We start from the raw sequence: 123,216 nt of genomic DNA, 5'->3' as shown, positions 1-123,216 counted from the left end.
CCTCCCCATGGTGAGGAGGCACCTGGAGACCTGGGGCACTGCCAGGCCTTTCAGAGAGCTGGCACTACGAATGGATGGGGCAGCCCGGGGTGATCCTTCCCTTGCGCAAATCCCTCGTGCGGCAAGGGCAAAGCCAAAGCCATCTCCTCACTCACCCAGCCTCCTCCATCTTCTTTCCTTTTCCTGCTTGCCCCTGACATTCTTCAGCCTGGGGTTTGCAGAAATGGCTTATGAGGTCCTCCCTCCGTCCTGGCTCTTCTCCCCTCAGCATGACCTCTGAGCCATGCCCACGTGGCCAGCGTGCCAGCTGGGCTGCAGCCTCTGAACACTTTTTCCTTTACTTGCCACCTTGCTCACAATAACTTCCCTTCACCCCCTCCAGAAAAGGTAATTCCCCTCTGCACCCCCTTCCCATCTTGCTGTTATACCTAGGCTTTGCAGACATCACTGCGTGCATCTACTTTGCACTGCCATCTGCTGCCTGTGCTTCTTTACCTTGACTAATATTAATGGGAATATGCTGGTGTATGGACATTGTCTCCACAGGAGGCTGGAGCAAGGCTTAGCATGCCATGGGACACATATATAAATACCAAAACATTAAATTTTCAGACACTTATTCCCCAGTGGCATTTTGCGATTAGTTTTCCATCCCACCTTATTAATGATAACGAATGTTTATATAGCTCTGACAACATACTGTGTCTCTCAAGATAAACATGTTAAGAGAATGAAATGCAATTCTTTTTGGATAAGCACACAGCAAGATTAACAGTGCACAACGACGCTACACAGCTGGAATAAATATCACAACCCTGACTCTCCTCTGGTGAAAAACAGCATGAAGTCGCCTGAGATACATTGCTACGTTCACAGTGATCAAGGGTCTGCCTAGTCTTCAGTAGAAAATTCAGGCTGGTTTTACATGCAAGATGTATCACACCAGGCTGTTATTCTGTACAAAATAATATGCAGCACGTTAAATGTCCCCACTTTTCACTATTGGACGAAGCAAAGAGCCATGGCATCCCCCCAAAGTCCAAACATTCATTTGGGAACGAAGGGTCCCAATGTCTCCTGGAAGCTACAGATTTCACGTCTGCACTAACATTTCAACATTTAGAATAAGGAGAGCTATGAAAAGATTCAGCCAAATGACAAAACACTGAATGTATTCAAGAAAAGCATCAAAGAAAACCACCAATGCCATGCTTCTCCCTCTGCAGCTTGGATTACCTGGTTTGGTGACACTTCAGCTCAATGGGAGGATGCTCTTGTCCCTCTCATTTCCTGGTAAGGACCAGTTTTATAGTCCTCCTCTGTAGGAGGAGCCTGGGGCCAGTTGCTTCACACATTGGCACCTGTAGCATTTTGGAGACAGGAATTTCCTTGAACTTTGTCAGTTATTGTCCTAAATCTTCTTTTATTTCCTGAAACCAGGGGGGTTTCCCTTCTGTTCGGCAGAGAAAAACCACCCCTCCTCATCTATTCCCCCCACCCTCTCAGTCCCCAGAGGCTGATGTCATCACACTTGAAATTCAGTTGCAAAAAAACAAAAAGCAAATTGCCTTTCAGAAGCATATATAAACCCTGACAGCAAAGCACCTTTCAGACAGACACCTCTCCCATCCCTCGAATAGAGCAGTGCAGAGCTGGGGATTAAGCAGTGGTAACAGCCACCAGCATGGTCTACTTAACCTTACAGGTAACTACTATTTCATGTACAAAACCTATCCATCTCTAATCTTTCCTTTTTCACTTTAAGGAGGTAATGTCGTTTTCCGGGCGGTTCCTCAACTGGTCAAAATTGTCGTGACATTAAATGGGAACCTGCCCCAATACTAACAAAATCAGATGGTTTTCACAGACACTTTACTGATAGTTACTTACCTGCTCCTTCCATGCCTGTTCCTTTTATGTGTCCCAAACGTGTTTTGTACAGTGCCATGGCAGGGGGGTTGTTGTTGTTGGGATGTGCTGTGTGTTTTTTTTTCTCCTCGTGTCCACTCTGAGCTGGTCCTGCTCGCAGCCGTAAGAGGATTTCATGGTAGGTCTGAAAGGGCTGTGCTGCCCCTTCTACTGTACTGCTTTATTTCCCTGGCTATTCTTGGCACCCCTGCTGGACTCAGCTTTGGAAAATATTTTTTTCTCCTTTAAATATGTAGTTAGTTTTATCCGCTCGTTTGATCTGTGAGTGTCTTACAATGCCACGTTAGAGGCACAACCAGTAAAACGGCTCTGAAAAGGTTCAAGCAGCTTAGGTGACAAATGCTCTTTCTCTGTCTTTACTCTAGAAATCCCAGAAGTTCTTGGCAAGCTCCCGGCAAGTTCACAAAACTGCTGCTCACGGTTTGTATCTCTCTGCGGAACCGCATTCCCTATCCTTTTTTAAAGAGCATCCCAAAATAATCATGTCATTACTTTTTTTATTTTTTTCAAAAAAAAGTGCTGGGCTAAGTGCACTGAGATAAACCGCCCAAATTCTTGGAAGACAAAGCATGCTTGGGGGGTCTTGTGATGATTATTGCCCTCGGTTGCTAAAGAACAAGGTGAAAAGTAACAAGTGGTAAAAATGTTGATTGCCAGTCCTGCGCTAAAACAGAAACTTTAACTGATTTAGAACCAGACTTTCCAAATTCTTACTTTTTGACCATAAACGTAAGATATTTAAATTGTAGCTGTCATCGGATCACTCGGATCCTTAACTCCTCCGTTTGTCATTAGTTCTTTATTACATCTGATCTTGCTATTAGCATTGCTTGAAGTGATTCACGGATCATTCTCCGTGTCCCACAGCCAGTGTGCTCTTCTCCAGCACTGCATGTCTACAGCTTCTCTGCTTCAGACAAATTAAGCAAGAACTTTGCTGTGTAGCCACTTGGTCTATTATGAGTTTGTCTATTAAGTTATTTTAAAATGTGTTATTAATACAATAAATGCAATGCACGTTACTTAATGAAGACTTGAAAACAAGAGAAATAATAATAATCCACACAGATCTCTTTGCTCTTGGACAAAGTCTTTTTTTTTTAAATTAAGTTCTGCAGCACAGCTGCCATACCAGGACAAAAACACTGGAGTCATGAAATGCTTTTAACTGAAGGGTTAAAAAATACCACTGCCTACCGGAGTGACAAAGAGCATTTGATGATGGTAAGGAAGCAATTAAAATTATATGGGTGCAGTGTGATTCGAGCAGATTTTCCTCCAGCCTCTCCAATCCAGTTTGACTTCACTGTTTCCTTCTCCTGGAGGGCGTTGGTGCTTTCGTTTGTGGTATAACGAAGACGCTCTCAGAGTACACAGAGAGGACACAGATTTTTGTCAGCAGAAGGTTTCCAAATTGCTGAGTGTTACAGATTCCTATAGCAATATATTTCATAGAGCCACTGCGAGGGGTGAATTTTATTTCAGTGAGTCACAGCAATGATGACATTCTCAGCTGTGTTTACAAGTAGTTCTTAGACTCCTAGGCTCTAGGTGACTCCAAATACATTTGCAAGCAAACTGTGAGTCAGTAGGCATGACATTTAAGGATGAATACACACTAGCGAAATTAGGGAATGGTCATTTTTTTAATTGGGATATTTTCTGTTTAAAAAATAGTGTCATATGTACCTGCTGATTTTGATGAGCTTCCCTGTAAGATGTTGAAGAAAAGTATTTTTATTTTCTTGCTTCACTTGTCTTGACTTTTTCATGTGATTAGTTTCATTTGAACATTAATGCCATCTTTTATCTGTGTGCATGTGTGTGTGTACCCCCCACATACATATATACGTGTCTATATATATGGATTCGCAATCATGCAAATGTTAGCTATATTGAATTTTATAGTTTTTCTACTCTCATGTGCACTCTCAAAATTATATTATAAATTATAATGGGTCATAATAATTATCATTCTATGAAATATAAATTCATCAAGACAAAGCAATTTGTTACTGAAATTAAAAAGTACAATGGTCCCAAATTGGATATTTTCCACAGAATTTTAGCACCTCCAAAGATTTGGAAATGGTGACTTCCAAATCCAAAAGTGCCAGTAGTTTGTGCTGTCTGCCCAGCTCTACCTTACAGGTCATAAATACAGGCACCGAGTTTGCCTTGGGAAGCTCGATGTGTTGCTTCTTGTCTACCAGCAAAGGTGTTTTCAGAGACAGGAAAAACTTTCCTTCAAACACCAAGCTCAGGAGATCTTCTTGTTAATCCCCTTCTGGAGCATAGGCTGAATCCTCTGATATGCTGGGCTAAACTATGAGAGAATACACAAAGGTCTGTTTTTTTTAAGCATCCTTTTGAGTGCATAGGGCTTAAGAGCTTTGCTGGCTGAGGCAGGACACCTCGGTGCCTTGTAGGACCAAACTTCTGGATAAATCGAGGCCTTGGGTCTAGTCCTGCTTGCCAAAAAATAATGGAAGCTATAGGAAGTTTTGTTTTTATGCGATCCACTCCCAACAGGGCACCACTGGTAATGTAGGAGGGCACCTGCTCTGCCTTTTCTCCAGATAAAGGGACATAATTTGTATTGACCCCCCAAAAGATGGTTGCTTGAAACCCAGGGTGGGGGGATGTGGCTGAGCCCTGAAACTGCTTCACTTGAATCTTCTTGAAGCCACCCCAGGAGGTGTGCAGAGCAGTCCTTACAGCACGTGAAGGCAGTAGGAGCCAGGACATGCTATGGACCCTTGGAAACCCATGGAGAGGGACAGGATTCACACCAGCCTGCTTGCCTTGGGCTCCCTGTGCTGGCGATGAGGAAGAAATGGCACCTGCCCTCAGAGAAGATGCCAATCCCCTCGCCAGGAGCATCTCTCCACTGTCTATAGAGAGAGCCTGGAGCAATGGTGCTCCTCTCCTAGACTCCGCCAAGTGCCGGAAGCCACAGGAGGTGACTCTGGGCCCAAATGGCATTCTCGGGGAGAGGCTCACAGCCTGGGACAGCACAGGGAAGATGTGCATCACCTCCCAGATCTGTAGGGCTGCATGCAGCCTTGTGACCCAAGGGACATGCTGGGCAGGTCCTGCACTCTCCAGCTGCCTTTGCCCTTCAATAAATTCAGTAAGACCAGAGGGCGAAGACCTGTGAGCTGTCAGCACATGGCCCACATGTGTCTTTACCCCCTCCCCTCTCTCTTGGTGCTGCAGTGGTGGCCAGGAGCGCTCCGGAGGAGACCGTGACCAGCAGCTTTGCCTCCTTCATCCATGCAGTTCGACCCGAGCACTTGTCTAAGACCGTCCGTCACAGAAGCAAGAGGATGATCCTCGACAGCATTGGGGTTGGCCTTGTGGGCAGCACGACACACGTGTTTGATATCGCTCTGCAGTACTGCCGGGTAGGAACAGCCCCATATTACCATGTAGATACATGGTCCCCACCCTGACATCACCACCATAACCAAGGCCTTATTTCATGGCTGATGTAGGACTTTTGCCTCGCAGTAGAGGGGTGTTCTGGCATCACACAATCACTGCTTCACTCAAGGTCCTCGTCTGAATTTCTCTTCCTTTCACAGGAGCTGTACTCTTCGGTTGCCGTGAGCTCTGTCTACGGCAAGCCAGGCATAAAGCTCTCCCCCACGCTGGCTGCGTTCACCAACGGAGTTGCGGTAAGGCAGGCTCTTCCCAGAGAAGCTCTGCTTTGTGGTGCCTTCAAAGACACTAGTTAGTATTACAGGAAGCAGACTGGTGACTGGGAGGGGTAATGGGGGACAAGAAGTCATGGGCTCCTCTGCAGTCTTGCACACTGCTTTTAGAGGGACCAAACAGCCACCGTGGGGACCACTCGGTGACTGGGTGGATGTTGTTACAGACATAGCCTCAGCAATATCAGCAAGGACCCCTAGCTCCCTCAGCTCCCAGCCCCCGACAGCAGCGTGTCCTTATCTCCATTTCTCTGGCAGACTCACTCCATGGACTTCGATGATACCTGGCACCCTGCTACTCACCCCTCAGGGGCTGTTCTGCCAGCTCTTCTGGCAGCTTCCCAGATGCTACCTCCAAGCACCAAACCCAATGGCATGGATTTCCTGCTGGCATTTAATGTGGGCCTGGAAGTGCAAGGAAGGCTCATGCATTTCTCCAGTGAGGCTCACAACATTCCCAAAAGGTAAACCTCCTTTTCTTTAATGAGTAGGAAGAGGGTCGGTGAGCCTGTTAACAGGCCTAGTCAGGGTTTCAAAATGTTAGTTTAAGTCCAGCTGAACTCAGGATCAGGGTGAAGCCCTACTGAGAGCCAAATACCCGTTCTGCCAGAGCTGATGAGGCACCACTTATTTCATATTCATTTGGTGACCTCCAGTGATCTTGCCTTAAAAATACACATCGAGAGGTAGTATTTGACTACCACTGAGTCTGCAGTGTTGTTATCTCAAGTAACCACGGCAAGAGCACAGGACAGGCAGTGGCTCACAGCCATGCAGACAGCTTAATTGTGGGCACAGTCCCTGGCACAATTTCTGCCTGTGCCAACTGCCATTCACCAGGCAGTGGCCTGACGTGGTCCAAGGGATAGCATTGACCAGGAACTGTTACCCTTGGGCATGTTGGATGAGGCCACCTTATTTGTCTGGGGGGAGACAGTTTGGCTGTATGGACGCAAGCCATGCCACCTACTCTTAGGGAAAAATAAAAATTGCTTTCTGGAGATGCTGAGCTCACTTTGTTGTCTCCATCAACTAGATGCTTAGTTTTTAGATGGCTAAATTTTGAGTTAGGTGAATCCCACCTGCACCAGAGTCATGAGGGATTTCCGCTGGCCAACTTGGCAGTTCGTTTCCAGTCCCATAGGCAGGTCTGGTAGGTGAGGTGCTTGGGTGCTCCCTGTGCCAAGCAGGCAGGGATGCTCATATCTGCAATTTCCCCTTTAGGTTCCACCCTCCCTCGGTGGTCGGTACCATGGGCAGTGCTGCGGCCACTGCGAAACTGCTCTCTCTCAGCACGGCCCAATGCGCACACGCTTTGGGCATTGCTGCATCGCTTGCAGGGGCACCCATGGCAAATGCCGCCACCCAAGCCAAGCCATTGCACATTGGAAATGCTACCCGCCTGGGCTTCGAAGCAGCACTGCTGGCCGCCCGAGGGATGGAGGCTAACCCCTTAATTCTGGATGATATCCCTGGTTGCTCTGGATTCAGTGCTTTCTACAGTGTCTATCAACCAAAACCACTGTCCACACCAAGTGACCATCATGAGTTCCTCTTGGAGAAGCAGGATATCGCTTTCAAGCGATTCCCAGCCCACCTGGGGATGCACTGGGTGGTGGATGCTGCCTTGTCTGTCCGGAACCTCTTCATCAACTATGCGGGGTCCTTCTCTCCCTCTTTGATCCGCACAATTGTGCTGAAGATCCCAGTGTCAAAGTACATCAATCGGCCTTTCCCCAGCTCCGAACACCAGGCCAGACACTCCTTCCAATTCAATGCCTGTACTGCCCTGTTGGATGGTGAAGTGGGCCTCAGCTCCTTCACGGAGAGCAGCATCCACCGGCAGGAGCTGAGGGAGCTGCTGGACAAAGTGGTGGTGGAGCACCCTGAAGATAATGTGGCCAACTTTGACAAGATGTACGGAGAGGTGGCACTACTCCTGCACAGCGGGGATGTCCTGACAGGCAAATGTGACACTTTCTATGGGCACTGGAGGAAGCCTCTGAGCAAAGAATCGCTCCTGAAGAAGTTTCGATCCAACGCCTCTCATGTGCTTCCAGAAGAAAAAATAGAAACCATCATCAGTATGGTGGACAACCTGGAGAATCTGTCAGATGGTTCCCAGCTGGCCTGCAGCCTGTGAGGGAACAGCAAGTGGTTGTTTTTTATAAGGGACTTGTCCCGGTGAAAATCTGATTCCTTTCTTCATTGGTGCTTTACTATTCATTTCCAACGACAGGAAAGTTCCCACCCCTTGAAGTCAAAGTAGACGCTTTAATACCAAAGGAGCCCGCAAGGCAGGAGGTGTGTCTGTGTCAGTAATTAGTACACAGATTAAATTTCAACTCACGGTTGATGCTGTCTGAGTAGCTGAAAGGCCACTACAGATACAAAAAAAAATCCCATGGAAATGTATGAGAATCCTGGGGTATCATCTGGAAGCCAGTTCCCCAGAAGGAACCGTGTCTAGATATTTTTTAAAGCTGCATTCAAAGTTTTTTCTGTGCAGAATGCCTAACCGCTGAGTCTGGGAAGAAGAGGAAGTTGAACTGCAAAATGTGTGCTTTTCTTAGTGCTCTTCTGGGCACTTTTCGCATCATGGTTAGTTAGTCATGCTGGCCAGATGAAAAATCTATCAGTTACTGTAAACAGCTCTGCCTGCAAAACTCTCAGGCAGAGGGATTTTTTTTTTCTTTTCCAGTAAAAGCCTCCCATTTCTCCAGCACTTGGGAAGTGTTTGTCACTCCTCTGTGTACAAGGGATGGTTCAAGGACCCTTAAAACCTGTATGTCTTTTCTGAATGAAAGGCAATTGGTAGGTGAGGAACCCTACATCAGTCCTACACCTACATCCTACGCCTCCTGTGAGGTGATCCCTGCCAATCCCAGGGCTGTGCCACATCATCCCTCCCGGCTTTGCGCAGGTCACCCAGGCACCTATTCAGAGCTGGCTCACCAGTCATGGTCTCTATAGTCCGTGCAGAGATGGGCACCTCTGGATGGTGATTTGGGCACATACATGCTGTGACTCACATTGGGAAATTCCCATTTCTCTCTGCTGAGAGGAGGGAAATCTTAAGGACTGAGACTCAGTCCTTAACTCATCTTTCCAGCTGGGATGAAATCAGTGCTTGTGCCCCTGAGTAGCCACTCACTGAAAGGCTTTCTTACCCTGCATCCTTTCGGAACAGTGAGACGGAGAACTATGCAATATTCCTCTGTACATTAAACAAATACTGTGATTGCTGATCCAAAGGACTTGTTTCCAGTATGATCATGATATAGGTGCAGAATCTGTTGCAGAAGTGAGGGTTGCCTTCTGCAAGGGGGACCGAGATGGGACTAGACAGGCAAGAAGGAATGTGGGCTGGTTCCTTTTTAGCTTGCTGGTAGTGGTCTATGCAGAGAACTTCCCAGCCAGAGCAAAACTGTTTGCCCACCTGTTAATCCACTCTCTTATACTGTCTAGCATATTCACACTGACTCTTTCTGAATAAAGAACTGAAGTAAATTCATTTTCTGCATAAAGATTTAATGCTACATTATATAGACCATCAGGTTTTCAGTTTTCATCTGAACATATGCAATACAGAGGCTTTTCCAATAGATGGGGAACCCTGCAGCGGCTAGGACAGGGCCAGCCAGAAGGCTGGCCTGTGGCCAGTGATTTCTCCAGAGTCATATATTTACATTGAGCCCTGCAGGCTGTTTTTCCTGGTGAGAACAATAGCCCTTAGCTAGCAAAGCCTGGCTGTGGTTAAACACGATCTCTCAACAAAGAGAAGTTACCCAGTGTTTCTCCATTAAGCAACAGATTTCAAATAGTTTCTAAGTTTCCATGACAAGCTTCTAGTTTCACTTTGTTTGAGTCAGGTATGAGATCACCAAAAATGTCATTCCATGTTTCACAGCCCAATGAACTGGAAACCCACAGGTCCAGTGCCTTCCAAGTCAGCCATTAGCTCAACATTTGGCAAGGGAATCAATACGTGTGACAGAACCAAGATGGGCTTCAGAGGAGGGAACAATGCGTCTCAGTGGGTTATCAGTCATTTCAGTGTCATAACGTTTGTTCCAATGTTCTCATTTCCATGCCTTCTGCACCATGCTGCAGTGACGCCATGTAGCAGTGAAGCTGAGCAGGAGAGGAGGGAACTAGGACCTTTTACCTACTGGTGCTGGAGCAGAAAAAAGAGCTTTTTAGTTGGGTTTCAGGCTACATTTTGTCCCTGAGATCCAGAAACCCTTCTAAACCTCATTCATGTCTTGGCTGTCCCATCAGATGCAATCCTGACCCCTTTCAGCAGACAATGTGTAAAATTAGGAAGGGAAGGCACAGGAAGGCTGGTAGGGTCCAACTTTCCTTTTGTTGGGCCCCTTATCAGTTGAAGCAGAAAGTGGCATTTCCAGAGCATCTAGGAGCTAAAGGCATACCTGAGATTTTTTTCGTTCATGGTATTTCCTCTAAAAGCCTTGGACCCTGAAAACGCCTCCAGTATCTCAGCCCAGGAAAGTGTCTCACTTGTTATTTCCAGTTTCAAACAGCAAATGTTTCATATTCTTAAGTAATTAGGAGGTCCAAACCACTGGCAAGGGAAGTGAGGCCTCAAAAGAGCCAAGGAAAAAATGGTCTGTGAAAATTATAGTGTGTGACACTGAGGGTATTCAGCGATCAATATGGTGCCACCAAAGTCCCGAACTTCTCCTCTCGGGCTGAATAAGAAAAGAGCCAGTGTCCTCCTTTCTACTGCTGTTCCAAGATAAATGAGACTTAAAATTAAGAAAAGGAAACCTTTCTCCACAAACATATTTACGGTAGCAAGCTCAGTGAATGAAAGGACACTTGCAGTGCAGAGCCAGGCAGGATCCGTGTTAGTAATCAACCAGCAACTACAATCCCACGCCAGAAATTAATAGGGCTCCGCTGGCACGAGCACTTGGCCAGGGAGAAGCCCTGACCAGCAGAGAGCGGGGGAGAGCTGAGGCAGGGCTGGCGGGAGCAGGATGCCGCCGTCAGCCTTCTCCCGTGGGCACCGGCCCTCTCCCGTGGGCAGGACCCACCCGTGGGGCCCCGCGGGAGGGCCGGACAGCGCCGCGGGCCCTCAGCACCCTGGAGAGCAGCCGCCGGTCGCGGCGGCGGGCTCTAGGACCGCGGGGGCTCCGCTCCCCGGGGGTCCCTCTCTGGGGTCCCTCCCTGGGGTCCCCCCCGGGGTCCCCTCCCGGGGCTCCGTTCACAAGGTGAAGGTCATGAGGTGCCTGTGGCTTTCCCCCATGGCAGCTCTTCTCTTTAGTTCCCACAAATGGTTCAACGCGAGCTGAAAGCAGCTTCCATCCCTACGGCCAACGCTGGCGCAAGCTTTCGGTAATCTGAAGCACTGAATTTTTTAGGGCTTTTGCATTTTTTTTTCGCACCATGGAGAATTTTGGGTTTCCCACGAAATGTCAGCAGAAAAAAATTAGTACAATTCAGGGATTTTTTTCAATTTTAGAGAGGGTTTTGACTGTAGAGGTCAGAAGAGTCCTCTCTGCCTTCCAGCGCTATGTCCGTGTTGGTAACATTGCTACCGCAGTGTGGCCAGCTGGGGAACTGCTCTCCCTGAAAAACCCCAAGTCCTTCTTTATTGTTTTATGCTTTTTAAATAATTGAAGAATTGCTTTTTAAATAACTTAAGAAAGAAGAAAGCTTAGGACAGTCCCACAAGTAACGGAGTGCCATCAGTCAGAGTCAGAGCGGACTCTGCTGCGGCAGACCCCTGCCCCAGCTCTGCTGACGCAGCCTCCCCCTCGCAGGGATGAGCCCTGCCTCCCTCCATGCCATGCAGGCAGCTCCACGCCAGAGCTCCTGGAGCAACTCTGGATGCCTCTTCTGGACAGAGGAAGGCGAGAATGTTGGCCTTCCTCTCCCTGGTCCAGAGGCTCTCCCAGGCTCTGGACATGTTGCCATGAGGGGTCAAGTTTTGCAAGGAGGCTGCTGTTCCAAAAATGAATGGCTGAAACAAACAGCCCACAGGAATGTGTCATGCACGGGGATGGAAAGGAGGAGCAAATCCCTCCCAGGTGCAGTGCAAGGTTGCATCCTTCCCTTGGCAGCCGGGATGTGCAGGCCAGACACGTGCAGCTGATGCAAGGGCCAGAGCAAAGCTCTGCTGCTGCCTCACTGGGAAAAGCGGGCAACCAAGCTGGGTTGCAAGGGGGAGCCAATGTTTTCTGTCTGATGCCAGCATCTTCTTAGCACCTTATTTCCCTCTCATCCCTGCATAAATCTAGGTGAACGCACTGACTTTAGACACTCTCCCCTCCACGCAGCCATCATATCTCTGAACTTTCCCATCCTGGGTGACAGGAATCCTATAACTACTTATGCAGAGCTGAGTATGAGGCACAGAGCTTCAGCCTCAGGAGCGCTTTGTGTGTCAGACGCTGAGGCCAAGTTCCCAGTTCTCAGGCAGGAAGTGGGTTTCAATAGTCACAGCTGGATTTAAACCACTGGCTTGGTGTGAGAACCACCAGTGCCAGCCAGCCTGAGTCAAGCCAAGCAGGCAGATGGAGGAGAAGGGAAACAGAAATCTTCAGCTGGGTAAAAGTGACTATTAAGAGGAGAGAAACGACAGGTTCTTTGTGTTCATGGAGCATAGTGTAGAAATGAGGGGCTTCAACTGCAGCAACAGGGGTGTCAGACATGAGGAAAATGTCCCAACAAGAGTAGTGCAGCAGCAGCAGGACAGATCTTCCAAGAAGGTCATAAAGTCTCCATTGATGGTGATTTATAAAATAGGATTCACACCCAGGGGCGAGAGCTGAGCAGGCTGCCTTGGGAAAGCTCTCAAGGTTCATGCAGTGCTACTTTTATGGCTGGGATTTGAGACTTGTCCTAGGTTTGCAAAATAAAAGCTTGAACCTGAAACTGTCTATCAAAAGCCTGGCCTCTGCATCCTTTCTCCTGCTGGGATGCAGACAGAGTATGGGTTGTGGTTAGGGTTCCCCTCCGTTGGCTGCAGTCACGTCTGTGCTGTACCTGGAAACCTCAATCAGGTTCTCATCAGGGTCTCGGAAGTAGACAGATGTTATTGGACCCATGGCACCAGTTCTGGCCACGGGACCTTCTTCAATGATCACCCCACAGGCCTGGCAAGACACATAAGGGCAGGGTTTTAATGCTTAAGGTAGTCTTATCAGGGTGTTGTGCACTCTTCCCCCCCAGCCTTGAAAACATGAGCTGTTAGATGAGACAATTCTGACATTCCCCAAGACACAGACCCTGAAAGTGTCACTTGGGAGGTTCTGGCTTCATGCTTCCCAGGACCACGCTGGTCTGTGCACACTCTACACCTTCCTCACCTTCAGATGATCCAGCAGCTGGTCCAGGGGCACCTGTGTGATAAGGCAGATATCTGCAGAGCCGGGGACTGGGCACCGAGCCTTGGGTTCAAACTCCTTCCCAGCTTCATGTAGGTTAAACTTCTGGTTGCCAAAATGTAAAGCTTTGCGATTTCCCTGTCCCCAAAGAAAAGAATCAAAGTGCAACGAGACTTACTGGGCTGGAAGCCTTCAGCATCCAGTCACCTGTGTAGTCCTAAAAGTCCTGGGGACCTGGCTGTAGTCCTGCTGACTCTGGGCTCCTGCTGTGGCAACCCAAGACAAGAACTGGCCACTGCAAGGCTCCCATGACATCCCTGGAAATGTGGAGTGACCCAAGAAAGCCCTACAGCCACATGCAGCTACTTCCAAACCATAATGATGTATGTTTTCAGTTTGGAGCACTCTCCATCCTGCCTGTGGGGCAGCCACACAAATAATGCACAGGCTGACACCGCAGTGGGCACAAAGATGAGGCAATGGGAAGAGGGTGAGGAGGGACGTTTTGGCATCTCTTTTCTTTGCAGACTCTCAAGGAGATTTCTGCAGGCTCATATGGCAGCCGAGTCCTGAGACCCCGTGGATATGCAGGACACTGACCTGCCATCTGTGCCCGCCTGAAGAACAAACTGAGGCTGACTGTAGCCTTGGGATATGAGTGGAACTGCTTTTAAGAGACCTGATGGGGCAGGAGAGAAGGACACAAGCTTGGAAGTTAAAAAGGTGCAGTGTGTACATCCAAAACAGGCCAAGTGGCCTGAAGCTTGGGCAGGAGATGAGTTGGGGCTGTTCTAAAAATGTTAACCATCTTTTCCTCTCTTTGCCAATGGAAATATCAAAACAAGAGCCTGTCAGACATCTTTAGAGGATGTGTGGATTTGAGGGTTCTCTTCCTTCAGTCCTAGAAATAGTTTTTCAAAGAACCTTTCTTTTTTTTTTTGTCACTGCAGCATGGTTTGGACTTCCCTCTGACTCAGCTTGACTCTGTTGAAACTCAGAGCTTGATGGCCTGCAGCTTGTGCTGGTCCTACCAGCCCCACTCCAAGCAGATGCCCCAGAGATCCTATCAGAGGTCCACAAGGACCAGCCACTGGCCCAGAACTGCAGTTTCAGCTTCCCTAGACCCGAGATGAGCCTGTTCCCCACATTACCTTGAAAGTTACCACCTCCATGCCCAGGACTTTGGAATAGAAGGCCACAGTGTCCTCAATGTTCTTCACAGTCAACACAAGGTGGTCCAGGCGCTGCATGAAACATGGGGGTGGATTCATACCCTCCTCCTTCCAGGACATCTCGGGACTGGGAACTAGCATGCCAAACCACAGAAGATGAAGGTTAGGAGCATCCAGCTGCTCAGATAAGAGGTCCAGGCAGCTGTGAACTGAACTGTGAATGGAGATCAAACAGGTTTTCTTCTGGCCTGTAGGTGGCACAAGTACAGAAGCAATAAATCCTCCTCCCTGGAAGGGCCTCAGACCCCTGCTTTGCTCTGGTGGGACCTGAGTATGTCAGAGCCCCTGGCTGGGGCCAGATGTGGAGGACCAGCTGGGTGAACTCGCTGAGGGCTGATGTCACCAAGATGCTGAGCTCCCAATGCACAAAAACCTGTGTGCACCAAGGATGGGCCATGTGTGTGATCCATCCCTCCAGCTCCTTCTGGTGTCCTCCCAACCTTCTTCATGTCCAGGTGCGGACACTCATCGAGGTGGAGCAAAAACAGAGAGTGAAGACAAGCTGGGCCCTGGCAGTGCCGTAGGAAATGTCTCTGGGGGAAGAATATTCCTGGGAGAAGAGGGCACCAGGGCTGAGGCAGCTGCTTAGTGTCCCCATGGAAATGTGTCCTTATCTTGCAGGAAGGGGACAGAATCCCTTCTGGTGCCTATATAATGTAGCTATAAAACATGGACCATAAGATAGGGACTGTGGCCCTGAGGAGTGCCAAGAGGATGGGAACTTGCCACCAACGTGGCTGCGCTGTGGGACTCAGCCCAAGGGGCAAATGGGTGAGGGCTCTGGGACTGTGACATGGCGGCTTGGCAGGGGAAAATCCGTTTTAGGAAAATCAAGAGTGCCGTAAATATTTCAGTGACCTACTTGTCACGTCTCTGCTTCACTTTGGCCCCACCTGCACCAGAGCAGGATCCCTGATGCTCCTGCTCTGATGACTCCAGTGACCCTCTGATGCTCCCTGAACCCCTGATCATCAACACACATTTAAAGCAGGCTCAGGCTGCTTGACTCAATGGCAGCAGGTATTCCTGCTGTTCTCCAGAGCCTGGGAGCACCTTTGCACCAAGCTGTGAAAAGGAAATGGAGTTGGCCCTGGTGGCCTGAATGATGTTTTTGGGAGGCTGTGAAGTTTTAATTTCATTTTGGGTTTGGTTGATTTTACCTTCAGAAAACCTGGCTGTGGAAACTAGGAGGGTTGTGACAAGCCCCTTGATGACAAATGAAGTCAAGTTTCCTTCAAATCAGTAACAGCTCTCTACTTACATTTACTTCTTGCTCTTAAAAAGCCCCAAATCCTGATGCAAATGACAATTCACTCTTCTGAGACCCTCAACAGGTTCTCCACTGACATCCTTGTGCAAGGGAAGCCCAACACTCCTGCTGCCTCTCGGAAAAAAAATGGGTGGAAAATAAACCCCCTCAACACTAATGCAGCACAAAGTGGCACAAATCAGGAAAACAGCCCACAACACCAACCGCTTTTTGCCTTGTCATTTGCCTTCGAACTGCTGGACGTCATCAGGAGGCAGAGGGCGAGGCTGATGCCAGAGGTTCAAGGACATGCAGCATGAGGGTATGGGGGACTCAATAGCCTGGGTTTACACTGGTTTTTGGTGTTTTCTCTTATGTTGGGTTCATATCCTCTGGCATTGCCCTTCTGCAGCAGAGTGCATGGGAAATGGCTGGCAAGGAGACATCGCAAAGCCCTGCTGGAGCAGGAGCTTTGAGCAAGGAGCAAGGTCAGCATAAAACCAGGCACATTTTCACTGGGGCATCTGCTCACCGCAGAGGAGCTTGCTTGGAGCAGGACCCCATCGTCCCCAAGCCCAAGCTGGAACCGCAGCATGGCCTGGGCTGTGCCCAGTGATTGCACTGGTTAACAGAGGCAGTGGAAAGTCACTGCTCCTCCTTGCTGCAGATGGCGTTTGGTGTTTAACGACCTCACCTCCGAGCAACCTGGGCTCAGTCCCTCTGCAAAGTCCTTTCCACCCAGGAATTCTTCCTGGGTGCTCCCAAGTTGCAGGGCCCTCATGTCACAGCCTGCAGCTCCCACCTCCTGCCTAGCAAACCTTGCCTACACAACCCTCCCCTCCCACGTGAACCCCTCAGCAAACAACTACAAGGAAATTGGACTGCAAAGATAGGCTGAGTACCTGTGAGAGAGGCTGAACAGCTGGGCAAGCCGGCGCCGGACGGTTCCCTTATGACCGTCCTCTTCCTCCCGGAGCCGAGCTGTGCGAGCAGCAACTTCACAGGAGGGGAGGAACAATGAGATTAGAAACAGGAGCTCTGAGCACTGCTCCCCGCAGAGGTGTACCTTGACCCAAAGGACATGAAAGTCCAACTACATAGAGTTGCTTCACAAATCCCGGAAAAAGAGTCTGGATATTTTAACCACATATCTTTCCCTTCCCAAGAGAAAGATGCGTTAATGTGCTATATTAAAGCACACAGTTGAGCTTGGTGCTCAGACTGGAGTGACTTACTGTTAAGAAGAAGCAAGGATATCCCTGGAGAAGAGGAGCTGTGGCAAGCAGCTGCAGCAGGTTCCCCACCTCGTCGGCAGCGGGCAATGTGCCCGTTCACCTCTTTGCCTCTGAGATTATTTTCTACCTTGCAATGTGGTGAGGTCTTATTGCCCTGCGAGACACTGGCTGTCCTGGGAGCACTGCAAGCTCCCACCAGTAACAGATATATGAGCTGTAGGTGCCATGCTAACAGCCAACATGTAGCAAGGAGCAATAGAAAAGGAGCCTCAGGGGGCTGTGCACAGCTTTGGGCACCTTTTTGGACACCCCTTCCTGCAAACAGACATGTCCAAAGGGGTTCTCTGTGGCCCAAGACAGAGTCAGAGATTTTCTTTATCTTCCTCTACAAAACCCAAATCTGGCAAAAATAAAATGGAGTTTTGAAAGGTCTGAAGCTCTCTGGGCAGTTGGCTCCAAAGGAGTGAGTAGTTCAGGCTGCGGAAAAGCTGCTGGGCAAGTGGTTCAAGGCACAGGACATTCTGTGTTAAAAGCATTCTGCCTAGGCCTTCTCCACCCAAGCTGCCCACACTTCACTGTGTACACCAACACAGCAGATAAAACCAGAATTTCTGATATGTGGAAATAGCTGAAAAGAGTTTTTTTGTCTCAGGTCAAGGGAAAGGACATCTGTGGGTTGCTGTGGGAGGGAGCAGTCAAAGTGCCTGTATCCTTTTTGTACATCCTTTTTGGATTTTTCTCCTCTCATTGTCCAAGTTGGCCCACAGAATTTCCCCCAAAGCTACTTCATGGGCTGTCATCTACTGTCAACTAGCAATGGTGGGGCTGAGTAGGTTAGACAAGCTAATCCCGGGACAGGCAACATCACCCTCATGCCTTCCTTGTCTTGAAGGTCGCTGTGGGTTTACTTACACTGGAGAAGGCAGAGCTGAGGTGGAAATCCCACAGCCAGAGCTCATCTAAAGGCTGTTCCTCCCCAGCACGGTGGTGTCCCTTAAGAGTCCTCCAGTGGGGGACTGCCACCGGTCTCAACACAAAACAACAGAAAAGAAGAGGATGCCAATGTCTGAATGGGGAAAGAGGCTCATAAATCTGCCCTGAGGGTAATTACGGAAAACAGACCACATTTATTTTCGAAACATGGGTGGCAGCCCACTCCTGTGGGCTCTGCAGCAGCCTTGTGCCAGCTGGCCTGGAGTGGGGCAAGCAGGACAGAGAGCCGCTTGGCTTGCGCTGCAGAGGAGGCTGTCGACACCTCTTCCCTCTGTCAGCCCCTGATTTTCTCAAGACATGCAGGAGCTGACTGTCTTGGTGATTTCTGCTGTCCTGTCCACTCCAGATCAAGAGGTTCAATAGCTACACAGTGGGGCTGGCAAACAGAGGGACAAGCAGCAGGTGGACCTCCCAAACATCATTTTCTTGGGAAAAATCCTAATATCTTTTTTTTACTAAAACTCCCCAAGTTGTTCCCCCAGGTGCTAGTAACAGAACCATTGACATTGACACCTGACAGGGCTTTGAGGGCACTAATTGGACTTAATAGCCCTGACCAACCTCACCTGGGGACTTCCACCCACATCCATGGGACCTCGAGCATATTTAAGCTCTTCTCAGGGCCTTTGCTCCATGCCTGAGTTTTGGTGTAGGGGTGCTGGTCTCTGGCCTAGCCCCAGATGTGCCTCTACCTGGCCAATGACCCTGTTGGTCTGGACTTCAGCTTAGAGACTGCTATCCTGGTCCTTGACCCCATGTCATCACTGTGGACCTGATTGTTATTTTGTACTGAACCAAAGAGTTCAGGTTCTTCAGTTTTTTAGAGAGAAGGCTATAATGGAAAGCATGTTAGCCCCATGATTATAATCACAAGATACAGAGGCCGTATTTTCAACAACAGTATATTAGCGAGTTGTGACATTACCATAGGATGCTTTGTAAGAAAATGGGGTAGGAACAAGCAACTCCCTGAGAGATCAGTGTGGATCTCTAGAACTGTAGCATTTGCTCCGCTCCAGTTTACATGCAAGTAAGTCCTTTCTTAGCTAAAAGCAATAAAACCTTTCATATTAATAACTCTGAACTTCCATCTGTCTCTACTGAAGGGCTGGTAGAGCAATGGTGCATGTTCTGATACCTGGATATAGCAACACTACACACATCTGGGTGTCTCAGTGTGTTGTAACCCTCTTGTTTTAGCACAGGTTCACTGTGAAATCTGGGAGTGGATAAAAAGGAGAGAGTTCCTGGAGAGAAGATGCCTTTCACTGTTCAGCTGCACTGGGAAGGGGTCTGCTGAAGAGGTACAGCACCAGCACTCACTTTGGCAGAAATCTGAGGTTTGGGAAGTTTTTTTTTTACTAGCTGCATAATGATTTCTTGGAGCAGGGAAGCTGTGGTTTGGTCTGAGAATTCCACTTCCCCAAGGGAGGTCTAGCCTAAGACCAACACGTCAGAAGCACTTTGGCATTAAGTTCAGGATGGGATCCCCGTATATCAAACTTCAGCTTGGGAAGAGTTTTGAGTTTGCTCCTTAAAGGTATTGCTGCAGACAAGGGTTCCTGAGCTGCTCCCAAAAGACATCCAGAGAGGGTTGCCTCTACATGTTGGACAGACTGATGGAGTTGAAGTAGCTTAGCAAGTCCTCCATGGTGAAGTCCATGGCAATCCCTGACCCTGCGTAACAGCGTTGGATCAGGTCCTCAAACTCTTGGTACTGATGTATGAACTCCTGCTCCATAGCGTGCCACACCACCTAGGGAAAAACAGACCGTCAGCTCCCTTCTTCAGCCCGTGACAGCTATACATGCTTTGCAGTCCTGAACCCTCCAAAACATCATAGCATTGCACCCAGCTCACACTCCAATTACCGGCAAAAGATTTTCCTCTGGGGAGAGATACTTGTGGATTTTCCTGTAGAGGGTCTCAAGGGCTCTTTTTACTTCCTTGCCAGGGTATTTTTCAATGACCTTCCTCAGCTCTTGCTTGCTGTAGGCCAGCTGAAAGCTGACCTCTTCTTCTTTCACCCCTTGAGCCACACGGGCTTTCACCCCTTCAAAGAAGTGCTGGAAAGGCAAGGAGACACTCACTGATGAGCTAACCCAAGGCAGACTCCTGCGTCAGGGCTGAAACCGGACCGCTTTCCTCAGTGCCCTTCCCATGTCTAATTAAGTGAAAATGAAGTCTTGGGGATTGTTTATCTTCCGGGAAAGCAGGGCATAGGGAATTTGATCAGTTCTCTTCCCTCCCTGCTTAGCAAGCAGCATCTCTAAGGGTTGCAGTACCATGGAGCAATGGGACTGCTGGAAAAATCACTCATGTTCCTTGGTGCTTCATACAGCTTTGCTCACTACAGAGGGTTTGGAGTGGGGGATCCCAGAATCTGCAAAAGTGTAATGCAAAACTCAAGTTTTCTCGGTTCTTCCAGGATACAGTATGAAAGCAGGGAGGGCTGTTTTGTAGGGAGGAGTTTCAAAAGGAGCACATGTCCCACCCCAAGCATGGCTGTTGCTTGAGAGCCCAGGGCTATGCCAACCCCAAGGGATACAGACCTCAGCTAGCTTTCAGAAAAGTGCTGGGAGCAGTGTAGCTCCACAAAAAGCTCAATGCTGACAAATATTTTTTTTCTGCGTGAGCTTTTCAGACACAGAATTGGTCAGGCTGGAAGGGACCTCGGGAGGTCTCTAGTTCAACCTCCTGCTCAAAGCAGGTTCAACACTGAATTCAAATGAGGGTGCCTGGAGCATTTCTCAAGGTAGGTCTTGAAAACCTTCAAGGATAGAGACTGTCCAGCCTCTCTGGACAGACTGTTTCAATGCTTTATTATCCTTATAGTCATTTTTTCCTTCTATCTAGCTGGAACCTTCCTTTTTACATTTTCTGACTGTTGTCGCTCATCATCCTGCTGTGCACCTCAGTAATCTTCTAGGGAAGGTGGCTGCTAGGTACCCCTGAAATTGTTTCTTCTCCAGGCTGACCAAGTCCGGCTCTTTCAGCCTCTCCTCACCATGTTGGTGGCCCTCCACTGGCCTTGCTCCAGTTTAGCAACATCTCTTGTCACAGGTGGATGTGACATACATCTCTATCTATCTCTTCCACAGCTGGACATGGTATTCCACATCTGGTCTAATGAAGGCTGAAAAAAGGGAATAATCACTTCCTTCAACCTACTGTCTACCCTCCTGTTCAGACAGCCCAATAATCTGTTTGCTGTCTTGGGTATTTCCACTGCAATTTTGCTGTGGAGAAATACCCTAAATCCTAAGGATTTTCAGGGGAAAAGAGGTTCGTAAATGTATAAGCGGTTTTCAAAAAAAGAAATGGGCTCCTACATTACTTAGGCCCCTTTTCAACTTCTCTTGATGTTGGTGAATTGTGCTCAAACCTGAAGAGCTCTGTGGTCTGCTAGAGAAGGCCATGTCAGGACTCTGGAAATCCCTGAGCAGAATGCAATCCAACTACCCTCCTATGTTACTCGCTTTGCTTTGTTGTGAGCAATGAGATTATACTTCCCCTCACAGAGGAAGGATTTAAGCCATTAACATAGCAGGGCTGCAGGTAGCCTGAGACACCGAGCTGATCTTCCAGTCAAACCTACAAGATGTTTGACAGCAAAGACTGGAAACAAGTTGAAAGTAACAGGCCCTATAAATAATTCAAGCTGATCTCAGTCTGTGAGACATTTTAGGCCAGTGAGAAGACAGAAGGAGCAGAGCAAGGAGGGGTCTTGGGAGCAGCTATCATCTCTGGGAGGAAGGGGCATGCCTGTTTGAGTTAGCAAAGCCAGATGCTCTTAGCTCAGTTAACAAAGCAGCCGCTTGGGAAGCATGGAGCTGCGTTACACTTATTAGTCTAGGCAGCCATGCAAAAAGAAACTAGCATCTGCCATACGCAGGCACGCAACCCAGAGCGGGGGCTCTGAACGGGTCCTCACGCTCTGCACGGAGGCTGAGTTGCAGAGCTGGTACCAGCATCTGATGCTACTGAGCCCTGTTCTTGCTGGGGCTGTGCTGCATGGTGAAACTCAGCAGCAAGTGGTCAGAGAAGGTGTGAGAACACTGGGGATGTGACAAGACACTAATATAATCCCAGACTGGATTTGGGGAGGGGTGATTTGAACACCAGTTAATTCATAATATTGGGAAGTGCAGTTGCCCTTTGAGACCCAGGCAAGGGTCAGCTTATCCTGTACTCACACTGAGCTTCTCCAGTGGCTGGCCCAGGTACTTGATGACATATTTCTCCATGTGCTCACTATACCTTTGCTTGGCTTCCCTCTTCTTGCCCTCCAAGCAGTGGATCTTCTTTTGGCACAGGAAGCAATGAATGTGGTGGAAATTTTCCATCATGACCATATCTGTGTTCACCTTCAGGTTTGCTGAGGACAGACTACTGACTTAAAAGAAAGGAACAAATCAGGTATGGAGAGAAGACCCTGCAGGCTGGGTCAGGAGGGACGTGAGATGCAGATGCTGTCAGGCTTTGGTCACCAGTGGAGAGTTTAACCAAGAGCTGCGGTGAGCATCATCACAGGTTGTTCAGCTCTTCAACCACCTTGCCTTGCAGAGCTTTGGGGTCATGACATTTAATAACTGTTTACCCAAAAGGGTGCAGAGACATCCAAGTCCAGCCCTGTCCAAATCTGTTTCTGACCTGGGTGCCAGAGCAGCACATCAGCATGGCACGCACTCAGCCTGCCGAGCAGAGGTATGGCTCACCGCGCTGCCAGACGCTTGCCAGCTGGTCTGGAGAGGGCGAGAGCTTGAGTAGCTCATTGTGCATGCAGAACAGAGGGGGGCCTTCTCACTCATGGCAGTAAACGTGTCATTAGGCTGTCTCATTTGAACCGTCTGACTTCTTACAGTACCGGAGAGAGTAACTATCTGTAATGCAAACACTGATCCCTGCTCATTAGCTTGATTCCCTATCTCACCTGCTTCGCTGTAAATATTGTTGGAGCCTGGAAGGGGCTGCGTTCATGGATTTATGAGCTGCTATTCAGTGGCTCATCTGCAGGTAGGAGCTGCCTCTCTACACCACCTTGTGATCTGTGGTTCAGAGGCTTGGAGCTGTTACTTCTGCAGCCCCTCAGGCCCTCTCCAAGCTGGGAAGGAGGGTCCCTCCACTGACAAACAGCTGTGAGCACCAGCTGGGACAACACAGGGACCTGCCAACACAGAAAGATACCTGCCTTGCTCTCCCAACCCCTCTCTCCCTACCAATATGCCTTGGTGTTTTGGGGGGAGTTGCTCTTTGGCTGCCACTGCTCCCAAGACCTCTGCACTTGTAAGAAGAATCTGATCTGTAGTGAGGAGCTACTGCCTCCATAGTGGGAAAGGAGAGGTTGACATTAGATTCAAAGCTAAGCACATGTGTCTCAGCCCTGTCACAACTGGGACCATCCCGGTGTGGCAGATACCATGCACTTGGCATGCCACACTCCCTGAGTTTGTCTGATGCTCCCAGGCTCTTGCTCAGCGAAGGCAGTTTCAGCCCCAGGCAATGCCCCGGAGGCAGGTAGCTTGCACATACCCTGCCCTGGTGGCTCATATGATTGCTAGTAACTCCTGAAGCTGCAGGTATACATTTGCCTGGCTGATGCATCCAGCCGCCAGCCTTTGTACTCACTGCTGCTGAAGACGCTGCTGGCCAGCCTGAGATGTGCTTTGTCCAGCTCCCCTCTCCGCCGAGCTGTCCTGAACACCTCCTCCGAGAAGTTCACAAACTCCTCAAAGCGACTCACGGAGGGCAGGATCCCGCCTTTCATCTTGCTGGGCATCTTTGCCTCTTCAATCTCCTTGCACAAGGTCCCCTGGCAACAACACACAAGACGTGGCACTCTCAAATCTGACGTGGCCCCAGCCTCATTTTACAGCACACTAAGGCATAGGCCAGAAAACAAGCAAAGCAATCAGATGTGTGTATCACTTTCTCCATTTACAACATCTTCTATGGGAAGATACGTGAGCTTCCTTGTTTGAGGCTGGACATGAAGCTGCTCTCCTGGAGTTAGCGTACCTGGTCTCCCAGGCTATACGGTTCTTTGCTCAGACACAGTGCTGCAATGTCCCCACGCAGACACTCGCAGCTCCTAGGGCAGAGGTGCTCGCCACTGCCATTTCTTGCACTTCTCAGGCTGGTTTATGAGCAGACTTGCTGCTCCAGGTCTTGCCACATACACAGTTGATGTCAACATGTGGCTTCCCTTGACCTCAGTGGACTCAGGGCCAGGTTCCTTGGCCAATTCTGACAGGTTCTCCCCCCCCTCCCCCCCTCCCATCTCCCCTCCCTGCTGCTTGGTCCTGGAGCATGTCTTGCTGTGCCAGCAGAAGAACAGGAGAGCTTGGCTCCAGCCATCTGACATGTTGCTGTCACTCTCACAGCCTCCCAGTACTCTATATGGGGGAAACCCCTTTGGTTTGACCATCCTGGTAAGAGGAGGTACAGATGGCACTTAGGTTTATTTGTGTCCCACCTCCCTCACACAGACACAATCGTTGACGCAATGAGGATCTAGTCCTCCCAAAACCAAAGAACCAGATCCCTGCCTGATATAAACCAGTACTGCCTTCAATTAAGATCATGTTAGAAGTTTAGAAGATTCTGTAGGAGGTCAAACATTACTCAGGTCTACTTGGGCTTACTCCTACTGACACTCACAATGCATTTGTTGAAGCTGCTCTTGGCCAGGAGCAGCATGTTGCCCAGGACAGTGTTGAGGAAGGATGAGGGGAGAGCTGAGGAAGAGCCCCACATCTCAAAGATGGAATCATTCAAGGTAACCAGGACCTGCAGGCAGCCAAATTGGTGGACCTTATTGCAGACATCTAGAAATCCTTTCAGCTCTGGTTCCAGGCAACTGAAGATCTCGCTCAGCAGCCGAGTCGTAGGTTCTTCTAGTCTTAAAAAAAAAAAAAAGTAAGCAATTAAATGGGGAGGGGCACTGGCCCTATGGCCAGCTGCAGAGGCAAGGGCAAAGCTAAAAAAGAATCAAAGCCTTCTGTATCGCAGTGGAGCCTGTTTATGCTTGGATCATCCTTCAACTCTTCACCATCTCTGCTTGTGGGAGGACGTTGAAATGTCCTTTTTTGCCAGCCAAATGAAAAATTTCAGTGTTTTTATGCTGACAGTTTTTGTTAAGATTTCTGTTCCATAGTGTATTTTCACTTTATGACATTGCTAATAAGGAAATAAAACCAATCAAAGCATAGAGCTTTCCATGAAACATAAACATCACTTTCTGATCCACCCTGAAGCAGAGCTGCTGTGCTGAGGAGACGCAGAACCAGTAGGTTCTGCTCAGCCTCTCTGCATGCTCAGCTACCATGCCACCTGGCTTTTTGCTTTCCAGGGTGCAAACGTGAGACCACTTAGTTGATATCAGGATGGTCAAGAGTGAAAAAAACCAAAAAATCCCTCCATCAGTTCCTCAGGCAGTTCCGGTAGGACACTCCAGACCATGCCCCTGTCAGAGCAGCCAGCTGCATCTCATCACCCACGTACTGGCTCCGAGGCTTGGTGCAAGGAGGGTCCTCTGGAGATGCCATGCTCTCTCCTCCCTTAGTGGCAGATGCCTGAAAGAAAGAATGGGATGGAAATTATGATTTGTTTGCCCTCCCTCAGAAAGGAAAACTTGAGATCTGGGTTTCATTTCTGCTGCCTCATATTGGAGTCCTGTGTTCAACGCTTAGAGATCCTGTGATTTTGCTGGAGCTATCAATTAAGTTCAATTCAATTCTCCTCTGTCATCAGGAGGTCTTAAGCTTCCCCACTACCGACACCACTGACAGTTGCTAGAGGACAAGAGCCCAGGAGAGCTCAGGTGTCTGGTAGAGGTAAGCAGCTACCCCACTGTGCCTGCTGAGGCTTGTATCAAGCTGGAGGGAGGACTGGCTAATGGGACTGGAGAGGACATAGTCCTCACACTTACCTCCAGCACCTGCAGGTCTGCAGCGTCCTGGCTCAGCTGGAAGAATTTCTCAATGAACTGCTGCTCCGCGGTGCAAAGGGGTTGCAGGTCCCTCAGCACCTGCTCCAACATCTGCTTAGAAACGATTGGACATGTTAGAAAACCCTTCTAGCACACACTGAGGACACCGGAGTAGATGTCCATGTCCACCTGAAGTGACATCTAAGCCAGATCAGCAGTAGAGAACATCTCTGCTTCTGCTCCAGGTACACAGCACTAGAGAAAGGACCGTGAGATGGGTTGCAGCACTGGCACAGCCCCTATGGGACACGTGAACCCTTTAGAAAACCTCAGCTCCTTACCTTGATGACATTGCCTTTGGCCGGTGTGTCCTCCTGGCCTTCTCTGCTCCCGGGGAGGCTCCATCGAGACTGCTGCCTGCTCCCCATCGCCATCGGCTTCTCTAAGCTTTCCTGAAGACCTGCACGGTATGTTGGTAGATGGTTAGACATCTCCATCCCTCTTGGCCTCTCCAGCTCCTTTGATCATTTTAACAGATTTAAATGTTTCTTTCTATGTCTGATCTTATGCGTGAATTGGCCTTTTCATGCTGGATTCAGATACACGGGGGATGCAGGTTTTGCTCTCATTTTTTTAGCTGCCTTCTCATCTGCTTCTCTTTTTCATTACTCTTTTTATTTCACTGCCTGTGATGCTTACCCCTTTGCTATTTAGTGCTTAATACTAACTCTTGAGGACTGAGAAGTGAAAAATCCTAGGTGATAAGAGCATAAATTGGCAGAAATTCCTGCAAGAGTTTTAGGAAAAACGTTTGTTGCTTAGTTTTGATGGTAAATTGCCATAAAACAATATCCGGACAGGGGGGAGGGTTGGCTTTTTTTCAAAAACTAGCCTTTAAAAATTATAAACATTCACCTGGAAATTAATATACTTTTCAAACGTTACCAGTTTTTACCACACTGTTTTCACTGGGTGCCTGGCTTAAGTGGAAAAGTTGAAAAATTTCTTTGAAATGTGCATTAAAAAATTACTATTATACTCACTGAAAGAAATCAGTGGGGAAACATCCCTATTATTTTCTAATTAATTCTAAAAATTGGTACCATTCCCCTAACCCCAGAGGTCTGGGTGAGTCAGGCCAGCTCTTCATTTCTCATAACATCTGAAATATCCTTATTCAAGCCACTATCTGCAGGACTTTTACCTTCGGAAAGGATTTGTCAGATGCCCTACACGCTGAGCAGGGATGAAAGATGACAGACAGCCCTGCTCGCGACCTCAGCCTTGCTAAAACCATGGATAAAATTAATAAGCTGCTTCATAATCTTTTTCCCACCCTAATGCAATGGGTGATGATAATTTCACTTGCAGGGAAGTGGCCAAACCAGGAAAAAATTATCTCCCCACAGCAAAGAGGAAAGAATTTTATGAGCCTGTAAATTTTAGTGTGGAAAAGGGAATGGGAAAATGAGGAGAAAAGACTTAATTATTGGCTTACAATTAATTATAAACAGCTTGGGGTTTGCCTTCTAAACTCTCCCATAATACTGAAACAAGGCAATAAATCATCACGTGGTATATTTAGAAGCGATCGACATAAATAATCCTTTACGAGGGCAGGGAATCAACCCTAAAAATTCACTGCTATGGTAATCAGTAGAAAGAAAGAGGCACGGAGAGCTACAGCGAGCCTGGGATATTTTAAAGCAAGGATGAGGGATGTTATCAGGCAAGTGTCCTTGCAGCCTGGGCTTTCATCCATGCAGCGGCTCACCCCAAGGAGCAGGTGAAACGTCAGGAAAGACCTTGGATGAGGTTCCCGCAGAACTTCATCAAAGCCAAACCTTCCCAGCAAAACAGCCTGAGATCAACCAATTTTGCAGAAAATATTTCAGCAGCGTCTCCGAAAGTCCCCGGGAGCTGGGAGAGGCCGTGCTCGTTTTCAGGGTCCGTTGCTGGCAAGCTCCTTCAGCAGAAGGACCTGTGCACGCGTTTCCAGGGTGCTGCTGACCCTGCTGAGCCGAGAAGAGGTCAGCTTCCCCTCCGGAGGGAGGTGATGCCCTCCCTCCCGCTTTGTCCCCAGGGTCTCCAGGGGCAGGCGGGTGAGTCTCCGTCGGTAGCACCGCAAGCCCCAGGGAAGGTGCCTTTTTGCAGCTGGCAGAAGTTCCGTGGATACAATTTTCTAAAAATCCCCACTGTTACTAATTGCACTCTACAATGATGCGGTGGCTGTAGTTTCAATGTGCTGCTCGCATTAATGATGCATCTCCAACCAAGCCTGGGGCTTCCTACCTGTCCCAGACCTCTTCTCATCCCAGGGAGCAAAGCTCAGTGCCAGCACACCCCAGCACAGGCAAAGCTCATCTCATCTCGTCCTGGCTGCGGGAGCAACACCAGCAACAGGCAAATACTTTTGGGTGACTTATAACAATGCAGTAACAGGCTTGTAGCCATCAAGGTGTCCTGCTATTGCTGCAATGGGTTTCACAGACACTGGATTTTCTCCTGGGATTTTAATTATTCCCATTTTATGGGACTCACGTAGGCATTAAAGATAGACAAAGTACTGAAAGGAAATCACTGGTTTAACATTTACCAAAAGGGGATCAGGCAGACTGGCTGCAATACATGCCCTACACTATCTATTTTTAATTAACAAGTTTGTTTTAATAAAGGGCCTCTTTAATAGCCATCTCTGCCCCTGCAATGTCCCCCATTTTAATGGCTGTCTGAGCAGACCCAGCTGTGCTCTGGGAGGAGACAAACTTGGGTGTTTTTATTTTCTGTTGCCCAGTAGAATTAAAGTCCCTTGCTCAGAGCCCATCAATCACTTTGCAAATAGGAACCAGGGTCTCTTTATCCCATACACAATCTTTTTTATTTCCTTCTGTTTAAATAAAAGCAATCACCCTTCTTCAGGAAATGGCGCTTGATCACATCATCTTATAAACCACAGATCAAAGTTTGCTTCCCCACTGCTAATTCCCCAGGCTTGCTTGCTGCCAGTACGTTCATTACCTCTTATCAGGAATTCCTGTTTTTAAGCTAGAAAGAGCACGTTCCCCCAGGAAAAGCTGTGTCCAGGCACGGAGGAGAGGGGAGTGTGAGCGGAACGTTATCTTTTTTAACTATTTGTTTTACCCGATGTGGCAGGTGAGGCAAACTATATGCCCCTCTCTTCAGGGCTGAGTGCAGGAGCCGTGTGCTGAGCCGGTCCCTATATGAGTGAGGCATAAAACAGCTGGAAGCAAATCGGTCCTGACTAGAATATCTCATTACGACGACTGCTTTATTGGTGCGCACACCCCTTCTTCCAAGTAGGGTGGGCAGTGCTGGACATCCATAAGGACAAGAGCCAGCGCCGGCGGCGTGGCAGCGTGGGGATGGCAAAAGCAAATGAGCCCTGGAGAACCACACGAGCTGGCCGTGTCCTGTCCCAATATGTTATTGCCAGCACTGACAGCCACCCTGGGGAGAGCTTTCCCCAGGCACTGCATCTCTGCTGAGCTGGAAAGGAAGCACAGGAACGGTGCTCTGTTCTGCTCGGGGACCCCCACCTGGGCCAATACATCCTCACGAGGTGTCATCACCAGCCCATCACTGTCTGCTTGAACACAGGTGTCCTCCCTGGTGTCCCGATCGCAGCACTGGGGACTGCCAAAGTGTTCGAAGGGTGGGTACCCCAGATCCAACAAGTGATGCATCGAGTGCTCCAGCACTGCTGGGTCCCTGGCACCTCCGAGGAAGCAGGAGGACATTCAGGGTGACAACGTGTGTTGTAACAGCCCCATGGGAGAAGTGTCTTCCTTTACAGTTCTTATAAAATGCTATCCTTTTTCAGAAAGGCCGTATCTCAGTATTATCCTGGGATTATTATTACCACCTCATTTTATTTTCCTGTTATCTGCTTGCTATAGACTTTCCTGACTCCTCCAGCATCAATGACAACTTGTAGCAACAAGTACAGCAGGTTAACAGCATTACGCACAAATAATTTCCTATCACCACTTTTCAGCATGTCCCTTTGATTTACTTGCCTGTTACCTTGTTTTTAAATTACAAGGAGAGTAATAATGTCCTGTTGACTTTCCCTACACAACTTATTTTTTGATCCTTTTTATCATGTCACTACTTTTCTGCTGGAACTAACAGAGAGATTTTGATCCCCGTTTTTCCCTCTCTTGGCTCCATAGTTTGGCAAATCATTCTGGCATGGAAAAATAGGTTTCTGGTGACTATAAAAATATTTCCTGGAGGTGTTCGCTTTCTCCATTTCTAGCAAAATTTCAAGAAGGACCTTTTAATTAAGGATTAGTATCTGAGCTTCTACTGTCTCTTTCTTCCTTCAAAGGGGATGGATAAACTTTTGAAAATGACAAGTAGTGGGGACAAATAGCCCAAGTGTTTTTCCTTTTCCCCTCCTCTTCTTTCCAGTGGCAAAAGACTATTAAGGTGAAATTTTCCTTCTTTCTTTTCAGGACTTGTGTGCTCCGTTGCAGGTACATGTACACTGCCAGCACTGCCCATCCTGGTTTGGTCCCGTGGTCTTGAGGTCCCCTCTTTTCCTGGTATGGCCCAGGGGAACTGGCACTGGGCAGGGAGGAGCTGGAAGGGTCGGTGGGTATGTTGAGATACGGCTGTCATGCACACCCAAAAATGGGAGCTGAGAAGTGCTCCTGTGTCCCTCTCTTCCGACACAGCTGCCAGCATCTGGGCGTTGCAGTCTGCTGCTGGCCCCCTCTGGACTGGGACTGACTGGGGCAGTACTGGGAGTGCAGCAGACCCAGCACTTAGGTCCACTCGTGCTTCTTGGTGCTGTGCCCCTTCGCCTCTGCGAGGTGGGAGTTGCTGCAGCTGCCGCGATGCAGAACAAAGCCATGTCGAGTGCTCCCACCCGGAGGGATGCAGGGCCAGTAAACAGCCACAAAACCTGGGATGCAGAGGAAGCTTCTTCTGTTACCCCAGCATGGGAAAAGCTGCCAGCAGAAGCACTGTCCTATTCCCACTCTTGTGCAAGTCGCTGCTAGCACAGGCTCTCTCTGTCCCTGCTTGAGACTCACCAGGTTCTTCATAGATCCACAGAGCAGGGAGGAGATTACAGCAAAGCACCCAGATATTAGCTCTTCCCTTTATGGCCAATTCTGAAACTGAGGGAAAAGGTCCTGGAGGGCTGCAGAAGTGGAAATCATGTGCAACGGTCTGATCCTGCAGCCTGTGAGCTTCAGGGTCGCTCCCTCCAGTTGCCCATGGCCCAGGCTCCCTAACTGTCCCTTGTACCCCACAAGAATGGCATGGACTTCACCGCAGAAGACAAAGGATGAGCAAATATCAGGGCAGTTGTGTCAGCTGGACAGGGGCTATTGGTATGATCGCTGCTGTGGGGCCAGCACAGCAACTGCAGGGAGGCAGAGCCCTTCGCCAGGATCCTTCAGCCACCAGCCCCATTTCCTTCCCTAGGCTTTGTCCTCTGGCTCCGGGACCTGGACACAAGTGATGAAGTAGGTGCAGAGCTGGAAGAAGCCAAGCTAACATTCTGATAGACTAAACACACCATGCAAAGTGTTTTTTGACATTCAAGCAGGGCCAAGCTGGCATGGAACTTTCCATTACAGTGCTTTGTTTTGCTAAAGGAAAATGTGACTTCTGCGCAATCAAAAACTTCCAGAGGAGACAGATCAGTTTCTCTTTTTATCTTCAGAAACACCTGACTGGAATATTTTGAGTCAGATGCAGCGATTTCTGTTCAAATGATCACCTTGGGACAACACAGCCCCACAGTCAGCTCACTGTGAAATCATTCTGCTCTCACAAACATTGCTATGAATACACTCGTGTCTGCAGGGACAGGCTTGGTGACATCTCTTTACAGGGAAAAGAGTGTCTGAGGAGTCTGTGACCAGCTCTGCTTGCATGAAATATGGACCAGGCATTAGCCAGGCAGTCCCATGTCCCCCTCTCTTACAGCTCCTCAGGACATGATCTCAGCCACCCATGCATCATTTGTGAGTCCTGCGAAGGGAAGGTGCACAAAAGCTACAGCTCTGAGAAGCAGCTGAACAAAACTGGATAATACACGGAGCCAAGGCTCACACAAACACTGCCTGGTGTAAAGCAGAGACAGCTTTGTCACGTGCTGCCAGCTGCAGACCCAGTCCTTGGAGGAGAAAGTAAATTCATGGCACAAAATCTGGGGAAGACACCTGTGACAGAGGGTGATTGCTGCATTCCCTACTTGCAAATAAATCACTGCTCAGCGGCACAAAAGTCATATCTGCAAATCACTCACTTGCTTTTCTTCTTCCTAACAAGAAGGTTTTGGCTTGTTCAAAAAAGACTTTGATTTCCCGGTCATAGAGTCTTCCTAGGTTCTGGGCATAGACCTGGAAAGACAAGACAGACACAGAAATTCCTGGTGTATCTCATCTCTCTATGAACAGTGCCCATTTCATAGCTTTTTCTTCAGCTGCCCACTTAAAACAACAGTCAGTAGATGGCAACTGAAACAAACCTGTTTGTTTTGGTGTGTAAGACCTTTGGAAAGGCAAAAACCAGCATGAAAAATAGAAACCAAGCCTCAATGATATAAAAAGAACCATCTCAGTTACTTAACAATGTCCCTCTTAACAGAAGAGGCCAAGGACTTTAAGGTGCCCCTTCCCTAGAACCCTTTAAATAAAGCAGTGTTGAAGAAAATACAAGATTAACCACATTAATTTAATGCTTATCACTCTCATTCAGTAGAGAAATGGCCAGATGAAAGCAAAAAGACCAAATTTTAGCATTTCAGACCTTTTCCTTTAACACAATGTCTGCCACCGAGTCCTGGACTGCGTTCTGCCAAGCACAGAGGTCCAACATAATGTGGCCAAGTTGGCCAGACACAGTCCTAGACGGGCCAAATGCTGGAAGCTCATGGGTGGTATGGATTTGGTGAAACCAAGCTCTCATCATGAATTAACCACTTTGACTAATCTGTTTGCAGTATTTGTTCAGGATTTCAGCCGCACCTTGGGGAGATCACAGAACAGAACTGGGTTGGCGTTCCTCAGCCAGGCCATGAGCGGGGCGTAGGGCACCAGTTCCTCATGGTGGAGTCCATGGTTTGGTGCAGATAGCTTGTCAATGGGCTGACCAGGAGCCGGGACCTCAGCATTACCCTAAAGCAACAGAGACAGCAGAAAGGGTCAAATAAAACATAGCCTTGAAAAGGTCTGGAAAATAATTGCTTCATAATTGCCCTTGAATTTCCAGTTCCGAATATGTTTGAGAAGCAAATTTAAAGGGTGAAGCAGAGCATGCATGATCCCTTTGAACTCTAGTTCTAATCCCATGTCGTGGGAACAATTCTGAGCCCAGAAGAATGAGCCGGCCCATCAGTAATATGTGGGATACTCCAGCTAAGCACGGTGGTCAGGAGAAGACACAGGAGAAAAGCTCAGTGTTCAGGAGCATGCTGGAGACTGTCCCTCCAAGCACCGGGTGATGGGTCTGCCTCTGGGGGGGATGCAATGGAGAGGAAGGGTGCTGCGCAGTTGATGCAGCCTATCTGCCAGGGCCCGGCAGTGCTGGGACATCGCACCCACAGAACTCAGAGTCATGTAGGCAGGATGGGAGCTCGGCAGGTTCAGAGCAGGTCCAGGTAGAGCAGCTTGCTCAGGGATGTGTCCAGTCAAGGTCTGAAAATCTCCAAGGATGGAGATCCCACAGTTCTCTCACAATTCCCTGCCAGTCACATCCCTTCCCAGAGTCAATGCCTGAAAGTAAATGCTAAAGATTTAAGGATATAATGCTAAGGATTTGGGAGTAGCTTCTTTTCTCTTTATGAAATGAAATCTGGAAGAGTAACATTTTTCTTTCAGATTTCTTCCCACAGAGATATTTCCACCATATCTTTTAAATTGCAAGACAAGCACTTGAAAATGTTACTCAAAAGATCAAAGGACTGGCTTTTATCCTGGGATTTTATGTTACAAACAGATGAACAACCACCACCATTCCTGAAGTAAAACAAGAAAATCTAAAGCAAAAATCTTCAGGCCTAAGCACTTTTTAACACGACCAGAGGATTCATGACTATCATGGGAGGGAACCTGACAGCCTGATAGACGCAGAATTGTGCTGGATTTCTTCTGCGTGGCTGCAAAACTAACCAGAGGGCTGGGGGGCAACAGCAGGGTGAAGGCGTGTGAAAAGACCTCTTTGAGGAGACACTTTTGGAGAATCCTCTTACGATGGCATCCCCTATACCGCAGGTACTATTTTACCAGAATATTCAAATCTCCCAGGATTTTGAGCTGCCACATGAAGAGCAAAGCCCACCTGCAGCTCGAAGATGTTCATAATATGCCTGATGAAAGAGTTTTCAAAGTTCTGCTTGAGTGTTTCAAACATGATGAGCTGCTCAGCCACAGACTGCAGTTTCCGGTAACCTTGAGGAAAAAAAGAGAGGGTATCGTGGTATAGAGAGGCACGAGCTGTCGTGGCTGCAGACCAACATCACTCAGCACGCTGGCAAATAAAACAGGTCTTCAACGAGTAAGTTCTGGGATAAATACTACCATCCAGAAGCCAACAAAGGGAAAAAGATTTGCTGTGGTACCAAGCAAATACAGAGAGGGAGGGAGTTTAAATTTAAAAAAATAATAATTGCAAAGCATCCATCAGTCCGACCATGGTCAAGGACAAACGCCCAGTCTTTTCACACAGAAAGCATGGGGTTTCATGCCAGGATCAAGTCCCTTTACACCGGCAGGTCTCCAACAACACCCATAGTAGATACTGCTACGATGAATTATCATTTTTCCATGCTCAAGTACAGACAACTGGGTTGCCCCAAGAGACCACAATTTCTAAATATGTTTTTCCACCAGTTCATTTCTGAACTATAAGAGGTGTTGTACAGAGATGGCAGGCAACAATGCCTTATGTCCGGGTATTTCGAGGAATTGTATATATGCTTGCCATAAGTTTACCTCAACTTTAATGTAAACTGGACCAGCCGGTGCCTGAGTCCAGAGGGAGGTGCCTGCAGACCTGCCTGTGGTGCGTGGATGCCCCAGCTTGGCCGTTTGCAGCATGAATGGGATTTCTCTAGGAATGGAGCCAATCCTCCCCCAGCTACTTTTCTCCACGGATGTTCAGAGGTAATGTTATATTGGCTTTCCCAGCCCTGCTTGACTGTGCTTCTCGGTGAAGCTGCTGAAGACTTCACAGAATCACAGAATCAGAGAATCGTATAGGTTGGAAAAGACCTTTCAAGATCATCGAGTCTGACCATAAACCTAACACTACCAAGACCACCACTATACCATGTCCCTAAGCACCTCATCCAAACATCTTTTAAATACTTCCAGGGATGGCGACTTCAAAAGCTTCAGCAATATCTTCAGAAGAAAGCCAACCCTGCAAGCCTGTTTCCCCAGCTCGCAGCTCCAGGTGTGCTGCAAGGTGCTCTGCACCATACACCTCACGTACCCCCAGGTCAGTGCTGCTGATTAGCTTCCCAAATACATGCCTGCCTTCTGTTTCTTTTCTACTTTGTCCCAGGCAGCCTGCAGGGTTGCCCAGCGAGCGTAGTGAGCTAATTCCTGGGAACGCCCGCTCCGGCTTCAGCGGTTCAGGGGCACCTGCAGAGGCTGGGCAGCACAGGATGGTGCTGGGTGTGCAGCACAGGTTGTGGATGAGCTGGTGGCTCTGCCATTTGCAGACGTAAATCTCTGCTCTCTACTTACCGGGATGTATCTGGATGTTCATGCAGCCAGACAAAGCCTCTACGGCAGCAATGCAGGCTTTCACTCTGCTGGGGCTGGAGAGATCTGCCCGGCTCAGGGCATCACAGTGTTCCCTGCTGAGGTTGAGGTGGGTCTAAAAACAAAGCCAGAAGAGAACAGGTACAAGCACGGCCAGCTTCTCATCCCTTCTCATCCCACCCAGAAGGCTGCTGGCTTGAAATAGCCAAGTGCTACCTTCACCTGACAGGCTGCATGTGTCCGTCAAGAAGACCACATTGCTCTGTCCCCACCAAAAACAAAGGTCTGCACAGTAACAACTGCCGCGGTCACCAACAAAGCCCTGGCAAACCTCAACATGAGTTTCCAAAGGGCTGGCACCTCTGGGATCACTACTGGCAGCAAAGTGGTGGGGAGGAGAAAGAAAAAGCTAAGGAAACTGCAGCTTGAGTTACTCAGAAATGAAAAGGTCAATGACATAGAGGTCACTGTAAGCAGTGGAAGTGAGGATTAGCTGTGCTATTACAGCACAGTTCTTGCATTTATGGTATGTTATGTTTGTAAATAATTTGCTTTCCTGTATTCCCAGAGCTCATCAGGAGTCTTTCCACTGGCTGTGCAGTCCCCTGCGCCAGTGTCTCGGTGGCTATGAGGTACTGCAGAGAAAAGCTCCTTCCTCCACGATGGATGCTGAGACATGCTGATGTGCACAAAGTCCACAGCTGATGGCAGACATTGATTTAACAGTTAAGTTACCTTCAAGGGGGGGGGGGGGGGGGGGGGGAAGAAAAAAGAAAGCAGGAGAGAAAAGGAATGGGGAAACTCCCATCAGTGGGAAGTGGGAAGAGAAGCAACAGGGTCCCTGGAGAAACAGAATCACAGAATCATATAGGTTGGAAAAGACCTTTAAGATCATCGAGTCCAACCGTAAACCTAACACTGCCAAGCCCACCACTACACCATGGCCCTGAGCACCTCATCCAAACGGCTTTTAAATACCTCCAGGGATGGGGACTCCACCACTGCCCTGGGCAGCCTGTTCCAGTGCTGGACAACCCTTTCGGTGAAGACATTGTTCCTAATATCCAACCTAAACCTCCCCTGGCACAACTTGAGGCCATTTCCTCTCGTCCTATCGCTTGTTACCTGGGAGAAGAGACCGACCCCACCTCTCTCCAGCCTCCTTTCAGGCAGTTGTAGAGAGCAATGAGGTCTCCCCTCAGCCTCCTTTTCTCCAGGCTGAACAACCCCAGTTCCTCAGCCGCTCCCCATCAGCCTTGTGCTCCAGACCCTTCCCCAGCTCCGTTGCCCTTCTCTGGACACGCTCCAGTCCCTCCATGTCTCTCTGGGAGTGAGGGGCCCAACACTGAACACAGCATTCGAGGTGCGGCCTCACCAGTGCCCAGCACAGGGGACGATCACTGCCCCAGTCCTGCTGGCCACGCTATTCCTGACACAAGCCAGGATGTCACTGGCCTTCTTGGCCACCTGGGCACTCTGCTGGCTCACATTCAGGCGGCTGTCGACCAACACCCCCAGGTCCTTTTCCACCGGGCACTTTCCAGCCGCTCTTCCCCCAGCCTGCAGCGTTGCGTGGGGTTGCTGTGACCCAAGTGCAGGACCCGGCCCTGAGCCTTGTTGAACCCCACACAGTTGGCCCCAGCCCATCGATCCAGGCTGTCCAGGTCCCTCTGCAGAGCCTTCCTCCCCTCAGCAGATCAACACTCCCGCACAACTTGGTGTCATCTGCAAACTCACTGAGGGTGCACTCGATCCCCTGGTCCAGACCATTGATGAAGATATTAAACAGGACTGGCCCCAGCACCGAGCCCTGGGGACACCGCTGGTGACCGGCCGGCAGCTGGACTAAACTCCATTCAGCACCACAACAGCCCCTCCAGGGCTCCTCTCCAGGGCAACAGGCAGTCCCCAGAATGCTTTTCCTGCAGTAGATGTATAGTTTGCCTCAGGACCCACTCTAAGTCCCCAGCGGTTTCTCTGCATGTGAGGTTACCAGTGCTGAAGGGATCATGCTTTGACCAGGGGCGGGTGTTGCATGCCCTGACTCTAATAGCTCGTTAAGTACTGTGCTTGCGTATTCCTGGGTAATGATTATTGGCTATTGAAATTACTATTATCTAGTAATGAGAGCTGTTTTTCCCTGGTACAAAGATATAAACTGAAAGCTACCAAGTGAAGGGAGGAAGAAAGCAACTGCCCTCAGTGCCAATTGCTTCTCACAAGGAACCCCACAAACCAGACATAGGTATGCCTGGAATTTGGAGGCACAAGGCTGAGCGGATCTCAGTGCTTTGGGTGCAAGGGTAAAAGCACTGCCCCAGCAGCCTCTGAGCGTGTAAGAAGAAGGTCCCAAAGCTGATAGAGAAAGGCAGACCACAGCATCCCAAGTGAAAGGCTGCAGAGCTGCGTTTGGAAGGTCCTTGGCATTACATCATTTGAGGCTCGTCTTGCCCATGAAAAGGACTTTCAGGGACCCCTCTTACAAACCCTGGACCACAGTGACGGTACAGCACACCATGTCTGCTGCTGGTCTACCTGTAGTCCATCCCAGCTGTGTGGCTGTCCTTATATTATCAAGACCACAAAGTCCCTCATTTCTAGGCCAGAGAAGCTCTGTAGCCTTTGCAGACAGGTAATAGTTTTCAGAGTGTTTGAGGCTCACTGGAAGTTTTTTCTAATAGATTCAAGAGGCTGAAGATTTCTGTCTTTGCAAATCCACATACTGTGAGGAAGACAATCTCATCCATCAGCCTTGTCTTGTTGGAAATGATGCGATGTAGCAAGGAGTTTTCCCGGTGGATGTGGTCCATCTGCTGCTTCACGCTTCCCAGTAACTCGTCGTAGATCTGCAAAGTCTCCTCCACTCTGGCCACCTCTGCCAGGGCCTCATCAATGGAGCTCATCAGCTGTGTCACCCGCTTCTCAGAAGAGATAATGGCTCTAAGGTTGGCCTGTGAAATGGAGAAACAGAGAGCTTCAGCACTGTAGCAGGGACTGATCACCACCATCTCAGAGTCAAATATCCTGAGCTTCACCCTCCCAAGTCAAAGCAGAGACCCTGTCATTATAACGTGCAAGATGCTGTTATAATTGCAGCTGTCCTGCATCACTACCTGCACAAGGTCAATGCCTTACCTTTGCACTTGGCTAAACTCTATATCAGCAACCATCTCCAAGTCCCAAGTGCCAGGGCAGAACAAAACCCTTCCCTGAGCAAGGTGTATGCTCAGAGGACTTTCATCTGCCACCGCAAAGAGGTTACTGTGGAGTCGCTGGGTAAATCCGACCATGAGCAGAACACAGTCTTTGTAGGTTTGGAGAGGGTACCAAGCCCTGCTGGCTTCGGCACCCCACTTTTCCCTCTGTGCACTAAGAAAGTCCCAAGTGGACAGTGCATGGAGTCTCCAACCCTCAATCCACACAACTGCTGAAGTCCCCTGAGGACCTGGGTGTCCATCCCACAACATTTGTAAGGAAACATGCCAACTTTGAGGCACTGGTCATTTCTGTCTGCCTCTAATGCATTTATGCAGACCATGGCCATGCCAAGTGCCTGTCACAGCATGTTTAGCACAGCTCCGGGCATTGCCACTGCTGCCAGGGTGTTACCCAGCTGAGCTGCTCTGGCAGTGGAATTAATAAATAGTTAAATCATGCATGAGACATGCACATATATATGTCTCTCACATGGAAACTGAAGGCATAGTTTGCCTAGGGACATCTCAGGCATTTGTTTTGACGGGTGGTAGAGATATAACGGCATGTTAATTGCTGCTGACAAGCTCTGCTAGAGATTAACTGCTTCCAAATGTTAATTGTATCGTTTTCAGGGCCTATGTGCCACGCGTGATATTAAAGAAAACAATCAATAGACACGGGCCTGGGAGGCATGAGGCTTCCAGACTGCTATTTTTCTCTCCATTAATAAAGCTTTTAAAGAAGTTTGTCTTTTCTGATATTTCAGTTATCTGATATCTTTTTCATTAAATGAAGAAGAACAACAGAAGTATCTGCACCCCCCCAGTACGCCCTGCGCTCGGCTCGCCTGTGGGAAATGATAGGAGGAAGAGAAGCAAAGTCTTGTCAACCCAAGTCAGGTTACTGTGGCTTGGACCTACCCTGTGCTCTGAATTAGGAATGTGTCTGAAAGCCCAGTAGATGCTGGGCATCTACAAATCAGAGCTTGTGGCCTCCCAGGTGCCCTGGCCGTGCTTTCCTTCCCTCCGAAGCAGATAAGCACTTTCTTGCTGTCGGAGCAGTGTTTCACGATCCCCAGTAGATGCTGGGCATCTACAACCCCTGTGATAAGGACTTTCTCTTCTTCAAGAGAAGAACTTCTTCTTCTTCTTCTGCATTGCTATTGGGATAAAGATGAGCTGGCAGTTCCAGCTCTAGAGGTAGTACATGCAGGACAAGATGCTGGAGATGCTCCTGAAATGCGTGAGAGCCACTCCGCAGCACACACCTGGACTGGGCAGCTTCGGTCACACTGGCAAAGCATGGGTTACACTCTCCTGTGACAAATGTAGTGCCATTTTGGGAAAGTGCGGGAGAAAGGACTGTGGGGAATGGCTTCAGATGCAGGCAGATTCACAAAGGATCTGGAAAGGTCAGAGGAATTCTGTAGAAAAGAAAAGCCTGATATCATAGCAAACACAGCAAAGCATCTCTATCAAAGGGTAGAGATGCAACTATCATACTGCAAAGTGATGCAGCTTTCCCACAGGGAGCCCAGTGACGGCAAGGAAGGCAGAGGTTTCACTTGCCAGCAGGCTCAGCAGTTGGATTTGAAGCAGGGCTTGCTAATGCACGCAGATACTCATCTCCAAAAGCACCAACAATGCTAAGCGAATGCTCCTTTTGCCCGGAGCCCAACCAGCCTACGCAGGCCGGTGCAAAGGACCTGCGAGGGAGCAAACAGCCCCGCTCCTGGACTGCCGCTTTGCAGCCGCACGCCAGGGACCCTGGCCCGCGGCCACGGGCTCTGCCCGGACCTTCACATTTTATTAAATGTTCCTAAATTACAGTCATAAACCTCCCGCAAGCCTGTCACCGCCGCGCCTTCAGATTGTCTTATTAGGGCTTAACAGACCCACGGGGGTGTGCCTAGAGCAAAGCATCACCGGTGACATTGGCAGGGCAACTGCTGGCAGAAAGGGCTCTCCGGAGAATTGCCGCTCAGGTAAGGGTAATAACTCTCCTGCTGGAGGTGGCACAAAGCTGCCGGGAGCTGCCTGTGCTGGGATCCTGCAAGTACCTAGGAATACCAATGTGAAAATCAGAGCTCGTGGCCTCCCAGGTGCCCTGGCCGTGCTTTCCTTCCCTCCGAAGAAGATAAGCGCTTCCTTGCTGTCGGTGCAGTGTTTCACGATCCCCAGAAGAGATGGGTTAGCAGAAGGTGATTAGTATTGTAAGAGGAGGACAAGGTGTTATCACTGGGATGTGGCGAAAACAACATTTAAATATATGCATGTGCTAGTCTAACTCCCTGGTATTAATAACACTTAATATCATAGATTAAACCTTAGAAATAGAAACATCTCATTAATTAATTTGTATTAGCAATAAGTGACAGTTATTCATTAGAGGGCATTAAAATAATGCATTCGACAGCGCCTTTCATCTCAAAGAACTTAATAGAGATTTATTAGTTACTCTCATAGGGTATTTTACAGCTGGGAAACAGAGTTGCCTGTATGACTTGCCAAGAGCAAGCAGGAGCAAACCTCAAGAGTTTGGTCTTCCAGATTAACTACTAAGTTTCCAGTGTAATAAGTCGTATATAAATACAAATTGGGAAGACAGCAAATACTGGAGCTAAAGGAGGTTGGATTTAAAGTTTGTGGTTTCTTGTATGTTTTAGGATATTTCCTTTGGCTTATTTTTTCCTTTTTGTTCTTCAGTTACCTACCCATAAAATCCTAGCACCAGATGTATTAGCATAAGATAAAAGCTCGAAGCAGCTATCTCATTATTTAGCTCCAGCACTCAAAGAAACAAGTTATCCTCTGCAGAAATGCAATAAAATACAGCAACTCTAATAAAGTAAATAAAGCTCACGAGTCTGAAAATGTGTGCCTTCTTCATTGGCCCTTTCTACCACAGTTTATCTTTTACTTTTTATCTCCTTCCAGCTCAGTTTCATTTTTTCCTCTTTTCTTTCTCCCTAGCTGCTGCTTTTCCTTCTGTAGGGATCATTCTTGGCCCTTTCCTTTCTTCCAGGCATCCCTGCCTGTCAGACAACCCTTTCTGCTCTTCATCACCCCCCACTTTTTACATGCACATTCATCCCCTCCCTCTCTACTCAGCAGCCTTTATCCTTCCTACCCAGCTTTTCTCTGTTCTCCCCTTCCCGAGGTAAGTAATGTGCTTGTGCTCAAGTTAAAAAAAAAAACATCAAAAAAACCAAAACTGAAATAACAGGAATTTTTGGTGTGTCTGTGATAGCCTTCATGGCAACGTGGCAGGACCCGTCCCCACTGCTTCTGCATGTGCTGCTTGCGGATGGCCACGCCGGACCAGGCACGCCATGAGCTGCAGACCCGGCTGTGGATTTGGCAGGAGCCTGGGGAGCTCTCCGTGCCCCGAGGTGTCTGGCAGGCTAACCCTCCCCGTGGGACACCCGGCCCCATCCAGACAGGGAGGGGAAGATGCACAGCGTGGGCATCGACACCACATTTTCCCCTTGGGACAGTTCCTATAAATCGTTTCCACATGTGGTTAAGGCTGTGGGATTGCTCAAGATCACTGCTGACTACTGACCTGGCTGGAGGCACAGCTTGTAGACCCAGCAGTAAGGGCCAGAGGCAACGCCCTAAGATAAATTTCTTCTGCACTGGTGACCACAGAAATGATGGTCCTAATTCACACTGTGTGGGACACAGAGACTTTCTGCGCAATGTGAAGGAGATCCTGGAGCTCCCCAGTCTCATCCACCTCCCTTAGCCAGCCCCTGAGCATCCCACTTCATTTTGCCCCGCAGTTAGACCCCTACCCATCCCTGCACTGTCCCCAGAAATTATAATCCCCCACAGCTACACGTCCACCTGCAGCTGGGCTCCGTATCCTTCCCTGCAGCTGGGTCTGTGCCACTATTTTGTTTTACTCCTTTGCAAAACTGACAGTGGGCTTCATCTGCCCCAAGTTGGTCGGTCACCGTGTTCATCGGAGAGACACCGCTCAAGCCAGTGTCTAAGGGCGGTTAAGCTCCGCAGAGACGGACATTTGGTGCCTGGCTGCCAGGCTGCAGCTACTTTAGCCCCTGCAAGGGGCAGGCAGCCCCACTACAGTGCACGGCAGGACAAACACTGGCCCTCAAGAGGCGAGCAGCAGTGTCCTCCTGACTTGCACCTGAGATGCCTTCTGAGCTGAGGAAGCACAGCACCGAGATGACTTTCTCTCAGATCAAGTGCTCACAGCAAGCGAAAGAGCTGCCGATACCCAGAGACTCAGCGAGTGCCCCGGCATGCCAGGCACCTTCTTTTCGGTCGAGTCACAGCCCTTGGCCCCTTTACCTCATCCAGCACATGGAGATCGTTGCTTAGCTGCTCTGCAAAGGCCACAGAGTTGTTCACAAGGGGCTCGTACTCCTCCATCAGCTTCAACACATCGGCAGCTTCCTTCGGTGTCATCTCCTGGTATGCACTGAGCTCCTCCTGACTCTCAGTCTCTGCAGTCTCCTTTCTGTCTTCTTGGGGCCTTTGTCTCCCTGCGTGGACAGGAGGAGATGTGGAGATGGCCAAAGCCTTCTAGCTATGTCATTTTATTAGCCCTGCTAATATTAGCCCCAGGGGTCCCATTGAGTCTGAGTGACGTGAGTCCAGTGGTCTCAGTCTGCTGGTCAGTTAGAATAAGATCACGGCATGAAGCAAAGAAAGATGTGGATGGGATAAAGGGTCAGCTTTGTAAGAGGGACAAAACAGACATCTGAAATTTAATTTGAGCTCTGATTGTGTTTTTACTGGCTCACCTCTCTAGGATTGTGTGTTGGGGCATGTTGAAATGTTTGTTATACAAAGCTGAGACAAATTTCAAAGATGAATAGGCTTCTTCTGATCAAATATACTGATAGTCATGAGTTGTAGAGTAAAATATATTTTTATATCCATGTATATCTGTACTTCTTGATATACTGCTGGGGAACGTTACCAGGCAGGCAGCTAGCCTCCCCCTGGCCTGACATTACCAATGCTTTACTGCTGGCCTTCCCCAACCCAGAGTACAGGTAGCATCTCTGGAGACAAGATAAACTGTCCGTCTATTTTTCTTCCCAGCCTAGCACTGTGTCTCCGTGGCAAGGGTCAGTGGATAAATGAGATGGCTGTGCCTCCAGATACACAAAACGTGGATCCTCCTGCTTCCCTCTCACTGGTACCCACCTCAGCCTCTCCTGTCATCCACATTCACTGTTTGAAATTTATTCACCTCCCGTTCCTAAAGCGATGATGGTGATGATGCAAAAAACCCAAACCCCTCTGAGTGTGACGAGGAAGCTAGTTACCTTCCACTGTGCAGGAGGGGACATTCACAAATGTGATAGAGCTGGCGAGGAATCGGTGGTTCAGCTTCCACAAGCATCTGATAAAGGTTTTCTTCTCGTCAAAGCTGCTAGTGGTCCACTTGTAAACCTTATCGAACTGCAGATCGAAATCCAGGCTTGCCTAGATGTCAAGAGTTAATTACCACATCAATTAGACGCCACTTGCCACACCACATACACTCAGCACAGGTTTGCAGCACATTTTAATGGCAGGTGCTGAATGTTGTGAAAACACCTTGTGCACCGGGAGGAAAAACACCTCCTGGTTGAAGGAGGGAGGGAGACACATCTCTACGCTGCAGTTTCAAGCTTTGGGGTTTTCAGTGGCCCCAGGAAGCCACGTTGTGAATGGAGACTAGCACAGGGCTTAGATGTTAGAGGAGAGAGCTCAGCCTCTTCAAACAGAGGGATGATACTGACAGCTCCCTGAGACCACCTAGCAAAAAGCCCGGCTGGCATGTGCTGGGAAGGTGACCCCAGGGAGACCAGTGCTACCGGCCACATCATGCTGATGACTGAACTGGTTTTGGTGGAGCTGCACAGGTATAGTCAGACTCAGATCTGATGAAGGGCTAACATGGGCTATTGCGCCCAACATCCCCACATCACCTGATGCGATGGACACCGACTGTACCATGCCCAGGGTAACTGTTGTCAGAAGTTTGATTTGAAGTCTTTCAATCAATGAGTTCCCAGACAAGCTCTGTATTTCCAACCTGACGGCAGGCGATTCCTCTAGTTAACAGCAAATCCTTCTTTGTGTTTCTTTCCTGCAGATACAGACATCTTTCCCTAAACTTCTGCTGCTACCCCAGAGTGACTGGGTAGGATTTGAGAGGTATGTTCGTGGCACTTGGCAAATAATCACAGGCATGATAAAAGCCCTGAAAATAAAAGGATGTGCAGCAATTCTGACCCTAGAAGTGGACACCAGGACACCCATAGTGGGTCAGAGCAAGCAATCAACCAGTCCCAGCGTCCTGATCCAGCATGCTGATTTCTTTTCAGGTTATATAAATCCCTCACCTTTTACTGCAGGTTTTGGGAGATGAACGCTGATGAATTTTGACCATGGCCAGTGGCAGATGCTTGGGAGAAAAAGCATTCAAAGGGCAAGTCCAGAGTTATATTGTCTCCAGGATTCCCTGCCAACCTTCAGCAGCCCATGATCTAGCAGCTTGCTGAGCCAGAGGTTGTATCCACAGCACCGTGTTTAACAGCCCTTGAAGGACCTACTGTCCCTGATTTCCTCTGATGGTTTTTTGAACTTATTCATAGCGTTGGCATCTACAGCATCCTGTAGCAATAAGTTCTGCAGTGTAATGATGTGCCGAATGAGAAAGCTCAAATCAACTGGAGTTAAGCATTTGGGGTAAGCCCAGCACCCACCCTGCCTCCCACTGCAGATATTCCCCTTTGCAATCCTCACCCAACCCAGAAATCTCAAACCTCTCTTCACTCAAGAATTGGGAACACCCAGAGAAAACCCAGAAACAGGCTTCCACAAGCTCAGTCCTGAAATTCCCCCAGCAGCACTGTGGTATCCTGTGTGCTTCACCTGGTATCTCCCAGTGGCCCCGTTTCTTGGCAGGGGAAGGTCACCTGAGATAACGGGAACGTGGACTGGGAAAAAAGCACCCTTGGCATTTCCCCATGTTGTTTTCATCTGTATAAGTGTCAATATCTCTACATCTATCTATGCCCAAAGGATGTAGTCTCATGGAGGGGGAACTCCAGCCACAGGAGACTTAGTATTTGCTGCTAAGCGGTATATAGGTGGAGAGAATAAGCAAGGTTGCTGAACTAGGAACATCCCACAGAATGAAACTCCTTCCTGCACCATCTCATTAGCTCTGCAGCACAGCCTGATCTCATCTTCTGGAGAACTTAGAAGCTGCACTTATAATTATTGATGCTAATCATCATAACAGACACAGAGTTGATGAGGATTGATGCAGTCCAATGACGCTTTAAGGGTTGCTTTCTAAACACCTTGAAGCAATACATCATGCCCCCGCATTGCTTTGCAGGCTCGGTAGCAGCCCCTGCAACGGCGCAGAGCAGTGATGTCTGGGGGAGGAATTTACAGCGCGTGTGGTTTATAGCACGCCTTATGAGGAGCTATTAAAGCAGGGAGGCATCCGTTAATTGCTTCATAAATATTAATACTGTTTTGGTCAAGGGAGCTGTAGCTTTAAGCGCCGCTGGACTTGCAGTGTCAGGACGTGGCTGGCGCCAGGGAAGAGAGGGCTTCCCAGGGCACCAGAGCAGACCTGATGACCAAGCCCTTGCTGTGTGTACTGAATATCAACCCACGAGCTGGAGTTTGGCTGTAGTCGATACTATCTGCTAAACAACAGAGAGCTCGTGTTTTGATTTCTGTGGACCTGCCATGCCATGCAACAGTGCTGACTTGAGCACTGGGCTGCACTGGGGAGCTTGCCTCCGTGGTGGGACCCTGAGAGATGTCAACAGGTCCTGGCTGCAGCCTACTGCGTCAGCCCCTCCTCTGCCCGGGGACCTTGTGCTGCAGCTTCAGCTGGTGAGTAGATCCCATTTTAGGAATGATATGGACAATTCTGGCTGCCTGCATTCAAGAAAGATCAGTTCAGCCTGGAAGAAGCAAGGAAGAGGCATGATAAAGGGAAGAGAGAGGTCAACACAGAAGAGGAGACTAAGGGGTCAGTCTGCTTAGCCTGCCAGAAGGAAGGTTAATAGGGGAGGTGACTGCAATCTAAAAATACATCTGCAAAGAAGAAGAGCTGTCTAACCTAAAGGACAGCCATGGCACAAGCACAAATGGGGATGATGTCGGTAGGAATACAGGCTTGGCGTCATAAGGAGGCTTTAGCCATCGGGACAACCAAGTAAGCTATTTGCCTCCCAGTAGGAGGGGGTTCAAAATACACCAACACTTTGAGATAGAGTGTGATCAGTTTTTCTCATTGGGATGGCAAGTGAGGTGAAAAGGACTGAAAATCCTGGAGGTATCTTGTAATCCTAATTGCTCCGGAGGAAAAGCAGTTTAGAAGACTTGGCAGAGCCAGGCTCATCTGCTAGAGGAAAGCTCAGGCAGGATGAAAGCGTGTATTTCCTTGTGCGTGGGAAAATGTAAGACAATGAGATATCAGTTCAGTTCTACCCATAGGATCAAGATGCCCTGCAAACCTGCAATAGTGATTTTCCTTTCAGACATGCTGTGCAGATGTACTTTATTTGTCCTGGATGTAGAACTGGAAAGCTGTTCTTTTTCTCATTTATTTCTATGCTTGTGAAAACCCAGGCACCTTGCCAGTGCCCCTGGAACATTCACATTAATAAAAAAACTAATTATAACAACTTTAACAACACTCTGCCAGCCCCAGCAGCAGAAAGGTAGCATCTTGTCCATGCTTTCTTTCCCAAAAAACTTAATGTCACCCTAAAAGCACAGACTCACGCTGACTCCAGCTCTCTATAATCCTTCTTACAGTAAATGCCTCCATTTAATCTTTAAATACCCTATGCAAATGTCTGTCAAGAAGCTTTGTCAACATGGATCGACAGATGGGCCTGACAATGTGTTCTGCAAATGCTGGAGACCTGACAAGAGCAGTGCTTTGCAGCCCATCTCTCCAGCCTCTGAGGGTTGCTGCAAAGAGCTTCAGAAGGTCCTCTGCCTGAGGGATAAGGAGAGTTTTCCCACTGATTTTGTTGGAAGCTGTGTCCATGCAGCGGTCACCCACTCACTGCTCACCCTCGTCGGGTATTTGGCCAGCCTGACATTTCCTAACTTAGAGAGGGATGACTCGGGAGGGAGGAAATCACTCCAGCCTCAGCGTCCTGGCCACAGGCATCTCCCTGGAAGAGATGAGGGAAACAAGAAGTCTCCAAAAGCACTGATGCAGGATGGAGGAACCATCCAGGGAGAGACCTCAGTTCACCATACTCTAGGAAACAGCTCTGAGGGAAGGCAGAGGGCTTTTAAATTTTTTTGGTGGTGGTTGTTTCCTCAAAATTAGCGTCATTCAGGCTGATTCAGTCCTATATTAGAAATCTCACACACACACACACACACACCCCGCTGCTCTTCCCACCATCTAAACGTATGAGCTCCAGAGGACCCGAATCCCCCTATGGATCCTGGCCTGTGTCTCTCCAGCATTATATTCATATCTCTCCCCCATGATCAGTTCTGCCCTTTGCCACAGAAGGAAAATCAGTCCTACCTGATCGAGAGTCTTGCCATCTACCAGCTTCAGCTCTGCTAAAGGCCACTTGTAGGCTATCTTGTACTGCTCTCCTCGGTCTACCTTGACCTTCACCAGAAACGGCTGCATTGGCCTAAAGGTGTCCACTGAGGATGAGGGACCGGAAAAAAAAAAGCAACCCACAATATTATTGTTAGCCCAGTACAGAATCACAGAATCACAGGATCGTATAGGTTGGAAAAGACCTTTAAGATCATCGAGTCCAACTGTAAACCTAACACTGCCAAGCCCACCACTACACCATGTTCCTGAGCACCTCATCCAAACGTCTTCTAAATACTTCCAGTACACAACAGTTCAGTGTGAGTGGACAGGTACAGATGGACACACAGACACTGATTTTGCATGGTGGCTGTATGGAGAGAAGCTACAGGGTTTCTGCTGACTTTTCTCTTCATTGAGTATTTACATATGGGAAGTGCTCTCTGGGGTATAATCCAGAGTACTTTGAAGTCTATGGAGGGATTCTCAATAATTTCCATGAGTTTTAAACCAGGCCATTGTGCCCTACACAAGGCACAAGTAATATTTCAGCAAGATGCAAATGTGACAAGAACAAGGCGCCCTAGTGCAATAAGGTTTATGATAGTTGCATACCATATCGCTGGCCCTACAATAGGGTCCAAATGCACTGCATTGTTTGACTGATACCCACGCTAACATATCCCATCAAAAATCAATTCCAGTGCCAATTAGCTTACAGTCACCTCTTGGTTCATCTGGGAGGCAGTCGCTGTGCATCGTTCTGGCTATTATAATTCAGATCTCCCATGTGAGCTAGATATCTCCAGAAACCTGACATGGACAGTTCCAGGGGTAACTCATGTATTTTAGTTGCTACTAATAGGGTGGCTACATCATCCCTTGGAGATATTCCTCCTGCCCTCCGTTGACTACAGAGGGAGTTGAAGCACATCATTTAGGTCAAACACTATGGCTAAGGCTGTCAGAAGTTAATCCTGTAGTAGGTGATTACGCTGGCTAGAAGCTCATTGGCAGGGAAGTCTCTCCCCTGTAAGTTTGTCAAAAAAATCTATGCTAACAACTTCTCCGGAGTGATGGAGCAACTAGAAAAGCATAGACGAAAGGAGATGGAAAATTTCCCAAAGCACTTGCACCTTTGGATCCTAATCAAACAGCTACGTACTCCTGAAATGTCTGGGTACTGTTAAAACTTTCACCAAAATTATGGAGAGACAGAATGAGGCTGTAATGCTGTGTTGTGTTAGAATGGTTTGTTGCTGACCTCTAATGACAGATTTGATGCAAATGGTAAAAAAAATAATCTTACATTGGCGGAGGGAGCAATCCTGCAGACCCCAGCTCCCTCTAGCCAGCTAAAGATCATCCGACATTCAAGAGGGAACTTGTGCTTTTGTTGCCAGTTCCTGACACACTATACTGACATGGCACAGCTCCTGTATTTGGATTAAGATTTCCTTCATTTAATCTTAAAATACAGCATTCCAAGTAGTGGTCATGTCTCTTCTCCCAAATTAGGAAAAGAGCCATCAGAGACCAAACTCTCTGACTAGAGCTGCAAGAAAGCTCCCTGGGTTTGCAACTTAACCTGTCTCCCCCAGCTTCTCACCCACAACGCAGAGAATGGACACCTTCTTCTTCTTCCCTGTCTTCCAGACACGAATGGTTTCCAGCAGCCTCTTTTTCTGCGGGTTGAACACATCCCTTTCCAGCGAGCTCCAAAGAGAAGCCATGGTGATACCTGAACACAACGGCAAGTGGTAGCTGCGTGTGCCTCCCGCTGATGCTCACAGTCACCGCAGGCTGTGCAGCACCTCCTGTGAAACACAGACAGGCTGGAGAGATGATCCACATGCAAGCTCCTGGCACACGGGTAAAATACATTACCCCCACACTGATTTCACCTCTGTTGTCTTGCAGACAGCATGAGTGTTAAGTAATTGCTGTAGACTTGAGGCCAGAAGGGCCTTTTATAATCAGCTAGTCTGAATTCCTGCCCAGTGCAAGCAGGACATGCCAATGCATCCAGCCCAATAAGGCCACAATAAAACTTTCCTAATTTCTTCAAAAAACCCATCCTTTTCGGTTCCAACTCAGCATAGTGTCTGCAGCGACAGGACCATGTCCATGGGCAAGCAAAACAAGTTAGTAGCTACAAGCAATCAATTGCCTGATTATTTTTGTTGGCCCACGTTGTTTCAGCACTTACAGCTCAAGAAATCACCCTCCTGCGTCACGCAACGCAACGCTCAGGTTGAGCTGGTGTGCCCTGCAGCCGGCACCGGATGGACATACGTGACCGTGCAAGTCAGTGCTGCAAAAGAAGAACAACTCTACTTTGGGAGCTCAGCTCTGGGGCATCCTGCCCCTCGGAGATCCCCGGGGCTTTAGCTTAGCAGCAATGCACAGCAACCCTCCGAGGGCACATCGACTTGCCAGTCCAAGCTGCCTTGCCAACCTTGTGCCACGCTGAGCAGCCCAAGCATGCAGAGACACAACTCACTAAACCCGGGGTGATGCTGGAGCCTTGCAGGAGTGAAAGCAGAGCCCTGGCTGTGGAGGGGCCTCAGAGTGGCTCACAGGGTTGCAGAGGCAGTGTGGGCATGGAGGGGAAGGCAGGCGGCTTGCTAAGACACGTGCCCGGCCAGAGGTGTTGTGCTGTCTCTCCCATGCCAAGACTGTGTGGGGCTGGAAATGCACAGCCTCTGCAACCTCCCTGGCCACATCCTGCCGCCACAGCCTGCACCCACCTTGCTGTGCCCTTGTGCTCCCCAAATCTCTCCTCCGTTGCCCTGGGCTGTGCTCCGCTCAGCAGCTCTCGCCGCTGCAGACCTCCAGCTGTTCTTCCTTCCTCCTCGGCTGACAGCTCTGGGATTCCCCGCTCCCTCCCCGGTCCCCTAAAAGACTCGGTTTTGGAGAAATAGCAGGGGGAGAGAGGCCTCAGGTCACCACTGCTTCCCCCTCCCCTTCCATCCCCAGTTCCTCTCCCATGGGTCCCCCCCTGGTCTCCTGCAGCCATGCAGACCAGGGCACATGCTTCCCCAAAACGGCTGGCTTGCCTTCCCGAGCCCCCTGCCTCGGTCCCTGGGGCTTGGACCCACGAGCAGCAGGGGGAAAGTACCCTATGCAGAGCATGAAAGCGCTCGCAGGTTTCACACACTTGCTGACTCATTAGGAAATCAATATTAAGAGCCAGCAGCTCCTGAACTCCCAAGGAGACCCCCGCTCTCCCGCTCTTTCGAGCTTCCCTGGCTCCAAGCTAATCAGCTAATTAACCTGGAAGGAGAAAGGGGTAACGCAGAGGGAACGGGAAGCCCAGGTGCGGTCTCATTTACTGGGGTTGAGTCCCTCCTGCAGACTGCCACGTTTGTATTCCCTGGCTATGGGCTGTGAGCAAGCACTTCATGGAAACGTGCGTGCACCCACGTCTGTTCTCCGGCCAGCTGAACAAGTGAAAATTTTTGGGTCTCATAGTCTAAGAGGAAAGAAACCCCAGCTTCTTCTCCCCCTCGTTTTGCTTATGTAGCTGAATGTGCTGAGTGTCCACAGCCCAAGAATGGCTATGATGTGCATGACTAAAAGTCACGTAAGGAAATCTCAGCGTCCAGCTTTAAACCATCGCAGCATCTCGTGACATTTTGCAAGAGTAACATGACCACCACTTTACAGACAAGGAAAGTGCAGTAAGAAAGCAACCTAATCAAGAGGATCTCTCCTGGCAATGCTCTCCTGCCTCCTTAAAAGCAATGCTCAAAGCAGCACGGGGTCTCAGACACCGGTGCCGCAGCAGAGTCCTGCCTCCGAGTCCAGCCCGCAGAGAGCAAGGGAGACGGCCGACTGCAAGCTCTTGAAAGCTCAGGCAAGCTCAGCTTAGTGCTAGGCTGGAACGAGATGACTTGATTCAGTTTGAGGTGTTGAAATACACTGATTCAGGTCAACCCAATGCAAGAAGGAAAGGATTTGTTTAAATCATCTTAGCGGAAGCAGTGTTTTTAGCAAGACGGCATTGCTTGTTCACAAACTGCTTTTTGTTAATCCACGGTATTCTTAATGGAAAGTCCCCACACAACTTCCTAGTCAGACCTAAGACTCACGGAGATATATTTCCACTGTAAGTCAAACCCAGCACTGTCGTGGAGGAGATGGCAGTCCATGTCCTGTATGTCATGTATAAACACTCAGAAACGACCGGCAGTTATATTACAGCCTTTGATCTGGGTGGTGAGGGAATAAGCAAAGTGGCTACAACTAAAAGGTTGTATTTAATGCCAATATTTTAGTAAGAATTAGGGATAAATAAAAATATATGCTGTAGGAAAATAATAATATTTAGAACACACACTGTGAATGTTTTCTAAGAGAAATGCATTGTTATTGAAATTTACTGGTTGCTCTGCAATGACCCCAAACAAATGAAACCTTCAACAGCTCCCTCCCCATACTGATGGGGCTTTCAGCTCGGGCACGTAGTTAACGAGCTTGAAGTCACATCCGCAATTATTTAAACCTTTTCTACCATGGCTGTGACCAAAACCAAACAACCCCAGAGCAATTTGCTGCTAAAATGATTCTGTCACCATAGCATCTCTTTGAATGGAGTTCCTCACCGGGTTATCTTGGTTTCTCCATCCCCGTCAGCTTTTCAGTCTCTCTAATGGCATTCACCTCCAGAGGCAGGCAGGATGGCAGCCCGGAGACCCGACTGTCTGTACCCGCCACTGCTTTCAAACTCACTAATTCGCTTATAATAGCACTTGAGCAACAGCTACAGGAAAATGATTGAAAGCCAATGCAATAGAGAGCTCACTGCTCCCTGATAAGTTAATGCAGAAAGCACAATACTTTCCGCGAATGTAATTGAAAAGCTGTCTGTAGCAGAGCCAGTTAACCCCCCCATTTTCTAGAGACAACCTGTAAGACTTAAAGATCTCAGTGAAACATTCCTGAAATTTTCACAGAGGTGCACATCGCCCATCCAGACAGCTGAGAGCAAGGAAGAGAGCGTTAGTGAAAGGAAGAGCATTCAAAGACTTTACCAGCCACATCTTGCTGAGGATAAATTGCAGGATTTCAGTTGCAAGAAGCCTTAGAACAGGAAACAGTTTGCTGGTAAAATGAAAGCTTTAAGAGAAAAACAGGAAGCCTGAAGAACCTGAGTGAAGCCCGTGAGCTGCCGGCTTGAGGTCAGGGCAGGAAATCCCTCGTGCAAATGCTGCAGAGACCAGGTGCAGCTGAGAGCAAGCAGAGCATCGGAGCCGCTGGAGATGAAGTGGGTTTTGACTAAAAGCAAAGCAAGGTAAAATTGCCCTCCATTTCCTCTTTGTTTCATCAAAGAGAGTCAAAGTGCTGAACGGAGAACAACTGTGGTTCAGCTTCTAATCAGATGCTGTCTCCCTAATCCTCCTCCTTTAACAAAGGGTCTCAGAAACCTACAAGAGATTTAGGAGTCAGACAGGATGCTAATGGCACAGTACGTGCCCTCGTTAAGCAAGATGCATAATCATGATGCATAATTTAGCTTTAAGCATAAAGGAAGCCTCGTGCTGTTTCCCTGTAACACCTTGGGACACACTTTAGTATTATCCAAAAGCCAGGTCCTGTTGAAGCCAAAGGACCATAGGCTTTTGGGGACAGGCATTGGTGCGAGTGCTATCCCGCAAATAACTGAGGTCCGTGCTGGAGCCAAAAGCAATAATTCAGAGAGCAACCAGGGTCAGGAGCTAGGAGTGAGGATTTGGAAAGTGGTGTGGAGAAGCGGTCTCAAGGTCTAGCTGTGGGGCAGCAGGGCAGTAGCTGTGAACGATCCCTCAAGGATCACTCTCATGGCCCAGGTGGAACGGTTGGTTCTTCCATCCATCCTTTGTGGTCCTCAGCTGGGGAGGAAGCCCGATATACTCTTTTTGGTGGAAATATTTTAGGGGAAATGAGAGCTCTACATTTGCCTAATCTCTGGAAGTTTCATGGCCATAAGCCCAGGAGGGAATGCTCTGGTCCCGGCTCACGTGGGCTTCAGCTTTGGCTTCAGCAACTGCGCCAGTGCAGAAATCTCGGTCTTTAACGTATCTGGGGCTGAAACCATTGACACTTTTGAAGGGTAACAAAGGTAATCGGGCTTTCAGCTGGCACCAGGAACTGCCTGGGAACCATGTGCCTGGAGCTGAATTGCGCAGGGTGACCTTAGCCAGGAAGAAGGCAGACAGACCCATCTCCGGTGCAGCCTGCGTATTCCTTTCATATTTAGCTTCAGAATCAGGTTTTGCAGCTCTGAATGTGCCCTGTTCCCACTGAGCAATCCTGACCATTCACTGAGAAGCTCTATCCCAAACCTCTGCACCAGCTTACGTGTTTTGATGTCATTGACATATATCCATGCCATACTTCTCTGCCTCTGCATGAATCTAAACTGGCAGAACAGGGGCTTAAAAAGCAACAGTCACTGGGAAGTAGCAATGATTTAATTGAACTCTTCATTTACCAGGTGTTGACGGGTACAGGGGACACTGCGAATCACAGCCCACAGTGAAATATGGTCATTTCTTCTTCTCCAGCATGTGACAGTGGGGCCACGAACATTGGTTAGGTCAGTGAGGTTGTGTAGACTCCAAGTTAATGCCCTCATGTCATATCTGGGTGCCAAACATGGCCGAGTAAAGCTGTATCTACATGCCTGCTGTGTTTGGCGCCTTGGAAAAACAACGTATTTAATTTGCGAGCTTCAAGGACATTATATGCACTCTGGAGGGTAAATTAGATGGGGCAAGCATTATGGAAGAGACAAAAAAAGGATCGCACCGCACAGCAGGACTGCGTTAACACAGTATCATTTACTGCGAGACAGTAAAGATGCTATGCCAGGGCTTCCGTTCATAACTTTATATTATTTCCATAAACTTGGTCTTCTTAATCTTGTCTCACTTGTGGAGCGGATTTTCTTCTCTTCCAGCTGGCTGCGCATGCCTTCATTATAATTCATGGGCGTTACAGGAGCGCAAGGGAGGAAAATGCCTCCCTCGCATGAACAGGGTTGAGAATAACTCGTCCAGATGCCAGCCTGGCACACGAGTCGTGATTCCACTGGGAGCAGGGAGGTTTTTTTAAGACCATCCTGCCTGGCTAAAAGAAAAATTTGGGAATAAAACAAGAAAGAAGGTGTTACTATAGGATTTCTGGCTTTACTCAGGCAGTCCCAGGTGCTCGCAGAAAGCTGCTCTGTAGCACTGCAGTCTCAGGCACCAGCACCCAGACAGATCATTGGGTTATTTCCCTTGAGTCTCATGGCTGGTGTAGACACTGAGGAATCAAAGCTTTTCTTTTCAGCAGAGGGCACGTCTAGCCTTCTGAAGGCTGGGGAAGAAAAAAAAAACCAAACAAACCTTGAAAAAGCCAGCCGTTGCTGGCATGCGTTTCCCTGCCTGCATCTGCAAACAGGATGAAGCAGCTGTAAGAGCGATGCAAACGACCAATTAATCTCAATTGCTGCAAACTCATAATCCTAATGAATTACTTTTAAAAATACAGGGGTGTTTTTAACAGTTTTCATGCAAAGAGAAATTAGGAAATTTCATGTACGAATGAGCTAATAAATAAAAGGGAAATACGAGTGTGGAAATACAGTGTGTCTTGCATTAATTTTTCCACCCAATTCCAAATGCAGTAATAACTTGATTGTTTTAACATTCAGGCTGAAGGAATCAAAACCATACGCAGTTTGGAGTGTCTGATTGCCGTTCCCTGATGGAGATTAGCAATCTGCAGTAGTTTGCTTTTCTCTTTCTTCCCAAAACAGGGAACAGAAAGCTGTTTTTGCCGCAGGGCACAGCAGAGAATTTAAGTTATTTAATTTTCTGCTGCGGGGACTTGTAGTCATCATTTGATGTCGAATCTTATTTTTGGTGCTTAAACAGCCTGCATTCCCAGAATACCCAACCACTTCAATGTTTAATGGACAGCTCCTGCCGTTGCCCCTAAAAAAGAGGTGGCAACCAGGACTTCTCAGGAAGGACTTGCTCTGGACCATTAGATGGCCAGATACACATGGACACTGCTGCTCCAAAAATGAACAGAGGTCCCAACCTTTCTCCTTGCTCCTACTCTGGATTTTCTTCAGCCTCCTTGCTGCACGTGAAGAAAAAAATCCCTTTGCCTCGCACCAGCACCAGCGTGGGATATACCCATTCGGCACACGGCTGCTACCGCGTACCAGGAGAGGCGGCTGGAGCCCGGTTACGCCACAGAAGAATGGGGAATGGCTTAGTATGGGCAAACTGGGAATGTTCCCAGTAAGTCAGGACTGAGATAACAGTGATAGATTAGAGCAAGGCAAATGCAAGAAAGAAGGAGTTGCCTTGTCCTTGTCCTTATTGTGGCTCCCCATGTTTAACGTCTGGAGGCAGTTGTGACTCGAAGGGCAAGCAGCGATGCTGGTGCACGCTGGACACTGTTTTCTGCCCTCTCCTTTTCCCAGAAAACCCTTCCAGCGGGGGAACTCCTCCTCTGTGCTCAGCACGGTTGTGCTGCTCCTGCCTTGGCCCCACCGCAGGGTCTGCCTGATCCTGCTGATCCTGCTGGGGGTCGAAGGCTGGATCCTTCCCTCCATAAACACGACCTTCCGCGCAGCAAAGAATGGGTAGTCCAGGTCGCAGTTTCTCATTCCTCTGATGCCAGGCTGCGTGCAAGCCAAGAAGGGAGAGAAGGGAAAAAATGCCATGCCTCAGAGCATCCTAAAGGCTGCTGCAAATTATGTGAGCCGTAGAAATCCCACAGTGAGCTCTGTGCGCACCGAAGGGGAAATCTTTAACCTCCCTCTCCTCCTTAGGTCTCCCCTTGCCCTTGCCCCCAGCTTTCCTGCCTCAACTTCTGGCTGATCCTTTTTCTGCCTTCTTAAACAGAGACTTTGGGCAGGAGGGGAGCGAGTGTCAGTGGGGGCTACACTGACCCCACCTGGGGTCACCCCATGTTTCTCGTCAGGTGAAAACCTCAGCTGCCCTCCCCTTTCACGCTGCCCAGCAGCTTTGCAATGCTGACGTGCTGCAAAGCAGATGGAGCCCGGTGGTTACATAATGATTTGTCAAAAGCTTTGCAAAAGTCAAGCGTCTAGACTTTTCGGTGTGGATTTTCCTTTTCAGTTCCTTCTCTGACCTCTTCAAGGAGATTAGGACGGACTGGATTGGTATGGTTTACTTCTGGTTAAAGTCTTCTGTCTTTCTCTTGTCAAGCATTTCTCTTTGTCCTGTCCATCAGCTGGTGCATGGAAAGTCCCTGGTCCCTGGGACCAAAATTATCCCCAGTTGCAGCAGAGTATCTGTCTCACACCTTCGTATCAAGTCAGACAGCAGTGGGCTGAGCAACCCTCTGAAAGCACCTTTGATGCTAAGAAAAGTGGCCCCACGCTGCCAGGTGCTCGGATGTGGCTTTCGTCAAGAGCAGCAACCGCTTCCTGAAAACGAACAAGGTGGGCACGAGGCCAACGTCATCTCCCTCCTACCTGTGTCTCACATCTTCTGATCTGCTTTTGTTGCCACTTCTTAAACTTAATGAGAGATGAGGAAATACGGTGCAGTGATCTGGTCCAAAAATGAGTATCTCCTCCTTCACAGTTCTCTTAATATTATAGGCACCAGTCACGGAGACATCGTCATTTGTCCACAGCTACTGCTACAGCTTTGCAAATCAGTTGTGTCCAGTCCTCCACAGAGTGGTCCTATTTTTAGGCTGGTACTAATGGTGTAAAACTGGAATAAGCCATGCAGCACATGCCCGGTGGTCAGTCACTAACAGGGTGGGTTACCTGCGCCAAGTAGCAGCTCCGCTGAAGCTCACCTTTCTGCTGAGGTCTGGCTGGGGATATGGCCTGTTGCCTTGTGATGTTGCCAGCACAGGCAGACTCTTGCCTTGACCTCCTGAGGAGACTTTCCGGAGTCCTTACATAGCTTCCCAGCTAGTCTCATGTCCCCATCAGCTCTTCTGCTTCAGTTTTCCAAAGTTCTTCAGCAACAGGACTTCTCTCTCTCGTGCACTTTGCCCTCACTCTTGCACCAGTGTTGCTCAGCAGTTTGGGAACCCAGTAGGAATATCAAGAATTTCACCCACTCCAGGGTCAAATCCCAGCTGGTTTGGCCCATCTTCCTCCTTTCCAGGGAAAGCAGCTGGAAGCACGGTGTGCTACCACATGATCTTTGAATGTTATGATGAAGGATGAGAGCTGGCTTATGATGTAGAGGAAAGATGAGAGCTGAACAAACAATTTACTTGATGACTTCCCTTTTTTTCCTTTCCTCTCCGCAGGACCAAACCATAAGCATTTCAAGAGATTCACATCCTTAATTTCTTCGATAAGTCTTTTGCAGTTGCAGATGATCAGCAGCGTAACACTGCTCTTGTCTCCGATCAGTGCTCGAGAGCATTGCAAATGTGCCCCAGGCCGTCTGGCTGAGGCTCTGCAAGGTACCAGATGTCAACGGTAAAGCACCGAACAAAGATATTCTCAAAGCCTCTGTCAAAACACATACATGGGGTGGGAGGAATTAAAATTGCAGAGGCAACTGCAGAGCTGGACTTTCTTAGCTTTGAGGTGCTCTGCTTTGCAAACTCAGTAGCTGTCCTGCTTCTCTACAGATTTGGAAGTGAGAGGGAGAAGATGGGAGGAACAAATGAGCTACAGGGTCCCCTGCAAGATCACGATGCTTCAGCATCCCTGGCTCCCGTCGCTTAGCCAGGAGGGACCTGCTTTGCTACACAGGAGGGTGAACTTTGAATCTTAACATGCCCTGGACCTCCCAAGTGAATTTGGACAAGGTTTTTCATTGCTTCCTTGTGCCATGAAGCTGCAAGCTGCTGGGGATGGTGCATGCATGTGTGTGTGTGTGTGTGTGCGTGCCGGTTTTAGGTATATGGACAAGACCTAGCACATGGTAATCTCCACGGCCTGAGATGAGCTGTTCGTCACCTGCCTGCTGGCCTTCACTCCTGGCCTGCCGGGCTGCAGTGACTTCGGTGACTACAGACAGAAGGTACAGACAGGCGTGCGTGTGTCTATCCATCTTCTTAGTAAGGCAATGCTATTTAAACATAAAATAGTATGATTAATAAAACATAATGCCTTGTTTTTCCCCACTGTTTTCACCTCCTGTGCTCTCTTCTCACATTTTTGCTGGGCTGATGGTTTTCTTACATGCCCTAGATAACTCATTGAGTTTCATCTTCACTGCTCTTTCCACCCGCCTGCTCTTCTTTCATTTTTTATGAAGACTCTTTCTTGCTCTGCTAACATGCTCTTAGTCTCACTGGTAAATCAAGGTGGCTGTTTGTCTTTAGCTCTCTATTTCCTTTCCTGAACATGAAGATAAATCTAGGCACTGCGCTGGAGCTAGAGCAACAAGAAAGCTGATTTCTTCCCTCTTCCCTCCCCATTCACAGTTGTGCACAGCTGGCAATAAGCTGTGTTTGGGATCTAAGAATGCTCCCTCTCCATTTTCTGGGGTGAAACTGGTAAAACAAATAGAAAGATTGAGAAATGACCTCTCCCAGGCTCTTCTGGCTGAAACCACACTGCAGAAAGCTCTGAGATATAATGTTACTCCAAAAGCCCAAACTGGGGTCAGTGCAAAGGCTCCCATTAACTTCATGTCATGTTCTCAGATTTACAAACTCTGTAACTTTTCCACATCTTTCTTCTGGTCTCTCCAGACACTGGATTAGGACCAGGATTGTAAAGAGGCCCACAGGCGCGGTGGCTTCCTTGCAGACTGCGACACGCTGTGGAGTAATAGCCTGCTAGAAATAGGAAATCAGGTCATGAACCAGCTTCCCTCTCAGTCCAGCATCTGAAGAGACGAGGAATGAGGCATGGCCGTATCTCCCCTTATTCTCTCTCTGCTCCCTGAGATGATGGAGTTGGCTGCAGGTAGCAGTGTCCAAGTGGGATATGGCTGTCCAGACCCAGAAAAGCAGGTCTGTGCACAGCCAGCTGCTCTGCCCAGGGCTGGCCCTGCAAACATGCCAAGTGCCTGGTGCAGCTTTGCCCTGTCATCTTTCCCACAGAGGAATTACATGTGGGGTTTAAAGAAAAAAACAACCAAACCAGCATTTATAGCTGGGGTCAGAGCAGTTTCATTCGTCTGGAAAGGATATAGCAGCATAATCAAGATTTATGAAAGAAAGAAAATATTTTAGGAGAGGCCATTTGTTCTGTTCTATATCCCATAAGATTTCCAGAAGTTATTTGTCGGTCGATGTGGCAGCAACACTCAACACTGCAGCTTGGGAACAAAAGGCCAGTCTGCGAACAAAGAGGCAAAGCATTAAAAGATACAAAGCAACATCTTTTTAGGCCGCATATAATTTCCCCGGGCAACTCGCTGCCTCAGGATTTGAGTCAGAAAAATTGCTCCACAGTTTACAAAAAAACGATCTGAGTGTACCTGACGTAACCCAGGAGGGCTGGAATCGGTGGCCGTGATCCAGGCATGGGCAGCCTCTTCTCTGGAAGATCACATCAATGTACATACTGGTCTAGCGCAGGAAAATAGAGTACCATGGCGGTAGTACAGCACCCAGCAGCTGCTGCCGACGATAGAGAAAATAAATCAGGCCAATCGAGGCACTGGTTTGTTATGGGGAGGAGTGGGGAGGTATTTTGCCCCGTGTTCCTTAATGGCAAATCCTGTAGGATGATTTTAGATTCCTCCAGGTTTCTTGCTTTGCAGCCAGAAAGGAAACAAGCACAGGGATGCAGGGAAGCTGCAGAATTTGGGAACTTCTATCCTGGAGGCGATGTGGCTGATCCCCTGCTCTGCCCGGAGGATTAGCCCTGGCCCCATCCCGGATGCTCGGATGTAGTCCCAGCGTGCTCTGATCTGGTCTCTCGCTCTGTTTCCCATCTCATGGAGAGCAGAGGCACAGGAGGGCTGAGGGACTTGTCTGGGAGCAGTGTGGGGAACTTATTTTTGCTCTGTTTCATAGACCAGCCCGTTTGGCATCTCCACCGCTATCCCTCACCTCTCTGGACAAGGTTGTGATGCTGAAGGGACCTTCACCTTTCTGTGTGTGAAGACCTTGGTGAGTTCTTGAGTGGACTCTCAAGTCCCTAGTGGGTGGAAGGGCTGCACATCTTCATCCTCCCTCGGCGTGTGTGTTTTTAGGGGATGCTTGCGGAGAGCCGGCCACTGCAGAGATCCCACTAGAGGGTGCTGCCCAACTCTGCTGGGAAACACCAAAAGGCTCTGCATGCTCCTGGGCCTCCAGACATCCCTGTTAACTCCTGGTGCCTTATTTCTTCCCTGCAAGCCCTCGCTATCTTCCCTTTCCTCCTGATTTATCTCCAGCACAGTGAGTGCTGTATCACTGCTATAGATTGCCACTGGCAGCAGGACAAATAAGCCTGCCTTTAGTTTATGGACCCACTTTTTCTTTTTTTTTTCCCTCGAGTAAACACAAACAATAAACCGAGTGAGTCCAGGCAGGGAATGGAGACTGCAGGGCAGCCATGTGCTCAACTCATTTTGCATCCAGCAAAATGAGAGCCTGTCGCACAGCTGACATCGAGAGGTTTCTTCCCCACCTCAGTGACCTCTAGCAGTACCAAATACCAACAGGGACGCATTTACCCATCTCTGGACCATCTTAGAAGACAGACTCATAGGTCCTAAATGTGTCCCATGACCTGCAAGACCTACATGGATGTCCTCAGGGGAACTGGGGGGAGTCTGCCTTGTCTCTGTCTTCCTCCCAACCCACAGCACTTTTCTTAGCTTCCCTGAGGCAGCACCAGCCACCCTTCATGGCAGATGATGCTCTGAATGGGTGCCTGGGTGCACGGCTGCCCAGAGTCCAGGGTTGCACACAGAGTGGGATGCCGACATCCTACTTGTGCAATGTCTCTTTGGAAGATAAACTGCGGATCGGCACTAAATTCCCATCTGCAAAACCTGTAGCAACAGGGAGTGAAACATATATACTAGTCCTTTGACAGGAATGCCCTTTCAAAACGCTGTTACAAACAAGCTGGATTTAAAGCTGAACTTTCTATTCCTCCAGGCAGCTTCTGCCTCGGGGACGCTTTCGTCAGTGGTCTGCGAGCACGCGTCATCGTACCCACACAGCGGCAGCTGTCTTCCGCAGGAAAAAAAGCCAGTTCTTAACCCGTCATTAATGTAACACTAATGGAGCCAAATACAGTCCTGAGAGCCAGTGCAAGCAACGTGGAGGTGTAACTGCTCCTCGACAGCTCCTTGCCACCACCTCTTCTGGAAGCTGGTGCCCCTTGCAGCTAAGACACAGCCTGCCTGGGTGCTCGGAGCCTGTACCGACCCAGAATATTTTATTCAGCCCTGAAACAGATTGGGAGAGCAGTGAGGACACACATATCAGGCTACTGCCAGAACAGCGGCAGATACGTTGCACCACAGGAGTTTAAACTGGAGCCAGAATGGCTCCGGGATGTCAGTCCCACCATCCCAGCCCAGGGGACCCTCTTTCCCTCAAAAGGCAGAGACCTCAGCTCTGAAGGAGTCTCAAAATATCCAGCCCAGTAGCCTGTCTCCAACAAGCTACTTGCTCAAAAAAAGGCAAAAGGACAGGGCAAGTATGTAGTGATTTCCCTGTCCATCCAAAGAAAATCCCTGGTGGGCTCCAGTTTAAGGATTTCCTAAGCAGGCAACAGCCTCTTCTTCTGTCGTAGCTGCGATGGATCCTTCTCCCATGAACTCCTCATGTCACTCTCTGAAACCAAATGCATTTTCAGCTTCCACGTGACCCTCTAGCAAGGATCCCGCAGTTTGAAGACACTCTCAATATTTAACTTGTTTTGTTCAGCTTGAAGCTGCCACCTGCCAGGTTTCCTCTAGAAACGGAGCTTTTATCCTTGCGCTTGTTCTGAAGTGCCAGACCTGGTGGGGACCACATACCCCGGCTTCCCCAGGGCTTTCGGAGGCAGGAGGTTGCTGTCCTCTTCCCGGTCGTTATCGCTGGAATAAACATCAAGTCCAGCTGTTGGCCACTGGCAGGTTTTAATCAGATGCTTGCAGAGTATTTGAGCCAGATCCTGCGCTCAGCTGCCCCGGGACCCAGGAGCTACACCATGCTGAGGGCTGCCTGCTTGTCCTGGTTTCGGCTGGGATAGAGTTAATTTTCTTCCTAGTAGCTGCTATAGTGCTGTGTTTTGGATTTTAGTATGAGAATAATATTGATAACACGCTGTTTTGGCTGTCGCTAAGCGGTGTTTACACTGGTCAAGGACTTTTTCAGCTCCCCACGCTCTGCCGGGTGCACAAGAAGCTGGGAGGGGGCACAGCCAGGACAGTGGATCCAAACTGCCCAAAGGGCTATTCCATACCATATGGCGTCACGGTCAGTGTATAAACTGGGGGAGTTGGCCGGGGGGTAGCGGTCGCTGCTCGGGGACGGGCTGGGCGTTGGTCAGCGGGTGGTGAGCGGTTGTATAACTTTTTTTTCCTCCCTTGGGTTTTGTTCCTCTCTCTCTCTTGTTGTTTTCCTTCTCATTACAATTAATTATTATTATTATTTTGTTCCAATTATTAAACTGTTCTTATCTCAACCCTCGAGTTTTCTTACTTTTGCTCTTCCGATTCTCTCCCCCATCCCACCGGGGGGGAGTGAGCGAGCGGCTGCGTGGGGCTTAGCTGCCGGCTGGGGCTAAACCACGACACTGCTCCAGCCTGACGCCATGTTAATGACAACAACATCACAGGGGCGAGCTGTGGGACCCCAGGGCCTGCTCCGGACCTGCAGGATGTACATCGTAACACACGTCCTTCACTGCTGGCTGCTTTTTGCAAAACCCCCTTCATATTCCTGCTGCATTTTAGAGATGACTGTTTCTCTTCTTCACATGGCAAGGTGAAAGCACGGATGTGCAGGAGCTGATGCAAATACTCCAGCTGTGACCCAGGGTGCTTTCCAGTTAAGCAATCACTCCCTCTGCACAGAGGCTGACTAAAAGATAACATCTACTTTAAAACTACTTAATGGGAAAACGAGTTTCATTGCTTACCCTTTACATGAAATATTCAACACTTCATCCATAGAGTTTTTCTTCTGCTCAAGCCAGCGTTAAGCTTTGACGGAAGCTGGTTTGCCATTTGCTGACAGTAGGTCCATGCAATGCCAGAGGGCAATCAACTGTGTCCCTCTGCAGTGGGACGGCCCCTCTGTCCTTGCTTTCTAAATCCAGTTGCTGCCATCGGCATTGCTGTGAGTCGGATGCGATGCCAAGCCTTTATTGGCAGCAAGGGATGAGCTTTATAAGAGAAAAGGTAATGAAGGGGAAAGAAAGGGTGAGGGAGGAGGAGAGTCCTGTGGCTCAGGTGTGGCCCCGGTCCATTTTCTGAGGTGGCTGGGAGTTTTCCAAGAAAATGGAAATACTGAGTCAGGAACACCAAAACTTTTTTGTTGGAGCAGCGGTTTTGAGGGACATCTCCCTGGCGATGGGCTCGAAGTGGAAGAACTGCTCAAGAGCCGCTGGTCCCTTAGCAGCTTGGACGTGACAAAGACTCACATACCCGTAGAAGAGCCAGGTCCAGGTCCTTACCACGCCTGGTTCACATCGAAGACTGAAACATGCGGGCTGGGAAGGTCTTATATTTTGTGCATGGAAAAACTCCAAAACATCTTGGCTTCTGCTCAGTGCCGAACTGCAACATTTCTGAATCCTCAGTTGTGTCCTTTGCAAGACATTTCCTTCCCGTCATTGCCAACGCCTTGTGTGACCATGGGGACATCGCTCACCTCTCTGTGACCTGGGTCCCCATGTGTAGTGTGAGGAGAGCGATCCTGATGGTCCGTTTAGGTTGTAGTCACTCCGTAGCATGTAGTCACTCCGTAGGATTAATGTTTGTGAGGGAGGTGAGCACTGCTTTGAGACGGGCGAGAGGAGACGAGTTCACAGAACAGGGACAGAGCAAGGGTATGTCAGGAGTTAGACCACTAGCAAAATGGTGATGGAGGGTAAAGCCATATGTTACAGCCAGACGTGTTGCAGGGTGATTACAGTGAGCTTCTTTAAATTCCTGCCTCTGATTTTATGCCCATTCAGCATTTTTTCATGCTTCCTTAGTCACAGTTTTGTGGCCTTAACAGCTGTTGTGCTTTTGGCCCGACATCTGATGCATTCCTCTGGAGGGGGATGCGATCAAGCGTGTTTGTCCTCAAACTCCCTTTAAATATTGACAGTGTCAACTTGCTTCTGCCTGAATGACACTTTTGATGCTCAGAAGGAGAGAAATAATAAGAAAAAGACAAAATATTCTTTCCAGCCAGAACTGTGGAGTGGGCATGTTGCAGATGCAGGAGAGATGCTGGTAGCTTTGGTGTCCATCTCCTGAGTCCTCTCTCTCCTGTCCTGCAGACTGCCTGGGGGATCTTTGAGAAGTTGCTTGGTCTGTAAATGGTGACCCCACTTTCTCGTTTGCAAGGGCAAAAGAGGTCACTGACCTGTGTTTGGAAAACACTTTGGCATTTTTTTTAATGGAAAATGTTAAACATCGTCATTATTTGTAGTGGATTTTTCCAGCACTGCTAGTGTGCAGGTTGCCTAGCATTGCCATGGCATCATTTCTGGCAATAATTTAAGCTAAACACATGGCGGGGCTGACAGCTGAGCATTTCAAGCAGGTAATGTGAGGGTAAAGTCTGAGTCACCTATTCTAGCGGTAGCATGACCATTGCTGTCACTCTGCTCTCTGTGGAAACACAATGGCAAGCAGTCAGGAGATGCCAGGGAACAAACGCTTTCATGTTTTCAATGGATCGCTTTGGGGTTTTTTTCAGTTCTAGTTAAATCCGCTTGTAAAACAGCTCTTAAGTGGCATCTTGCCAAGGGGGATAAGCTAACGTTTGGATGGGAGAAGGATGAATCCAAACAGAGATCAGGTTTGGGTGAGGTGAGGCTCCATGTTCTTTATCATCTCCTGTACCCAGGCTTGCAGAGGGGATCTGTGCTATGGAAAACAAGGCACCTAGATTCATCCATTGAAGCATGCAATGAGGTTTCGGGGTGGAAACCACCTTTGGGACAGAGCTGTGACCCTCTCATCCCCCTTTGCTCTCTGCTTGTGCTCAGGGTGGGAAGGCAGGAGAGCAACCACAGCTCCTCCATGGTTCAGCTCCACAGGGGAGGGAAGCTGATGTTTTGACCCCATCCTGGCTCCCTTCGGAGCTTTGTCAGTGGTGAACTGCACATCTGGAGGATTCACAGGGGACAGCACGTCTTGCTGTGATGGCAGAGCCTGCGTGCATGGGCTGGTGGATGAAACATCTGCCGTCAATGAGGACGCAGGAGTGTCCCGTGGGCGAGTCCTGCTTTCTTGGACACCCATCTCAATTAGAAAGACACCAGTTAATTAAAAAGAGCTGCCACTAGATTAAAAAAGGCAATAATCCCCAGCTGACTGCTTGGGATGTTTCAGTAGATAGTCACTCCAGAGACGATAAACACTCCCAAAGAGGACGGTGAATGAAATGTCCCCATCACCCCCAGACCCTGTCCCCTGCCCAGGCTCAGCTCCCAAAATGACGAGCTGCCTAAAGGCAAAATGCTGCAAAATGAGAAGCTGATCCCAGGCAACACACTTACCCCCTAGCCTGGCTCTAAAGCCTGGAGAGCGCAGGGCAGGGTCTGAGGCCACATTAGGGAGTATTTAGCCAAGCTCCGTCCATCATTATTTATTTCCTCATAACCACGCCACTAGTGTAACTGTGCTATGAGGGACTGTGTTGTCAAAGTTGCATTAAGTTTATCCTTTTCCTTGACCTTTAGGGCATTATATACATAGGCTATGGCTGTGCTCCAAGCAGCGCCTTATCTTTAATGCTGAAAATTAACACAACAGCCTATAGGAGGAAGCATTGTCCAGGGGTTGAAGCACAGGACTGGAAGAGCTGGGAGATTTGGGGTTTTCTTCTGTCTTTGGCTGTATGGTACTGGGAGAATAATTTTTAAAAGGGGGATAAAGAAGAAAATAAAGAAAAAAAAGAACCCCAAACAACCAGATTCCTACCTAATGTACCTTGTCCTGCAATTCAGTGTTCGGTGCATAACAAGTGACCTCAGATATATCTATATCAGATATATCCTGTATCAGATATATCAGATATAGGAACCCCTTCAAAGTCAAAATCAAAACCAACAACAAAATATGTTTGTAAAAGCTCTTCCTTTTAATGCTTTGGCTGAAGAGCCTGCACGGGGCAGTCATGGTCCCAGCTGGCTCCGGTGCTCACAAAACACCAGTCTAAAAGCTTCTCTCAAGCCGTTTATGGTCTTTTTGTGTGTGTGTGTCCCCACCTGGATTTCATAGCGGTTGGAGCTTTGTGTGATACATGCAGAGATGAGATAAAGGTTTGATCCAACATGAGTTATAAACTGGGAAGAGGGTTATCACTCTTTTTCCCTATGTTTTCATAGTTCTAGCACAACGAGATGGTGATAAATATAATGAATACTAATAAATATCTATTAATTCAGCACATTTAGCTAGCTATTAAGATTTCTTTTTCTGATAGATTTTACAGATAATCAGATTAATTAGATTAAATGATATCTAGGAGGAGAGAGAGAGATTTGCGACATAGGCTGAACTGGGAATATAAGAATTGAGTTTTACTGTCAGCTGGGAACCACAGAGGAACTGGCCCAGTTTAATTCAGCTGGTTTTGCTCCCTGCCACTCTATATAGACTGGCATGACTGCTCCAGCAGCCTGAGCCTGCCGGAGCTGGAACCAGTCCTCCGTTATCCTCTTCCTGTGCATCCTCCTGGAAAGCCAGTGGTAACTAAAGCAGTGGTAGATAAATCTTGGGCCAGCTTAAGAAAAGCTTGTGCATGTGTTCCTGAAATGCACACCTCACATAAACCTTGCTTAAAACAAGTTTCACTGCAGGAAACCCAGGGCTATGATTTTTCAAAGCCTTCATCAGCTGCAAATAACACCAAAAAACTCAGCTGCCACTTGGACACGCACATCCAGAAATAGTTGGATCAGAAGAAGTGGAAGATCACTGAGCTGTATTGCATGGCCAAGAGAGCCTCCCTAGCAAACCCAGCATCACATCCAGTAAAAGCTTCTGGAAAAAGAGCAGAATATCCACTTTTTGTGCCACTCTGACTACCTTAAAAATCTAACTACTTTGGTGAATCCAAGATATACCCTGCTGTAATTATACTGGTGAAAAGGTGCCTTATTATAGACTTCATATTTAAGGTTGTGTGGTCTAACGGGTCACACAAGCTACCAGCAGCCTGTTCTGTTGTGTGCTCTGTTCCAGTTACAAGTCGTGCCACTGTTGCATGCCTCGGTTTCCTGATTTATAAAATGGGGGTTATTCTTCTAATCCCCCTGATAAACCACCGTAAGATTACTACCACAAAGAGCTGAGGCTCACCATGCTCACCTAAGCACATCTGTGCCAGAGCACAGCTGCCTCTCTACCTGTGAATACATACCCGTGGTGTGCAGAGACTGAGATTAGCAGATTTTTAAATCAGAGGGGACTAGCATGAGCTCCTACAAAGAAAGAGAGTCTAAAATGCCCAGCATACAGGGATCTGGGTTCTCACCAAGCGTGGCGATCTTCATCTGGCTGGCTGGGCCATCATAGGAAATGTTGATTTGTGGAAACTTTGGGGAATGAAGCTCCTATTGTGGGAGCTAAGTAAGAGCCAGGCTGAAAATCTGACTCCATTTGTTGTGGCTGAGCAATGGGAAATACGGCCGCATGTGAATGCAGTCTCTCTGGCTGCTTGGGAAATAGGTGCCTTTTACGAGTTTACTGTAATGGGATAGAAAAGAGAAATTACTCTGGAAAAAATGATTAGGACGTCTTCTGCTTCATTCCTGCTTTTGGGATGAAGTGGTTTCATCTCCATTCATGACATGTGAATCCAGTTACCAACTCTCCTCCGTGACTACTGCTTTTAGGAGTTGTCCATAGCAAAAACCTTTGGTTACCAGTGCCCACGGCCATTGCTGATGTCTGATCCCAGCTGAGGCAGCCTCTCCTGGGAACTCCTTCTGCCTGTTCCCCATCACCCCGTGGGCTGTAGGACAAACCCCCTACACTGTGAGACCAGAACAAACAGCAGAGCCAGGTATCACTGCAGGCATGAAGTGAGCACAACCTGCCTGGGAGAGATGCTTCAGATCCTCCAGACAAGATTCATCCAGAGACAAGCCCAAGCTCATGGAGAATGAAAGCCACATGGTCTTTGTGTCCATCGTGGCCAAGAAGATTGCCCAAATCCATGTTCCCTGTGCTGCAGTGGTCCAAGACGCCTCCTGGGCCAGGAGAAAACAAGAGGGAGTGACATTGCAAGGCATTCCCCCAAGAAAACAATTCCTTTCCCCACTTTCAAAGCCTCCTGACAGGAGATATGGGGAGCTAGGCGGGTTCAGATCAGACATCTGAAGGCCAGGCTGAACTTGGAAGCAGGTGGAGGCGAGTCACCCAGAGACAGATTTTTCTGCTTAAAAGCAATTCCTTGAGAGACTCTAATCAGTTCCCGTCCCTCACAATCGATTGGCAGTAGATAAACACACTTAGAAATGTCGAGCGCATGTAAAATGCCATTTCATCACTCAGGGCAGGGTCTGAATGCGCGGGCTTCTCCTGGCACTGGGTTTTGAGCTACTCGAGTACAGCACTGCAGGGCGTTCAATGTCACCTACGTATCCTTCCTCTGTCCTGGCAACTTTTAAAGGCCAAATTGACTATTCAGAAAGCTCCTCTGCTTCTCCTGGCAGTGTCCATAGCTCTGTCCCCATGCCACGCTACAGTCCCTTGAAGAGTGCTTGGGAGTCCTGCACGGCAGCCTCCAAGTCCCCAGCAGGGCCCTGGTCTTCAAAACCAGCCTCACAGGAAGAGCTTTCCTGCCCAGATCTGGGCAGCTGAGCTGGAGAAGTCAGTGCTGTGCTGCAAACACCCTTTTAAGCACGAGAAAATCTCTCTTCCGAGTCTGTCTCTCTCTGCTGAGCGTTGGCACTACCAGCGTCCTCAAAGTCATGAGGCACGCGGGGCACGTCGCCAGAAAAATAGGCCAACAGGTTTCTTCAGCATAGTGCTTGAATAAGACCGTGCTTTCCAAAATTGATCCTTGGCTCCCACAGTTGGCAAAGTTGTGTCAATGCTCTTGTGCCTCGGTCTCTCTGTCTGCAAAATGGGGGCAGTAAATCCCCTCTGCATGCCAAGAGGGCTGGAACTGAGCCCTTCTGTGTTTCTAACACACCTCCAGTTCTTGCTTGTGCTAGCCCATGGCTGGTAGGCTGCTTTGGGTCTCAGTCCTGCCTTGTCTTTGACCTGCTATGACAGTGGTAAATCAGGCAAGTCTCCCTCCTTCTCTTTGTTTCAGGCTACTTGTGAAGGGGTAGAAGGGACAAGACCTGTCTGAGCTAAAGGATGATGGTGGCATGAGAAGAAGTGGAAAGAACAGGCCATGCACCCATTTAGGCTGGAGATGAGAAGGCTCTCAGCATGATCTCTTTTAGCAAGACTTGTGGTGGTAAAAATCCTGGCCACTTTCTAGGTGGAATATGATAGATTCAGATTGATTGTATGATGAGGCTGGTGTGATAGCACAGGTTGGGACTAGATGACCTTGGAGGACTCTTCTAGCCTACAGATTCCTGGCAGATCTACAACACTGCATTGCTGTTAGCATAGGAGAAGACGGTGTTTCTAGCAGAGGCAGACCAAAGCTATGGAGTTTGATGCTACAGCCCCGTTTCCAAGGGGCTGTAGCGCATAGGCAAAGAGTTTTTCAGGCACTCCCATGCATATCTCAGAAACAGCTTGGTCCTCCCTTCTCCTGAGTCAGGAGTGTTTGAGCCATTTGCTTTGCACCTCAGGTTGAAAGCAAGCTTTCTGGCCTTCTGAAAATGCTCCTCTTGTCCTTTTGTGATTTGCAGGGTGTCCTCATACATATCACATTGAGCATATAGGATTTTTTTCTCATCTGCAGCATTAATACAGTATAGAAACTTGTCTAAGCTGGGAGACATGGAAATCTCTGAGGTCAAAAGCACTCCCATTTGCAGGAGAGTATGAGGAGGGCAAACACAACAGCTTGCTTTGGGGTACCCTGGATTTATTGCTGTGACTTGCTGCTCAGCGCATGGGGCCAGCAGGCTTCTTCGATGGTCCAGAGAGATTCACAACAGCTCACTCCCTTCAAGGGTACACTGGGGTGTTTCCAGATCCAAGGTTTCAGAGAGCAGATGGGCTGGCATTTCTGTTTTACCCCACGTTCCCCCACTCTGATTCATCTCTAGCCCCAAGCTGGGATGCAATAAGCAGTCTGCCAGTCAGGTTTGCAGAAATGCTGGCTTTCAAACAGGCATGTGCTGAAGCAGATCCTCCTAATCCCCGCTGCTTGCACCAGCACCATCCTCAGGCTGGCTGCTCTGCCGAGCCAGATGGCATCTTCACCCTGGGGCACCGCGTTGGCAGAGCCCAAGGAACAGACCGTCTGCAACGAGGCTGACATAGGTTCCTCCTGCAACCCGCCTGCCATCTACCTCGGTTTAGACTTTAGGTCATCTTCTTCTTATCACATCTCTCTGTTGTATGATGCAAGCTTGGGTCTTACTGGATAGAACCTAAATATATCCTCTGTGTATGAAAATCTAAGTGTACATGGAAAGTTTTATAGCCCAGGTTGTTTCCAGCTCACTGTCTAAATGATCCGCATCCTAGAAACACAGCAGGCAAGATGTTTGCTTTTGCAGAGAGTACCCAAGTACCTATATGAGAGTGATATTGTGTGATAAGGCAAAGGCCATGGTAGCTGCTTCAGCAAAAGGTCGAACTGGCTGGGTTACTGGCTTGTACTGAGGGCAGAATTTGGTCTGGAGAATTCACTCGGGGGTGAAGAGTCCTCCAGAGTAATCACAGCGGGTGCAAGGCCAAGAAACATTGAGAGTGCTTAGTGCATCATCGTCCCACTTGCTCAGAGGTGCTCTGCTGCTTTTCAGACGACGCTTCTGCTACGGCCAGGCCATTCCTAACCCCCCTTCCCTCTGAGTACTAAAGACATGGTGAAATATTTCCACACCTGCTCCAGCATCCTTCCCCGCTGGGCCTTGCTCTGACAGTGCTTGCCTCAAAGGCAGTGGCGTTTGTGGTCCTGCGTCATGATTTTAATTTACCAGCTTGAAAGAGGTCATGAAGAAAAGGCTATGTGAGACATCTCTGCTTTGGGGATGAGTAGTTTCAAAGTGGCCATCCAGTTCCTGACTCCAGATGGTGAAATGAGATCAGTGGATACGCATGTTCTTGTTACTGTTAGCAAATATTGCACAGGATGGAAACAGATCTCCGATACAGTATTTCCATCATCCCTGAAGTCAGTGGTGATGATGCCAGTTTCATCACTGCCCGAGAGCATCCTAGAAAATCCTCCTGTAGCGATGACACCGAACCAAAACCTTGATCCTCAGCAACTCCCACATTTTGGGAGGAGTTTGCAGCCTAGTCCTCACCCTGCTACTGATTTCTAACTGCGCTTTGCTGCAGAGACATCTAAGCTTTCATAATGAAAAGCCAATTAAAGCGCACCATTAAGCGCGGCCTTTTTCCTTCCTTGTCCAAACCTATCTGTCATGGAAAGGACACAGCTATAGTGCAAGTTGGCAGATGCTGCTAAAAATGGGAAAGATAAGATGCATAAGTAAATTATTGAAATGCCAGCCTGAAGTCTCTGACATGACCACCACAGCCGGGGTCAGATGTACGTGGCCGCTTGCCCCTTCCGTTCCCAGCGCTGCAAAGCCACTGGAGCTCCTCACCAAGCAGAAGCAGATTAACCACTTCTTACAGAAGCTGGCAGTGGCTGAAGTTTCCAGGCTGCTCATTCAGACACAGCAAGTCCTCAGCAGGGAGAGCAGAGGGCTGTTACAGGCAGAGCCATGAAAGGATCGTCACTTCGATTTAACTTCACGTGTGCATGTGGTCTGTGCCTACCGGCAGACCCGTACGGCTCCTGGAGCAGGGAGGTGAAGGAAGAGAGACAAAGATATGTCTCGGTGATGCCGGTGGGGACTTGCTGCTGATTTATGGGCATCTAGGAGCCTGCGTGGGATCAGTGACTCAGGGGTGACCCTCCGCTATCCTCACTGACACTCGAAAACGCCAGGGTGGGGTTTTAATTAGCACATAGAGAGGGAATGGCAAGAGGAAAGCTGAAAGAAACGCTGCACAGAGGAAGAAGAGAGGAGAACTGCAGATGGGGAAGAGGGAGACAGATCTGGAAGAATGGGGGAGAAACAGAGATGCTGTAAAGGGTGATTTTCCTACTGACTGATGGTGATACAGCCATAAGACCCTGGACATATTAAAAATAATGCAGTGCCCCACAAAAGTCTTGCACTCAGGGCTTCTGCTGCCTTTTTAGGACTAGCTCCACTTTGTTTAAGGATGAAAGATTCCTGCATTTAGTCCTCATTCATGAATCATAACAGTGGCACAGTGGAATTTGAACCTCTGTGTGCTGGACCCTTCTGACGTACATGAAATATGGGATTTTTCCTCTAATAAATATTCCTCCCTCAACACGCTTTTCTCCTTGTTATCTCTAGATAAGAAACTGATTGAGCAGATGTAGCAGCATTGGTTCTCTGTGACAACATCCTTGCAACGTGATGTATCACAAGATCGTCATCAGAGCAGGGCGCATAACTGATTTTTTTTTTTTTTCTTTTTTAGCTGGGAAAAAAATCAGTCAATGGAAAAATTTGTGTCTTATTTTCAGTTTATAGTCCTCTCAGCCCTTAAAAATACATATTTAAATACATTTCAAAGAGTTTTGGAGCAGCACAATGGAGCTTTTAGCAATGCTCATGGTGACTGGAGAGCGGGCAGGACCCCACAGTCTGCAGATGAGGAGGTTGAGGCACCGCGAGGTGAAATGAATTGTGTCCAAGCTCAGAAAACATGAAGAGCTGGAAATAGCAGCCAGGAAGCTATGCCAGCGCCTTCCTTGCAATCACCAGACCACATTCTGTGTAATAACAGAGTGGACACAAATAAACACACATTAAGCCCATTCCTTCCTTCTCTCGGGATATGGATGAATCACGTTCTACTGTTGCGGTTGATAAAAGTCTTCAGAAGCCAGAGAGGGACCCAAATTCTTGTTTTGTTCTTTTTTGGAAGAACTTGTAAAGGATGGTTTATAAAATCTCTTGGCAACTTCTTCTGAGTTTCCAGACCCCCTCATCGCTTCTACGGTGCCAAGCATCTTTCCTTTCTCTGGAGATCACGCTTCAAGTTGCCTCAAGACATGTCAGCAGCGGCCTGGATGCTTTCCATTTCAGCTCATAGAAATATTTGCACCAATTTGAGTCTCCGTAATGTGGAGGATGAAGCACTAAAGGAGCACCGTGCATTTTCACTTAGACGGGAAGGTCTGTTGAAGGCAGCAGTGTTACGTCGCACAAGACAAGCGCAGGGGTTGGCATGAGAATTGCAGAGGGCTGAACTGCTGCTCATATGATGGTGGACAGGAATTTGCAGGCAGAATGGGTCTAATCCATCTGAACACCAACAGGAGAGGAAAGTGCCATCTAATATTCATCGCTCCTGTCCAAAGGGAGGCCGGAGGAGAGCGACTGAACTTGCTCTTCCAGGACGTAATGGCATAGACACGGGGTAAATACACACCTCGATGTATTTGCTGCATGCCTGGAGCCCTGCGTTGAGCGGCTGCGGCAAATGACGTTTTCCCCAGCTTCCCAAGACCTCAGCACCAGCATCCTCACTGCAGTCCTCCTCTCACCATGCCTGGCCTGGGCTCCCACCCCGACTCTCTCAGCATGATGGTGCACAGCCTCCAGGATAACTCCGCTGACCCCAAAATAAGGTCCCCGTCCCTCCAGCCTCACAGCTCCCACTCCGGGCAGGGATGCCACCTTGCCAAGGGCACTGGGCAGAGCATTTTCTGTGGGTAGCCTCCAACTAATTCCCCTGGGACAGCCTTGCTTTTGTATCCTTCCAAATGCATTATCAAATTCAGGTTATTTTTAGGCTTGTTTCCTAAGGAAACAAGATTAATATGATGACAGCGCAGGCACGCATGCGTGCATGCTGTCTGTGAGACAGTGTGCCTCTGCGTCTGCACTCCCCCATATATTTTGAATTCTTCGGGCAATTTCAACTCAGTTTGATGGAGCACTATAAGGTCTCAAAGAGATCACTTTCTGACAGAGTTGGGGAAAATAGTGGACTGGACAGAGGAGAAACTTAATGTAAGTACTTCCAGCAAATAAAGGCTAATATACTCACTAGACCAACCCCCTCCAGCTTTCCCTTCCCGCACGTTCAGAGCCTTTGTCCTTGTTGCACCGGTGCTGGGAGGGAAACACAAGCCACGAGGCTCCTTCAGACGAAACCCACAGCCCCCAGTCCTTGTGGCTTGGGGGACGTTGAGTAGGCAACCCCTCCCACTAGGCACATCAGGGTGTTTTATGGAGTTAAAGCCCACAGTGGAGGTTTTAATGCAAAGCACAACTGCCTGCACACAGGCTGCCTGTTATTTGCATCCGGCTGCTCACATTTTCTCATGTCCAAAAGCCTTTTTAACAGGGCTCCTTATTCCACATCTGCCCGCGCTGGCATCAGATAAGGTTTTGTAAGACTGCCACCAGGATTTTGGGTGGGGAGAAGCACAGAAATTGGCACAGAGAGTTTTTTCTGTCTTTTGCTTCTCTGCAAGTCCCTAGTGGGCCAGGATGGGTGAGAGGGAGGATGGTCTGAAGTGCTGAACTGTTAGCTTTGCCTATGGTTGGGGTCACGGCATCTTCCGGAGGTAGAGAGTTGTAGCCCAAGAGAGCTGAAAATTCACTGGGAATTTTTCAATGAACTTGCAGTCACATTGGATCTGGCCTCCAGAAGAGTGAGACAGAAGTACACTGGATTTCACCCTGACCCAACCCTACCAATCAAACAGGCTCACGGTGACTAAATTTGCCCACAGGCCATTTTCAAAGAAGATGCTTCAACTACGTGTTGAGCAAAGCAATCTCCATCCATCCGTCCATCCATCCATCCATCCGTCCATCCACCCACCCATCCCAGCCAGAATTTGGTTAGGCCCAATACCCAGCTGTAATCATTTTACACAACAGTCTGGTGAGGAGGAATTTGGCTCTCCAAGTTTTCAACGTCTTTTTCTCTTAAGTTATAGCATTTGCAGGTGAAACAAAATTTTGAGGTAAAAAAAAAGTTACTATGTTAAAAACATTCCCTATTTCCCCTTCCTTTTTTTTTTTTTTTTCTATGTTTTAGTTTGGGGCAATTTTTTGCTGTTCATTTCTATAATCTCAGAATACTTTATCCCATTTTTAACTTTGCCCAATCTATAAATATATTCCACAAAATATGCACATGGGAAAGTTCCTGTTTTAATGTGTGAAAAGTTAGCCTTCGCAGCCCTGATCCACATCGCTAATAATCACAAACCCTGAATTCACAGGATGCTGCTGAATTCAAGACACCTCCACTAATGTGGGATTTGTCAGGGACCGCTCTCACCTGCTTACCTGCAAACAGAGCTGCTGGCGCAGAGCCCTGCAATTTATAGAAAAATAAGCAAACAGCCCTGACGGGACATATGCAAAAGCTGATCCGTGAGCTCATTTTAATGCCGAGGCTGTTCCCTCCACCGGCTGCTCTTTGCATAGCCATGCCGTGTTTGCTTTTCTGTGTCCGGGCATTCTTCAGGTAGCCTTTGACTCGCTGTAGCAAGACTGATACCTACCGATTTATTCTTTAAAAATACTGACAGAGCCAGGGAACAGCATCCCAGCTTGTTTATTCAGAGAGACATCCCATCTCTAACTGTACTTTTGGTGACCGTATCACACCTCTGTGCAATGATACTGCTGGGATACACGAAAACAGCAATGAGAAACCCAAACAGAAAAATTCCTTGGACCTGTGTTCCCAGACTCAGTGCGGGACTTTAGGTGGAGTAGAAAAGGTGAACTTTAGGTGAACTTAGGTGAACTTTAGGTGGAGTAGAAATTTTATCTTCTGCCCTTACAAAATTTGACAGGTACAAGTAAATAAACTCACAGATAAACTCAGGTCAGCTGCGCTGTCACAGAAAGTGGGATTTTAGGCTGCCTTCATCAGGCTTTTAGGAAATGGGCAAATATTGAGATGTTATTTGGAGTCATTGTATTTTCCTGTCTTTACAGAAAACTGGCCTTTTTAAACAGACAAAAAAGAGATGGATTCTCTCTTCTCATGCCTGGCTTTACCGGCACTAACAAACAGGCTATCACAACCGGCTAAGCTCTTTACGATCCCACTGGGTGTTATTCGTACCTTGGGAAAGGGGACTTCAGTCCCTACAGCTCAAGAATATAAAATTATCCCAGCAACAGCAATATGGACCAAACAAGCGGAATTTTTCAACAGACCCTGAGCAAGTTGTCTGGGGCAGAAAAATGACCTTGTTTGCATCCCTAACCCCCTGTCTCTGCACAGCCTTGGCCAGCTGTGAGGCTCTGTGGCTACACATTGCCACGTGGACCTCGAGGTGTCCCGGAGCCAGCCCTGACAGAGGTGCTAATATCGGTGAAGACAGAGCAGAAAGGACTCCAACAAGCAGTGGCCCTTTGGAGAAGGATCTGCGGTCCTTGAGCATCCTGCTCTGTGTCATTACCGCCCCGGGTACCTGAGCCGGCCAAATGAGAGATGGTACGTGCTCGGTGGAGCTGCGCTCTCCCCTTCGAGCACCATGGAGATGCACCTCCCCATGGCAATGGAGACGTGGGATTTGGGGCACGAGCTGGGACAGCAGGAGGATGGCTACAGCCAGGCCAGGCTAGAAGGATGAGGGATGCCCTGGCAACCCCCTGGTTTGAGGGACCGCTTCCACTTCTCACCCGGGGTCTTGCATCTGCCCATGCTTCCCTGAGCACGCCGAGCCCCTCGGGTCTGAGGTTTGTGCTGGGCCCCACAGCTGGCCAGCCAGCTGAAACGGTGCCAGGCCCTGGGTGATGCACCCCGCTGGGCCAGTTTGGCCGGTGCTGGGGCTGCCGGCCGGCCACGCTCCCCTGCCAAACACCCGCTCCTGCCTGCGGCCGGGGCAAAGAGGGCCAGGCCCTGCTCCCACCGCCGCACCGCCAGCGTGCGAAGCGCTTTGTGCGCCGCAGCGCAGCATCTTAAGGGCTACCATCCCCTTCCCATGCCCAGCCTGGGGCTGGGGGTGCAGGGCAGGCAGCCCCCCCCGGACCCCCCCCCCCCGGACCCTGCCGTGGGCTGTAATGCGGGGTAACGGCATTAGAGCCAAATCCTGCTTCGCCGGGGGACGGAAAGGGGCCCCCCCGGCGTCCCCTGGCCTCGCCTGGCCCCGGCACGGAGCTCCCCGATGGGGAGCGGGTGCAGGGATGGGGGGGACCGGGTCGGCAGCGGGGGAGGCGGGGAGGGAGGGCGGGGGCGAGGCGGGCCCGGGGCCGGCGGGGGATGGCGCTCACCGCCTTCCCCGCCATAAAACGGCAGGGCCAGGGCCGGGCGGGCAGAGCGGAGCGGCGGCACGGACCGGCAGGGACCGGCACGGCAGGGACCGGCACGGCAGGGACCGGCACGGAGCGGCCGGGCCGCCCTGCGGAGGTAACGGGGGCGGCGGGGTCCCAGCCCCGCTGGGATGGGGCAGGCTGCGGGGGACGAGGGCCCCCTGGCCGGTGCGGTGCTGGGGACGGCTCCGGCCCCTGGAGCCGAGGTGTCCCCGTCGGTGTCCCCGTCCGTGTCCCGCTGGCTTTTTGCCGGGTCCGGGGAGGGGTTGCAGTCTGCCCGCAGACGCGCTCCGTGCCCGAGGCAGGCAGGCGGGGGGTCGGCTTTCCCTGCGGGTCCCCCTCGCCCCGGCAAACTCCTAGCCCTGCTGTGGGCAGCCCAGCTGTAGCCCTCAGCCCCCGCCACCCGTGGCAAAGGGATCTGGCTCTCGCCGGGTGAGCCCCGGGCACAGGCAGGCTCCTGCCTGGTCTTCGGTACCAGGGGAACCGCGGCGTGGGCATGTCACCAGAGAAAGGGACTAAAAGACCGGAGAAAGGGACTAAAAGCCGCTGCGGGAGAGGATGTGGGAAGCTGGAAGCCAGGTGGACCGTGCTGATCCTCTTTCCGATCTTTGCGGTCTCTTCCTTGGCTGAAGCTCGCCCGAGTCGCTCCTCGTTCCACGCCAATTCTCCCTGAACATCCCTACAAGCTGGGAGGAGGCGCGTGGCCATGAAATGCAGGCTCAGCTCTCCCCACCACCCAAAAGTGCCCACAGAGTTTTGTCTTTCCCTTTAGTTTCTCTGAAATTTGCGTTAGGATCTTTTTGTGCTGCTGATCCTTTAGTGTTGTTTCTTGGCTGCGGGACCAGTCCCGGGGGGGGACTGCCAACTTCAAAGCGGTCCCAGGGCTGCGCTAACATCGCACAGGGGAGCGGGCAGAGCTTCAGGCCAACCCTGCCAGGCAGTTAGGGACGGCGCAGGGAAACCCCTTCTCTCCGTGGTCTCCCAAATCCCTGCACAGAGCGTGGCTTGGCCAGACTGGATCCGGAGTCCGTCTGCTGAGCCAGGTTTATGTAAGCGCTGATTTGCAGTGTCAGGAGATGCCTAAGAATCAGCTTGCCTTTGGAAAATGTACAAAAACATGGCATCTGGCCCGAGGCTGTACCAGTAGCCCAGTATTTGTCGTGGTCCCAGACCCTTGGAGAGATTCTGCCCTCTCTCACCTGCTCTCAGCTTGGCCTCGAGTCTCTATCAAGTACTTTCCAGGAGCAAGGACGGAGCAGGAGTGCCAAAGGGCACTGTCACTCTGTCCTTTATAGTGGTATCCAGCGCTGCTTTTCTGGCAGACCTGTGGGTGCTCCTTGCGTGGGACCATAAACTCCCCTCCGGCTCACCGGCGCGGCAGGAGACACCGTGCCGTAATGCGGTCCTCCCTTGGCACGCCCGGCGGCTCCTCCTGACAGGCAGGATGCTGGGCCAGGCGGGTCGCCGGTCAGACCCAGGGTGTGACAGTCCTGGCTTTCCTGTTGTTAACATCAGTACAGCGACACCGCGCCTTCCTTTGCAGAGGTGCTGAGCCCCAAGCCGCGGGAGCTGACTGTCGGGAGGGCTGCAGGTGGAGACGGCATGTTCAGACCGTGGGCAATGCTCTTCCCTTCTTGGGGCACGGAAGGGAAGGTGGTGTTAGCTAATGCTGCTTATTCCAAGAACCAGGGATTAGGGAAGAGAGCTGACTTCTAGGCTCCTGGAGAGATAGGGACCTGATCCTGCACTGCTTGCTGACCCCAAAGCAAGTGCGATCTGGCTTGGGGTCAGTGGGACGATGAGCTGCGTTTGCTGGCAGGCTTAGCATTGGCACGCTGCTGCTTTTTGTTGCAGGTGGGAAGGCAGCGGTAGCTCACTATGGCCCTGGCAGACAACACGGGCTGTGCCAAACCCAGCGAGGACTTCCCTTTCCCTGAGATCATTGAACTCAATGTGGGTGGACAAGTCTACATCACCCGCCACCCCACCCTGGTCAGCGTACCTGGCTCGCTCCTCTGGGAGATGTTCACCCAGAAGAACGTCCGCTCCCTGGCCCGCGACAGCAAGGGACGGTTCTTTGTGGATCGGGATGGCTTCCTCTTCCGCTACATCTTGGATTACATGAGGGACCAGCAGCTGGTGCTGCCCGATCACTTCCCGGAGAGGAGTCGCCTGCAGCGAGAGGCCGAGTACTTCATGCTGCCGGAGCTTGTGAAGATGCTGGCCCCCAAGCTCAGCAAGCAGAACTCGCTGGGAGACGACCCATGCCAAAGCGACCCAGAGGAGCTCTCTCCCAATGCGGACGCCACCCGCAACCTGACCTCTGCCAGTGCCACTCTCCCCAGCGCCGTGGCTGGTGGCCCCGGGGGTGCCGTCACCGCCAGCGTGGGTGCTGCCAGCACCGACGTCCGCAGGGCAGGTTTCATCACCATCGGCTACCGGGGCTCCTACACTCTGGGCAGGGACAGCCAGACGGATGCCAAGTTCCGCAGGGTGGCACGGATCATGGTCTGCGGCAAGACATCGCTGGCCAAGGAGGTCTTTGGGGATACCTTGAACGAGAGCAGGGACCCAGACAGGCCCCCGGAGAGGTACACCTCCAGGTACTACCTCAAATTCACCTTCCTGGAGCAAGCCTTTGATAAACTGGCTGATGCTGGCTTCCACATGGTGGCTTGCAACTCCACAGGCACCTGTGCCTTCGCCCATGACCAGACAGATGACAGGATCTGGACCTCTTACACCGAATATGTTTTCTATCGTGAGTGACACCAAAAAAAAAATCCCCACAAACCAAACACCAACTCTCCCTTTCCTCTCCTGTGCTGGCTGTTGCCTAGAAGGTAGACATCCGACCCCCGAATCCCAGCATCCCTCCTTTGCCTCCTTTTGCGTTTGTTCTTGGGTTTTTTTTCCCCCTCCTTCCTCCACGTTGAACCTGTTCAGCTCTTCCTTGTAGCAGCTGCTGACCACCAACCTTCTTCCCTCTCTCCGACTTCTGCAGTAGCCGCCTGTAGCTCCCAACCCTCCCTGGATGTGTGGACTTGGACACTGTCGTGTACGTGTTTTGGGTGGGAGGGGGGGATACACCGGACTGTGCTCTGGGCTGGGATTCCCGCAGCTGGATGAGCTTGTCCCTGTTGGACACTGAACTCGGCTCTCGTGCCCTGTCCGCCGTGCAGCTCCCCGGGAACATGCTGCATACACTGTATTTGATCTGCCAAGGGGTTTGAGTGAGAAAACGTCGTTTTAAGGACATGGAGAAAGATGGGAAGCGGAGAGGAGGGTGGGCGGGTGGGGGGGTGGAAAGATGAAGCCTCGCAGCATGGATATATTGCCATTAGCCCATGTAAGCAGCTTAGCGTTTAGACTGCCAGTGCTTGGGAAGGTTGGATAAAGACGCACCCTGTGTTTGCAGTTCTGATTCGAAGCATCGCTGCTGCTCTGGGATGCCTTGGGGTTTTTTTGGGGGGGTGGGAGGGGGCGGATAGACAGATGCTCTGTTCATGCATACATGGGGGGGGAGCGGGGAAGGCTTTACACGCTGTAGGGTGTAAATTGCTTATACATCTCTCAAACTAGCTGGAGGTCTGTCAGAAAAAAGTACCTTCATCTTTCCTTCGGAGTGCGATAGCGACGTGGGCTTCAGAGGGATGGGGTGGGGTTGCTCTGGTGAGCGGCAGGCGGGCTCAGCCGCAGCCATGACTTCACAGATTAAAGGGAATCTTTGCCCAACATGAAAATCTTTGCCGTTTTGGCAATCTTTTGCGAAGGTCTCTCCAATCACAGCTCTCCAAGGCCTGCTTTTGGGCCTGGGGCTGGCTGCTGCTGCTTTACTACGCCTGGGCAATGTGTAATAAAGGAACAAAAATGACTCGCCTCCGTCTTCGTGTGCCGAGGTGCAAAGGAGGTAGTGCTGGTTGCGTGCTATGTGCACCCAGAGGTGTTGCTCGAGCAGGCCAACAGCGCTGGCACATCGGCAGGGAGCAATGTGCTTTAGTATATGGATTGAAATAAAGAGGAGAAGAAAGCACGACAAAATTACTGGAGCCCTCTTGCCCTCCTCTGACCCCCCTCCTCCTCTTTGAACCCTCGCTCCCACCCCAGCTGGGCCAAATTGCAATGCAGCACATCCCTGCAGGGATGCCGATGCAAGCAGTCGGGTCCAGAATTACCCCCCTGTCTGCAGACCAGCCCTGGATGATGCATTCATCCCCGCCACCCGAGCAGGGCTTTGCAAGCTCTGGCACGAGGGGTCAGCCTGCAGATCTCGGTGCCAACGCCTGCAGGAGCAGTGGCAGGTGGCCCTGATGTCCCCAGCCGCTGCCTGCTCCCTCTCTGTTGCTCTGCCAGGTCTCGGCTCCCTTACACCCACCATCCGTCCCTGGTCCTCCACCTCTGGCTGCTTCTGAAGCTCTTGGTGCAGGGACCTGAAGGATCACCCCGCCGGCTGGATGCCAGCCAAAGGGGCATTTCTGCTTGGGGTTCACTTGGGAGGAAGTTTTGCAGCTGGTTTCCGAAGAGGTGGGAGGGCTGCAGCCTTCTGGCACGCAGGGCGAGCAAAAACTTTACAGCGAGGCAGTCCCTCTCTCCTGAAGAAGGGGAAGGCAGTAACGGTATGTTTATAAGGCCCCTCATTGCAACAGCATTTTGAAGAGGAAATGACAACCGGCTTTAAAAAAAGAAAAGAAAAAGGAACTTGAACTCTGTGTGTGGAGAGAGAGAGGCTGAAGGACAGAATTAAAACCTTTTAAATAAAGGGGGAAGGGACGTGCACTCCCTGTTTGCTTGTATTTTTTTTTAACTAAAGATTTTTCTGGTCATTATTAATTAGGACTGATCGAAAAAGAAATTGCAGCCTTGTGAGAAATGCTGGTGTTTTGAAGTTTGCTTTTCCCCTCTGGAACTGGACTGAAAAATTGATCTCACAGGAGGAAGCATTTTTCCTGAGGGAGAGACCATAATGGCAAAGTCAACATTTAGGTGGTTTTGATCTGCCAGGTTATGTGATCTGGGCTGTTAAACCTAATACCCCGAGTGAAATACGATCAGAGCAGAAGAATTTACTTCTGAATCATTTTAGAATCTGTCAGTTTTCATGAAAACCGATACTTTGTGAAAAAATACTTTTGTTGAGATCTATCTCGACAAAAATACAACAAATTTGGGATTGTTTCTTTCCTTTGCATATATCTAGTAACAGAAAGAGTGTCCTTTGGCTGCTGCCCGTGGCTGGGAGGAGAACCTGGTTAATTCGATCCTTGGGAGAGACCATTTGGAGAGAAATGGTGGCATGAAAAAACACCTATTTGAGGTTCTCATCCTCTGAACAATCATGGCAAGTCACTCGAGCTGGGCAAAAAAAAGCAAGGGATGGCTGAAATGAGTTGGGAAGCTCTCTCTGTCTCCAGGGCTTCAAGGAGACAGTGCAGAAGGTGCTTTTTTTTGCTGGTTTTCCTGGGAACGTGCCTACATTTCTGTGTGTTTCCAGATCTCGAGCTGCCTGCTGGACCACGGTGGTCTGTCTCTGGGTTGGGCTTGTTCAAAGCACCTAGACCTACTTAGCTGTCCTTGAGCTTGTGTTCTGTCCTCAGCATCTCCCACCATCCAGGATGTCCGTAGGGACTCAAGGGAAAAATCACGTCTGGTTCAGTTTCCTTCCCTCCAGCCAGCCCTGTTGGACTCTGAGGTGATTTTCTCTTCCCAAGAAAGTGGTATGACCCTGCTCTTCAGGCACTGATTTTTGCCAGTGCACAACGGGATTAAGGCAGCCCCCCCAAGCTAGCACCGAAGCATAGCACCAGATCCTGTTAGAGGCACTGGCAGCAGCAGCCTGCTCCTATCTAGGAGCTGTAAGTGAAGACCCTCCACGTACACAGCAGGTCCAGGGCTTTGCAGAGGAGCCGGCTACCTCCAGCTCGGCCGTGGGTGGCTTTGCTCCGGCGTAGGAGGGCTGGCACCTCCGAGGAAGGGCACGTGGGCTGTGCGTGGGCAGGCAGACTGCAGTGCACACCCGTGGGGAGCCAGAATGGGTTGCATGTGCATTGGGGCATTAGTCACGTTGTCTGCAAAAGCCCAGGGCCAGGAGGGATCCCGGTGATTACTTTAAGCTGACCTGCACTGAGCAGTCATCAGCTTTTCTGAAGGGAGTCCTGCTGTGAATGAGAGGTGGGGACTGTGTCTAAACTAGAGCTGCTCCATCTCCAGATGCCAGACCACCTACCACCTTGGCCTTGAGGATGGTTTTTAGGATAGCATAAGAAGCCCACAACCTCCCAAGGGGGTCTCCGTGTGGCAGCAGGTCCCTTGTGGAAGAGCCTGGACCACGGTGGGGGAGAGTGTCCTTTGGGAAGGCGTCTGGTCTCACTGCAAAGCTCAGCAGCTGCTGAGCTCACCAGAAACCAAGGAATGTTTTCATAAAGGGCTTTTAAGCTTTCAAAGCTTGTTTTCCCTCTGAGGGATAATGTAACTCACCCTTTCATTTAGAGATCCCCAGAAAATCGTCCATCCCAAAATAATATCCCTTGTTCAAATGAGGCAGAACATGAAATCGGGCTGGGTCTGCGTTCCCAGGCGAACACCCTGCCCACAAATTGCTGGTTACTCGCTCGACGTCTCATTCTGCACAAAAACTGCAGGAACTGAGCTTTCCCCATAAGGAAAAGCCAAATCCCATCTGTCTCCATCAGACGCTTCTGCCACCCCGAGAGAACATCTGAAAACATTTTATCTCCTAGGTTTGTCTTCAGCCCCTCTGTAAGGGGATCCCCTTTGGTGGCAGAAAAGTCCTGCCCTGCCCAGAAGCTGAGCTCTCCCCATCCTGCCAGCAGCCAGGAGGCAATAAGGATGGAGCAGATCAATACTGGGGGACTGGGAAGAGGACAAGCAGGGTCTTGTGGGGTCCAGGGGGTTAGAGAGGCTAGAGGGGAGACACAGAAAACCCTGTCTCCATCCTAGAAATCCCGTCCTGCCATGGGAAACCTGAGAAGCCCAGGCTGCTCAGCCCACCAGAAAGATCAAGGCTGACTAGATTGCAGTGTTGAAGTAGCAAAGGACTTACTGAACAAGAAGCATAGAAAGGGTAGAAGCAGCAGTAGCTGGAAGCTGTAACCAACCTCTTCTAATCTGAAAAATAAAACCCAAAAAACTACCTTTAACAGCATGGGTATTCGCCACCGAGAAAAACTGTTGCAGAGATGGGGGTTCTCCAATTCTTGGTGCAGAAACTGCAGCCTGGATGCTTTCTGTAGGAAGGGGTTTAACAAAAGGAAGCTTTTAGGCTCAGTTTAGCAGCTGACACCAGTTGGCTGCGATGTGCAGGAGGTGAGACAGTATGCAGAGCATTGCTCTGCGCTGGCCAGCCACGGAGAGACCTCCGGGCCTCCTTCCTGGGGCCGCAGGAGAAGCAGGAGAGGAAATGCAGCTGAGCAGTCAATGTTTGCATTTGCTGGAAGTCGTGAGAGCCAGAAGACGCTTTGGGTTGGGTAAGCTGTTCTGGCAGCTAGCAGAGAGCTGCAGGAGCACTTTGCCAAATGAAGCTTGTTCAACCTGTGCTGACAGCTTGTTCTGAGCTAAAGCAGGTTAGACTTTGTGACTTTGTGACGTGCAGATGGTTTTCTTAAAAGGCTTTTGCAGTTAAAAAAGTTTTGCTTAGTTCTTGGTGGTGGATGGCTGGGAATTATCACCTCCCTCCCTGGGAGAGCTGTCCAGTATCTGACTGAAATATGTTCTTGCAAATAGACTAAACCAGATTTCATCTAAATCACATTTGAGTCCACAGTACAACCCCTGCATCCCCGATGTCTGTTCCCTCTCCCTCCTTACCCTTCTCCAGGCTAGATATGCTGTGATGCAGCATCTGCTTTGCCAACAGCATCCTTAAAGAGACCCTAAAGGGCACATTAGCCCCCAACACCCCAGGGCAGCAGGACAAATCTGCCATCAGAAATAAATTTTATTCCTGTTCACAGACTACTCTAGAGCACAGAAAACTTAACTCAGCCCCATGGTTTGCTAGACTCAGCCCGAAATTGGATGATGTGGTTCAGCAGGAGGCAGAGGAGCATGCAGCAATTACAGAGGATAAACACAGCTCTTTACTGCATACTGTCAAGTGCCATCCTCTCTTGCAATTCTAATCAGGGACACAAAAAGCCTCTCCTGCCAGCAGCGTGAAGAAGAGCATTTGTATGGAAAGCACAAATCACCTGGCTGGTGTTACCAGAGGAGCTGTACAAGTTCCTTGCTGGATTAATTTAGGAGCTCTGGCAAAGGCTGATCGGGGCTAGCAGGCAGGGATGATGGCTGGAGTGAGTGAGACGGAGCCTGGCCTCGTCGTGGTCCTCTCCCATCATCGTTTAGAGGACCTCTGTGGGAAGGCAGGGAAGAGGAGCACGTTGCACCCTCTTTCTCTAGACCTGAGGTCCTTGGCATGTTCTCCCCAGCTGCTGCCACAGCTGAGTCCAGGCCACCCATGCCCGATGGGAGGAACCATATCAAAGCCACCCAGGGCAGAGGACAGAGACTGGCGCAGCCTGCCCAGGCCACAGCTCAGCTCAATCCCCTGCCCAGGGCCTTTTGGAGAGCTTGATGGTGGACACCTCGGTGCCCACCCCAGGGGCCATGGCTGGGAAGAACAGCCCCCTCCCTCCACAAGCATGCAGAAGGGTGCTGTAGGTTTTGGGGCCATTTCACAAATGGAAGCCAAGTTTCAGATGTGACTTGTTATACACATCCTCTGTTTCCCAGCCTTCAGTGAGCCCAGTTTGCAGGCTGCTCAGCCCTCTCTAAAAGTGCAGGTCCCTTCAACGTTGAGGAAGCTGCCCCCAATGCCCAGATGGTTTTAGCTCAATGTCTTAAGGAGAAAGGTTTGTGTAACCTCACACAGCATGTTCCTTCCCTTTTCTCTAAAGGACCTGAATCTGTGGGCTTAGTTTCATTCCAACCTGGCAGTGTTTCAACTATTAGGAGACTGCCAGTCTCATGAAAATATGTTTTGGGGTATAGCAGACCTCCTCAAATCCCCCTCGCCCTGCTCAGAGCATGAGCTCAACCTTGAAGAAGCAAAACCACACAAGAAAACAGATTTTGTGGGCTCCCTGCCCTCTGCAAGCTCCACGGGCAAGCAGCCTGCTGAGCCTGTGCAGGAGCTGGCGAGCCCTGGAGTGCACCAAAGTTGGGTTCGTGTTTAATTTACAGGTCCCCTGTGGAGGCAGCTCGAGATATGAGCAGAGCTGGAAGATAAGGATGCTCAGATGCTTCAGGCTTCTTGCTTTGAGCCTGTAGAGCATTCACTGCACCTCTGCCTTGGGTGGCAGCTTGCCTGTACCAGCTCTTCCTTCACCCCAGCATAGTTTGACCAAGACGTGTGGTCAACTAGCCCTTGAGATTGGAGAGGTTGAGGGCAATCCCTAGAGCTTGGCAAGGCATCTGAGCCAGAGATGCGCCTTGAGACAGGCAGCAGTCTGGCAGACGTAAGCGCGCTGTGTTGTTAACAGAGGATAACCAGCCAGAGACCTGCAAAAGAGCTGCTTCATCCACAAAACTCTGCAGCAAGTCTCTGCCTTTCACTTGGATGTGGAGGGAGGCAGTGGTACCTCTGACAGAAAGAAAAGTCCCTAATGGAGAGGCAGCAGGAGAATTACTGGGACAAATGAGTGGGTTTCTAAAAACAAGAACTTTTTCTTTATTTAAGGAAAGGGAACATAAAATCTAGAGTAAAGCTCAATGGGCGGGCATGGGAGTCTTGCGAGCAGCCTTGGGGATTTCTGCACTCCCATTGCTGCAGAGCCATCCCAAGAGTCAGCTCCAGGGCATGCAGCCGCAGAGCCACCACGCAGCCCGGCCACGAGGGCCACCAGCGCCTGGGAGCGGGGATCACCCTCCAGATGGGGCTTTCAGAGGGCTTTCAGAGGGGCCCTCATGCTCCGTGCTCCATGGAGGAGGCTGTAAAACCTCGGTGCTCCTAGCAGAGCAGGACACGAAGGAGGGACGGGCAGGAACAGCCCTGGGAGCTCCCAGCGAAGGACAGGGAACATTGCCGAATAAAGAAACAATAAAAACGACCAGCTTGAGGCTTTGCTATTCCCCCTCCACACTCCCCAGCATCAGCTCCTGGCTACAGCCCATGCCCCAGAGCAGGACCACGGGGGGCTCAGCATGGCTGGGGTATGGCTGATGTCCTTCCTCTGGAGGGGCTGGCGGACATCTCTGCCACACCACTCTTTCATCCCCAGCATTTTAAAATTTCTCCATCCCCACTCAAAGCCAGGGCTGGGCACATGACAAGGAGCAGTTTTGGGTGCTGCAGGGCTGGTTACACCCTTTAGGGGCAGAAGGAACGTCCCTGTCCCTGCAGGGACCTGCCTGCCGGCCCTAGCAGGGGCCACCACCGCCCTCCCGACTGCATCCCATGAATGGGCACTGAGGGCAGGGGAACCACTGCCTCTCCAAAAAGTCCCTCGCAGCCAGCTTTTCCCCCCACCCGCACAGCCTGCACCCTCATTTCTCCTGCTCCCGGGGCCCCTGGAGAGAGGCGGCTGCCCCTCCAAAGCTCTCCCTGAAGGACAGGGACAAGGAAGAGGTGGCACTGCCAGGATTCTCTTTCCCTGCCAGTGTCCCAAAAAACAGAGACTCCCTAAATGGGGGACAGTGCCTGGGGGTGCAGCTCAGCCTCCCGGCCCGGGGTTTGGGCTTCTTTCTAGCATCTGCAAAGACAAAGCTGCTGCTGTACCCCAGCTCGGGACTCCTCTGCACTGGTACAAGAGCAGAATCCCGTCCCACCGACCCCAAAATGCATGCACATATGGGTTGGTCTGCTAGAGCCGGAGATCTGCCCACCCTTGAGGCCATGCTCGTGGACCTCTGCTAGCCACTGCGTGGCTGCCTCAGCCCTCCTGGCTTTGCTGGAAGCTGCGATTTCACTAGAAAATCGGCTTTTGAGTTTGTTTGGTTTTTAGTTCGGGGCCCTTTTCCATGACAAGGGAGGGCTCAGAATGAAAAACCAAACAAAGGCATAAATGTTTAAGGCTCAAAGACAAAAAAAGTAAATAAAGGAAACTGGAAAAAAAAAAAATCTCAAGTTTTCCTTAACCTGGCCTTGTGCTTTGGGGTTGGCCAGACAGTGTTTATCAGTACCAGATTAGCAGATACCTGTAGCTAGAGAAGCTCATGGGTTTCATGGCCCAAAGAGACAAGGTCTAGTGAACGCAAAGCAGGGCTTCTGCCAGCTCTTCACTGATCCATGGAGCATATTGCAGAGGAAAAAGCAACAAGAACAAGGGAAAACAGCAAGGATCCTCTTTGTATGTCCCTGCGCAGCCAGGTGGGTCTGTGCCTTTGCTGGATACACCAGGCTCTGCTTCTCCTGTGGTTTAGGGACCCTGCTGAGGTGGCAATGGTTCCCTTCCAGTGCCGGGAGCAGCAGCATGGTCAGTGCTGGAGTCTCATCCTGACGTGGAACAGGGATGCTGCAGGGATGGGCACGAGCCCTGGGTTCAGCCCTGCCCTGCACTGCTGCAGCCTCAGCCAGCTCACCCTGCCTCAGTTTCCCCAACCTACAGCGTAAGGCAAACCAGTCCTTTTTGGTCCTTACAGGGAGGCTCGGCAGAGCCAAGCTCTCCTGGGGGTGATGAAACCAATACCCCAGCACTTCCCTCCCTTCTAAGCCGTCACGAAACACCTGGTCCAGTGCAATGCGGGGCACAGCCTGTCCACATCTGCTCTCCACCTAGGAAACTGAAGCTAGCAAGCACGGAGAGGGCACTTCACCCTTGTGAGCCAAAATGTTTTAAAATAGCTCCGGTGCTTGCAGTATAAATAAGAAACCCACCGAGTTACACTGTTTTGCCCCAGCTGGGGATCACTTCCTCAGAGCTGAGGCTTTCAACAACAACAAAAAAAGAATAATGCTCTAATCCTTCCCCTCTACAGCAGAACAACGGATTACAGCTCATTTAGTGAAGTCCCACTCACCATACAATTACACCCTGCATATATCTATTATTCCCATTACGCCTGGGTCTTCTGGCTTGGTTGCCAGCTGGGGTTAAACCACGACATGAACTCAAAGGATTAAATGCCATTAAGCACCCAGGAGGACGGTCTTTTCCAGCTGCGAGCAGGGATGCTGAGGGACAGAGCAGGGATGCTGAGGACGGGCATGTGCGTGCCGCCGTGTCCTCTCGGGGCTGGGCTGGTTCGAGGGAAGAGGAATGGGGATAAAGGGGCGACAGGGGACAGGGCTTTCCCCTGCGTTGCTGTTAAAAGCAACAGTTTAGTAGGTAGAGTCTGTAGTTAACCGAGAAAAAAGTAAGAGACAAGTAAACAGGAAACTGTTTCACAACCCTGCAGTCACCAAAGCTTCCCCCTGCTCTGCTCCGCTCCGCAGCCCTCTGCCACAGACGCTGCCTGTCCCAAAGTCTCCCCAGGATGGGGTGTCTCCGCTGGCCCCCGGGCTGCCTCGCGTCACGCGGGATCGGTTTTGCATGTGCTGTTCATGTGGACGTTGCGGCAGCGAGTCTGGCACCCTAAAAATCAGAGCCGTACCTCGGCTGGCCGCACACTGCGGAGGGGGAGCCAGCTTGCTCCCCAACATTTCACAGCAGGCTTTGCATGGGAAGGGGAGCTGCCCAGGGCTTCCCCTGCAATCCAAGAGCTCCTGCATTTACCAGTGATTTGGGAGCAGGCAGAGAGACGGAGCCGCCCTGACATTTGTAACTTCTTTTTTTTTTTTTTTTTCTGTAGAACTTGCATTTTTTAAATTCACGTACAATGCAGCTGGGTTTCCAGCTTCTCATCTGTGTAAGTGGAAACATCTCATTTGACTTCAGTCACTTTAATGGAGCAACTCCAAACCTGAAGAAACTGAGGGTACAGCCAATGTTTCCTGATGGGCGTTCCCAAAATATTGTTCTTTGAATGCCTGGAGAGGATTTAACACAAAACCCCAGGGGAACAAAAAAAATCAACAAGACGCCCCAGTGCTGCAGCCTTGTAGCTATCATTTTGCTCCAGGGGAACTGAAGTCCCCAGGTCCTAGCTTGGAAGGTTTCCCAGTCTTCTAGAAGTCACACTAGCAGAACAGGCCAGGAAAGTACTGCTCAGCAGGCTGGAAAGCTGAACACGTACCAAGCACATTGGGGTTATGATAAGGGCTCATTGCCTTATGCCAAATACCTCCATGCTCATGTCCCTCCCCCCCGCCCCCATTTAGTGTTGTTTCTAACTCCACCTCCCAGCAAACTGTGCTTTTGCAGACTTTTGGAAAGCAAAGATGTTTCCTTGTGATGGGATCTATTTGAATTTGCCAGGAGTGGTGAGGTCTTGGCACTAGGGACCGTCACCATAGGCAGCTCTCCAGCGGAGGTCATTGTCAGTGTCATGTAAACGAAGGACAAACCGTCCTGTCTCCTGTCAAGCAGAGGGTTGGCAGGAGTCGGGAAACCTTCCCTCGTTTTTAGGTTTACTGGCAGACACCCCAACAGTGCTGGTTCTTCTGGGGCAGTGCCGTTTTCTGGCTGGGCATCCCCTCCTCCCTGCATGGGGGTCTGCCATGGGGGCTGACCTGCACCTCCCCTGCTCTTTCTGGCCGTGCTTCCCATGGTCGCTGAAGCCTGCAGCATCTTCTTCTGCTTTGAAGCTGCTTCAGAAGTTCCCAGAAGGCTCCTGTGGTGCATGGGCACACACAATCTCTAACCAACATCTGCTGTCCTGTTTCACAGGTTAATCAGTCAGTACTGGGGTCCAGAAATCCCAGCCCTGGCCCTCTGTAATGCTGGGTCTTGCAAGGCTATAAGGAGGCTTCAGGTGACCTAAAGAAACAGGCAGAGCCTGCAGGAGATGCATGAATAATTGAACTCTCCATGAACTAAAAAGCTTTGATCTACTCACCAGCAGCTCTAGCTAGGATTGTCCCTTCCCCTTCCCTTCCCTTCCCTTCCCTTCCCTTCCCTTCCCTTCCCTTCCCTTCCCTTCCCTTCCCTTCCCTTCCCTTCCCTTCCCTTCCCTTCCCTTCCCTTCCCTTCCCTTCCCTTCCCTTCCCTTCCCTTCCCTTCCCTCTTCAAACCTACCCACTTTTTTATTCCAGAAACTTTGGGTTTCTTTGTGTAGTCAATCATTAAAAAATCCACTAAAAATTCCACCAAAAGCAATTCTTTCCCCCCAAATTATCTTTTGATAAAAAGGCAAAAGGGAGCATTATAACATGAAGAAAGGAGTATTTTTTGTCCAAGTCACCAAGAAGTGGCTGCAGATTTCCTAGAGAAGAGATGCGCACGGCTCCCCAGCCCACCCAGGGCAAAGGAGGCTTCCCCGTGTGCTCATGGCCAAAATTACAGACATCCCCCAGCTAGCAGTGGTCACTGCAACCTTCTGCACAGATGTACGTCCCACCAACGATAAGATCAGCAGCTCTGTGTACTCTCAGATCATTATCAAGATCTTGGATGAAAAACTTGGAGGGGGCTAAGAACAGCTGTAGCGTAACACGTGCTCAGGCTGAGCTCTGGTCCTGCAATGCCAAAGCATGGACCACCTCCTTGGAAGTCAGCAGCTGGCCTGGAGAGGTGGGAAAGCAGCAGGAGACAGTGTCCCCTGGGACCTCAGTCACCCCCTTCTCCATACATCAATGCTCCAGCAGAAAGGGGATTATCGATGCGAGGCCAGCATCAGCAGGGAGGCTGGTTACTGCTGAGGTTGCAGCTTCAAAATGGAAAAAAGTGATTTGCCAAAAGTGATTTGCCAAAAAGTGATTGCCAAAAGTGATTATTCAGTTGCCTGAAGCTAGTCAAGTAGATTGATCTGCTCTAACTTCACCACCTTCAAGCTGGATGTGAAAGTCTGAGCTGGTTGTCCTCAGCACCTTTGTTGTTGGTAGTGGTTGTCCAGCAGGAGAAGCGAGCAGTGCTGGAGGGTCAGACGGCTGTCTGGAGATGACACCTAGACATCTAACACAGGGGCATTAGAGGTGCAGATGTCTCTCCACAGGCTCCAACAGGAGACCCCAGAGATACCTAAGCTGTGGAGTCAAGGTACCCCTGCTGACACTCATGCCTATGAGAGGTACAAGCAGTGCAATAAGCCAATCAATCCAAAACCAGCTTCTCTGCTTGACATCCTCCACTGTCCTGGACACTCTGTTTTGGGCTTCTGTACCCATCCGTTGGACCCGGGCTGCTCTGCCTGGCTGGACAGAAAGGGTTTGGGAATCAGCTGTATGGGCCAGCAAGCAGCCCACTCTTCTGTGGTGATGGAACCAGGTGGTGGCCATGTGGGTGAGAAGTACAGAGCTGTGGAGAGAGCCTGAGGGCAAAGACCTCCTTGTCAGTCTGCATTTTAATGTAGACTTGGGGAGGTAGATCAGCCACAAGCACGTCACACATTGGCCACAAAGACATTGAAGGGATCTCAGGATGGGTGACAGACCATTGACAAACCTTCCTCTGACCGAGGAGGGACCTGCCAACCTGGGAGGAGAGTCCAGCTCGGAGTCAGGGTCCCCTTGGAGATGCCATACCAAGGCCCTCTGTGGGGTTGGGGAAGCTGTTTATGGTGCATCTCGGGTTCCCCACTTGTGCTCAGCAATGACAACATCTCCCCAGCAAGCACCAGGTCACCCAGAAAGGCTGCGGCTCTCACGTAATGCCGTACAAAGCCGTTATCATTAGTCCTGCGCCAGGGAAGACACAACAGAAGTGACCCAGTGTTGAAAGAGGGCCATTAAGCAAACACGCACTCCAGGCACCAAACCAAGAGAGCCACGCTCTCTCATGGGAGGCCTGATTACACACGATAAAATAATGGTGTGCTGGAGCAACCCGTGTGCAAGGTTTCCTGTGTAATAATAATAGATGGTCCTTCTGGTGGCAAAACTGATCGGGAAATTCGAGTTAATGACCCGATGGGTGCCTTTGTCAGCCGCTGAACGAGACAAGGCAGCGAGCAGAGCCCTGATGCTTCATGCAGACGGTTGCTGAATGACTGTGTCAAGCAGTGAGGTCTCCTCATCCTGCCTTAGTACCTGGAGCAGGCAATTATTTACTTTTAAAGCTGTTTCTCACAAGGCTGAGCCATGAGCAATTACTCACTGTACATTTCTAGAGAGACTCCACGTTTGACTTTCCTCCCTTTTTGGCAGCCTGGGCTGGCACCCACCGGTTGTACCCTCAGGTCTGTGGCTGATGGGGCACATCCAGGCACAGCCACCAAGGATGTCTTTTTTGAAGGGAATTTGTCAAAAATAGGTGAATGCCAGGACCCTGGGGTGCAGCAGGGGATGGACTGCAGGGGGAAGGGTTGATGCTGACCAAGACCAGGGTTTGGAGCAAGGGGAGGCTGAGCTGTGCAAGCTCAGCCAAGCAAAGGATGAAGCAAAGCAAAGGACGAAGCACAGGACGAAAGCACAGGACGAAGCACAGGGAGCCAAGCAAAGGACGAAGCACAGCCTCAGGCAGGTTTATTGCCCTGAATCAACTCCTGGGGCTCTGTGGAGCTTCAGAAGACAGCCCAGCTCCATCACTGTGAAGATGCCCACCATGATGGAGGGTCCCATCCTCCAGGGAGCATCCCCTCACCGCAGACAGCCAAAATCCACAGCCTCCTGCTGTACTGCCCTCCACCAGTAATCCCCGGCCTTAATTACCAGCACAGACCAGCTTTTTTGGGGTGGAGGAGGGAATTCCATTCATTTGCAATTGTGTTTGCACTCCATGTCTGGAATAACTCAGCACCACCTGCAAAACAGCTTCTTTTCCACTCCCCCTGTGCGTAATTTTTCCAAAGCCCGAAGCCGTCCCCGCGGGGGGAGGACGTGGCCTGGAGCCCAGCCCAGCACTGCATCTGCACAAACAGGACTTGGGGACATATCCATTTGTCGTGAGGTCTGAAGGGGCTCAGCCGTTCACTAAAATAACATCCCTACCCTGTGTTTTAACCTTTTGGAAAACACAGCCCCAGCCCTTTCCAGACAGCAAGGAAGAAATTGCAGGCTTGGGTCTTTTCCTGTGGCTCGAGGGAGTTTATTTTCTCTCGGGCTGCGTTTTCCAGGACGGCACTTCCTGAGAAAGCCGCTTGTCTGGGAGCTTTCAGCATTAGCTCAGCTCTTGGTAATCTGGAGGACCCCGGGTCAGCGGGTGAGCCACTTGTGAAATGAGTTTGTGGGGCCCGTCCTCACTGCGGAGGATGCAGGGACCTTGCATCTAACTAAATCTGAGCCTTGCTGGCGGGGGAGCAAACCTTGAAAACACAGGGGAGACAAAGGAAAAACAAAAAATAATCCAGAATAAATGATTTTAGATTTAAGACTGGGCCTGCAGCTCTAATCTCGGTATGGCTGGGGCTGGCACTAGAGCTTTTGAGCTGAGGTCTGGGCAGGCAGGTCTGGGTCCACCTGACGTAGCTCCGTGCAGCATCCAGGGGCTGGATCCTCGATGGGCTCCGGTCAGCTATGCTGGATGCCATGAGGATTTGGGTACTGGGGTTCACATCTTGTGTTTACAAACCTTACAAACCTTGTGTTTACAAACTTGTGTTTACAAACGTTACAAAAATGGGCCGAGCAGGCAGCAAGAAGTTCCCGCAGTGGGACAGGAACAACACACTGATCTTCTCCTAAGCAAGATTTTGCAGCGATACGCTGAGAAGCATGGCTTAGATTAACTCAACGGAAAGCAGATGCACAGCCAGCTTTTAAATTGCAATTTGTGCGTCCTCATGGATTTCTTGAGTTCTTTTTGTTGTGAGGACAGCAGAAGCACCCTGGGTTTCCTCCGTGCCCATCACCAACCCTGGTACTCACATGGGAAGGTCAGTCCCCATGGCCCCTTGGAGACTTGGGGCTGGCAGTACCCTATGGGGTGGGTGTCAAGCACCCAGAGGGGGGTGGGAAGCAACTTCCTTACCCATGGCAGCCCAAACCCCTGCACACCTCACGGTCAGACCTCTCCTGACCTGGACCCTCTCAGAAGCCCTTTTTCTCTTGGGGAAGATGCTTCCCTGTTCTCCCTCCATGGGCAGGGTGGGCAGAGGGCCACGTCCCCATCGTGTCCCTCTGCCAAGTGCTACCTGCCCCATGTCCTCTCACATGTCCAAGGGCTTGGGTGGCAGGACCGGGGGAAAGCAGAGAGACGCAGCCACGTTGCAAGCAGGAGCGGAAGCAGGTGGTCTCCCTTGGACACCCCACTCCACCCGGAGCAGGGTCTTGCTTCCCCGTGTCCCCAGCACACGAGCTTCCTCGCCTGCCCTTCGGGAGCCCACAGTGCTCGCCTCACTTAGGAAACAAGCTTGCAGAGCCGTAGTGTTGCTGGTTCCTTCCTCCCCATCAAGGAGGAGGATGGGATGGGATGGGATGGGATGGGATGGGATGGGATGGGATGGGATGGCTGCTCCAGACCTGCCGTCTGCCCAAGGTGTTTCTCATCGTGCAGCGTGCGTGGTTCATGACGCCCGGGCAGCCTGCCAGCCTGCTGCCAGCCAAACTGAATTACACAAGAGGCAAAGCAGAGCTAAATTTATACGTTAAACACAAAATCGCACAGAGAGGGGGCCGGCTCCCCAGGGAGATCTCGCAGGAGTCGCCACCGCCCCCTCCCCGTCGCTGCCCCTGCAGCCTGGAGCCGTCCTGAACCGCACATACAAATTAAAAACCGTCGTTTTGGAGCTGTGCAGATGCTCACCAAAGTATTTGGCAGAGATGTGTTAAAACTTGCAACCACTAGCTAAGTGCATGACATACTGTCCAGTTTGGGTGGTTTTTATTAGTAAAAATAGAGCCAGTGGCTCTTTGTGCAGCCACCCCAAGCTGCAGTGGATACAGGAAATTGTCGACATACAGCTCCTGCAAAATAAAGCTATGTCTTAATATCCCCTTACTCCCTGTTCACCAGAGACCTGTTGGACTCTGGTTTAACTCTGGTAGGAGCAACACGCTGCAAGTAAGAGCATCCTCAGCCTCTCCCTGCTCTTGGGTGTGATTTTTAATTCCCAGAAGCCCTGTGGCTGTGCCAGGATGCTACCACAAGCCATGTCCAGAGCTGGAGCAGGCTGTGCTCTCTCTGAGCCCAGGGTACGGGTTTTACCTTATTGCTGCACTGCTCCATACTCCTCCTCACCACGGTTATCAGCCTCCCAAGTGTGCCAGCTGAAAACACATTGTTTTCAGCCCCGCAGCTGGTATTTCAGCCAAGGCATCCCAGCATCGAGCTGAGAACCTACTGAGCTCGGGAGCACACACAGCAAATGGCTGGATAAAACCCCAAACTGATAATGCAAGCCCAAGAGCATGACCCCAGCTCTGCAGCCTTATTCACACAAATATTCCCTGACTGCTCATTTTTCACCACTTCTCCCCGGCAGTCTCGCTGCCGTTCTGAGGTTTCCTGCCCCAAATAGTCCCTGCTATAGCTAAATGGGCTGAGCAGGCAGCAAGAAGTTCCCGCAGCGGGACAGGAACAACACACTGATCTTCTCCTAAGCAAGATTTTGCAGCGATACGCTGAGAAGCATGGCTTAGATTAACTCAACGGAAAGCAGATGCACAGCCAGCTTTTAAATTGCTCTCGGAGCAGTTATCACCAGTTCACTATTGGAGCAGGAAAACACAGCGAGTGGCCGCGGCAGGAGTCTCTCTGCAGAGTGGCTGTAGTCAGTATTTTCATTAACAACTCTGCTGCTGGAAGAGGCAGCACCTGTGTAAAACACACGGGTGGCTCCGAGCTGGGAGGACTTGCCAGCGCTTAAGGGCGCAAGTTCGAAAGGGTGGGGGCCTTTGCAAAAAGATGCATGTCAGATAACGATGTGTTTGCAGAAGCCTGAGCTGTGGGAGACACGGGGTATGTTGTTCTTCTCAGCCTGACAGTGGGACTGGAACGCCCTGCCCGCTTTGGGCCGACGGGTTAAGAAAGATGTTGACGAACTGGAGGAAGTCCAGAGGAGAAGCACAAATAATAAGATGAGCTTCAGTAACCATAGCTTATTAGGAAATGTTAAAGAAGCAGGGTTTGTTTAGTCTGGAAAGTAGAAGATGTGAAAACAGTCCATCATCAGGCAAAGTTGAATTATAAAATGGATGGTAATCAATTGCACTGTAAGGTCACTGGAGAAAGGATGAGAATAGAAACACTTAATTCACTGTAGGGAAGGTTTGGGTTAGACATTACTAAAAGCTTTCTATCAGCTATAGCAGTAACATGCAGCACCGCTGAGGCAGGTCTCTGGGGAAGGACTGGTGTCTCCTTCTTGGAAGATTTAAGGTTAGACAAACATCCATCAGAGATGATCCCCTAGGATCCCGTGCCTATGAGCTAAGAAAGGGAGGATTGCCTGCCACTCCCTTTGCCTGGGCAGGCCCCTGAAATTATTGACTATAAAACTAGCGGCCAGATCTTTGTGTCCCAAGGCAAGAAGCATCACCAATATTTTAACAAGGGATGCCACTGAATCCAGCCGTAGCCTGGAATAAATACCCTGCCATGCGTAAGCCCTGACAGAGGAGAAGCAAAAGGTCCAACAGTTTAAATGCAAATGCTTTCTCACCAAACCCAGCGCTGACGGGTGTACACGGGGATGCTCTTTGCCTGCATCTGCCACCCTGCTGGGTTAGACCACCTTGGAGCCCCGCGAGTGTGACCGAGGAGAGGATGCTGCGATGCTGCTCTCTCATTTCCATCTCAGCCTTATCTCTGATCTTGCTGTTTTACACTACCTTCTTTTCCTCTTCTCTGCCAGTGCCTACCTGCACACCCCGCTGCTGCTGTGGCCTAGGAGGTCTTCTCATTAGCCCGCACCTCCGCCCACAGCCCTATCTGAAATGGCATCTCTTTGGGCTTCCTGCAGGAAATGAGCTGGGGGGGGGCATATGCACAGCACCTAAATTTAAACACCTTGCCATATAATAAACAGAGGGCAGAAGACTCTAGCAGGCAACTGAAAGCACCCAAATGAGGCTCTTGGTGCTTGTCGGTGAACTCATGCAACTCAGTAGCTTGTGGGGTTGCCTCTGCTCATGAGCTCTTCAAGGAGTCCCAGGTTGTCCTGGCTTTCCAGCCCCCGAGACCCATGGCCTGGTCTGCAAGTGCTGAACTGTGTGTGACAGTGGTGGTGTCCCCACCACTAAGCATCTTCTGCAACCCCACCACCACCCAGCCACCAGGCAGCCACAGCCTTTCCTGCCCATGGGATGCGGTGGCACTTTCTTCTTCATGTCTTCACAAAATACTGCTGGTTTTCTCCGCCTAGGTCCTTATTTCTAAGGAGATGCTATGGCTTACCGTAGGGCCACCAGAACCAGATCATCTGAAGGTACCCTTCTACGGCCAGCAGTATCTTTTTGCCCTTCACCCACCACAACAAGACTGAAATCAGCTTTGATGTGAATTTTGCCGGGGAAGAGATGGCGACAAGCTTGTCTTCCTCCCTTGTCTTTCCATCTGGCAATCCCGCGTGTGTTTACCGGGCTGGCTTTTCCCTGCATGCAGGGCAGTGCCTGCCCTCACCTACCTGGGTAGCTGGCAAGGAGATGTAATCCAGCAAAGCTGTGGTTTATGTTTCATGCCCTTTTACATCTGCTCTGAAACAAAATCCAGCGCTTTTTTTCTTTTTTTTCTTCTGAAGACTAAAATCAAATAAAATAAAAAAGTCAAGCCATTATTTAAATAATCGGTGGATGGGAGCTCAGTGACACCGATTTAAAGGGATTTAGCTCCAACTTTAAAGCCTGGTGGGCTGCAATTTTCTGATTAATTCTTCCACAAAGGACAGGGGTAAAAAAACATCCCGGCCTTGACCCTGCTCTTGCTAAAGACGCGTTGCAGAGAGCGAGCCCCTGAGGATGGGCAGAGGCAGGTGAGGCTGGACCGCGGGGTTCAGCCGCTGCGGTTGCGCTGACACTGGAGCCTTTCCACCCATCGCTCGCCCTTTCTCTTCCCCGGGCGTCTCCTCCTGCCTGTCTCCCTCCAGGCTACATGACCATCATCTAATTATCACTCCTTTCTCAGAAATATGAACGCAGCACAGGACATATTTTGTAATCAAATCAGACCCGAATGATGTTAAAGGAAAACTGAAAAGCTTTCTAATAATGAATAAACCAATGGGGATTAATTGCCCTGGCCCATCTAGAAATGATACATGGGCGGACTGAAAATGCAAACTATTACATTAGAAAACGAGATCAGGAGGAGAGGATTTATCAGGCAGGAGTGGGCAGAGCGTGTCTGGCTCCGTGTCCTGCCTCTGACAGTGCTTGGCAGAGAGATTTCAGACCGAGGTGGAAGAAACCCCTGGTCTGGTTTGCTTTAGCCCCACTCCGGGAGAATTTCTCCTTAACCTCAGCTTGTGGGCAATCCCCAATACCCTGCAGCATCATGGCTTCTGTCTCTTCCCATGTTCAACCTTATCTAAACTAATTTCGCAAGGGGGGCTTCCTTAAAGGGGGATTTCCATTAAAAACGTGTGTTTTTATGATTATGGCAATGCTCCCATCAGCTTTCTCCTTATTTCTTTCCTCTTTAGCCTTGCCTATCCTGATCTCACCTTCTTCATTGTAAAACTCCCGTCATGCCTTTCACAGTTTTACTGAACGGCTTCGGGCAGACTTTAGTCCTGTCCGTCTGTCTCAAGGAGAAGTGGCCAGGACTAAACTTAGAGCACCGCTCTATTCCCTAAAGGTATTTTTTATATATTCTGTGGTTTCTTATCCCCCTGCCCAATGCAGTCTACTGTCTGTGCCGCCTCTGACTGCTGAGCCAGCATTTCTTCATCTGCTCATCATTACGCCGGGGTCTCCTCTTTTTTTTCTCTCTCCTGAGTCACTAAGGCTGCTTTAAAACCACCAAAGTGTATGAAAAGTTCAAGTGACGTTTTTCTAATCGGCGTTGCTTCTCACTGCTTGCCATTCCATTCAACCCGCTGGCAGGCTCTTCATTAGCATACCTTCACGAGGTCTCCTTGCAGCTTATACTAGCCTCGGCCAGCTGAGATTATTTTCTATTCCCTGCAAAATTTTTTCACTTCACTGTTCGCCCTTTTCCCCTTGCATCATTAATAAAAGACTTTCATCCTAAGATGGACTCTCAGGGATGTCTTATTATTATATTATTTATATGTTGAGAATGAGCTCTTGATTCCATTTCTTCTTCTCTGTCTTAATAAGCTTTTAATACACTGTGGAAGTTAGACAATCCCCCTTCGGCTATTGAGTTTCCTTAAAAGCCTCTTTGATGGCCTTTATCAAAAAGCACTCAGGAAAACGTATTAACTGTTCTCCATTATCCACTATTTTGTTGACTTAACATAAGACGAACGGATTTTTTTTTTCCCTGTGTATTAGAAGCACACAAGCGGTTTTTAATTCTGCCTTCAATTATTATTTCAGTTTGCTTGCTACGTACAGAAACAGTATCAATTCCTAAATGGATCTTTGCAAATATGCTTAGGTGAACCATTTATTTGCTGAAAAATGCAGGTTTGGGGTTAATTAAGACTAGTTGCAAATTCATCAAAAAGTACAGGAAATAGTGCTGAAAAACCCTTTTTTGGCATGTGAAAAATGTGTTTCCTTCTGCAGCTTTTAAATTAAGTATTCTAATTTCCCCTTTTCGAACAACATTTCAAGATTAAGTGTAATTTTAACCTGCCTCTCCGCATTGTATTAATGGGTTTCTAGGGAAAATTTCTTTTCAATAGCAACCGGCTAAAACCAGAGGGGGAGAGATGTCTTGTTTCAGCCCACTATTCTTCCGCAACAAAACCAAATGAACTAATAAACCATTTGGGGCTGTCCTCCAGACCTTCCCCTCCTCCCCCGAGCAGAAAACAGGTTGTTTATACCTTTCTACAGCTTGGGCTTTCAGGGATGAAAACCAGGGGCTGTCCTCCAGGCCTCCGAGGAGCAAGAGGGCAGCTCCTTCGCTTCTCCCGGTGGAAAAGGCATGAGTAGGGACGTGGTTGTTGTGATGCCCAGGCTTGTGACCCCCTCAAGAGTGCCAAGGGAGACCTTCAAACCCAAGGGGACTCAGCTGGTCTGCTCAGAAGTCTTCCTCATCTCAGGGGAAGGGCTGCACTAGCCCATTGCCTTGTCCCTGCACCTACAGGACGTCTTTGAAAAAAATCTTCCCTTCAAAAAATTGCTGGTTTCTGCTAGTGCAAGGACATCTCTTTAACTGAAATAGTAAAATGGGTTTGAGCTGGTGAACTTTTTCCTGGATTAAGGGGGGTGTCAGCTTACTCTCTACTTCAAAAAGGCATGAAATGCTCGGAGGGGTGCAGCAGGGTACCTACCAGAGACATTTCGAAAGAAGACCATGTGTCATGCACTGTAAAACCTGGCCAGGTTCATGGTGCACATCCAAGGGAAATTCCCTGGAAATAATTTTTCATGGGACGGCACTGCGGTGCTCTTTTTCTTTCCTTGTATCCCTCCCAAATGGGTGTGCTTGTGTGAAAAGAGGTCAACCAGAAAGCCATCACGGTGGAGCGGAGAGCCAGACCCACACCTTCTCCTTTGTTCCTAGGTCCTGTCGTGCGAGGCCAACTCTCCAGGCAGCTGTCCAGGCACTGCAGCCTTCCAGGTAAAAGCACCACAAGGGATGTCCCAGGGCAAGCCTGGGAGTGGGTGAGGGTGCCGGTGAAGATGGGGATTCAGGTCTGTCTGGGCAAGGAGGCATCTAGAGGATCTGAGATTCAGTAGTGGCTTTGTGCTATTCGTGATTCCCAGGTGGCCCAGTGCTTGGTCTCACTGGCCATGACAGCCTCCTCGGTGGCTTCTGTCCCTTCACGCCACTCGTATGATATCATCTAAGCTGTTGTGTTTGTTGGACAAACTGGGTTGGAGATCAGAAGTGGAGCTGAGCCAACACATTTCAGTGGGGACTTTGAAGGCTTCCCAAATCCTGGGTTTTAATCTCTTCAAAAGGTGATCAGAGCTGGGTTATCTGGGGAGAAGGCATGAAGGACAGACAGCCACCTCTCATACAAGCCTTTAACATTTGAGCGGGGACATTTAATAAGATGTTCCAGTGAGCATCTGCATGCGTGGAGATGTTGGCCAACAGGGTGGTTTGAAGGACGCTGTATCTCACTTGAAAGCACAGCCTCCCTCTTGCACTGCTCAGCTTGTGCTTGGCTCCCAGCGCTACACAGGGAGATTTTATTCTGCACATTCCTCAGCTTTTGGGAAAGGCCATAGTCCAGAACCACAAACAGTCATTGCCCAAAGGACTTAACGCTCCAAAAAGGAAATGGAAAGGGGAAAACTGCAGCTGTAACATGGAAGGGAGGCTTCCCAGGGCTGGATTAGACTCCGGCAGATTTTCCAATGAGTGATATCTTGGCCTCAAACTCTCTTTGAGTAGGAAAAGGCACAAAGAGTGGCAGAAAGGTGAAGCGGGAGGAAGACTTTGCAGGCTGTAGGCTTTGTCTCTTTTTGGGGGGTGAGGTGGGTTTAGTTCTCTGCAAATTGCTTCATCTCTCTATGGTTCACTGCTGGAAAGAGATAATGACGCTTCCGCTGTCCACTCTGGCTGGAGAAGGAGTATTTGTTTGCACATATGGGCTGGACCCCTGGCATAAGGATGGGGCGCTCAGTTGGACCCAAGGGTCTACCTAGTGGATCTCTATGTATTGGGACAGGCTTCAGCTCATGTAATAGTCTGGTGTGAGTCTCCAGGAGGAAGAAGCTCACCAGGAGCACCAACACACAGAGCACACCAGGCCATGTTGCTGTGTTGTCTGACCCCAAAGTACTCACAGATCCGGGTCAAACTGGACAGAGTTTCTGCAAAATAGGACAAGAATTTCTGGAAGGAGGAGAAAGAGGAGAGGCCATCTCCCCCTTTCTTCTCACCCAGAAGCTAAGACTCTGCTTGGATGAAGGAAATGTGGATCCATGCTACGTGTATGAACATCCCCTGCCCTGTATGGACAGGCAGTGTCCTTCCTGGGCGGCCTTCCTGCTTTGGGGAATTTAAGCCCTTTGCTTTTTTTAACCAAATGCAAAATGCAACTCTTCCCTTTGGTGTTGAGCAAAAAAAATTGGTTTGGCATGAAGAAAAGATTCCAGGTTGCTCTTCCCCCCAATATATTAAGAGTTGCAATGGTTCCCACCTTTCCCTTTTGCCTTCCTGCTGCTGACACTCCCAGCTTGGCCAGCAAACAGAGCAATCTCCCAACCCTGCCTGGGACCTGCCCACGAGACCATTAGTTTGTGGATTTTCTGCTTGGCAAAAATATCTAGATGGAAGCGAGCACCATTACGTCCATGTGGAAACCGCCAATGGGGCTGCTTTCTGAAAGTAACCCCTGGAAAATTCAGAGAAAAGCAGATTTCTGTGTAAAGAAAGACAGCTGGAGCCGGTTTTGTGCAGCAGACACTGCCAAGGAGCGATCACGGGGAACAGCATGTTCATATGTCCTCCTGGAAATTGTGACCTGAGGAACACCTTCCCCACCTTTCCTCACTGACTCCCATACAAGTGCTGCCTTGATGCTCTTGAAGGAACCTTCCACTTTGCACACCGGGGTTGTGGGCAGGAATTAGTTGGTTTTTTGTAAACTGGTGAGCCCAAAGAACAAGAAGCACTTGGGTGGGGAGCTGTCTTCTGTACAAAAGGGCAAAGTATGGCTGAGTTTTAGCAGAAAACAGCAAGGTCAGACAAGCTGAACAGCTTTCCCTAGATTTAGCAAGGAGCCTGCATAGCTAGAAATGTTGAGCCAAGACAATGCTGTCCTTTCTGCCATCTCCTCATTGCTGAAATGGACTTTTCAGGTATTATGGCCGAAGCTATGCCTTGATGAGGGAAAACAGCTCAGGGAAGGGGCCTGTATGGCCCCAGAAGGGTAGGATTTAAAGTTTTAGCTCAGAAGAGAGGGTTCCCTCTCAACCCTGGGCAGGTCTTGGTGCCTCCTGACCTCCGTTTCCCTGCATGTGAGGTGGGGAAGCATTGACCCTCTCGCTGTGGGATGGACAGACCCAAGGCTTTTGGCACCAGCAGGCACAGGTGACCCTGCTCTGATGGCCTCGTTCCTCACATGGTGTCAGTGAAACCAGGGGAGCTTCTGTTTTATTTGCTAGAGTCGTTTGCCTCCTTGTGGAAAGAGATTGGCAAGTGACCAACAAAAATCCATATTTCTTTAATAACTGCCTCCTCATGATTCAGTCCTGCCAGATGGACAAGCCAGGGTCTGGATTTCCTCAAGCCCTGCTCTGGCTGACTCCAACAGAGAGTTGATTTCCTGGCTTTCCTCCCCATCCCTTCTCCTCTCCTCTCTCTCCTCTCCTCTCCTCTCCTCTCCTCTCCTCTCCTCTCCTCTCCTCTCCTCTCCTCTCCTCTCCTCTCCTCTCCTCTCCTCTCCTCTCCTCTCTCCTCTCCTCTCCTCTCCTCTCCTCTCCTCTCCTCTCCTCTCCTCTCCTCTCCTCTCCTCTCCTCTCCTCTCTCCTCTCCTCTCCTCTCCTCTCCTCCCTCCCTCTCCTCTCCTTCCCTCCCCTCCCCTCCCCTCCCTCCTCTCCTCCCTCCCCTCCCTCCCCTCTCCTCTCCCCCTCCCCTCTCCTCCCCTCCCCTCCCTCCCCTCTCCTCTCCTCCCTCCCCTCTCCTCTCCTCCCTCCCCTCTCCTCTCCTCTCCTCTCCTCTCCTCTCCTCTCCTCTCCTCTCCTCTCCTCTCCTCTCCTCTCCTCTCCTCTGCTCTCCTCTCCTCTCCTCTCCTCTCCTCTCCTCTCCTCTCCTCTCCTCTCCTCTCCTCTCCTCTCTCTCCTCTCCTCTCCTCTCCTCTCCTCTCCTCTCCTCTCCTCTCCTCTCCTCTCCTCTCCTCTCCTCTCCTCTCCTCTCCTCTCCTCTCCAGTCTTGCTTTGCCCATCACCAAAGAAGAATTTAACCCAGGACTAAGACCAAGAGCACCAGCCACTTGCAATGTCCTGAGTTTAGGCAGCAAATGAATTACGATGACTTTAACTACCATTTTATGGTTTCAAGGCCATCACTTCCAATCAAAGCATAAACTGGATGTGATATACAGCCTGCCTATATGTTGCACATATGGCACTGATTAAAGAGCAAGCTGAGCTAATGGTGTTGAAGTCATTGCTATGAACACATGCAACCCCCTGTATGCCTGGAGCGCTCCACAGCACAAAAACTCCCAAGACACTGTGTTGTATGGCATCGTTATGACTTTGGGATTTTTTTTCTACCATAAGATCTGAGTTCAGTCCTGACTCTGCTTCTGCATCCCTATGTGACCACGGGCATTACGGGCGTTTGGTTCTCCCCCCCATCAGTGGGTGAAATCCTGGATGCTGCAAATTGGGCAGCTCTCTTGGCAGTAATTCCTCATGCAGGCCAACGCAGCAGGGAATTTTACCCTGCTGAGCTGATACCACGGGTGCTCTCGGTAGCTCCTGCTGGGCATCTGGAGCAGGTCCAGGTGTGTGCAGTGTCCAGAGTGACCGTGGAAATGGGAGAAATCCTGCAAGTCAGGAGGAGGATGCGGGGAGCAGAGGAATCCCTTGAAGGACATGGAGGCTGATTCCAGGGACTCAGGGTGGAGGGTTTGCAGGTTATCCTCTCTGCTGACTCCTTGCAAAAAAACCCCCAACCCTATTTGTGAAGAAGACATAGAGTTTGCTAACTCACCTTTGGCTCCAGGTAATTAAGCAAAACTATTTATACTATGTCCTTCAACATCAATTGATCTGAGTGATTCACAAACTTAATTAGCTTAACCAAAGGGCAGAACAAGAGAGTGAAATATTAAGTAGAACTGGAAAGAAAAACTGGGATGGACAGGATTCTATTGCCATAGATTTAACCTTACCTATATCCTGAAATTGGTCTGGTTTTGCTCAAATTTAGAAGGAAAACACATGTTCAAGCAGTTTACATCAAGTCAAAATGCCTTTTGAAATTTTTTTTATAAGATGCATCACTAAAAAGCAAAGTTTAAAAACCCAGGAAGTGGTGGTGGCATGGATTTTGATTTTAGCATCTTCCTTTGCAGAGAAGGATGAAGCTCTTTGTGCTTGTGCCAGCCTGCTCCAAATCCAGGCTTCTGATCCCAGAAAGTTCTTGCAAAAGTGGAAACTCCAGCCATTGCCCAGCTGTAATTTTAAACAAAATGGGGATTAATGCAGTTCTTCCAGCAGAGGATGCAGAGCAGAGCACAGTCCCCTCTGCCAGCTTGCAGGGGGGACAGAGGGGGCATTTTATTTTCCCTTGGCGGAGGTGCCAGGAGGAGGGACAGGCAGAAGACAGCGGTTTCTCCTCTGTGCCTCCGCTCCCAGGCTGCACCGCCTCCCCTTGCAGAGCCTGAGGGATTAACCCAAAATCCCAGAGAACCAAGGAGGGGTACTGGAAGACGAGCAAACTGCTAGAAAGATCCCCCAAGGCGTGCAAAGCCTCTGCAAGGAAAAAACACTCACCCTCAGCTGGTCGGCACACTGCCGTTTCTCCTCCTCCTTCCAATCCTATTAGTATTAGAGAGGGATAGAGCTATAAGAGGAAAAGCCCATCTCTTAGCAGCACTGCTGACAGCTTGCCTTTTAAATCTTTAATAAGCACTGGCTTGCACAGCCACTTGCATCTGCTGCATGACAGCATGTGGAAGCAGAAACACAGTGGCCTGGCCCCTGCTGAAGGTCTGCTGGATGGGTGTTTGGAAGGTACCTGGGGAACCTCAGCCATTAAAATGCAACGATGGAGCCTCAGCGTTGCAGTTCTTACTCCATCAAAAACTCGTTCCTCCTCCATTTGTGTGCCGGGACCTCAGTTCAAGTCCATGTTCCCTTGTCCCATATGGAAGTGACAGCTGTTGTTCCCCTGCCCTGGGATCGAGGGCATCTATAATCGCAGGAGAGAGGGGACAGGTCTGCCAGCAAAGGAGATCACTCACCACAACTGCTGCGTGGCTGAGTTCTGCCCTGTTCATCCCACGCAGCTCCCAAAAGGGTTTGCAAGGGCCCCATGGCATTGGATTTGGCTCAGACTTCCTCCTCCAGATCTCAATTTGGGACTGCAGACGAGTCCCTCCACTTAACTGGGTGCAAAAATAGCTACTCTGGGACATTAATTAGAAACCTTTATAGACGCGCTGACAGATGGTGACCACAACGACTTTGCCAGAGTCTCTGGGTGAAGATTATTGCTATGGGAAGTAGAAGGCCATGTTTACAGCTTAGGAAAGAGTCAGGAACTGACTCTCAGAAACCACAATTAATGACTGTGGCAACAGGCATGGAGCATGCTGGGATTCTGCTGCCCTCTCCTGGATGCAGCATCTTACTCTGGCCCATGAGTGCTGGATCATGGAGGTCGAGCATGGCCAGGCTGTCTGCAAGGCAGGTCCCTGACGTCCTGGCTTCTGGCAACCACAAGCCATAGAAAGCTGCTCAGCTGTCGGTCTTTTGGAAGCTTGGGCACCCAGTTCCACCGCTTGCTTCCCATGGGGAGGTGGAGCATATTTCGGTTGCACGCCAAATCAGGGTGACCTTGGCCAAAACGCTTCTTCTCCCTCTGCAAGAACAGAGGTGGCTGTGCGGCAGGGCAGCTCGTGGAGGGCTTTGTGCATGAAGGGTTTTACCTGCACAGCAGACCCAGCGCTTGTCCACTGAGAAAGCTCCTCTTAGCTGCCACGTCGGTGGGGCAAGCAGTGGTCCAGCTTTTGGAAAGGGAGAGCTCAGGCTTTGTTCCCAGCATGGCACATGAAGTCACCATCTCAGATGAGTGGAGAGCCTATGTTCTGGTCTAAATCTGGTTATCAGCTGTTTGACAGTGAGTCTTAGCTTGTGGGTGTGGGAGGGCGGAGATATCTGCCCTGAAGAGGAGCAGCAGCTTAAAGTGTGTGAAAATGGAGTTAGGAAGAGCATCGGTGGGGACTGGTGGACACAGTGGCCGTACCTAGGGGACCTGGCTGGGTCACAGCTCTGTTGTGCCCTGTGCTGGATATGCAGCAGTGTACGAATGCTTCAGTGGGGTATTTAGCACTGAAATATTTAAATCAGAGTAAGAGTGTGTCTGTATGTCACACGGTGTCAGCATGCAGCCTGCGGACGCATGGGAGCCGGGGGAGAAAGTAGGGAAATGAATGTGCTTACAAGGCACATGCCTCTGGCCTGTGCAGCTGCAGGAAGCGGGATGCAGGCAAGCACAGATGCTAGCACCCCTGACACTTTTTCTGCCAGACACAACCTGTTTTTCCAGCATGCTATGTGTATTTGTAGAATAAAAAGGGGGCCTAAGAGGATGAGAGTGTGTGGTGGACCATGTATGTGAGCACATATGTGTGTCCCACTTGGACCTCACACCCACAGTGCACACAGCAGCCTCTGGACACCTGAGCAACCCGGAGATGCCAATCCCAAATGATTTGGAGGGGGATTGCTAGCAGATCTGCCCCACACAAGTATGTCCCGCAGAGGCAGTGGCCACTCTTGTGGGCAGAGCAAGTGGAAATGAAGCAGCCTGGATTTACTGCAGTGCATGTCAACGGGATGATCCAGCTCTGAGACTCAGTCATGGAGAGGAAAATCCTTTGTGTGGGGCAGGAACTACAGTTAGGTCCGAAGCTCCATCTGTGCTATACAGCAAACTTCACAGTGTCTGCATAGAAATGTCAGGAAAGAAAAAGATGGAAGAGCTGGAGCGCTAATCTTAGTCTAGGATAAACACTTTGGTATTTCCTCACTTTTTGCAAATTCAGTGTAAATGAAGCACTATCTTGAAAGCCAGTGATATAAAGGGTTAGGAAACACGCAGAAGAGCTTCAAAGAAGGAGGAAGACTAGCAATACATGGTGGGAGGCTGTGGGAGGTGGTTACAGGTACTGTCCAAAGCTGAAATATCACCCTAAGAAGGGGTCTGAGAGGCACTGGGGAGGATCACAGTAGATGCTGTCCAGACCACTCCCCACCCCGGGCACCCAGCATGGTGCTCTGGGAGGTGCTTTAGACTCTGGGGACAACCAGCTGTGGAGTATGGCCACCGCACACCACCCTGGCCCCTTCTCGCACTCCCTGTGCATCACTTGCCTTCTAAGAGTTTCTTCTTTGGGTCTTGATGTTTTTTCAGGTAGCTCCTGGCTTAGCCTGCCTATTCCCCAGCCTTCAGAAATGGAGCACAGCCCAAAAAACCACATGTCTTCTTCTGAGCCCATCCTGGATCTCAAGACAGACACGGCAGAAGCACTTCCAGGTGAGAAACATGCCAACCATGCAGTGGTTGTCTTGGTGGACCTGCACTTAGCAATAGGCACTCAATAGGGGCGCGTGTTCCTGCCAGCCCCATGTCACCGTCTCTCCCTCTTCCTGCTGTATTCCATTCCTTTACCCCAAATGGCCTGATTTGCTCCCAGTTCTGGTTACGCCAATGCCAAGCTGGGCTCAGGCTTGGAGTCAAAGGCACGTTGGCTCGCACTCCTTTCAGGGAGGACACCCCAGTCTGGAGAACCGGCTGGTGAGAGGCAGATGGCACAGTAAGGGCTGTCTCTTCTGGAGGAACTGTGACTGGGTTTGCACTGCTAATCAAGCCTCTTTCCATCAGCTGAGAAGATGGGATGTGGGCTTGAGGCTTCATGTATGCAGGCTTCATGGGTTTCTTCACAGCCTGCTTTCGCCCCACTGTGCAACTTGGGGTGCTCTGGTTTAGCCCCCATGACCCTAATGCTCAGCTTTATCACTGGAGGGTGGCAGGGCATCTTCTGGGCCAGGCAGTGCGAAGCCTCCACTCATGAGCATCAATCCCAGGCAAAGTGGGTCCTCCCAGCCACCCCTCTGCCCAGGGATACCTGTACTGTTGGGTACGTGCTGTATATTTAAGTAAGTCGTAAGTCAACACCGCGGCACTATAGGCTCTCCCACGCTCAACAAATTTCCCATGCTGAGCTGCTTCCAGAAATCAGTTTCCCACTCCGCGTGCCACGGCCAGAGAGCAGATGAAAAGGCTGAATCACATCTCCTGGGTTGCAAGCATTCAGCCCTTTCCAAAAACAGGATGGCCAGCGATCGCTAATCTCCCGATCACACATGAGCACCCTTGACCTCCTCCTGAGAAACTGCAAAACAACCTCTGCTGTTTCCTGACACTGGAGAAAGCAAAAATACCTATTTGTTGGAAGTTCCCAACAAGAGACAGGAAGATGCAAATACCAGTGTGGGCACCTGCTGCTTTGCTGGGTTCACCTGTCTTTCCTTTGCTCATTTAGAGGGAACCCAGTGAAGCAGAAACCGGACTGGTAGGCATTCATTTCTGGGGCTTCTAACCATGTAAGACTTAATGTCCTTTCATGATGTAACAGCCAGTGACTAGGAGAGCCTGAGAATCCCTTTTCTCCTCCCAAATATCAATGCCAAGCAATGTCTGTTCGTCATTTTTTCATTTGCACAGTTTATTTCCTCTATAATTTTTTCAAAGCTGCGGATGCAGGTAGAATGCTGTCATCCCTGCTCGGGGACACATCCAGTGATGATCTTCTCTGGCTGGGGACAAATCCTGCCCGGACAGAAATGGGTGGCCTGAGAAGAGTACAAACCCTCAAAGTCTGCCAGTGACTGTCAGGAGCAAATTGACCCCTCTTTTAAGTACATGCTGAAGCATCTTTATGGTTACTAGGGCAAGGTTAAGAAATATTTCGGCTGCGAAAGAAACCGGGCAATTCTTTAAGGGCACCAAGAGGAGTGGTAATAACTGATGCGATAACTCACGCTGGAACATCCATTTGGGGTTTAGCGATGGTTTGCTGCAGGTAGACATTCCCAAGACTAGTCCATGCCCTTGGAAAAACCTCCTGGCCTCTTCCAGCTTGAAGGGCTCAGCACAGGGGTGGCTGCTCCCCAGCTGCTGTTGTGCCCTGTGGCCTCCAAGTCGGGGACGCAGCTCAGGCTGACCAGGAGCTGCTTGTCTTGGCAGAGCAAGAACCTCTTGACAAGGGTTTGCCATACACAGTATGGATGACTAATTCCTGCCAAGAAATAGGCAGGTCTTATCCAAATTGATCGGCTTGAGTAGAAGTGCCAAGTGAAAGCTGCTTTTGCTTCACGTGGTATTGAAACGTCTACCTTGGGCCAGATGTTTTGCTGATGTAGATCAGCATGGCTCCATTGGCTTCAGTTACAGCAGCTTACAACATCTGAGGGCCTGGCTCTGCACCGTCACCGGAATTTGACCTCTCGTGTCTGAATCCGTTCTGCTTTGCCAAAACGAAATGTGCTATAATTCCCGTCCCTGCCATAAAGCTGGAGTCATTGCACTCAAAAAGCATGACCAAATGAAGCAATCGTGCAAAATCTTGGTCCAATAAAGCTGCTGTCCATCATGTACATATTCACCACCCCTCAGCTGGCCGTACTTCAGGAGGCATCTCACAGTTCCTCCAAAGCAACTCCTCCAGCAGATTGCATGCATATGTTATTCTCAAAAAGGACTTTGCAAGGACCTGGGACATCCCAGCACCAGGGGAAAGCAAACCTTCTGCCTACCCATGCCAGAGAAGGCAGTGAGAGTTGGGAGAGCCTTGGAGGGGGGATTTGCTGCTGCTTCTCCCACCTCCCCCGGCAGTGCCAGAACTGAAGCAGATTAGTGCAGATGCTAAATTAACCAGTGACATTATCACTTGGGCGAATATCCACTGCTTATGAATAAGGGGAAAAATATTTGGACTGCATGGATCCACACTGAGCAGGAAACATAGTCTAAAACTGACAGCAGGGCTCGTACCCTTCCAAATCAACAACAACAAAAAGATGTGTTTGGGAAACATAAACGATTTCACAAGGATGGATGGGAATTGCAGCAATAAGCTGTGTGATTAAGGCAGTCAAAGAGCATATAGTCACAGCCGCAGGCTCCACACAGGCACACTTCTCCCCTTCCTCAGCGGGCAGCCTCCAGCCCTCGGCACAGCTCGCCTGGCTTGTGCCGTGTCAGCTCCTGCAAATCCGGGGAGAAGAGGAAATAAGGAGGAAGTTAGAGATTAAAACCGTCATGGGATGAACTCCGAACAGCAATTAGCCTGCTGACGGATATTGTGTCAGCGTTCACTCAGGGGTTTAGAGAGTGGCGAGCGCTGATTTAGGTCACGGCGGGGGCTTGGGCCTGAATTAACTGCCGAAAAACACCCTTTATGGTATTTGTTCCGTCTCCAGACAGACCCTGGGTACCGACAGAAGTCATGTATAACAAAAGGTGGCTTGAGTTAGATATCCATCTGTCATTCGTGACAGACACACTGATTTAAATGCAAAAAAGGTCCGAATTACACAGCATTCACGTGCCTCTCCCGCAGAGCACATGCTCCCGGGCTGCTGCATTTCTCCCCTGCATGCGTTTGCAGGATGGAGGCATTTCCACGTTGCACCCATTCCTGCAGTGTGTGTATATACAAGCACTCAGCAAATACTTATTTTATTTAGAGGAACGCTCTTGAGGGTATTTTGTTGCCTGCAACCACGCTGCCTGGTACCACGATCCTGCAAGCTAAACATCCTTTATAAGAGGTGAAGTTGTGACCTTCATACCCACAGGAGGTGAAAAGGGTGATGTCTGTGAGCCCATCTCCATCATTTATACACTTCCCAATCTGTTCTTAATGCCTTTATCACAGAGGGCCTGGGAGGAATGGGGGAACAGAGCTACTGCCCACCAAGGGGTACTGCAGGGCACCGAGCATCCATGGCACACGTGGTACCAGCACCAGCAGATACCACTGACCAGCTTTCCTCCACCTTTGAGAGCTGGACCTTGCCTCCAAGGACAGTAGCTCATTCTTCAGGCAGCCCTCAGAAACAAACCTGAAATCCCTGATTCCTGAACCCACCTTGCCTCCTCCTGACAGCAAAGGACAACCTGAATGACAGAGAAAAATCTGGATTATTTTTTTAAGGCTGCAAGGTTGGGTCTTTCAAGAGGTGCACCTTGCTGTTTAGATTTTTTTCTGGTTCTTGCTGAGATGTTGCAACAGCAGGAATTGATTATAAAAATAGCAGCAAGGCAGAGTCAAGCTAGGTTTTCTGCCACCCATGCGATGAGTTTTGGGCTCAAGCCACTCTCTGCACCTGCACATCACAGATAACCAGCTTAGCCGGTGCTTTCTGCTGAGCTTGGTACCTTCTGCCAAGGGATCCAGGCCTCCCTGGAGAGCCAGCTCAGCACTAACGGGCATTACCAGAGCTGCGTGGCAGGGCCTGGGTACCAGCCTGAGAGCAAAGCCCATTGGCACAACTGCACGTGAAGCTCCCGGTGCTATCTGCCAGCTGGATTAACGCCATTAAACAGACATTTTTAGAACATGCTAAGCAAAAGCAGCGCCTGTGCTGATAAATACATATCTATTGCTCCACAGGGCATAGAAAGGACCTTGAGTTTTAGCAGGGAAGTTGGAAACCAAAGGCTGTTTGTCCATCCTGGTCCTGGCACCCCTGGGTCCTGCCGGGGTTGCCATAGCAGTTAATCCATTCACAACGGTCACCAATGCTGCAGATTTAGCAACAACCTTCGCTGGCACAACCGGTGTAACTGAGGCTCTTGGGAATGCAGAGGCTACTGCTGCAGGCAGATAAGGTCAAAGACATTTATTTATGCCGAGTCTTGTCCTTCTTTGATAAAATAAGGGGGGTTAGAGCCAAGCAGGAGAGCAGAAAACAGTTTTCAGGTTCAGCTTGACTTTTCAATAAACAATTCAGGCAGAGGCAAGACCTGAGATTGATGGGGTCTGGGGGCTTGCACAGAAGTGGCTGCTTTGCATCGGGCATCGGTACGTTGCAGATACACCCCGTGCATCCTGGTGAACATCCAGCCTGTCCTGGTCACCGCCGGCGATCGGTTAACTCAAGGCAGGCACAGGCTCGCACTTTGTCGTGGTTTAGCCCCAGCCGGCAGCTAAGCCCCACGCAGCCGCTCGCTCACTCCCCCCCGGTGGGATGGGGGAGAGAATCGGAAGAGCAAAAGTAAGAAAACTCGTGGGTTGAGATAAGAACAGTTTAATAATTGGAACAAAATAATAATAATAATAATGATGAATTATAATGAGAAGGAAAACAACGGGAGAGAGAGAGGAACAAAACCCAAGGGAGGGAAAAAAGGGGGGGGGGGGGGGAATTATACAACCGCTCACCACCCACCGACCGATGCCCAGCCACTCCCCGAGCAGCGATCGCTACCCCCCGGCCAACTCCCCCAGTTTCTGTACTGGGCATGACATCCTATGGTATGGAATAGCCCTTTGGGCAGTTTGGATCCACTGTCCTGGCTGTGCCCCCTCCCATTTCTTGGGCACCTGGCAGAGCATGGGCAGCTGAAAAAAAAAAGTCCTTGACCAGTGTAAACACCGCTTAGTGACAGCCAAAACATCAGCGTGTTATCAATATTATTCTCATACTAAAATCCAAAGCACTGCACTGTACCAGCTACTAGGAAGAAAATTAACTCTCTCCCAGCCGAAACCAGGACACACTTTCCAGGGGAAGTTGCTCTTACATATAAAATCCACAACTGTTCCCATCACCACCTGCTTTCTGGGCACAGTCTAAGCTCCTTATCACATCAGGCTCTCAACTAAGAGTTAATGAGAAATGTTTTGGCCAACAAGTAAATCTGTTTTCTGAACGCACTTTTAGGGCAAGCAAAACTTTGGTTGAAGTGGAATGTTTAGGTCCCTGCCCTCCTTTTCCAGGCACACACACATACACAAACTAAACATGCTCTTCCAACTCTTGTTTTGAAACTTTTACCTATCTTTGTGTCACAACACCCTAAGTTTAAGAGGCTAGAAAGGAGTTTAATAAGCTTGTAAAGGAACTGAGGCGTTCCTGTTTGACCCCAAGCGCTGTGTTGTTGCTGTTTGTTTTCATTTAAAAACTGGAAGGAAAAGAGCAGTTGAAATAAAGCCGTGGAATAGAAACAGTCTGAGATGCACAAAGCTCTGCTTCTACCCATGGTGGGGCTTTCCCTCTGATACCCAGCTCCCTGCTTGGCTGCCTGGTATGGGCTCAGAGAATGCTTCTGCTTGGAACAAAAAGAAGAATCTCCTCTTCTATTTTGGGGAAATTTGGGTCTCTGCAGCAAATGGTGGGAAAGGAAAAGCAATCTTTGAGGCCAATGCAGTCTGAGCTGAAGATCCCCCATTTGGCTGGGGAAGCACCCCAGGAATGAACCGCTCTTCACTTGTGCGTGTCGGGACCTCACGCCAACCCCCCTCAGCTGGAAGCGCTGACAGAGAGAAGCAAACCCAGCAGTGCGAGCCTGGGCCCTGGGCTCCTGGCACATGGCGAGTGCATCTCCCCATCAAGCAATCTGGAAAAATAAAATGCTATCCAGAAAAGCAGCAAGAGGTTGGGACAGTGTGTGCTTCCCCCTGCAAAGCAGCAGCTCACTGCATGCAGGAGCCTGTTAATTGCACTCAGCAGGACTTCCATCAGCGCCACGGGGCTGCGTCGGAAGCATCACTTCTGCACTCTAATTGATGTTCTAAAGCAGACAAAAGCGTCACATAGGAAGCGAAGTCTCAGAAAATTAAAAAACTATGAGAAAATCAGTCGACATAACAGATCTCTTTTCCCAGTTCAGCAGCTGTGAGATGCACTCCGAAGAAGAGTTGTGAGGTGTCCTAGGATCATCTCCGGAGTGATAATCCCATATTGCCAGACACAGGCTGGCCCCACAGAGCCTCTCACTGACAAGACACACAAATGTGAGGGAAGCTGAGCCCAAGGAAAAATGAAGTTATTTTTCCAAAGCTGCAGGGAAGATCAATGGCAAGGAAATACCCTGGAAGAGCTAGACTTCCTCAGAGTCCAGGGCATTCGGTGTCAGGTTTGGTCCAGGTCGGACTCTAGCCAAAGTGATCCCCGCACTCTTTAAATCACTAGCACACAGAAAGAAAACATATGCTCATCCTAATAGTGCACCCCAGCCTTTTAACTGGAGTCAGAAAGACTCTGGTCTCACAGACAGGGTTAAGCACAGATCCCTGGACCTAAGTATCTTGTACCAGTCATGGGATATCTACTGGTGGCTGGTGTAGAAGAGTGGCCAAGATGAACATCCACCCCTTGACATCTGTCTGATGCTGGATCCTGCAAATTCCAGCATGGAGCTGACTCTCCTTGGAAAACTTCTGCAAATCCACATTGCTTTTGGCTCCCCTCCAGTCCTTTGCTGTTTGGAAACACATGTGCCCATGCAAGTGAACTCGTGGGCTGTGATGTTTGGCCAGGATGCTGGGCCAGGAGGAATCACATGTTTCGGCACCGTATGGGTTGAAAATAAAAACCTGCGGAGGTCTGCATTCCTCAATGAGCCCAAGATCATTTCTACAAATGTTAGTGTGAGAACCAGCCAGAACAGGCTGAGATAACATGCCCTTGGTGAATGAGATAGAACAAAGGTAAGTAAATTGTTATGAGCAATTAATGAATATTTCCAAAGACAAGTCATTAAGACTCACCAGCTCCTTTATGCAAAGTCCCTTGGCTACCTAGAGATGGCCTAAACTACCTCATCGTACCTAAATTAGCAGAATTACGCTGCTGGTACCTGCAAAACATCTGGACCAAGCTGTGCACTGGCACAGGGGACTGTGCACTGGAGAGGCACAGGAATGGACTGAAGATCACCTTCTCGGCAGTTTCAAAGCAAAGAAATAATGCTTTAGCAAACCTATACTCTAGCAAGGGATTTTCCAGTGTGGTTCTACACCACTGTGCTGCTCTCCCCAAGCTCGGCAGCCCGCCACGCGTCTCAGGCAGACCCAGATACAAGGGGAACATAGCAAGAGCAGAGAGATTGCAGGAGTGTGGAGGTTGCAGGTTTGTAGCCTGGCAGCCAGCCTTGCCAGACCATGCAAAGGAAATCAGTATGGCCTGGTATGGAGAGTGTGCAGGAGCAGTACCCAGGAGACTTGGGTTTTGTTCTCAGCCTGGTGACCTTAACAAGTTATTTCACTTCTCTCTGCCTCAAATGGGAATAATGTGATGTAAAATGTGTTGAAAGCTTTAGAAAAAAATTGCTATACCAAGCTAGCTACAGTCATTGGGTGGTCTAGGAGGTAAGATGCTAGAGAAGAATGGAAGAGATTTGAATTCAGTCTCCAGCTAAGCCATAGGCTTCTTGTATGTATTTGGGTGCATCAGCTTATGTTCCCTGTGCCTCAGCTCCCCGTTTCACAAACACAGTTGTGAGGCTCACAGATAAGATGATTAAAGCAGTATAAGAACTTAGAGAGTTTATTCCATCACTCAAAGAATATGGAGTGAAGAGACATCCTTGTAACTTCCTGGAGAGATTTGCCAGAGCAAATCCAGCCTTCAAGGTTTCTGCTCAGTGATGGATGACATTTCCGCTTTCCACCTCGAGTAATTTCAGTGCTGGAGCTGCTCAAGTAAATGTCAAAATAAGAAAAGAAGAGGAAGGAAGAGGGGGAAAAAACCAAACTCTGTCCTTAGAAGAAGTTTTCAAGGAAAAAGAAAATCCACCTTGACATTTTCTGCTTCCATGGGGGGCAAAGTGTAGGATGAGGAATTTAAAATATAAATACTTTATACCCTGCTTTATATCTCTGCTAGCAGATGTACTTTAAAAAAAAATCCCAGCAGGTCAGGAATTTAAACATTTTAGAGAAAAATCTTTGTTTTCGGAGCTCTTCGGTTTTGTGAAACGGGGCAGTGGCTTTCCACGGGAGTTTGGTGGGTGCACCCTGAAGCCAACCCCAGCTGCTGTGGGGTCCTCCCTGCGTCAGCTCCCCTGTGCAGACTTCCCACACGGAGACCTGCTCGTGGAGCCACCGCTGAGGGCATCCATCAGCTCTGACAGTGAAAAGTGCTTAAGGGATGAGGAAAGGAGAAGAACAAGCCAAGAGAGAAAAGGCACAGGGAAAACTCCCCCAGGAGGAGCAAGGGGGGGATCTCACCAGGAACGGCCTCTCCCAGGCCATGCTGCTTTCCCTGTAGTAGATGTACACTTTTGATCAGGACTCAAACTCCCTTTTGATTGCTTTCACGTGTTAATAGCAAAGATTGGAGCACATCTGGTGAGGGCAGATGTTGCAGCGCTAATTGCTGTTCATCTTTGGGCGGGTGCATTACCGGGTAATGCTTATCGACTGCCTAAACGTCAGCTACTAATGGTATCTGCTGAGCCCTGCGCGCTCCCTCTTATAAAGTCCTACGTGGAAAACTACAACATGAGGAGGGGAAAAGGGTGAGGATAATTCACGCACCAATGGCAATTGCTTCCTATAAAACCCCACATCACAGCATTTTCACAATCTACTTCGGCTGTGACGGCCAGAGCATTTGTAATGCATAGGTGAATGTATGGCCCCAGCAGTACATAGGTGGGTATAGGTGGAGGGTTGGAAACTGAAAGGCAGACAGGGGTACTACAAGTGAAAACCTCGAGAGTGGCAAATGAAAGGCACTACTGAGGTTAAAGCTGTACAACAGCCGGGTTTTTTAAGTGCTTTGAGAGGAAGCAATGAAAACCGCTGCCTGGTTAATACTGCTGCTCAGAAAAACAAATCTTGTTATTGTGAGGGGAAGAAAGTCTCCGTGGATCTGATCTGACAAAAAAAACAGACGTGCAAATGAAAACAATGACAAGAAACACCCCCTTGTCCCAAAGCTTTCAAAGAGCAGGAAGGCCAATGTTTCTGCCAAAGATATTTAGAAAAACAGGAACTATGCGGGGGGGGACACCAACCTTCAAAACAAATCTCTGCTAAAACAGCCAAATTGTGAGAATGTCTCTGCCAGCTGTGCCTAGGCAGGCACAGACCTGAACGCACCATGTGCTCAGAGCCCTCAGCCACCTGAGGACACCTCTGCTGTCCCACCACCGAGCCTGTCACACGCCCACGGCACCTCCAGAGCCCCACGAGCCTGTCTCCAGTGTCCTCTGCATCACTCGGGTGTTTCCTCCCGAGAGCAGCGTGGTGGTCACCGTTGGTGGGATAGCACCCGAGGTGAACGTCGTGCCTTGGCTGGCATCGGGGAGGAGGGAGGATGTGTGGGAAGGCTCTGCTGGACTGGGTGAAGACCCCTCTCACCTTCTCGTCCATGCTAGGCATGGGTATCAGCAAACGCTCCCTGAGGTTCAGCTGTAAATGCATATGCTGCTCTTTGCAAACCTGAGGAGGGGGAGCAGGGAGGCCCTCTGCTAAATGCTTTCTTAGCAGTTTCCATTAACTTTTCTCCCCGACTGGTTCTCCCCGGCAGATGGTAATTGAAGCAGAGTGGCTATTTCCCATGCAGAGTCACTGCTTGTTTTCCACTGTTGTTAACTAACAGAAGCGTGTACAAGCCCTGCCCAAGGTCTGCGGGAGGCTGCGTGATTTCTTCTTCCATGTCAGGCCTCCTTGCATCTTAGGTTTCTGGTTCGGACCATTCCTGTGCTCAGCATCCCTCAGCACCACTGCAGACCAAGCCACAGACCACAGGAAGCCCATTACCTTTTCCAGGACCACCCAAGCCCACCCGAGGCTGGGCCCAGGGCTTAGCCAACCCAAGGCTTGAGGAAGGGCTCACCAATGTGGTGGCTCGGCTTTGCCTGCTCGGCCGAGCACCCCACAGGGACCCAGCTGTAATTGCCCCATGCCCAACTGAGCTGAGCAACCCACACGCCGTGTGGCTGCACCCCAGCCTTGCTCGAGATGCAGCCTGCGACCAGGGGCTGTCCAAGCTCCCGCTCCTCACGCAGCTCTCTGCTTTCCTTCCCCAGTGCACGGTGACCCAGAGGAGCCGAAGCAAAGCCATGAGACGAGGCAGGACCCAGCCAGCCCCGGTGGTGGGGACAACTTTGCAACCTCTGGCATGAGCAGCCGCGGCGAGCCCAGCCCGGCTCAGGACACAGATGAGACCCTCCCAGGCAGAGACCCCCAGTCGGAGGCGAGGGATCCCAGCCCCACTGACTCCTTGCCGTGGCCAGAAGCCCCTGAGGAGTGTCCAGCCCGCCCCAACACCCTGGACTTCTCCAAGTCCCTGAAGAAGCTAGAAGAGGTGAAGCAGACAGGGCAGAGGCGAAACAGTGACCACGCGGCAGTGAAGGAGAACGGGGTGGAGGTCAGCCCCACGGCAGCGGCAGCGGAGGTCAGCCCCACGGCAGCGGCGGCGGTGAGCGAGGAGAGGCGGGCACTGGAGTCCGAGCTGGGGAAGTGCATCGAGGACTTCCGTAAGATCAAGATCCCCGTCGCCTTTCCCAACAAGAAGCGGCAGTGGCAGAGCGAGCTGCTGAAGAAATACCAGCTGTGAGAGGAGACCTCATCCCCCGGGGGAGGATGTCCTCCGGTACGTTGAGTGTCTCCACTGATGTCCCCTGGGTAGCAGGTGGCAGAGGCTGTCCACGCTCCCAAAATGAGGAGTGTAGGTTGCTCATTAAGCCCATCCAGCAGTCGAAAGGGATACAAGCCTATACCCACGACAGAGTGCTGCTTACCATGGCCATCAGGAGGGATGCATGATATCCTAAGTGGCATAAGCATAGGTGGAGAGGCGTAGAAAAAGGAAGGAGGTGCAGGGTGAATGTTCAGGGCCAGAGCTACCACCCAGCAGAAGTTCCCACATTTATGAGAATGAATTTTCCTGGCGTTTCAAAGAATAAAATATAGTTGGTGTCGAAAATTAATTCCAGTCTCCTCATCTCTTTGGTACAGATGTTTGAATTTAGCTGTTCAAAACTGTACAAGTGGTTTAGACATTCAGTTTTCCTTAAATTAATGGAAGTTGTATATCTGACTCCCCTACATTCTTGCCAAAACTTCTCCGTCTGTAATGTTTCCAACTGGATTCAGCAAAACCTTCTTTTCATGAGAGGTCGTGATGTTTTGCAGATATTTTCCTTTTCTTACATGAACACTTGAACACTGCCCAACCTTGTGCTTGGGTCTCCAGCCAGAAATAAGCTGGTGAGAGGGAGGGTGCTGCCCCAGGAAGCCACGGCCGGGCTGGCCAACATGGCCCCCGATGACCAAGGAGCCCCACCTTGAAAGGAGAATGGGAGCAGCTCAGGTGTATGGGGCTCCTCCACAGGGTGGGTGACCCTCTGGGCGTGCGCATGTGGGTCAGGATCAGAGGAGGGGGTGGGAGGGTGACTTCGGGGTGCAGGCATGTTACAGGCCACCCCATCAGGGTGAGGAAGAGCACAAAGCCTTTAAACAACTTGAGGAAGCCTCTGAGTGACAAACTCTGCTCTCATGGGAGACTTCAACCTCCCTGATACCTCCTGGAAGGACAATGGGTCAGGATGCAAGTGGTCCCAGACATTTCTGGGGAGTTTCATGAATAACTTCATGACAGCGGTGCTGGATGGGCCAGCTGGGGGGTGCACAGCTGGATAATGGAGAAGACCTAGTTGGGGCTGTGGTAGTCAATGGGAGCTTTGGTCCCAGCAACCAGAAATAGTGGTTTTCAAGGTCCTAGGAGGAGCAAGGAAGGTGAGTAGCAGAGTACCTTGGCTGACCCGAGCTGTGACCACACTCGTCAGTCTGTTCCCTGTCACCCATGGGAGCCCCATGAGACAGTCTCCCCCATCCTGCATCCCACCACCCCCAGCACCTGCCTTGTCCCC

At 49.9% G+C, this 123,216-nt stretch overlaps 4 protein-coding genes across 5 annotated transcripts; 2 read left to right on the top strand and 2 right to left on the bottom strand.

Moving 5' to 3' along the window:
- The first annotated feature begins 1,684 nt into the window (after window positions 1–1,684).
- LOC140658638 (cis-aconitate decarboxylase-like) lies at window positions 1,685–7,788 on the top strand. The gene is made up of 6 exons (XM_072877302.1): window positions 1,685–1,705; window positions 2,295–2,349; window positions 5,149–5,336; window positions 5,517–5,609; window positions 5,904–6,109; window positions 6,870–7,788. The coding sequence occupies exons 1-6, from the start codon at window positions 1,685–1,687 to the stop codon at window positions 7,786–7,788; spliced, it is 1,482 nt and encodes a 493-aa protein (XP_072733403.1).
- Window positions 7,789–12,616: 4,828 nt separating this feature from the next.
- Window positions 12,617–14,313, bottom strand: GLOD5 (glyoxalase domain containing 5). The gene is made up of 3 exons (XM_072877427.1): window positions 14,152–14,313; window positions 12,983–13,138; window positions 12,617–12,769 (listed from the first exon to the last, which is right to left on the bottom strand). Exons 1-3 carry the CDS (start codon window positions 14,311–14,313, stop codon window positions 12,617–12,619), a joined length of 471 nt encoding a protein of 156 aa, XP_072733528.1.
- A 4,996-nt stretch (window positions 14,314–19,309) lies between these two features.
- On the bottom strand, window positions 19,310–55,132 carry LOC140658698 (exocyst complex component 1-like). Its single transcript, XM_072877384.1, has 18 exons — window positions 55,075–55,132; window positions 49,769–49,900; window positions 48,136–48,263; window positions 43,889–44,048; window positions 42,903–43,096; window positions 38,112–38,339; window positions 35,371–35,503; window positions 33,959–34,068; window positions 32,647–32,796; window positions 31,926–32,019; window positions 25,981–26,099; window positions 25,640–25,750; window positions 25,213–25,283; window positions 24,370–24,610; window positions 23,338–23,521; window positions 21,906–22,105; window positions 19,581–19,775; window positions 19,310–19,465 (listed from the first exon to the last, which is right to left on the bottom strand). The coding sequence occupies exons 1-18, from the start codon at window positions 55,130–55,132 to the stop codon at window positions 19,310–19,312; spliced, it is 2,664 nt and encodes an 887-aa protein (XP_072733485.1).
- Window positions 55,133–78,696: 23,564 nt separating this feature from the next.
- LOC140658454 (BTB/POZ domain-containing protein KCTD12-like) lies at window positions 78,697–81,942 on the top strand. Of its 2 annotated transcripts, XM_072876903.1 has the most exons (3): window positions 78,697–78,782; window positions 80,540–81,288; window positions 81,375–81,942. In XM_072876903.1, exons 2-3 carry the CDS (start codon window positions 80,564–80,566, stop codon window positions 81,394–81,396), a joined length of 747 nt encoding a protein of 248 aa, XP_072733004.1. In that variant the 5' UTR covers window positions 78,697–78,782; window positions 80,540–80,563; the 3' UTR covers window positions 81,397–81,942. The 2 variants fall into 2 exon arrangements, with proteins under 2 accessions (XP_072733004.1, XP_072733003.1); XM_072876902.1 differs by having other exon boundaries at window positions 80,540–81,942.
- The last annotated feature ends 41,274 nt before the right edge of the window (window positions 81,943–123,216 follow it).

Source organism: Ciconia boyciana, chromosome 12 (assembly GCF_034638445.1).
Source record: "Ciconia boyciana chromosome 12, ASM3463844v1, whole genome shotgun sequence".
Taxonomy (NCBI): Eukaryota; Metazoa; Chordata; class Aves; order Ciconiiformes; family Ciconiidae; genus Ciconia; species Ciconia boyciana.
Note: the sequence above shows the minus strand (reverse complement) of the source record. Positions and strands in the feature narration are given on the sequence as shown.

Coding starts and splice junctions, on each gene's coding strand:
- LOC140658638 (XM_072877302.1), top strand. CDS start 1,685: ATGGTCTACTTAACCTTACAG. Junction 2,350..5,148: donor TCACAAAACTGCTGCTCACG/GTTTGTATCTCT, acceptor TTGGTGCTGCAG/TGGTGGCCAGGAGCGCTCCG. Junction 6,110..6,869: donor GCTCACAACATTCCCAAAAG/GTAAACCTCCTT, acceptor TTTCCCCTTTAG/GTTCCACCCTCCCTCGGTGG.
- LOC140658454 (XM_072876902.1), top strand. CDS start 80,564: ATGGCCCTGGCAGACAACACGGGCTGTGCCAAACCCAGCGAGGACTTC.
- GLOD5 (XM_072877427.1), bottom strand. CDS start 14,313: ATGCTAGTTCCCAGTCCCGAGATGTCCTGGAAGGAGGAGGGTATGAAT. Junction 13,139..14,151: donor TGGAGGTGGTAACTTTCAAG/GTAATGTGGGGA, acceptor CTTTGGGGACAG/GGAAATCGCAAAGCTTTACA. Junction 12,770..12,982: donor AGCTGCTGGATCATCTGAAG/GTGAGGAAGGTG, acceptor GTGTCTTGCCAG/GCCTGTGGGGTGATCATTGA.
- LOC140658698 (XM_072877384.1), bottom strand. CDS start 55,132: ATGAATTATAATGAAGGCATGCGCAGCCAGCTGGAAGAGAAGAAAATC. Junction 25,751..25,980: donor CCAAAGGCAATGTCATCAAG/GTAAGGAGCTGA, acceptor GTTTCTAAGCAG/ATGTTGGAGCAGGTGCTGAG. Junction 19,776..21,905: donor AGCCACTGGAGAAGCTCAGT/GTGAGTACAGGA, acceptor TTGCCTTTCCAG/CACTTCTTTGAAGGGGTGAA.